Genomic DNA, 114809 nt, shown 5'->3' with positions numbered 1-114809 from the left:
GCCAGGCTCTGGCACCCTCACTGGGAAGAAGTTTCTTCTCATATTTAAGTGGAACCTCCTGTGTTCCAGTTTGCACCCATTGCCCCTTGTCCTATCATGGTTGTCACCCAGAAGAGCCTGGCTCCATCCTCCTGACACTCCCCCTTTCCATGTTGATCACCATGAATGAGGTCAGCCCTCAGCTCCTCAGCCTTTCCTCACACGGGAGATGTTCCACTCCCTTAATGGCTTCCCTGTTTTGCCCCCTTTTTTATTTTATATTTTATTTTTTATATGTATGTTGTTTTTAACCCACCTTGGCTGACACCTTGCAGGATGACAGCTCAGATTTTTCAGGCAAACAAAGGGGACTGAGCGGCGCAGTTGGTGTGACCCAGGACGGCGTGTGACGGCCCCGGACGTACCCGCACTGTTTGCTGTAACTAAGCAGGTGCCGGCTGCACCTCGCTGCGGAGATAACGGGTGCGCGCGTCGCCTGGCCGTGGCACCTTGGTCATGAGCTGTGTGTTGATCTACCTGAATTAGTGCCTGGGATTGACCCTGTTGCATTTATCGCTTGTATGAAGCTCCGTGTGTTTTGTTTTTTTTTGCTGTTGTAACCCTAAATACCATCATAAAGTACTCGGTGTTTCGACTTGCCATCCCTTCTTGGAAAACGCTGATGAAGAAGCTGCGGGAGCTTCTCCACATCCTCCTCGTGGGAGGACAGGCTTTGCCAAGTGGATGTTCCTGGGCTTGTCATTGGGCTCAAATGCTGCAGCCTGAGATGATGCACAACAGGTAAGCATAGACACTCTGCTGGTACCTCTATTTAAATGCTAAAAGCTTTCATCAAGTCATATCTTAGAAATAGTACCACAGAATCATTTTGGTTGGAAGAGACCATTAGGGTCGAGTCCAACCATAACTGGCACTGCCCCATGTCCCTGAGAACCTCATCTCCGTCTGTCCAACCCCTCCAGGGATGGTGCCTCCACCACTGCCCTGGGCAGCCTGTTCCAATGCCCCACAGCCCTTTGGGGAAGAAATTGTTCCCAAGATCCAACCTCAACCTCCCCTGGTGCAACTTGAGGCCGTTTCCTCTCATCCTCTTGCCTTGGTGAAGTAACTTAACTCACAAACGACGTGGCCTTACCTTAACCTGAACTACATGAGATTCTTAATCCTTCAGACTCAGCCTCATTTCTCCTTTTTATTGCTGTTCTTTTTCTCCTGCCAAACTCAACTTTCTGCGGGGCTGTGTTTGTCCCAGCCCTTGCCCTGCCCTTGGCTGCATTAGCAGCCGTGTCTGAGCACAGGCGTCCTCTTGGCTGAGCACCAAGTGTGTGTGGCCAGCAAGAGCTGTGGGACCATTTTCCCTGTCCAGGCTGGTGTAGGACTGGGGTGGGGGGAGCTGGAAGCCTCTCGGGACTGTCCAGCCTCAGAGGGAGAATCCGCCTGTACAACCACTGTAAAAACTGCTCGGTGTTTCGAAGTTTGGGGCTTGTTTTTCCTAGCTCTGCCTTTCAACCTGTGCTTCTTGTTGTGATTTTTGTTTGCTGGGAGAGGAGCCGGAGCTGGCGATGAGACCAGGAGTTGTCGAACCTCTGTGTGTGAAGGGGATGTGCTGAATTCATGCCTGTTTCTTGGAACCCAAGCCATGTCTGCCCCTGAAGTGAAACAGCCCGGACAGAGTATTCACATGCAGAAAGAAAACCAATCCCAAAACTCCTTCCAAAGTGAAGCCACATCCCTGCTGCCTGGGGCTTTGCCCAGGAGAGGGGGGGATGCTGGGGCACGGGGGATGCTGGGGCACCTCTTTTGAGTGGGGACACGGCTGCCAGCAGGGATGTGGCACACTAGGTGGCTGTCACACCTTCACCAAGGGTCCTGGGGAGGCTGCAAGAGACTCCTTGAGTGCCAGGGGGTCCTGGGGCAAAAGTTGCTGCTGCAGCTGAGGCAGCAGGAAGGGCAGGCTGGGGCGATGGGGGAAAGCACTTGACCCCCAGTAGGAAGATGAATTTATCACCCGAGTGTGAGTAGTTGGGCCAGATTTGGGCTTTGCAGCTGCGAGTGAATCTGGGCACAGGGGGGTGGACGCTGGGAGTGAGGATGAAGGGACGGGGTGGGGTGGGACAGCTGGGTGCCCTGGCAGGGGACTGGCCACCCCACGGGTGAGCATGTTGCGTCGCTCGGTGTGGGTGAAAAAAGTACAGCTGGAAATAGGAGATAACCCCCTCGTAAGGGCGTGACCCCCGGCAGTGAGGAGCTGCCCGCGCTGTCCCTGCTCCGAGCGGGGGCTCCGCTCGCCGCTGCCGGGGGGGGGCAGCACAGCCCCGGGAACGCGGCGCTGCCGGACCCGACCCGACCCGACCCGACCCGACCCGACCCGACCCGACCCGACCCGACCCGCTGCCCCTGCTGCCCCTGCTGCCCCTGCTGCCCCTGCTGCCCCTGCTGCCCCATCCCCTGCCCCTGCTGCCCAGTCCCCTGCCCCTGCTATCCCCTCTTGCCCCATCCCCGGCCCCATCCCCTGCCCCTGCTATCCCCCCTGTCCCATCCCCTGCCATCCCCTGCCTGACCCATTCCCCCCCAGCCCCATCCCTGCCTGCCCCCGGGCTGCCAACGGGACAGGGCACTGAAAGCACTTTTATGTAGGAAGCTGCTATTGTTACGAGTTTCTGTTTTGTTACCATTATTATAAAAAGCAAGCCTCTCCCAGGAGATGAGTAGATGTGCTCTGCGATGCTCCAGTGTCCCAAATCTCCCCCCAGGTGTCTCCTGGGGGCACAGAGAGCTTGTCCTGCTGCTGCGACTGCTCAGCAGCCCCTGGGAAACCTGCTGAGCAACAGGGGGGACCCAGCACAGGGGATGTGGGGCACCACCTTATTGCAGTCCTCTCTTGCAGATCCAAGGCCAAGATGGGGGATGCTGGACCTGCCCCCACCCCCATCCTGGCAGGAGTGGACCCGCTGGCAGGAGGCACTCGGGGGCCGCGCAGCGCCGGGCTGGAGGCAGCCGGGGCTGGTGCCTCCTCCCGGGGCCGTCACACCTTTGCTGAGGCGCTGCTGGCACATGGGGGGCCTGGCCCTCGCTGTCCCCATGCCCCGCAGCCGGGCTCTGGCTCGGGGCGCCCCCACGGCACCAGCTCCCCCCTCCCTGGCCTGGCTTGCTCCGTGTCCTTCCATCTTGCGCCCGTGAATAATTCACCGCCTCTGTCCCCGTTGTTTCCTTGCAGGTATTTATAGCCTGTGATCACGTCTCCTTGGAGGCAGCTTGCTTCGCCGTGGTGTAAATTTAGCTCCCGCCGTCTCTTACATGTCATGCCCTCCAGTCCTTGCAGGAGCCCTTCCACGCGACTCCTCGCTGGTGGGTGTTGGAGCCCCCACGCTCCCCCCTCTGCTGGCGCAGCCCCATCGCTGCCCCCCACGGCTGCCTGCTGCCCACCCTGCACCACGGGCAGCCGTCCTGGGGTGCGGCAGGGAGATGCTGTGTAGTGCTGTGCTGTGCCATGCGTTCTCCTCTCGGCAGCCCGGCCCCGGACGCCAGGACAGCTCAACTCGCCTCCGGCAGCTGCACGGGGTGACCGAGCCGTTCAGCTGCTGCGGCACGGGGGACGCTTTGAAATTCCTGGGCTGCCATCTGTGCTATGCAAATCCCCCAATCTGATGGCTGCATGTTGGACCCGCTTCCGGACCTGGCGACGGGAGCTGTTATTATCTCGCTCCTCCTCCCTTCCAGCAGCCAGCGGCAGATTTGGGGCAGCAGAAACATCGCCCTTCCCTGCGGGGAGAAGCCTGACATCCTTTGACAAAAGGCCCTTGGTCTGCCCTAGCCGGGCCATGGAGTCAGGAGGGGATGTGTCGGCTGTGGGGGCTCGAGGAGATGGTTGTGCCACTGGGTCACCTTGAGTCCCCAGGGTGCCGGGTCTGGCTGCTGATATCGCGGTGCCCTGCGAGCCCCTGTCCTCCGCAGGCAGGAGATGTGAAGCCAGGGCTGGGGACGAGGGGCAGCAGGGTCAGCGCCCGGGGATGGAGCCGGGCATGGGAGCGCGTGGCTCAGCTGTGCTGCCCTCAGGTGTGCTCCGAGAATGGGGATCGGTGGGCACCGAGCCACGCTCAGCCAGTGGGGCAGGGTCCAGGGCTGATGGGTGCAGCAGCGTCCCCAGCACCAAGAATTGGGCAGGAGGCGGGTGCAGCCCCTGGAGCATCCACAGATGTCCTGAGTGCAGGGTGAGCACCGAGCGGGTGGGTGGCACTCGGCGCTGAGCTGTTCCCGCAGGACACCCTGCTCCACCAACCCAGGGACCTTGTCCCCAGCCTGGGGCTACATGAACCACACACAGACACAAAAAAAGCAGAACCAAGCGCTGTCCCCCGCTGCCCTTTCCTCACTGTGGAGCTGGTGCACAAACACCTCCGTGAGCTGCCCCAGCTTTTCCCCCAACTCACCCTGAGGTGTATTGGGGGGTGAGGCCATATCAAGGGTCCTGAGGTGGCAGTGAGGGGCCACTGTCCCCAGCACAGTCCCCTGCTACATGCTTTTTAACCACTAAGCTGGTGGGACAGTGTCCCCTGCCTGGGGTTGGGGTGGCAGTGGCTCCCTGGGGTGACGAGGGAAGCGGGGGGCAGGTTTGCCAGCACCGATCAGGGAATGTAATTAATGAGCATCCTGCGCTGCTCCCCGCTGTGCCTCCATCCCCGGGGTCCCCTCGGCCGGCAGCGCGGGTACCGCCTGCTCCTGCCGGCGCTGGGGGCTGGGGGACCTGGCGGCACAGGGCCTCGTTAATATTTTAGGAGCTCTTTTGTCCACAGGGGATGAGGAGTCTCGCTCGCAATCGCCTTTCATCTCCGTGAGGCCTCAGCACGGGCTCCAGCCTCTTATCTACCGCCGCCTTGCAGCTTTGCTACAGCCAGCTTGATACGGGGCTTGGGCTTTTTTTTTTTTTTTTCCTGGGCAGGGCTGGAAAAAAAGCCTGGATGCTCCTGGCCAAAGGGCATCCGCCAGCGGTGGCAGCTGCCGCAGCACCCCTGCCTGCCCGCCCCTGGCTGGACCCCGCTCCAGGCAGGGCTCTGCCAGGGGCTGGGGCTGGACGTGGCCCCCGCGGCCCCAGGGAGGGCTCAGAGCTGGCTGCAGCGTCTGGACCTGTGTGTCCCCCCGTGGTGGCAGGGACAGGGGGTTTGGGGCGCGTGTGCAGCGCTTGCAGGGTCCCTGACCACAGCTGAACTGGGGTGGGATGCACCGGGGGCGGCTGTGTCCCCAGGGCTCTGCCAACGGGTGCACTGAAACAGCGTCGGGGTCCAATGTGGCCGTGAAACACCCGCCCTGGCTGGGAAGGGGCAGAGCAGGGTTGGTGCGAGGAGGAAGAGGGAGATGAAGGAGCAAGTGGCTGGAGGGGGAAAGCGGAGGCTGAGCTGCACTTCTGCTCCCTGCAACCTGGAGATCATGACCAGAGCTGTGAGAGCGGAGGGTGCCCTGGGAACAGGTCCGGCTCAGCCATGGGGCTTTTCCCAGTCATGCCCCATGGATGGTCCTCCTTTGGTTCTCTATTTGTCCTCCCTTGGTCCTCTCTTGGTCCTCTTGCTAGCTCGGCTGGTGCCGGGCTGTCCCCAGCTCCCACGCTTGTGGGCTCAGCCCTTCTTGTCTCCTACAGCAGCATTGCTCATGGTGCCCTTTCCTCAGTGCTTGTCCCAGATCAGCAAGTGGTGTGGGCTGTGCTGGTTCCTTGCTTGGGGTCCCTGGGGGCTGTCCAAGTCACTCCCACCCACGCGTGGGCTCTGCTGGGGTCAGTGTTGCATTTCTCTTGCTGGCTCTGTCCATTGTCCGTCCCTTGTGTCACAGAGGAACGATGCAGGAATCACCTTGCCCTGGAAGAAACCCAGCCCACGTCCCTGGCCATGTTCAAATGTGGGGGATGGCCTTGGCAAGGACAAGACGTGGCTGCCCACGTGTCTGTCCCACCAGAGCCAAACCCGTCTGTCCGTCCCTTTGCACAAGCAAGAACTTGGGCGCTGGGAGGAGATCCCGCTGATGGTCTTCAGGGGACTTTGCCGGCTGTGTCCCGCCAGCGCTGATGGCTTCTTCCCATGGGAAAAATCCTCCACCATCACCCAGGGACGCACACCGGGGTTCAGAGCTCCTCCATCCCGCGCCAGCCGCGGGCGCAGCGCTGGGGACCGCGGCTGTCCCCGGGCAGCTGGGCATCCCTCCCGCTGCTGCCCCGCTGCCGGCTCGCCCCAGCTGGCAGGCCCGGCTCGGGGACCGCAGGGACGGCTGGCGCCTGCGCTCAGCAAGGCGGTGAGCTCACGGGTTTAATTTTCTCAAGGCTTCGTTTGGCTCTGACATGTGATCCTCGTTACAGGAAGGACGCGGCAAACGCGATGTCCCCTGGGGCCGGCTGGCTCGACCTTGTGGGAAGAGGTGAGAGCACATCATGGCTTTTCCGCCCCGCTGGTGTTGCTTCCAACAGCAATTTAATATCTCCCTGATAACCCAGGCTGAGTTTCAGGCACTGTTAGAAAAAAAAAAAACCACACCAACAAAGAGGCGTCTGCTGACAAGTGCGTGTCCTCAGCTGAAGTCCCCGGGTGTGGGTGTGCGTGGCTGGCCCTGCACCATTGCCCGTGCTGCCCATCACCAGCCCCAGGCCTGTTCTTGTCCCGTGGCAGAGAGCAGGTTCCCTGGCCAGGGACGTGATGCCCTCCTGGAGAGGCAAGTGGAGGCCGTCACCCCCTGTGCTTGGTGGATGGGGAATGGCCACTGGCCCCATCGAGGACAACGTGGGAGCTGTTGCAGCTCCAGCTCAACCCATGGCAAGGCTGCCACCATCCCCACAGCATCCTGACCCCGTGTGATCCCACCCGGCTCTCCCCCCGGGGCAGCTGCTGGTGAGGGGCTGGGATGCTCCCGTGGGCTTTGCCCAGCCCCAGGGCAGCTGCTGGCCGCACCGGTGCTCCCGCACGGGCAGCAGGGATGGGACTTGCCTTTGGGTGCAGCAGGGATGGGACTTGGGATGGGCTCAGCTCCCAGGCACAGCCCTCTGAGCTCTGCCCTCCAGGCTGGTCTGGCCAGACACAGCTCTCCAAGTCCAGGTCTCTGACGTGGCTCCCCAGACTCGGCTCTCAGAGCTCGGTTCTCCAGGCTTGGTTTCCCAGGCTCCTTTCCTTGGGCTCAGTTCTCTCTGCCCACCTCTATGGGCTCTCCGGGCTCTGTGCCTTGAGCATGGCTCTCCAGGCTTGGCTTTTCAGGCTTGGCTTTCCAGGGATGGCTGGAGGTGGCTCTCCATACTCGACTCTCCGGGTACCCCTTTTGGAGGTGTCTCCCCAGGCTTGGTGCCTCTGTGGTGGTTTCCCAGCAATTCCTGGTCTGGGCTCCCCAGCCAACTGCGTGCCAGCAGAGGGCCTCCCTTACCAAACAGAGCATCGCGCCGCCACGAAATTATAAAACACATTATCTATTTTGCGAAACTTTGTGCGAGTACCAGGAAATGGGCTGGAGTTTATTCTCCTCCAGAAGACCGGAGACAACGTGTTCCCCCCTGCTTCTTTTTTTGATGCCAGCACTCGAGATGCATTAAAACTGCGGGAGTGTTCATCATTAAAATGGCAATTGTGAAGCGAGGCAATAAATTTAACATCATAAAAGGCACTGGGAGGGTCTCGTTCATCTGTTGCTCTTCAAAGGAAAGTGTTAGTTGCTTCCAAAAAAAAAATAATTGGGAAGAAGCAGGTGAGAGGGAAACGGGCGGCAGCGTCCCCGGCTGCCGGGATGCTGCGGGGAGCTGACGTGGGGCTTTGGCTGGGAAGATGTGACCCTTGGGGCTGCACGTCTGGGGCTGCTGGGGGGGAGCGCCGGGGCTGTGACTCTGCAGGTGTTGGGGACACGCGGCTGCACCGTCCGCAGGTCCCCCGGCCCGGGGGTGTCCTCTCGGGGTCCGCGCGGCGCGGGGGGGACAAGCGGAGGAGCGAGGGTGTTGTGAACGCCTCCCCGTGTGCGGGTGCGGTGGCCCTGTCCCCCACCCGGCCGGGGTGGGGGGGATGGCGAAAGCCAGCAGCCAGGGTGGCAATCGGGAGGGACCCCAGCTCTGCCCTCAGCAGCCGTGGGGCCGGGGGATCCCCCCAGGTTTGGGGCTGCCCTGGGCTGTGACCACCCGGCTCCCACCACCAGCACTGGCCCAGCCGATGGCCATCGCCCCACGCCAGCCCCGCAGTGGCGTCTGCCGGCAGAATTAGCCGTCGTATTGGAACCATTTGCTAAATAATTCAGGAGATTTCTTTTTTCCTTTTTTTTTTTTTTTTTTTTTGAGAAAGCTGGTTTGCTTTCTTTTTTTTTTTTTTTTTTCTTTTTCTTTAAGGTCGTAGTATTTTCCAAGCTGGGTTTCAAGCGGGGGGGCGCGGACACGCTCAGGCAATACCGCCATGTGTTTACAGCTCCGCTCCCGGCGTTATTTAGGGATTGTAAAACCACAGCGGCTCGCTCGCTCCCCCTCGCTCGCCGCAGCCAATTTTTTTCCTCCATGTGGCTCTCGTTGCAGCGGCAAAGGTCAGCCCTGCTCCTTTGAAAGCAGCACCCCCCCCGCCCCGTTATCAGATTTAGGAATCCTGGGGGGAGGCTGGAGCTGAAATGCAGGCAGAGGCAGCTGGCCGTGCCCCGGAGCGGGGGTGCCGGTGCTGGCCGGGGGGCACAGTCGGACTGCAGGGTGGGATGGACAGACGGACGGACGGACGGATGGATGGATGGGGGCGGGGGCTGCAGCAGAATGAGCCCCCGTGCCCGAGAAGCAAAGGGACAGCAGGGCTGGGGGGGCTGACAGCAGCGAGTGTGTGAATAATGGGGGCGAAGATAATAATACAGCTGATTAGAGGCGGCTCCTGCGAGGAGATGCTGAGCGGCCTCGGGAGGGGGTTACGCTGTAAGATAAAAATCTCTGCCAGGGTGAGGTGACTGTGGTTTGGGGGGTGAGCCCCACAGAAGAGGGCTGGGGGGTCGTGGCAGAGGGGGGAGCCCTACAGAAGGTTGGGGGTCACAGTGACGGGATGAGCCCCACGGCAGAGGGATGGGGCACAGTGTGGGGGGCAGCGCCCACGGCAAAGGGCTGGGGACCGCGGCAGGGGGCTGGGAGCGGGTGGTCCCCTGGGGTGCCCTGCTCTGGGGACAGGGCAGGAGCCCTGGGCAGCTGAGCGGAGGCTGGGGAGGGGGCACGCTCCCCATGGGGACACGGCCGTCAGTGGGGTGATCAGGGGAGGGCAGACCAGTGGGTCCAGGGGGTCCCTGGGGAGAGGGAACAAGGCAGGAGGGAGCAGAGGAAGGGGTGAGGGCAGGACCCAGCCATGGGGCAGGACCTGGCCATGGGGCAGAAGGTCCTGGCAGCGCTGCCGGCAGCCCCGGTGCCGGTTGCTCCCTGGAGCCGTTCCCTGCTGGCCCTGCCTGGCCCAGGCACTGCCTTCAAACTTTGCCAGCGGATGGTTTTTAATTAAAACCAGAGGACGTTGCTCCGCGCCCCGGCCCTTCGGGGATGACCACTGCTCACATCCTCCGCCTTTGGTCTTCCTGCTGCACAGCTTGACGCAGGGAGATGAAAGTCCCCCCCGCCTAAAGAGCACCAGAAGAAGGGCGGTTGTAAAATCACGTCGCCGAGACGTCCCTGGCCGAGAGTCCGGTGCGGTGCTGGCTGCCCGGAGCCGCGGCCGGGGCCAGCGGCAGCCTGGGGAGCGGGGCCGTCGCCTTCAGCCCTGCTAAAAATAACAGCTCAGAGCGCGGTGAGCGCCGGGCGCCTAACTGGAACCAGCTTTCCAAACTCCCAGCTGGAAGCGGCTCTTGATGCCTACACCAGCCTTTCTGGGAAAGAGCAATTAAAAATAGCGAAGGACTGAAAGCGCCGTCCCTGCCGGCCGTCCTGCCCCTGCCCGGGTAGGACGCGGGGACCCGTGTCTCGGGGACAGCCGTGTCCCCTTGCTCAGCCTGCAGAGACCCGCAGGGCCTGGAGCAGCGCAGATGATGCTGGAGGAGTGTCCTGGGGGGATTCAGCTTCCCTGGTCATGGGAGAAGCGGGGCAGCAGGGCCAGAGCCCCCCCAGAGAGCGTTGCTGGGGCTATTCCGTCCTTCTCTCCCGCTGGTTGCCAGCACCCAGCTGGGGCCGCATCCAGGCTGGAGCTCAGAACGGCAAAGGGCAGGCTGTCCTGGGGGGCTGGACAGAACAACACCCTGCAGCCCCCTCCAGCCGGCCGGGGTGGGAGAAGGGCTCCGGGGGCAGGCGGGGCGCTCAGAGCAAACCACAGGGCTCCAGCCCACGCACCCCCACGGGCTCCAGCCCATCCTCGGGGGCTCAGCCCCGACTCCCACGGGAGCGCATGGCTGGGGGGGTGCTGGGCCCCGCCAAGGCTGGTGGCAGCCCCACACGTCTGGCCGGCGCCCCGTGCCCGATGCCCTGTGCCAAACCCTTTGGCCAACCTGCCGTCGTGGAGCTGCTGTCCCTGCTCCCGCTGCACCCCCAGCTCCACGCTCGCTCCTCGTTTCTCCCCCCACTCTCACGGCTCAGCCCCTGCCCGGCCAGGACCTGTTTGGTCCCTTGGGGTCCCTTGGGTGGCTGGGCCCCCCCCCAGGCCCAGGGCTGCTCTGGGCACCCACGCTGTCACCCCGAGCCACGGGTCGCCTGCCAGAACCTGCCTGCGTTTCCTTCCGCCTCCCTAACGAGAGCAAGTGAGGCCAGGGCAGAGCCCCCGAAACTCCCCCAGCGGCGGCTCCCCTGGCGTTCGTTTCCTCTCCACTGCATTCGTCTCGTTACGTCCTAATTCCCTAACGAAGGGCCATGAGAGAGGAAGTCTTGCGGAAGCCCGTCCTGGCAGCGCTCTTCCTGCTACCAACCCGCGCTTCGGCTCCGGCACAACGTGGTTTCCTCAGGATCGGACAAGACCGAGTTAGTGTATTTGGACTGGTGCAAACCACCCGGCTCTCCTTCCCCTCTGGGCTGAACAGGGCGCCGCTCATTTTTCTTCCCATTTCGCATTTATCAAGGTCACAAACAAGGATGTCCCATGCCTTGCTCCAAAATACTGACAAAATGCTCTTTTTTTCCCACGCCATCAGTATGCTGTGGGCTTTGAGGTGCCTCTGAGCACCCCAAGAGCTGCCCATGTGCCAGCAGCTGCCGGCTGAGCCAGAGTCCTCCTGGTCCCTGCAGGATGGTGTTTTGGCATCATCCTAGGACAGCAGCCCTCCTGTCTCAGTGGGGTTTCTGAGCACAAACGTGAACAGCCACCATCACCAGTTCTCTTCAGCGGTGTGCTAATGCCCCTGATCGCCTCTTCTTTACTACCGCTAGGGAGAAACCCTCACCCTTTTTCTTGTTCCAATGGTCTAGGAGGCTCCTGCATCCCTTGGCTTCCCTCAACAACTTCCAGCTCCTGCAGACTTTATCTCCCTCATCACCTGATACCAGCCTTCAGATCCATGAGAAACAGGGTGGCAGTCCACGCGTGGGGGCTGGAGAAAGGATGGATGAACAGACACCACCGAGGTTGTGCAGCTGGTGAGGGGCAGATGTGCCATGGCTTGGCATGGTGCTCAGTGTGGCTGCCCGCTGGCCATCCCTGCCAGCTCCAGCAATGGACGTGCTGCCACTTCTTGGTAATAAAATCCTTCCTCCACACACATATATACACAATCAGGGATGGGACTTTTATTGTTGATTTTTTTTTTTTCTTTTAGAGCCAGCCACGTCCATGCAGTGACAGTGGAAACACCAGGCAGACAGAGCAGTGCGTCTGGGTCTCTGCCGCTGCCGCAGGGTCGCGGTGTCCCAGCGGGGATGGATGTGCACACAAGCAGGTGCAATTGGGTTGCGTGTGGGTAAAGAGTTTAATGGTCTAGAATGCTCCTTTTGGGACATGGAGGAAAAAAGCAAAGCTTTGCAAAGTGGCAAACACCGGGGTGTCTGCTGTCTGGGAGGCAACCCCGAGATGCTCCCGCTTGCTGCTCAGCAGCTGGGGCAGCCCAGCAAAGCTCTGGAGAAGACGGGATCTGCCCCGCTCCCTCCTGAGGAAGTCTTGCTCCTGCAAAGAGACCAGGGAAAGCCCAGGGCCGGGGCTCAGCTGGGCAGGGGGTGTCCCAAGGGGGTGCCCGCAGCAGCGATGTCCCACACGGTCACGGGGGTCACTGGAGAGGGGCAGCTCATGGGCGCTCCACATGGTGAGCAGCTCCGGAGCCTGGCAGAGATCAAAAAGGGAGATGGGGCTTCTCCTGCCTCCTCTGTGCTCGCTGCTGTGCCGGGAAGGGCCGGGTGAAGGCAGGTGGGTGCAGGCAGCGCAGGCAGGAGCACAGCAGGGGTGGTGGGAGCAGCGTGGTGGGGGCCCAGCTGGTGCGTGGGTCTGCGAACGCTGCACAGAGGAAGGAGAAATGGGAAAATGGCTTCTTCGCATCCCTGGGCTGTGGGTGCTGTGGGAAGGCAGGAGGGGGCAGGCAGAGGGGCAGAGCCCAGCGGAGCCCCTGCCGTGTCCCAGGAAGGGACAGGGAGCCCAGGGGGCTGGGCAAGGGGAGGGCAGCGCTCGTGGGGCTGGACCGGGCTCCACCGGTGCCCATGGGCATTGCCAATGCAGTCAGGCCAGGAGCAGGACTCTGCCAGTAGCCCACAATCCCCACCAAAGCCGGTCCCCCGGAGCAGGACACAGCCCGGGAGGGTCCGGGGCGATGAGGTGCAGGCAGGAGCCCTTTCTCATGGAGCCATCATCCTGCCCGGCCCAGGGAGGTGCTGGGACCTCCCAAGGGAGTAGGCTTCCAGTCCAGCATTTTCAGACCTCCTGGGCTTGGATCCTGACTCCCGGTGGACCTGTCAGCTCGGGGAGGGGCAGTGCTCCAGCTCTGCAGGGCTGCAGTGGGAGATCAGTTCCAGACTGCTGGGTACGTGCTGGGATGGTAAATATATGGCCCAGAGAGGGGGGCATGTTGCTAATATGGATCTGTTTTTCTATACACCCACATACACCCACTCATCCATCTTTCCTCTCCTCTTCAGCACCAGTTGTTTCCCTGACTGAAGGTGATGGCCAAGGATAGACTCCTCCATTGGCCCATGAGTGCCCATACCCATTCCCACGGGGACGGGAGCACCCATGAGGAAGCACAGCCAGCTTTCTGGTGACCACCAGAGCTCAGCTCTGCCCAAGGATCAGCTCTCTGGCTGCCTCAGGGACAAAGCCAGAAGCCCGGAGAAGCCTAGGTGCTCCTCACCATGGTGGTCAACAGCTGGAGCTGGCCCTACAGTGGTCCAGGGGCTTGCATGTTGTGTTGAGAAGACATCCAGCACTGAGAACACATCCAGCAAACCTGGGACATGGACAGAGTGCCTCTACAAGATGAACACTTGGTAATATCTTCATGTCTTCAGAGTTGCCAGCTTGGGTCTCGGAGTGTGTCACCACATCTGCCTTGCTTCAAGGAGCACAAGGAGCAGGAACCTGCCACCTCTCACCGGTGGGGCCACCTGCGTGGCTTCCGCCCACAGAAGAGCTGGTCCCCTGGGGCAGCTGCCCCCAAGAGCCACTGAAATGCCGTAAGTGGGGTCAAGACGTGGGCAACTACTTGTCAGGATGGGAGCTCCTGGGGCCAGCGGCCGATGGAGGGTGGACTGAGACCAAACCATGAGCTGGTCTTGACCAAAAGGGATCATTTCAATGAGGTGCAGGGAAAATCGAGCCAAGGCAGGAGCCCTATGACCACGGGAGGCAGTGGGAGAGGGCTGCGGAGGAATAGCAAGCGAGGAGGTGGTGCCCTGAGAGGAGGAGCCTGTGCTGGTGGGAGGTTGGAGAGGTGAAGGTGCTGCAAGGTGTGTTTAATTCCCTGGGTGGCTTCAGCAAAGGACGCCTTAGCAGCACGGCACAGTTTCGCCCAGCTGCGCTTGTCTGCAATACAGCCACCCCTGCTTCCCCAAAATACTTGGGAGGGCTGGAGTAGGCCAACTCCACCACCCTCATCGATGCTGCAGGGAGACTATTTTAAGCCTTGCTAACGTAGGAGGATTAAATTTGGCTGGCTGAGACACGTCCTGCTCCCAGCTGTCCCCCAGCCTCCCCTGAGGTTGGCAGCTCTGCTGCAGGCTCGGCTCATGATGCAGAAGGCTGCCCTGCACCCCCGGGGTCGGCCGCCCTGCCGAGGGGAACCCAAATCTGGGGCATCTTCTCAGCTGAGGCACCCGGCATGAGTTGATGGTAAAAACTCTTCCAGGCATTGGCATCAATGGGTTGACTCGTGGGAACCTGGTGGGAAGCGCCAGGGGATGAACCCCGGTGATACGGATGGGTCCAAAGTGTGCAGAGGTCTCCAGCGCCGTGGTCACCTCTACAGGGCCCTTACTGGGGGAGCTGGCTGATGGGGGAGTCCAGACCTCCCCCCATCCCCGCCAGCCCAATGCTGGGGCGAGGGCAGAGAGACACCCCTGGGGATGCCTGCCCCTGCCTGTCCTGCCTGCCCCTGTCCCGGCTGCCAAGGATGCGGGTGCCCAGGCAGCCCTGCCGAGACCAGCTTGGTGACCAGCTCCGCAGGCATCGGGCTCCCTGCGGAGCGCAGGTCCTCTCGCTTGCCCTCGCTACCCCGGCCCCCGCATACACTCTACGTTCCTGGTCAAGCGCGTTGTTTTATTAATTTATGGAGTGCATGTTGCTGGAGGCCTTGCAGAAGAGCCTCATGGAAAATTGCATTTTGCCTGCGCAGATTTATCTGCCCGCGCCTGCAGTGTGTATTTAAGGGAGCGTCACACCCAGCCCAGCCGTCGCTGGCTGCGTTACCAAACGCCGTCTGGAGCCTGGGCAGCGAGGGACAAATGTTCGGCCGGAGGAAATGAGGCAAGTGGTGGAGGGGAGAGCGCTGATTTACACGCGGCGGGGCAGACCACCGCCTCCTCCCCAGCACGACACCGGCCTCCGCCGCTGGTTCCTGCTGCCACGGGGAATGTCACTCGATGGCTCTTCCTCTGTTTGTTCATTTGGAAGATAGGGGGTAATAATACCCATCACCTATTTGCGAGGCTGTTGTGAATTTTCATGAGCTACCATCTGAACGGGGCTTTGAGCAGGAAAACTGCTGTATCAGCTCTAGGCAATGATAAACAATACTCAGCATTTACATATTCAAAGCACTTTGATTAACTCTTGGGGTTTTAAGGACTTGAGTCGATTCCCACCCGACCGCAATGGCAGCTGGACGGGGTGAGCTGGGAGCCGGGGGGAGAGCTGGGGCTTCACCCCCCGGGCAGGGCCAGGGGAACCCCCACCGCAGTCGCACAAAGCACCTCCTGCCTGAAATCCCTGCATGATAAAGGACAAACAAATAAGGCTCATCCACGCTTGCGGGAAGGGGCGAGATCCCGCAATGCGAAGTGGGAAGCAGGCGCAGAGTCAGGAGTTTCGTCAGTTCTGCTGCAAAAGCTGTAACCAGGTGTTAAATAGCTGTGAAATTCTAACTTGATTCATGCAGGAGTTGCCAAATAAAGAGATTTTTCTTTTCCTTCTTTAAAAAACAAATTAGAGAAAGATGGGCCTATGCCTCCCCTGAGGCAAAGCGCTGTAGATACGGTGTGGCCTCCTCTCCAGCTCAGCTCCTAATGCCACGGGGGCAAAAAGCGAAGGAGACCAAACCCAGGAAAGCGATTTGTCGTTTTACTCAGCAGATTTTTTTTCTTTCTTTCCAAGTCTTTTCAGTACTCTGATTTTAAATACCGCCCCCCCAGTCCAGTGGATGATCAGTCTCCCCCGGGGTGCCTGCTGCAAGAGGATCCTTCAGCATTATTATTAAAATCACCGCCAAACAATAGCAAAACCTGGTGAAACTTTGGTCCTGCCGCCACCCAGCGACTTCAGGCAGCGGCCAGGGGCTGTCTGCGCAGGGGAGGGGGTGTCAGATCCCAGGCTAAAACCCTGCCTAAGCGCTGCCGAGCCGCCCCGGCAGCTCCTTCTGCCATTAATTAAAGGCACTCTCGGAAAAAGTCTCTCTCCCTGCTCCAGCGTTGGGGGAACAGCCGTTATCCCGCACCGCACGATTTCGGCGCATCCCCTCACGCCGAGGCAGGCAGGGAGATGCTGCTGCGATGTCCAACGCTGTTTTACGGAGCCACCGTGTCCCTGGCCCTGACAATCCGGCACTGGCTGGGAAAGATAAAGGGCAGAGCCACAGCCATCGCTCCCGGGCGGCTGCGAGCGCTGAGCTGGGCTGCGCTGGCCGCGGCGCATGTGCACTGCGAGCCAGGCACTTCGGTTTCCTATATTAAAAAAGGTTTCCCCGCCGCCAGGAAGGAAACTTTGGGCAACGTCCCCTGTGCAGCAGCCTGAAAGCAGCAGCCGGAGCAAAGCCCTTGCCAGCTCCGGGGACGGCAGATGCTCCGAGCTGGCAGGGATGGGGCGAGCGTGGGGGTCTGCACAGGCACAGCTGCTCCGGTGCTTGTCCCAGCGCTGGTGGCCGGTCCTGGAGCTCTTTGTGCACGGTGCTGGAGACACCTGCGAGGAGCCGCAAGGCCCCGGGTTATGGAGCGGGACCAGCGGGAGGGCCGGATCCTGCTGCCGCGCCTGAAACGACTCCGTGAATCGGGGGACCCCGGGCGAAATGTCCCAGCTTCCAGGAGGAAGGACCTGGCAGGGCACTGGGGTGGCCCCGGCTGGGTTTGGGGTCCGGGGCTGATCCCGTCCGTGTCCCGCTGGGTCACAAGGACACGGTGATGGAGCAGCATCACCCCAGCAAAACTCACTGTTGGCTCCTGGACTCCCAGGGGCTCGTGTGTGTCCCCCAGCCCCCCAGACGGCTCCTCTGGGACCTGGCAGGACATCCCCGGGGCCGGGCTCTTGCCGTTCATCCCCTGCCCGGTCCCGGGGTTCGCGCATCGCCCGGGACGCCGGGCGGCTTCCCGCTGCCCCCGCGCCCTTAGCGCTGCCCCTTCGGCGGGGGCGACGCGGGGGAGGGAGATGCGGACGGGCCCGGGGGAGCCGCCAGCGGGCTCCGGGGCGATGCCGAGCGGGGACACCGGGGAGGACCGGGACGGGGGGGGCCGGGAGGGCGGACCGGGAGGTGGGTCGGGGCGGGGGGGAAGCGGGGTGCCGGGTGCCTGGTGCCGTGCCGCGGTGCCGCCCGCGCCGCGATCGATCCGCATCGACCGTCCCCGCCGCGCTGCTCCACTTTCCAGCCAATGTCAGGCGGCGGCGGCGGCGGCCCGGGGAGCCCAGCCGGTGGCACCGCACCCGCCTGGCGCGCCGCCCGCCCGCGCTGCCCCGAAGAGCCGGCCTGGACCGCACCGCGCCGCGGAGCGCACCGCCCGGCCCCAGCGCCGGAGCCGGGCAGCGGACCGGGAACGGGAGCGGGCACAGAACGGGGAACCGGGCACGGAACCGGGCACTGCACCGAGCACCAAACGGGGCACCGAACCGGGCACAGAACCGGGAACAAAACGGGCCACGGAACCGGGCACGGAATGGGGAACCGGGCATGGAACCGGGCACCGGACTGGGCACTGCGCTGAGCACCAAACGGGGCACCGAACCGGGAACAAAACCGGGTACAGAACTGGGCACAAAACGGGGAACTGGGCACGGAACCGGGCACAGGATAGGAAACCAGACCGGACACAGAACCGGGCACTGCACTGAGTGCCGAATGGGTCACCGAACCGGGAACAAAACCGGGCACAGAATGGGGAACCAGGCTGGGCACAAGAACTGGGCATTGTGCTGAGCACCAAACGGGGCACCCAACCGGGCAGAGAACCACGTGTCACACTGGGCACCACTGCAGCAGGCACTGACCTGGATACCAGAACAGGCAAAGAACTGGGCATTGGGCCTGGGCACTGCTGCGGTGGGCACCAGATGGGGCATCGAACCAGGCCAAGAACTGGGCACCACGGCGGGCAGTGCCAAGCCAGGCACTGAACCAGGCACTGAATGTGGCACCGCTGAAGCAGGCATGGAATTGGGCATCGAGCTGGGCAGCATCATGCCAGGAACCAAACTGGGCACTGAATGAGGCACCAGATCAGGCAGAACTGTGCCAGCACTGAACTGGGCAGTGCCACACCAGGCACCGAACCAGACACTTAACCAGGCACCGTGCTGGGCACAAAACCTAAGTGGGCACTGTCCTGGGCAGCACCAAACTGGGCACTGCTGCACCAGGCACCAAACTGGGCACTGAACCAGGCACAGTGCCAGGCAGCACCACACCAGCACCGATGTGGGCAGTGCTGTACTGGGCACTGCCACAGTGGGCACTTCACTGGGCATCACTGTGTCAGGCACTGTGCCAGGCTGTGCTGCACCAGGCGTAACCACAGCAGGCACAACCACCGTGTCGCGCTGGGCGCTGCACTGCAGCAGGCGGCACAGGGGGCACCGCTGCACCAGGCACCGCACCGCTGCCCTACACCGGACCACTGTTCCACAGCGTCATCCTGCACCTACACCCTCTCTGCACCATCCCACTCTTCCCCCTAGTCCCACCCCAGCACCGCACCCTTCCACTCAGGGTGACGCTGTGCCAGGTCTGCACCCTGCTGGCCTTCACACTTGCTCCCTGTGCCAGCAGATCCCCAGGAAGGTGCACGTGTGCCCCCTAGAACACCAGCACCGCAGCCCTGTCCCCTGAGCACCCACGGGGGACTGCTCCTGCACCCAGCCCTGCCACCCCGAGAGCCTGTCCCGAGGGTGCAAGTGTCACCCGCCACCCACAGTTAACTGGGTACAGCAGCAACAGGTCTGCCATCCCTGGGCTGCCAGGATGGGCACAGCAGTGCCCCCCCCGCCTTGTGCCTTTGGGATTTCGGAATGGGGACTGACGCACGGAGCTGGAGGCTTCACTCAGCTTTACCCCACTGGCCCCCGCAGCACGGCCAGGCCTGTGGTCCCCCCCGAGTGCCTACAGCACCAGGAGGGTGCTGCAACCATCGTGCAGCTGCAGGAGGATTGCCGGCTTGCGTTATTTCCGTGATAGCGTCAAAATATGTCCAAACACTGCCTCCATTATCTCCTCCTCGGTGCTCAGCGCAAGTGGGAGAGCGACCCGGGCATGTTTTGAAACGCAGCCTTTGCGCTAGGTACACAAACCGGCGACTTTTGCCTACCACGGAAACGCTCGCCGCCGACTTAATAGAGCAGCTTTTGATTGTGTGGGTAACGCTTTCGAAACCCGCCCGCCACTCGCCTCAACCGCTTTACAACCGGCAATGCAAACAGTTGAAAAACAAGGCTGGCCAGAACCTGATTTGAAATCAGCTCCTAATAAAGGTCCCACCAGAGGAGCTGCGTTTTGACCGTACGTTAAGATGAGAGCACTGGCCATGCGTTTTTCAAGGCATCCTTTGTGAAAAAGCTGGGGAAGAGGGATTTTAAAGTACCTAGTGTCACCGCACAGAGAACTCCAGAGAATGGTTTTAAGGAGCAGTGAGTAACTGGAGGGACCAGGAGAAGTGTTGGGAGCAGCAGGAAAGGGGGGAAGCTGGGGGGTCTCAGGGGCAGTTCAGAGCCCCTGTCCCCACCCCCCGCCACCCCATCTCCTGCTGAGATGCCCCGTGCTGTCCCCAGGGCCAGCAGTGTCCCTGTGGTGCTGGGGACAGGCTGGAGAGGCTGGCTTGGGTTCATGGCTCGTGGGGGACCATGCCAGCACCCCAGCAGCACTAAAGATCACGTAGTCTATTGGGTAAGTGCTGCGTGCAGCCAGTCTTCCCAGTGAGATGGCAATGGGTGCCAGGGGAAGCAGGCAGCGGGGGGGGTGGCAGGTCCCAAAGGTGGGTTGAGCACCCCCAATGTGCCACTGTCACCTGTGGCTGGCGCCAGGGCAGGTGAAGTCAGGACCTCAGGGTAGCTCTGGGAGTTGACTCAGTTTCCCCGCAGTGATGCTGGTGGGGGGCCCCACTGGCCGGGCGGCCGGTGGCGGTGGTGGCAGCGGTGGTGGCCGTTGGGCTGGCAGGCGGGCTGGCGGCTGCAGAGGCTTCCTGTTTCTGCAGGATCCGGCTGGCATTGTGCCGCACAGCGAGGGGGGCAGAGCCTCTTCTTGCACCTGCCCAGAGCATCTGCTAGGGAGAAAATCTCCATGGCAACTCCGCCGGTTCCTCCATCCCTGTTCCACAGGGGACAGGGGGCTCTGCCTCTGCCTCCCCCCACGCAGCCGGGATGTCCCCACGGTAGGGACAGGACATTGGTGCCCTGGGAGATCGGCTTTTGGGCAAGGACGGCTTTGCTGCGGGGCAGCCCCTTGCCATGGAAGCCTCCTGATCCCTCTCTGAGGGGGCCTCCAGGTCTCAGACCACCAGTGATGGGAGGTGGGATCTGGGACCCACCCAATTTAGGCGCCAGCTCCCCACTTTGCTCCCAGCCTCAGGGAAGGCAGATGGTTTCCCATCTTCCCTGACACATCCCACCAGGATACACCGAACCTCCCTGTGCCTCAGCTGGAGTTGAGACCTTTGCCCTTTCCAATGTGTGTGTGAGGGAATTTTGAGGAGGTGACATGAGGTCCAACAGGGCCAGGGCTTCTGAACCTGGAGCCGCAGGGTGCAAAGTCCATGCCGCTCATTTGGGCATCGTCCCCTGGGGCTCCTGATGGGGGCTGCTGACCGTCATATGGAGCCCCAGCATCTTCCTCTCATACGGGTGCAGGGGAAGAGCTGGGAGATGCTCTCTTGGGCACAGAGGTCCTCACATGTCTGGTGTCCCTTGGGATGCTGAGCAGTGTGAGCAACCTCAGCCAGCTCCCATGGACCCTGAGCACCCACCGTCTTCCTCTGCCCTTGCTGCAGGGGCTCTCGCAGGGACCGTGGGTCCGTGAGCTGTGGGGACTGGAAGGGGCCACGGAGGAGGTGGAAGAAGATGGTTTTCAGCCAAGACTGGAGAGGAAAGGGAGGGAAATGAAGCTGGAAACAACATTCATGAGCGCTATGGAGACTCTCCTCACATCATCTGGCTCTGCCTTCTATAATGGCACAGATGCACCAAGGGACATACTGGGTTTTTTTTTCGAAGGGCTGGAGTGACTCAGTGCCTTGCAAATCCTCTCCTGGTTCCAGGAGCAAGGGCGATGCTGGGGGAGAACCCCACCTCTCCGAAGGCCACCAGTCCCACCAGACCCTCAGGTCTCACCAGTGACCACTAATTGGATGAGGGAAGCCCATCCCTCAGTCTGGGTGAGGGTAGGACCATTTTTCAAGTGCAGACAGGTTGTCCCACTACAGTGAGATGCCCAAACGTTTCATTTCTGCTGCCAGGATGCTACCAGTCCCCGGGACAAGAGGCAGTCTCTGCCCCAGAAGGTTTGTAAAGGGAGGATAAAGAGTGGGACAACTAAAGGTGTGGCCTCTCTGTTTTATAAAGGTGGGAAACTGAGGCGTGGGATGATTTAGGGACTCAGTCAAGCCATGTGTGACACGGGTGGTAACTGATGTCGCATGCAGATGGCCCGAATCCCAGGCTTTTTTTCTGAATCACTGCTGAAATTTCCCAGATGCAAAAAATAGCAATTTGTGATTGCCTCTGAAGCACCCGTTGAGGATGCTGCGCCCTCAGGAAGGAGGGAGCGGTTAGCGGAAAGTCTGCCAGGGCAGCGACCCGAGCACAGGGAGATGGTCCAAGTGTGGAGGAGCAGGGGACAGAGATGATGTCTTCCCCAGGGCCACGCTGGAGATGAGTATTTGAGATCATCTGTAAATGGGAGCGAGTGTCAGCAGCCAGATCTCCGTGCAGCATCTGCTGGGGCACACGGTGATCCCCTTCCAGGAGGTCGTTCACGCCTGGAGAGTTTGGGGCAGCTTGTGCAACCTGCTGGTGCCACGTGTCGAGAGGGTCCTCACTGGGACAGTCTCTGTGCCCATGCCCAGGCTGCCAAAGCAGCACCAAAGTACCACTCCCGGGATGAGGACCTGGCTGCTCTGGGACCTGTAGATCTGACCCCACAGCCAGGGTGCTGGGTTCCACCTCTGGGCAGCGTTGATCCCTTCCTGGGGACCTTGCTGGTGGGCTCGAGTCGGGTGCTGGGAACCGGGTGTCCCTTTTCCCGGCTGCCAGTGTGCTCTCAGCCTGGCTTTGCCCCATCCTGGCTTACGTGCCAGGTGGTGGAAGAGTTTGGCCTTTGCTGCGGTCAGAGCGAAGCGCTTGTTGAGAACTGGCCATGTGTGAAGACAAAACGGAGGGAATGTCACGTCCTGGTGCTGCCGTCGCCAGGAGCAGCCGAGGGGGCTGGGACCGCTTTGGGGGTCAGTGCCGCATGAGGAACTGCAATGGGCTGAGGTTACCAGCTTCACCCCTCTCAGACATCTTCTGTGTGGCTCGTGCAGAGCAAAAGGACCCCAGGATGTCCCCAGGGGTGTCTGAGCCCCAAAACCTCCCGCTTGCCCCACCGTGAGGGTTGTGTCCGTCCGTCCCGCTGTGCTGGGACCCCAGGGGAGGTCCCCACCTGCCTGCAGAGGGTCGCATCCTGACCAGCTGCTGGACTTCTCAAGCAGGTTGAAGTGGGGAAAGGATTGCTTCTGAAAGTGAGAGTTTTCATGAGCCACCCCAGGGCCGGGTGTCACCAGGTCGGGTGGCTGGTGTCCCTGAGCTGGGACGGCGCTCCTGGTCCAGAGGAGCTCGACTGCTTGGGATCTGGGCAAGGGCTGGACAAAATGTGCTCACCACCTCGATTTGGACCAGAATCTGCTATTTTAGTCACTGTGACCTAACGCTCTGTAGGTGCCTTTGAAAACAGCTGTCGGGCAGTGGCAGGGGCTGGGTTTCAGCAACGCTCCCAAACCTGAGCTGTGGGAGCAGCAGCACAGCCCAGCAACACAGGGTGGGTCCATGGAGAATCCCCGAGGATGAATGTGGAACGAGGGAAAATGTTCGATCCCGATAATGCCAGAGCTCCGGGTTCTTGTGCTACGTGAGAACAGGAAAAGATGGCAAAGTCCAAAGGAACGATGCTGAAGTCATCTGCGGTAAAAATGGCACCAAAATCAGCCTTTTCCTGTGAAATAATTTGGCTGGAATGAAATTGTTTTTCCTGATGGCAGCCAGCTCCTTCAGGGGTTAACTGCAGCCCTGTCTAGAGAACTGTAAAAGGTGTTTCCGAAATATTTCCACTGCCCCGTTGTTTTTATGGCCAGGAAAGGCAGGGCAGGCCCGCCCGGGCAGGAGGGGGCTGCCTCTGGCTGCGCAGATGGAAACCAGGTTGGGGAGAGCCGGGGGGAACCTCAGGCTGGGCATCGAGTCACTGGCGGTGGGGGGGTGCAGGGAGAGACCTGCCCCATGGGGGTGACGGATGGTCCTCCCTGGATTGGGGCACAGAGTGAGGCTGCTGGGATGGAGGTGCTGGGGTCAGCTCTGTCCAGTTGCTTCAAAGTAGGGTTATGGAGGGTCTGGAGAGCCTGTGGATGGGGTTGGTTTTTTGGGGGTTGTGGAGTCACATTCAGCCAGCCTAATTCTCCCTCCCTTGCCCAGTGTTGATGGTTGAGACCTTCACGAGTCTCAAACAAGGGAGAGGATGGAGAGGAAGCACCCTTCCGATGGTGGATCTCAAAGTCCAAGGTGGTAGACTCACAGAGGTCTGCAGATCTGAAGGCCACGGGAGATGCCGTGATGCTGCCCAGGTGCTCTCCTCCATGTGCCCTGGGCTATTCGACTTCATCAAGGTGCCCTTGGGTCAGGTTGGACACGTGTGGGAGGCAACAGCCTGAGGGACACAGAGGCTGCTGGCCGTTGGCGTGCTGGTCACCCCGAAACTCATCCCAAAAAACATATTGCAGAGAGTGTGGCCAGCAGGCAAGTTTTACTCTGGTCCGTGCTGAGCACCCAGGAGGTTCCCCCTGCCTGCCCCTCCTTCCAGCCACCTCCAGCACTCGCTCCCTCCCGCTCCCCTGCGCAAGCCTTGGCTGCCCTGCTTCCCCTGCCTGCAGGCCAGACAGGCTTCCAAGTGCTTTGTGCTTAAGCTCAGACCCAGAAATTTGTGTCCAGACTGCAGCAAATAAGCAGGAGCCAAGTTCGATTTGGGCAAAAAGTACATTGAATTCCCTGACCTGTGCAGCACAGGAGGGTCCCAGGGGAGCCCAGCTGGGACGGCGGCTGGCTGGGGGACGGGTGGGCTCCGGGCTCCACTGTATCTGGGAAGGGGCATCCTAGGCTTAAGGATAAATGAAGGAAAGAGGTAATGTTTAGTGATGGGATTTCTGCAGCCGTGTGGCTCGTGGCCGGGGCCGCCCTGCAGCCGCGTGCGCGGGTGGCTGGCAGGAGCAGGCGCTCCGTGGCCAAACTCACCGGGCCGGGTTCAGGGGAATTTTTATTTTCACTCTGAGCCTTTTCTCACTCTCAGAAGTAATGACATGCAGGAGCCAGCATTAATGCACCATTAAGACTGCAAATTTCAGCACGCAGACATCAGGAGATGCAAATACTCGGGGCTGCTGTCAGCTGTGCCTCTGCTGTGACAGCAAAGGAAGGGGCTGGCATGTGCCTGACCTTTGCTACCGCCATGAAATCCCCGGCGACGCTCAGCTCCTGCCTCTCGCCTCCCTCCCCAAACCCTTTGTCTTCCGCCACCTCTGCCTGGGCTCACACCGCCTGCCAGTCCTGGGGGACACAAGGTGGCACAAGGTGGTGTTTGGGCTCATCTCTGCCCCTCCGTGGAGAGTATCCCTTGCCTTGGGACCCCCGTGCTCATACCTGCGGCTTGGGGTGCACCCAGGGGTTTCCTGGGGAGTGGGATGGGGGGAGGCAAGCTGTGCCGCGGGTGCTTGGGCTGTGCAGGGATGTCTCCGTCTCCAAGCCACTGAGGGTGACAGCCTGAGGACGAGGAAGAGAGGGGCTGTCGGGGAGGATGCTGCAGGAGCCCTTTCTGCAGACGGCAGGCACTGCCTGTTCTACCTCACTATTGTGCTGTGCTCCGCTGGCAGGGACCTGCTTTTCCATAAATTTGGGTGGAAGGGAGAGTTTGGCAGAGCCCTGGGCTGCAGGGGAGGATTTATGGCTGCTCCGTGTTCTCCTTGCAGGGCTGGGGCTCCTGCAGACATGCCCGGCAAGAGGAGGAGGAGGAGGAGGAGGAGGAGGAGGAAGAGACGGAGGAGGGAGCCCACACTGGCCTCTGTTCGGGGAACAGGGTCCCAGTCCCTGATCAGGGGACCGTGGGGGCTGGACCAGGCAGGGCGAGGAGGGACATCCTTGGTCTGCGGCAACCATGGGGCTGGGGGTGCCAGGGCAGGGCTGGGACCCCCATGCGGGGCTGGAGGTGGGTGATACTGCCCAGCATGGGCCGCACACTGTGTCTCGCAGTGATGGGGAAGCAGTGAGGAGACACTGCATCCGCCTCTGGGAACCAGCGACATCTCCCGTCTCCAGCCTGGCCACATGCCTCGGGGTACCCGGAGCACCTCAGTCCCTGGAGCACCTCAGGCAAGGCCACTGGCTGCTGAGGGTCCCAGTGATGTGCACTGTCCTCCTTGAGCAGGCACCGTCACGCTCCTAGGCACGTGTTTGCTGACAAAAGATGGGTTTCCACCACCAGCCCGTTGCCTCCTGCATGGCTGTCAGCCTGGGGAGTGGTCCTGGGTGCTCCCCCGCCTCAGGCAATCCACGTTCTTGCATCCCTCCTGGAAGACACGGAGCCCAGGAAGCACCTGGGGCTGGGTCGTGAGGACGAAAACATGCTGTGATAGCTCCAGCTCGCTCTGAGGTGATGAGTTGTGCTGGCCTAGACTGCTGGGAAAGGACGTTTTCCCTTTCCACTGAGGTTTCGGTTTCCCAGGCAGCCTGAAGCAGCACCGGAGCCATCCCGGCGGAGCCTCGTGGCTCTTCATTCTTCCTGACAGTCCTGCCCGCTTGCTTTAACTCGAAACAATAGTCGCCCGAGGAGGGAGGCGCATCTCAAATGTCCCTCCTCTCTCCTTTGCGGCGAGCGCAAAATAGGTTTCGGCCACATTTCCAGATGGAAACGTGAGGCCTGAGGATGGATAAAGAGTTTTCTTAAGGCTTCGGAGCAAGGTGTGGACAGCGCTCAGAATAGCATTGCGAAATCTCAACTGCCAAGCCCTTAGCCTAACCAGAAGGTTATTCTTCTTCCCTTATGCTCATACATATCCATTAGGATGAGACCATATGTGTGAGATGTAGATGAATTTCTTTCCTCTTGACAAGTCCAGTTGGTCTTCCTAGGTAAGGAGATGGTGGTCTGTTCCCATCCAACTCTAGCCTGGCTCTTTGCCGCGATTTCTTGGGTTGTGTTTGCCCCAGAAGAAATGGAACTACGAGTCGGCGCTTCAGGCCTCGCTCTTCTCCACTCGCCGGGGCTGTTGATGCCAGACGTCCCCAGGGAGCTGCAGATGTGTCCCCTGAATGTGGGGAGCGGTGAGTGCGGGGAGGAGAGCGGCAAGGTGGGATGGGGCGGTAGGGAGGAGCTGCTGGCTGGTCCCCAGTGAGGACCCATGTTCCCAGCCAGGTTACAGAGGGCTTCCTGGTGAACAGGTGGTTTCTCCGACAGCAGGAGCAGCGGGTGAGTGCACCCCAATGCTCCTTCTTTTCGGGTGGCTGCACAAGGTGTCTCCCAGTAGACCTTGATGTGACCCTTGCATATCTCAGCTTGCCCAAGAATTTGGTGCTGCCTTCGTTGAACTCTGATGTTGAAGGATCCGTTGAAGATGAAGCGAGGAGAGAGATCTTGGAAGTTTCTTCGGTGGTTAAGGATGTGATGTGAGAGATGTGCCGTTATTGCTCAGCCCCTGAGCTTCCTTTCTAGAGGAAGAGTCACCTGGACATAACGGGTCCTTTTGACATCTTCCAATCCATTACAGGCTGCAGATCAGCACAGAGGTGGCATCAGCCTGGATGATGGATGGTGTTTAGGTGATCAAGGGGGGACAGCTTCCTATACCAATAGAGTCGGATCTGTCAGCTTCTTTCAATACCATCGATCACGCGTTGCTTCTGACTTCTTTTATAGGCAGTAAATGGGAGCAGAGAGGAGTGCGGTGGGTTTGGGGCGCTGCTCCAGGTGTAAGAATCAGGGGCAGATTGATTCTCAGGTCTGAGATGGGGGATCTGGGCAAAGGACACCAACCCAAGTGGAGAAGGCAGTGTTGGAGAGTCCTTTCTGCAAGGAAGGGTGTGCACAACTCACGTCCTGGCTCCCCGGTCAACGTGTCTCAGTCAGAGCTCAGCTGCAGCGGCATCGCTGGGAGGAGGGGATGGGAAACGGGGGGAAATGCATCCAGGTGGGATCTCACATTATGCACCTTTACTCAGCACCTTGTGACCGTGGGAGGTGACAGAGCATCCTTCATCTGCCAGACTCAGCCTCAGCCAGACTTTCTCACTGCCAAATGGGGTGCAACCTGGGCAATCACAGGGAGACCTGACCTGCCTCCCCAGGGATGCAACAGACGATGGGAGTTTTTCATGGGGAGTCTTGTAACCCTCAGGGTTAAGCTCTGCTTCAAGGTTGCCTTGCTTCTGTGGCTCCTGGGAGATTCATCTCTTCAGAGCATCTCCCGGAGCTGGTGTCCATGCTGGCAAGGGGTTCCTGGTGGGTCAGCTCCCCCAAACTGGGCCCTGCCATGGTGCAAAGGGTTCCCCGTGAAATGGGGATGGTCCCCTGCTTAGGGAACCTTCTCCTGTGCTGGTGGACATTGCTGGCTGCTGGCCCATGGACACCAACGTGCCCAGGGGGGTGCTGCCATGAACCAGGTCTTATGCTACAAGCTCCAGGCCATTGCTTCTCTGTGGCCTTCACCAAAATGCAAATGCACTCAGATGAGACTCACCGTCACCCTCAGGAAGGCAGAGCCCTGCCGCCTGCGGGAAAGCGCGTGGGCAGGACCTGGGGTGCGGGCAGCACGGAGGCTGGTGTGCTGGGCAGAAGGGGATGTCCTGGCTGCCATCCTGGTGCCAGCACAGTTTGCACAGTTGTTTCTCCATGGCTCCTGACTCAAGCGTGCCCAAATTAGCTCTTGCCACAAGTAACACTTGATATTTCCCAGGGAAATAATTTAACTCGCACGGCTTTTTCTAAAACCGCGGTTGTCCTGATCCATCAATGTTTGCTGGTTCGGGTGGAGAGCTGCTGCGGGCAGGAGCGGTTCGGAAAGCCCCATCTGGCCCCATAGTCCCCGCGGTGGGGGATGCGAGGAGGGACCATGTTGAGCAGGTGTCCTCTCACCCCAGGTGGTGGGACTGAAGGATCCTGTCCTACCACAGGACTGATGCTGGATTTGAGATGGTGATACAGGGCTGCCCCAGGATATGAAACATGGGAAGACATGAACAGAACAGGAATAATTTTTCCCCTGAGTCTGGCTTGCTCTGCATTTCAGCTCTCACCTGAAGGGCAACCACCTTGGCCTGAGGACGGGCGTTCTCATGCCACTAGTGTCTTCCCAGCCCCGAGTGCTGAGCAGTGGCTTGGGGCGAGCCAAAACTCTGCAGGTACTGGGAAAGCACCATGTTAATGTGACCCAGGACCAGTGTCCCCTGCCTGGCTGTGCATCACAGCGCTTGCTCGTCCCTCTCTCGTTGGACAACGCTTCCGTAAGCTCCCAGCAGCCGCCGTGGGCAGCAGGAAGCACCAGGCAGGGATCCGCACCCCGTGCCCAGCCCCGCGGCTGCCTGCCCTGCCTGCGCAGGCAGATGGCTTTTGCAGGACGCTCCGGATGTTGGAGCGAGGCTATTTTGGACCACGTGGGCGTCTGAATTCCAGGCGAATCCCCGGCTCAAAAAAAAAAAAAAAGAACAACAAACCCCAAAGCCTGACGGGGTCCCCGGAGGTGGAAACGCTGCAACTTGAGTGTCCCCATGGCACACAGCCCACCCACAGCTACGTCTGCTCACCCACCAGCACACCCACCCCCGGCCCAGCGGCAGGACGCGTGGCACCCGCTCGCCCTGCACCCAGCACAGGCTGCACGTCCAGGGTGCCTGGGTGGCCGTGGGGTGCCTTTGTGCCACCTGAGCAGCTCCTCAGCCCCCAGCAAGGGCTGATTTGGGAGGGGGTCTTGCCTTTCTCTTTGCCGCGGGTGGGGGGATGCTCTCCACGCCACACTCCGCCCTCGCTCTGCCACGCTGGGTGGGAGAGGGCAGAGGGAATCCGGCTGCCTGCCCTTCTCCCAACCGCCGGCACGGCGTCTGTTTGCTTTGAGGCCTGGGTCCCTCCTGCCAGGACATTCTCGGGCAGCGGCTGCTGCCATTTGCAGAGGGGCCGGGGGGACAGCCCGGGCCACGGCCCCCCCAGTGCCGCACGCCTGCCCCGCACCCACGTCCCCGTCCTCGAGCCCTCCGGGGAGCCACGCTGGGCTCCCACTAGGGAACCCTGTGGACAGCGGGGGTTCGTGTCCCCCCCAGCCCTTTCTAGGAAGAGGTGGCCGGTCCCTGCGCCGTGAGCGGCTGCGGCACGTCCCCGGGAAGCGGGGCCAGCGCGAGCCACTGCAGCCAGTGCCCGCCACGTGGGAGACAGCTGGGGTTAAAAATTAACACAGACAGAGCCTCAATTAGCGGGTGGCGGGGGCCGGTGGAGGGCTACGTGCTGCTTGGGGCACCCCATCCCAGGGACTCGAGGCTTTTGCAGCTGGGAAGGTGGGGACTCCTGTGGCCCCCAGCCAGGGGACGTGGGGGTGCCGTGTCCCCTGGGCTTGGCTGGGCACAGGCAGAGCCCGGTGCCTGCCGGGGCAGCCGGTGGCAGCTGGCCAAGCGTGATGGTGGGTCACGCCGACCCCAGCCCTGGTGGGTACACTCTTGGAGCTCAGTGCCCAAAAACCGCCAGCTGCTCCAGCTTGGCTATCTGGCACCATTGAGGCCAAGGAGAGCAAATTGGTTTGTCCAGTTTCCCACATTCCCCCAGGTCCCCCTGTCCTGGTTCTGGAAGGTTACGTGAGGAAGATCATTTCAAGAGGCTTTTGATGGCTGAAGAGATCCAGCCCTCCACCCCTCCCAAATCAGGGATGTCACCAAGGTCTGGGGCTCCTGGTGCAATGTCTGGCCGGATTTGGGTCCCCTCTGCCAGCAGACACCCCGCACCTGGCATGGAGGAGGTGACAAGCGAGTGCCAGCTCTGTAACCCACTTGGATGGCGGCGGCTGTGCTGGGGGGGTTGGGTTGGGTGTTGTGGAGCGTGTTTGTGCTCTGGAGGCTGTTGGGACACGACTCCCGCGTGTGCAGCCTTTGCAGCCCCCCAGCTGCTGTCCCGCAGCGCCCCGCTGCCACCGGGGGGCCCACGGACCTGCGTGACCCCCTCCCCACTTCAGGGTCAGGCTGCCCAGCATCACCTCCATGTCCCGTGTCCCCCCGTTACTCCCGGCCCTGTGCCTCCGTCCGGAGCTGGGCAGAGGTCCCAGATCCGCTCCCTGGCCGGGGTGGCAGCAGCACAGACCCCGTAGCGGGGGCCTGGTGCCCGTCATGGTGGGGGACATCTGGCACCGGTTCTGGCAGGCAGAGACTGGAGGCAGTGCTGCTGTTTGCAGGCAGCTTCCACCCTGTCCCCTTGCCACCAGCCATGCCCCTGCAGCTTCCACCCCTGCCCGCTCTGGCCTTCATCCCCCATCTACTGTGCCCTCTACCCTGCCCTCCTGGCCCTCCAACCCAGTCCCATCTGCCCTCCATCCTCATCCCTGACATCCTCCATCCCCGGCCTCCTCAGTTTCCATCATTGTCCCTGTCATCTTTCATCCCCATCCCACCCATCCTCGATCCTTGTCCCCCTCGCCTGTCCCCTTTGCCCTCCATCCCTGCCCTCCTGTCGCCGCTCGCTCCCATCATGACACAGGAACAGGGTCCCGTGGCAGGATGGAGGTTTGTGGGCTGCACCCCCAGGAGGACGCCCTTGTCCCCGTGCTCTGAGGATGTACCCGTTTGGGGGCACTGGGGGACCCTGTCATCTCCAAGGCTGGAACACTGGGTGCCAGGCAGCAGGTCAGGGATGCTGGGGAGCCTGAAGGTTTGCTGGGGAGTGCTGGGCTGGAGCCCCAGCTTTGCTGCTGCCACTGTGAGCGAGTCCCTGCTTGGCTGTGTGCCTCAGTTTCCCCTCTGCTAGGGGACTTCAGCCCCCAATAAAGGCAATTTTCGTTCATGGGAGTCTTCCAAATATGCTGAGCTATGAAATCATGCTGTGGCTGGGAGAGGACCTTTGGTGGGTGACGAACTCCAGGTGCAACTGCTGCGGGCTCTGCCTTTGCAAGTGGGACATCAGCACCCTGCAGCTCAGGGGGGCACTGGGAGTCGGCACACACCCGTGTCCCTAAAAATAGCAAAAAAAGGGCAGAAGAAACAGCCTGGGTGAAGCCCACACAGGTGAGAAGGTGTCATTTGCTGGGCAGCATCACTGATGTCACTGCAGCCAGGCTGGGGTGCGGTTCTGGGGGATGTTGTCCCTTCTCCGGTGTCACCACTGCCAGCCGCACCCCACACGCCTGGCATGAGGCTCTTCCGACGCCTGGTTTTGGTGGCAAGACGCTTGAATGGTGGAGGCTGGTGGGCAAGGAGTGCACGGGGGGGTAAGCAGAGGAGCTGAGGGGGCCGGTGGCGATGCCAGATAGGGACAGGGCACAAGGGGTGCTCAGAGGGACGGGTCAGTGACCCCCATTGCCGCCACTCAGGAGGGAGATTTTTGGGAAGGCAGAGCATCATCACAGTGCCCATGTTTGAAAATGCCAGTCGCTAAATGTGCGAAAGGTGCATAATTGATGAGACATGGATCAAATACAAACAGTGTATCTGTGCTGCTTTCTTCCCCCCCACCCATCTTACATTTTTTGTTTCATTTTGAGGCGGGAGTGGGGTGGGAAGCGATTTTGCATTCCTGTGAAAAAAAAAAAAAATCAACGGCAACACAAACCCAGTTTCATTTTTGTCAGGGTTTCTGCTTTTGGGAGGTTTTGGGTATTTTGCTGGCAACCGAAAAGGCTGCAGGAATTGGGGGTGGTGGGGCTTTTTTTGGGATGTTTGTCCCTGGAAAGCTGCTCTTGGCTGAGGAGTGGGGGTTTAAAGAATTTTTTAAACTCCCCATTTTTCAGTGCCCACCCTTCAAAGAAGAAAAAAAGAAATGTCCCTGCAAGCACCAAAAGAAATCCTGCCAAAAAGTTGAGCAGAAAACTTCTGGGGCAAGTGCGTCCCCCCTCATCCCTGTAGGGGCCAAAGCTTGGGGGGATTTGTCCCCTCCCTCTGGGTGACTTATCAGTATTTGCTGTTTATTCAGGGGGATTTCACGGATGCTGTGCTTTGGGGACCGGCAAGGTCTCTCCCAGTGGCAGTGGCGCTGGCAGGCTGGGGCTCCGTGTTTGGGGTCCCTCACCCCTGGACCAACGCGATGCTCCCTGTGGGTCCAGGTACGGTGCGGGGGTGGGGGTCCCCATGAGGGGGACAAGGGGATGTGGGCACTCCACAGGGGACATGGAGGGACAGGGGGATGTGGCACATGCTGGGAGCCACCACACGTGGGCGGACAGAGGGATGGGGAACACTCTGGGGTCACCCCACGGTGGGGGACGCAGAGGGATGGGGGTCACCTGCTGGGGTGAAGCTTCGTGGGTGGATGAGGGTTGGAGGAGCCCCCTGGGGTGGCACCCCACGGAGCACATGGTTGGTGGGTGCAGGCCAGGGTGACACGCCTGGCTGGGTGGGGGACAGCCCATGTGGCAGGCAGGGTGGGGACACACACAGGGGTGTCACCCCTTGGGATGGAGGGGCGCAGGGGGGGCACAGCAGGGTGACACTCCACTGAGGATGGGTGTGGATTTGGGGGACACAGTGGGATGACACCCATGGGGGCAGGTGGGACATGGGGGTACACAGCAGGGTGACATCTGTGGGGGTGGATGAGACACGGAGACCACACCACAGTGTCACCCCCGAGGGTGGATGGGACATGGGGGTACACAGCAGGATGCCACCCGTGGGAGCAGATGGGACGGGGGGGCACACCACGATGTCATGCTGTGGGGGTGGGCGGGACGTAGGATGCGCAGCACGATGAGACTCGTAGGGGTGGATGGGACATGGGGGGATGACACCATGGTGACATCCTACAGGTGCTGATGGGACACGGAGGGGTGGCACAGTGGGATGACACCCGTGTGGGTAGATGGGACACGGGGGAGCAGACCGTGGTGACACTCATGGGGGTGGTTAGGACCCAAGGTGGACACACAAACCCCACAGTGACACCTGTGGGGGACGGACAGCCCATAGGGGGCACAGTGAGGTGACACCCGTGGGCGCAAGTGGGACACAAGGGGCACAGCATAGTGACACCCACGGGGATGGCTGGTACCAGGTGGGCACAGCGGGTGACACAGGGGGTGCACAGAGGGTGATATGGGGGTGCTCAGTAGGTGACATGGGGGGTGCACAGAAGGTGACACATGAGATGCACAGAGTGTGATATGGGGGGTGCACAGTGAGTGACATGGGGGGTGCACAGCGAGTGATATGGGGGTGCACAGCGGGTGACACGGGGGTGCACAGTGGGTGATATGGGGGTGCACAGCGGGTGACACGGGGGGTGCAGAGAGTGTGATATGGGGGTGCAAAGCGGGTGACACGGGGGGTGCACAGTGGGTGATATGGGGGGTGCAAAGCGGGTGACACGGGGGTGCACCCCGCCATGGGGGGGTGGGGGGCGTGCGGCGGGCGGCGCGCGCGTGGGGCGGCGGGGGGCGCGCGCGGCGCGCGTGGCTGGGCGCGCGGGGCGGTCCGGTCCGGTCCGGGTTTTGCCGGCAGCCGCGGGCAGCGGCGGCAGCGCCGTGCAGCGATTCGGGGCTGAGCACTCCCAGAGCGAGCGGCGATGTGGAGGTGGGTGTGCGGCGGCGGCGAGGCACCGTGCCCGCCTCGGCTCCCCTCGCCCGGGCCCCCCCTCCCCGGCGTCGGGCAGGTGCTAAACCCCCCCCGCGCCCCCCCCCCCCCCGCTTTTCTTCCCCCCAGCTCCCGGGCAGCCCCCGTCGCTCCCGGCAGTGCTGCCCGCGGCGGCGGCTCCCGGACCGCCGGTAGGTGCCGGCCCTCGGGGCCGCTCCGGCGGGCGGCGGCGGCGGAGTTGGAGTGTGTGGGGTGGGGGGGGTGGTGGAGAAAGGGGAAGGGGGAGAAGAAAAAGTTTGGCAGGGGGCGGCTGCGGCTCGCCCCGCTCCGCCCGGCGCCGTTACCGGGCTGCCCGCGGCGGCGGCGGGGAGCGGAGCTGGCCGCCTGCCCGCCTGCCCGCGCCGGGGCCCGGCCGGTGCTGCCTGCGCGGCGCCCGAGCGGCCCCGCCGCTTCCCGGCGGGGGGCGGCGGGGTAACGAGCAAAGTTTTTCTCGGTGCGGCTGAACCCCCCCCCCCACCCCGTCCCCTTGGCCGGTACCCCGCACCCCGGCGGGGATGCGCTGGGAGCCGGGGGGAAGAATGGGGACGAGCTCCCCCCCGCCGCCCCGGGCCGCCGCGGCATCGCCCGGTGGTTTCCCGGGTGACAATGGTGGCGGCGGGGCCGGGGGGCGGCGGGGGCGGCCGCTCCGGCAGCGCCGCGGCGCCGGGGGGAGGCGGCGCGCCCCGGGCAGCGCGGGGCCGGCCACTGCCACCCGCGGCGGGTCTCGCGTGGGCGGGCGAGGGGTCACCCCCACCCGGCACCTGGGGCTTGCGGCGGCCCCTCCGCGCTCGGGTTCCCCGTGGGGAGCTCTCGCCTCCCCCGGCGTGCGCCGCGCTCCGGCAGCAGTCGGGCTCCTCCGGCGGTGGCCGGCAGTGGGGCGGCCGTGGGAGCGGCGCCGCTCGCCATCGCCCAGCCATGTGCAGCAACTAACCCAACTTTATTATCCCTCCCCCTTCCTAAGTAATTCCCCCCCGCCTCGGCTGCACCGTCAAATGGGATTCCCAAACCTCCTGCTTCCCCCCTCCTCCGGTGGGGAGGGCGCCCAACGCACCCCGAGTCCCAAAGATCCAGCCGGATGCCTGCGTCCGCTGTGAAATATCCCTCATATGCGCCCGATGCGGGCGCTGCCAGCCCCAAAGCCATCGTGGGTTTTGTGAGCGATGCCTGAACCCTGGGATTATGGCACCAAACTCTGCTGAATCGCGGCCCCACGGGCTCCACGGCGGTTTCCACCCCCCACCCCTTTATTTTATTTTTATTATTACTATGGTTCTTTCCGCTGCATCCCGCAAACGGCGACGTCCTTCTTGCGGGCCCGTGTTTGCTTTGGGTCGGTTTATTCTTTGCTGGGATGATTGATTGGGGAGAGAAGGGGGGTGGGGTGGGATGGGGATGGGGGGGGCCAAAGCGCCGCCGCCCGCCCCGCTCAGCGTCCCACGCATAAACAAAGCTGCGCACACATCCTGCGATAACGGATCACATGTGTGCGCCGCCCCGTCGCCCCTGACCCCGGCCGGGCAACCTTTACCCCCCGCCGTCCACTCCCTGCAAACGACCCCGGGAAAGCGGGGGGGAGAGATAGGGGGGGCTGCCGTGCTGGGGGGGTGGGGGGGGTTTGAGGCAGGATTTGGGGAATGGGGGATGCACAAGCCTGGCTACCTGGGGCGTGGGGCCGGAGCCGGCGGAAGTTTTGTTTCTCTGGAAACGGGCCCTTGCTGTGTCAGCAACCCCTTTGTGCCGCTTTGTCCGTTCCCCCCTGGCCCCCTCGCCGGGCGGCGGGGCCGCACCTGGGGCTGCAGAGGGACGGGACCCCCCCTGCTCCCCATCCCCTTGCTGCTCCCCGGGGAGTTGAGTTGCAGCCCCCTCCCTGGGAGGGCAGCGGGTTTGAGATGAGGAGGGGTTAGACGGGAAAGCGGGGAGGAGTGATGTGGTGACCCCCCCAAAGGTCCTGCTCAGCAGGAGCGCTCGTAGGCATGGAAACCCTTATCCGTCCATCTGTCCGTCCGGTTTTCCTTAAAATTTCTATCTGGAAGAGCTTTGCAGAACCATCTTCGTTAGCAGCAGCCCCAGTTCCCAGCATCCAGATCCGGCAGGGACGCCAGCTCTCGCCTCCCCGGCGGTGCCGGCGGCTCTTGCCACCGCATCAAATTCAAATCAGTCGCGGTGTCACGTGGGCCGAGCCTCGAACCCAAAAAGTGTCACCGTGCGTGGTGGCCCCAGCTCCCGGCAGATACCCAGCAAAGGCCTGGCAAACCCGGGATGCCGGTACCAGCATCACCCTGATGATACTGGCAGATGTTGCGCCCTGACCTCCGGGCCGGTGTCGGGGTGTGTGTGTGGGGGGGAGTCACGATGACGGGACGATGGGGATGGGGACGCGCCGGCGTGTGACAACAAAAGCAAAGTAACAAAGGACCCGCCGGTGGCGCTCAGAAGTTCATGCCGGCCCCCCACCGTGGTTGTCGGCACTGTCCGGGGATTGGGTGGCCTCATGGGCAGGGAGGGGACTTTGCCTGTTTGCCAGCGGGGGGGTGCAGGCAGGGGTTTGGGGGGTGTTTGTGCCAGGCTCCGCGCACGCCTCCCCCACCACGCCGCGCTGGGAAGGAGGCAGGAGGCGGCCGAGTCGTCCTTGACATGGACTTTGTGGCGGGCATGCGGGCAGCCGGCGCCGCGCTGCCAGGCGCCTGCCTGCACCTCCTGCCCGCGGCGCGAGGTGGGCAGGCAGGGGAGAGGGGCTCCAGGCGCCGTGCCCCAGGATTCAGCCCGTCTTTCCTCTTCCTCCTCCTTGGCAAAGGCGAGTGGCAGGGGAAATGCTATGTGGGCACGGTGAGGGGGCGAAGTGTTTTGGGGATCCCCTGCCCTAGGGGTCCCTTGTCCACCCCCTCTTGTCACCGGGGCCCATCCAGGCTGGAAATGGGCAGGTGTTGGCAGCGCAGGTGCTGCTTGCCTGGGACCTGAGGATGCTGCAGGGCTTGGGGGTGGTGTCCTCTCCCCAAAATTGTCCTTTCTGCCACAGCTCCTGCCTGAGGGGCCAGAGGAGGGCTGGATCCTGGGTGCCTGGCCCTTGCAGCCAGCCCCCTCACATCTCCTGCAGCAGCCGTTCAAGGCTCAGCTGGGGCTGGACCCGGCCCTGGTGTGTCCCGGACCCTCCACCTCTGTCCCCCCAGCAGGGACGTTCCCCGGGGTGGCGGGAGCAGGTGCTGCCGCTCCCCCATCTCTCCTCACCCCGCTGGCACGTTTGTTTTCCCAAACTCCGGCCGTATGAACAACCTCTTGATTAAGTGTATTAATAGTTAAACTTTCAGCTCATAGCTTAAACTCACCAGACCACGAAAAGCTCCCTCCTTTACTCATGCTCTGTTGCTCAACTAAAATATTGCACTCAAAAGGGTTGGGTTTTTTTCTCTTTCCCTTCCTTTTCCCCTGACTCAACTTTGACTCCTGGGAGCGTGGGGGGTCTTGCAGGGCCGCCCCCCCGCCTTGGGGGACCCCCAGTTGTCCCACTGCCCAGGGCAGGGGGGTTGGATGGCCTTGCCTGGCTGGGTGTCCCCCCAGCGAACGGGGCTCTTGAAGCCCAGCCAGGCTGGGGAGGAGGATGGGAACCGCGATCCCAGGGAGATAGTCGCCCCCTTCCCTCTTGAGGACATGGGGAGGGGCTGTGGTGGTTGGGGATGGGATGGAGCTGCCGGTGGTACCTGGTGTGTGGGGTCAGCTCTTTTCCTGCCAGGCAGGTGATAGGGCAGGAGGAACAGTGAGAGGTTCAGCCATGACAAATGCCAGGGTCTGGCAGCTGGGTGGGGGCAAAGGGTGGGTTGGGAGCAGCCCTGCAGAGAAGGGCTGGGGGATACTGGTGGGTGGCGGATGGGACACGAGCCGGCGATGTGCACTTGCAGCCTAGAAAGCAAATTGCATCCTGGGCTGCATCCCCAGCAGTGTGGGCAGCAGGTCGAGGAGGGGGTGCTCCCTCTGTGCTCCGCTCTGGTGAGACCCCCCTGCAGTGCTGGTCCAGCTCTGGGGTCCCCAGCACAGGACAGACATGGCCCTGCTGGAGAGGGGCCAGAGGAGCCACAGAAAAGGTCTGAGGGCTGCAGCAGCTCTACTGTGGAGAGAAGCTGGAAGAGCTGAGATCCTTCAGCCTGGAGAAGGGAGACCTTATTGCACCTTTCAGTATATAAAAGAGGCTTGTAAGAAAGATGGAGAGAGACTTTTCTCCAGGACCTGTAGTGATGGGACAAGAGGCCAAGGTTTTAAACTGAGAGAGGGCAGGTTTAGGTTGGACATAAGGAAGGAATGTTTTATGATGAGGGTGGTGGGGCACTGGGACAGGCTGTCTAGGGAGGTTGTGGATGCCCCATCCCTGCGAGTGTTCAAGGTCAGGTTGGACGAGGCTCTGAGCAACCTGGTCTGGTTGAAGATGCCTCTGCTCGTGGTCTTTGGAGGTCCCTTCCCACCCAAACCCTTCTGTGGTTTGCTGAAGGGGGGCAGTGGCATAGGATGGGCAGGAGGGGAGAGCAAAGGGGCGGCTGGAAGAGGAGGAGGCTCTGCCATGGGGAGCGGGGCAGGATCAGGCCTGCACCAGAGGGACCTGCCCTGGGGGAGCTGAGCTGCGACTCCTGCTGGGGAACCCACCAGGCGAGCATCAGGGCACGGGGGCGAGGAGCTGCCTGCGTCCCCATCCGTGCCCTGTGTCCCCTGGGATGCCCGCAGTGTTGGAGCCCTAGGAGAGCTCCAGGGAGAGCCAGGCAGCAGGATGGTGAGACACCAGGGAGGGGCTGAGGGTGACCTGTGGGTCCCGTCGCCTTTGGGAGAGTCCAAAGGGCACGTTTCACCCTGGACCATGGCCCTCAGGCACCTGAAAACCAGAGTCGAAAGAAGCTTTTGGGTCCATCAAGATCTCAGCGCCAATGGTACAAATGTGCCATGGAGCAGGTCCTCACCCTGCCCAGTATTTTCTCCTTTTGGGGCACTGCAGGGCTGGGGGTGTGTTGATAACGTCTTTGGAATGGTTTCATCCTGGCTTGCAAGCAAGTGGAGGGCACTGACGATCTGAGATGACAGCCCTTGGCATACATGGGTGGCAGCCTGTTATTATGTGAATAAAAGGATTTTTAAGGTCACAAGGTTTTCAAGAAGCTGCCATGGTGTCTCTGCTTTGCACCCATCCATCGTTATGGCATGGAAAAGGGACCTGAATAACGACCTTGCCATGTCCACCTCATGAAGGTTGACTCCCAGGCCCTGGTCTTCCCTTGGGATTTGTGGGTCTGGCTCTGTGTCCTCGTACTTGAACAGTGTTGCTTGTACCAAAGCATCTTCCATTGCCTGAACTTGGACATCCTTTGTGCTGGGAGGATGAGGACACGTCACCTGTATAGAGTGATGCCTATGGCGTGGTGGCCCAGGTGTGCGAAGGTACATGTAGGCCTCAACTCTCGGACCGGTGGTAAAGAAAGAAAATGCTGGTTTGTGCTTTTCCATCTTCACTCTCCCAGCTTAGTGAGGTGGGAGCTGGAAAAGGGCTTAGGTCACTGGCTCTGCTGCGATACATGTGTTCAGCAGGGACACGATGTGGATGATGGATGTGACCTGCACCATGGTATGAGATGTAGCCTGTTATTTCTGGGTCACTTCTGAGATGGGCTACATCCTAAGGGTCTGATTGTCACCTTCATGGCAGCAGACATTGGGTGGCGGCATGGCTGGGGAACGGTGCTGTCCTGTCCCCCCAGGCTGCAAGGTGCTTCTGGGTGACTCCAGTGGGTCCTGGGTGGCTGCTGCCACCCATGAGACCTCAACTGACCCTGGCATATGTTTGCTCAGCACTTGTTGGGCTTCCTGGGGATGGCCCAGCTTGAGCGAGGGTTGTGTTTGTGCTCTGGTGTGATGAGATGGGGCATGGTCACCCCCAGTGTCCTCTCATGCTGCTGTCTCTGGTCATCCCTTGGTTTGCTGGTGGTTGCCGCTGTTGGAAGGCAGCCCTGCTCTAGCCTGTGGCTGTGGCTTGATGGATGTTTCATTTTTGGGTTTGCAAACCCTCCTTGAGTTCATGCCTCTGCTCCAGCTCTTCATAAGGATGTCTGGGCAACATCCATCTCCCACGGTCTTCCTTGTGAGAGTCTTCAGCTGTGTCCCAACGAGCAACGCAGTTCCATCTACTCAGACCCCAGGTGGTCTGTTAGTGTCCCCAAGGGTCCTGGGGTCATCGGTTCTCACTTTTTGCTGGGACTTGCCCTTGTGACTTGGGTGCCTCTGTTTCCCTCAGAGGCTGACAGAGAAGCAGTTTGGGGTCCAGGTCTGAGTCCTGAGTTTCTCGCTTGAACATCCCAAGCCTGAAGGGTTCCAAGTGTTTGCAGGTCCAGGTGCTCTCAGCTCTGCTGCCTCCGTGCCTCGTAACCTCTTCTCTGCACCCGCTTGCTGCCCGGAGGCAGGTTCCTGCTGTCCAGCCTCTCCTGGAGCTGGAGCATGGTCAGGGAGGACCATTCATGCCATGCCTAAGGAGCATTGATGTGGTCGGAATGGCTTAAGACCTTCCATGCTGGTACAAAGCCTGATGGAGGGAGGTCTACACCCATGGGAGGTGCAGACCCATGCTCTGCCCTCTGTTTTGCAGGGCTCTGTCTTTGGGTTAGGGTCCAGGTCAAGGGAGGGCAAACAAACTGCCTGCAGATGTTACTTGGAAGGTGTGGGGGGTCTTCCCTCCTTTCATAGACTCATAGAATGGTTTGGGTTGCAAGGGACCTTCAAAGATCATCTAATCCAACCCTCCCTCAGAAGATCTAGGCACTAGACCAGGTTCCTCAAAGCCCCGTTCAACCTGACCTTGAGCACTTCTAATGGTGGTGCCTCCACAACTCCGCTGGGCAGCCTGTCCCAGTGTCTCACCACCCCCATTGTAAAACATTTCTTCCTCGTGTCCAACCTGACCTTCTTTGAGTTTAAAACTGTGCCCCTTGTCCTGTCACTACACGCCCTGGTGGGAACTCTTCCTCTGTCTTTCCTGTAAACCTCCTTTATAAGTTGAGAGGTCACTCAGCAGGTCCAGCTCCGGACTGGGCCAGGGGGAGGTGAGGGGCTGGCTTGGGGTCAGGCAGGGCAGTTGGACCCGGGGCTGGGAGTGCCAGGCTGGGTCGTTCTTCCCCATCTTCCCCTCCTGCATCCGTGCATGTTTGGGGGTCACCACAGAGGGGTGGGTCCGGCACCCGTCGCTGCCGGCTGGGGACTGTCCCCCATTCCTGGCACCCGTGGGAGCGAGCAGCCGAGGACGGCTGGCTGCGGGAGCTCCCTGTGCCCTCTGCTTTACCTTCTGCATCTCCCTAATCTGATGACCGGAGGTATGCGAAGCATTTCAAATATGGCCTCGTTAGCTGGCTCCGGACAGAGCACGCAAGAGGCGTTTCTTCACACTCCTATTCCAGCCGGCTGTTGCCGTTCCCTCCTCCCACGAGCATCCCGCTGCCGCTTGCCCTGCGCCGGCTGGGCACGGAGCCCGTCCTGCCCGGCGGCGGGATGGACGTGTCCCGGTGCAGGTCAGCTCTCGGCTGCACTGGGGGCCGTGGGCAGGCGACGGGTCCCGCCGTGGTTTGAGAGTGTCATTGGGCTAGGGGCAAACGTGTGTCCATGCCGGGGAGCGGGTGTCCCCTGTCCCCTCCGCCCGCAACCTGGACGGGTGGCCCGACCTCCCGCAGCCCACCCAGGGGCCTGGAGGGGTGGCCCGTGAAACAAGTGATGGGTGGCCTGGGGTGGGGGGTCCCAGGGAGTCCCCTGGGAGCAGAGGGCTCTCAGGGAGGTGCTGGGTGGGGGACGTGGGGCGGGGGCTACTGGTTGAGGTGGGAAGTGGACCTGGTGGGGGGCACAGGGCAGCTCAGCGCAGGGGTGGGAGGACCCAGGGTCCCCAGGTGCTCCCCAGGGACACGGTGGCCCAGCTCTGGCCGGCTCTCTAGGGTGGTCCTTGTGCTGTGCCTGCCGAGGTGCCGTGGCACCCAGCCCTCCCTGGGAGGGGCACGGAGCACCCTGTCCATCTGTCCGGCTGTCCCATCCTCTGCGTACCCTGGTGCCCATCACCAGATCGGTGCACTAAGCTGCAACTGGACGGGGCCCTGTGCCAGTGGCGCCGCCGCGCTTCTGCCCGGCCAGAGCTGCCTGCCCGCAGTGCCAGCCCTGGCGGGGACTCGCCGCTTTCAATGTCCCCAGTGTCCCCTGCCTTGCTGCAGCAGCAGCGGGAGCCTGGCAGCGTCCCCCCGCTCTGCCGAAGGAGCTATTTAAACTGGGGCTGGGGGAGAAAAATGAATGTAGGAGATGAAGATGATGAAGGTGGCTCTGGCCGCCCTTGGGGACAGCTGGCCCAGCGTCAGCGTCCCTAGGGAGGGGTCGCCATGGCCCGGCATGGTCCGGCATGGCCCCGGCAGGGCTGGGAGCCGGATGCCAGGCGTTTGTGCTTTAATGCATCAGGACAGCTTGCAAATTCCAGGCTGGCGCGGCGAGGTGCCGGCCGCCGAGCGTGCGCTGTCTCGTGGCCGAGAGGGCCGCGCTGCCATAACCGGTTAGTTGTCTCCGTGGCTGCCGGCGGGCACGAGGGCTGGCGGGGGGCCGGGGGCCAGAGCGGGGCTGCGGGCAGCCCCTGCCTCCCGCCATGCCGGGGGGGCTCTGTGCAGCCCCCGCTGCAGCTGAGACCCGGGGCAGCCCTGGTGCGGTGGCAGCACAGCGGCAGCGGGAGGTTGGCCTGAGAAGGGCAGGTCTGCAGGGACTCCATCCTGTAGGGACCCCTGTCCCCCTTGTCCCCTCTTTCTGCAGACCCCCCTGGCCCCCCCGCCTGCAGGGACCCTTCTGCCGTGCCCGGTGTGCCCTCCTCATGTCACTCCCTTCTGCAGGGACCCCTGCCGCTGTCTGCAGAGCCTCTTGTTCCCCCTTCTGCAGAGCCCTGTGTCCCCCCCTGTCTGCAGGACCCTTGTCCCCATCTCTGCAGACCCCCTGTCCCCCCATCTTGCAGAGCCCCAGGGTGATTACCAAGCGTGCCCCCCTCAGCACTGATGAGGACTCAGAGGCAGATCAAGAGCAGGCTGTGAGACCTGGGAGAGGGCGCGTGCCGTCATCCCTACACGTGGGGAAACTGAGGCAGGGAAGGGCAGCGCTGCTGCCGGCACCCCCGGCACCGCCGCGGTTCGGCAGGCTGGGCCCAGTGGCATGGCATGTTCCCGGGGGTCCCCGCACACCCCGTGCAAACTGTCGATTGATGTTTTTCCACCGAATCCTTTCTAAGACGCGGTTTCTCATCCTTTGCCTAAATATTTCCTAAATGTTTGAGCCCATCATTTGAGCCGAGACCCACAGCTGAGACCCTTCCATTGCCCGACGTGGCCGCATATCACCTCCCCTCTCCATGTCCTCACATTTGAGTTCCTTAAATAAAATAGCCTTAAAAACACATATTGGCCACCTTGCTGGGAAAAAGCAGTGTCACCTTGAGTGCGGAACCCGCGGCGTCGGGGGCCTGGGTGCTGGCGGGGCTCTGGGCGCCCCCAGCCCCGCTCCTGCCGGGAGCAGCCGCGGTCGCCGCATCTCGGGGGATGGAGGATGGGGCTTTTTTTCTTTGCGAAGGCGTTGGGGGATTAGCGAGAGGATTAGTAAATATGACCCCAGGTAAAGATTAAGACCTAAAAAAAAAAAAAAAAAAAAAAAAAAAGGAAAAAAGGTGTTTTTTTCCCCCCATGCTGATGCACCGTGAAGATTAAAACGGGATGAATTCAGGCAGTGACGGCAGCTCGTTTAGTGTTGGGGTGGGGGTGGTGCTGGGGGGTGGCGGTGGGGCCTGTCTGTGGGTCTGCGGATTCCAGAGCTGGGAGGGATGGGGGACCTGGGTGGGTTGTGGCAGGTCCCCGGGGGTCCTCAGGCTGCCTGTGGCTGGTTCTGGCCAGAACCGGCAGCGGGTAATGGGGAGGGGATTTTTGTGGGGTGGGGGGGGCATATTGATAACTGCTGCCAGCCTAATCCTGGAAATAACTGGTGCTCAGCACAGGGTGGCGGCTTCAGCATCTCCTCCCACAGGCTGATAGCTCTAGAAATAAGGCTGGGAGACACCCCAGCAGCCAGAAGGGCAGCGGGGAGTAAGAGCCCCCCTGCCCACAGCTGTCCCCATAGCAGTGGGACCCGCTCTCGTCCCACCCGAGCCCCCCAGGCTCCTCCTGCAAACTGTCCCACCGTGCGGCTGCCTCCAGGGGTTCGCCAGGACCTGGTGCTGAATATTCAGGCAATAAAGCTCCTGGGCCCCCTCCCTTGGTGGCTCTGGGACCGTGGGGCTGGGGGCGTTCCAGGCGGGGTCCTGGCAATCTCAGCTTCCCCAGCGGTGATGCTCCCCTGGGAAGTGTTGGGAGGCGGGGGGCAGGACATAGGGATCCCCTCCAGGACACCGGGGGTCCCCCTGGTGCTGGTCCCCCCTGTCCCTGCCATGGTGATCCCGTGTCCCTTTGGTGATGGAGGGGGGAGATGCTGAAACTGGGGCAAAGGAAACTGGGGAGACGCAATTGGGAGCCCCCCTCCCCGCCCTGCCCTGGGCTGTCCTGCCTTTCTGAAGGACCATGCAGCCAGTATGTGTACTGGGAGGAAACTGGAGTGGGGAGAGCAGCAGAGGCCAGGCAGCAGTGACCCTGGCGTCCCTGTCCCTTCTCCTCCCTGTCGGCCCAGAGCAGGGCTGACCCTGGGGGCAATTCCCCTCCTGGGAGCCCGGACCTGTCCCTGCGCCCATGGCTGCTCCGGGGGGTGCGGTGGAGCCATCCCTGCTCCGGGCACCTCGCACTGCGTTGTCCCCTCATTGGGGCTGAGCCTTTTTGGGGGGATGAGCACTGGCTCAGTGGTCAGACACTGTTTTGGGGGAGCTGAGCACCGGTTTGGAGGGCTGAGCACTGGCTTGGGTGTCAAGGGTTTCAGGGGGCTAAGCACCAGCTTGGGGGCCGAACACCATTTTGCGGGGCTGAACACTGGCTTGGGGGGTCAAACAGCAATTTGGGGTTTTGAGCACTGGATTGTGGGGCTCAGCACTGTTTCCATGGGCTGAGCACTGGCTTGGGGCTCAAGCATCATTCTGGAAGGCTAAGCACTGGCTTTGGGGTCAAGCACCGGTCTGGGTGGTCGAGCACTGATTCGGGAGGCTGAGCACCATTTTGAGGGGCTTAGCACCAGCATGGGGGTCGAACACCATTTTAGGGAGCTGAGCACCAGTTTGCAGTCTGAGCACTGGCTTGGAGGTCGAGCACCATTTTGGAGGGGCTGAGCACAAGCTCAAGGGTCAAGTGCCAGTTCAGGGGGTCGAGCACCTGCTTGGGGGTTCAGCCCCAGCTTGGGGGAGCTGAGCCCTGGCTTGGGGGTTGAGCACTTGTTTGGGGGGCTAATCGCTGGTTCTGGGGTCGAGCCCCAGCTCAAGAGGCTGAGCACCGTCTTGGGGGTCGAGCACCATCTCAAGAGTCAAGCGCTGGCTCGGGAGGCTGAGCACCGTCCCCACAGCTGGGCGCACCAGGGTGATGCTGGCAGGTCCGGGCACCACTTGTTTGGGCGTATTCACGGCCTGTGGGGTTGGATCCAGCGGTGGCGAAGACCATCAGGCAGCTGGGGGCTGGATCCTGCCTGAGAATGCTGAGGTGGGGCATCCCGCTGGGGATGTGCTCCTGCCTCGCCCCCCGTGCTGCACTGCTCGGGGCTGGTGGTGCCTGGGGGAGTTGTTCCTGCTCCCTCGTTGCTCCATGTCCCACTCTGTGCATGCTCATACCGGGGTGGCCACGGGCTGGGGAGTAGCGTGAAAAGCTGACTCTGGGTCCTTTCGCTGGCACCAAGTGGGTGGGTGCACCCCTGCCTCAGTTTCCCTGCTGCAGTGGAGCTCTTCCAAGGCTCTTCCTGCTGCCTCCTGCCCAGGGGGTCTGGTTGTCTGGCTGTTCTCCCACCGGGCTGTTGTGGGACATCCCTGCCCAGACAGGCAGGGCAGGCAGGGACGGGAAGGAACGTGGTGCCCCACGACAGGGCTGCTGGTACCCTGGGTGATGTCGGGTGCTGAGAGCATCCCTCTGAGTATTGCTGGCAGCTGGGGTGCAATGGGGTGTGCTGGCAGGTGCTCACCCAGCTCCATGGCAGAGCCTGAGCCTGCTCTCCTGCTGATCGCAGCAGCTGTTGCCAGCCAGGAACAGAATCCAGCGGGACCTTCTCCTGGAGCAGAGCTGCCCATAGGGCCGGTACTTGCGCCGTGGTGCTGGTGTGTGTGTGCGGAGAGCACCGTCCTCTCCCCACTGCTGCTCTCAGAGGGAGAAGAGCCACACAGTCCCCTTCCCCGAGGGCCTGCGGGTCTAGGGCAGCGTGAGGTAGGGATGAAGGGGAGCCTGGGGTGTTTCCCAACCCTGGGACAAGCAAGGGCACGAGGCCACTTTTTGTGCTTTGCAGGTCACTTTGAACCCTGCCGGTCCTGACTGTCCTGGGGACCCATCGGTCACCCTGCCTGCGCCTGGGGTGGCAGCAGCTGCACCGTCCCTTCTGCCCCAGGGGAGGCCAGGGGACAAGGGCCGGGCCTTTCCTGGCACCAGAACTGTGCCCTGTCCCAGGGCTTGTCCTTCGTGCCTCTGCTGCCGCAGCATCTGCTCTGGTGGCACCGGCGGGCTCCTCGTGGTGTTGCCTTCCTTTCTGTGGACTGCAGCCCTCCTCCTTGGGAATGCCCCTGTCCCCCAAGGGGTGGAGGACAGATCCTGACCAGGAGGGGGATGCCTGCGGCTCTGTGCCCAGCATCTGCATCCCCAGCGCTCCCCGCCATGGGGCCGGGCTCTCTCTGCGTCCTCAGCAGGGGACATGCCAGTGCCATGTCCCCATGGGCTTCCTGGGATGTGGTGGCACTGGGAGACAGGTGGGATGTAACAATGGTAGAAGGTGCCCTTGTAGGAGAGAGAGGAGTGATGACACTGGGGACATCGATCTGAGTCCCATCCTGGAGGACAAAATCCTGCTCTTGCCTCCCCTGATTGGCTTTGTCCTGGGATGCTGCCACCGGCTGCCCCCCGAAAGCTCTCCCGGGGGTGACCACAGGGCAAAGGGCCAGGGGTCTCCTTACACCCATCCCAAACCTGCCCAGGGTCCCCCGATCCCAGAGGCCAGTGGCCCAGAGTGGGGAGCAGCTGCCGGGTCCCTCAGGAGCAGGTTCACTCCACCTGGCCCCACTGCCCTAAGCACCCAGCATCATTTATTTATTGGGTGTAAATAAAAGCAATTAAGGAGAAACTTGGAAGGATGGGGTTGGGAAAGGGTCCAGAGCTGCCTGTGGAGTTTGAAGGTGCGGGTGGGTGCCAGGGAGTCAGAAGGTGTTGCTGGAGTGTGGGCAGGCACTGTGCAACAGAACTGTCTCTTGTGGTGAATGCAGCAAAACCTCTGTGCTCCCTGTCCCCCTCCGTACACGCTTGTGCTGGGGTGGCCACGGGATGGGGAGTTGCATGAAAAGCTGACTCTGGGTCCCTTCGCTGGCACCAAGTGGGTGGGCGCACCCGTGCCTCAGTTTCCCTGCTGCAGCGGAGCTCTTCCAGGGCTCTCCCCGCTGTCTCCTGCCCAGGGGGTCTGGTTGTCTGGCTGTTCTCCCACCGGGCTGTTGTGGGACATCCCTGCCCAGACAGGCAGGGCAGGCAGGGATGGAAAGGAACGTGGTGCTCCACGACAGGGCTGCTGGTACCCTGGGTGATGTCGGGTGCTGAGAGCATCCCTCTGAGTATTCCTGGGAGTCTGGCTGTAAGTGTGTGTGTGTGCGGTGCTCCAATAGACACAAACCCCCTGTGCCCTCAAGGCTGAGACTGCCCTAAACTCATCCCACAGGTCAGAATAGCTGCGGGGTGAGGGGGATGCTCGGCCGCATCCCTCCCCGGTGCTTCAGCTGCATCCCGGCTGCAGGAGCCGCCTCGCTCCGGAGCGACCCTCTGGTGGGGGCCCCCGGCCACGCTTTGTGCCGGGGGGGGGCCGCGACACGTAGGAAATCACGTGGCTCGGGGACCGGGGTCTTTACGGGAAGCGAGAGCCGAGGCGGGGGGGGACGGGGACCCGCGCTGGGCAGCTCCACCTCGCCGGGGTTCAGGATCGGGCCCCCGAACCAGCTGCCCCATGGCGGTTCCCGGCAAGCCGGGTGAGGGGCGGCGAGCGGGGGCGAGCAGCCGCCGTCCCCCCGCCCCGAGCAGATGGTCCCTCGGCAGCAAGCTGCCCCTTCCGCATCGATTCCCCGCGCTGGCCGTTGAACGATTGCTTTCCGGGGTTAATTAAACTCTCCTCGCCGAGGGCTGCTGTGCGGTGGGGCCCTACCTGCCTGCAGCCTTGGCAGCCCCCCCCCCTGAAAAGGAGGGGACGAGCCTGTAGCTGGGGTTTGCTTCCAAGCCAAACCTCACCCGTAATATCCATCTGGGATTGCAGCCGCGGTGCCGGCAGGATCGCATCACCGGCTGCTTGTCTCTCCAGGGCACTGGAGCAAGGTCGCTGCCGAACCCGGCTGTACCTGCTGCCTGGGCAGCTCTGGGGGGCCGGGGCGGGGGCTGCCTGGCGCCTTCCCCCCCAGTCACTGTTGTTTTGGAAGCAGTTCCCGTTGCCTTGCTCCCATAGGGTTTGGACTGCAACTGACCGCATCTCTGTTTGCAATGATTTTGGGGAAAGGCGTCGAGTATTTGGCAGCCGGAGGGTGCTTGTGGCGCAGCGCAGTTTGCAGAGCGGGTCGCCAGCCCTGCAATTGTTGGGAGTTGCTGCTTCTTGCATATCTAAATGTGCCCTTTCAGCGGGTGCTCTCGGTCGAAACTGCCATCTTTTGCCTCATTGTCAGCCTCGGCGAGGTTACGCATCGTTTGCTGACTCACAGCCTCCTGCTCTAATTACTCGGCTCGACTCCTTCCCTGGAGCCGCCCGGCCAGTCCCAGCACATTGCTCCCCGCAGCCGGGCTGTGCTGCTGCGGGGGGGCTGGAGCCGGGGCACCTCGAGCAAACCCCTGCCTGCACCCCTCCCTGCCTGCACCCCTCCCTGCCTGCACCCCTCCCTGCTGGCACCCATCGCTGCGCGCAGGCGTTGCTCCGGGTCTCCCAACACAGCCGAAAGCTCCTCTCCTGGCCGCCTGCTCCAGCATCCCACTGCTCGCACCCCGCGGGGTGGTTTTGGGGTGCAGCATGGGGAGTTGGTGGGTGCTGGCAGGGTGAGCATGTGGCATTGCCTGACCCATCGTGCAGGCGCGATGCTGGGGGGTTTCAGGGCTGGCTGCCTCGCTGGGCATCCCCCGGGCATCGCCCCGCCGAGGGACACTCGCCCCTGCGCAGCCTCCGGGCTCGCCGCGAGCAGCCTGGGCGCGCAGCCCCCCCGGCACAGGGAACCGGCCTCCCCCCTCGGCGGCAGCGCCGGCTGGGACGAGCCGCACACTAAACCCGTTAGCTGAGCCTCTTTGATCCCCGTCTGATATGATCAGCCGGCCAGTAAGCTCTCAGCCGGGCCCAGCGTGATTTCCAGCCTCGCAGTGATTTGAACAGACGCCGCAATTACCGCCGGGGTCAGGCTGGTCCCGCTCCTGGTCCCGCTCCTCCGCGCTGGCTGGGGCTCCTGTCCGCCCAGACACAAAGCTGCAAGGGAAAGCACTGGCTCTGCCCTTATTATTATTTTTATATTTTTTAAAATATCCCCCCAGCCCGGGCTGGCCAGCACGCTGTCATGCTGGTGGGAAGCGCCTGCTCTCCGCTCCGGCATCTCGCTTCTCAGAAGCTTGTTCCTTCCAGGTAGAGTGGGACCCAAACCCACCCACCCCAGCGAGACACATGGGTGCAGGGGCTCAAGTTGGCTTTAGTGAATTTAATTTTTATCTCCTCATGCAATTTGGGTGGTAATATTGGGGCAGAAACAACATCCCTGCAAATCCATCTTGCTAACGGAGGTGAAACCAAGCCGGGTAATCCGGTGGTAACGACAACGCTCCAAGCCGGGTAATGCACTTGCGCTCGCCTTGGAAGAGGAGATATTTTATTTATTTATATATCAAGAAAAAATGCATATATGTGTTGCACAGGCTTCTGTCTGTCACAGAATGGCACAACCACGCATCTTATCTTGTAAAGCCATATTTTGGCCTTTTTTTTCCCCCAAGAAAGTGAATTTTAAGCACCGGGAGACAGTGATGGTTTCTTTGGAGCTGTTACGATCTGCCATGTACAATAAATCCGTCTTAGTTTGTGGATTATTGGCCCAATAGACCGTAACAGCTCTGTCAGCCCCTCCTGGCGTGCTGTGTCCGGTGAGCTCAGCCTTCTGTGGGTTTTCCTTTATTTTTTTATTTTTAGCAGAAATTTCCTAAGGATTTTTCCATGCCGTTTGCACGTACAGCAGCTGATATGGAAGTCACAGGAGCTCAGTTGTGTGCCCTTTTTTTTTTTTAATATATTTCCCCTCTGAAAATACCCAAAGGCACAAATCTACACGCTGGAGTCCAAACCCCTGAAATACGCAGAAGCAGGAAGGCAGAGCTGTCGCTGCCGGAGCACGGGGGGCTGGTGTGGGGCTGGTCAGGGGCTGTCTCGGCAGCGCAGGTTTTGGGGGACGGGGTTTTTTGCTGCTTTCCAGCAGGGTTTTCCTGGGACAGCCCTGCTCCTGCTGTCCATCCTTCCTCATCCCCTGTGCTTGATCCAAGCCTGGAAAACCAGGATTTCCCAGAGATGGTGTGGGATGGCACGCTGGCCCCTCCATCCTCACCTGGCAGGGTGCTCCTGTCACCCCAGCCTGAATTTGGGAGGGGTCTGAGCCCCTTGGAGCAGGGGGAGCTCGCAGCCGGTCCTGCCCCTATCCTGCACACCACTGGTCCTGCTGCGTGGGCTCAGCACGGCCCTGGGTGATGCAGCGGGGGGAGATGTGGGGTGAAATGTGGGGTGCAGGTGTGGGGCACGGGGTGTGGGTGCAGGCAGGGGATGCTGGTGCAGGTGTGCGGTGCCGGTGCAGGGTGCTGGCGCAGGCAGGAGCCGCTGCGCTGCCCTGCCCTGTGCCACTCGCGTGCCTCTGCCCCACTTTTTTCCTGTGACATTCCTCCCCAGTACCTGTTGTCTCTGCTGTCCTATGGGGATGCCAGAGGCTGGTGGCACAGGGTGGGGGCAATCAGAGCTGTTGTAGGAGCGGGGCATCTGGGGGGGACACACATGCATCTGCCTTTGTCCGTGAGATGGAGCAGGGGACCCTGCCTGGAGGAGGGTGCATGGGGTTTGGGACGGGACAAGCTGAGCAGTCAGTGCTGTCAGCAGTAGCCTGGCCGGGATGGGGCTGGCGGGCGGCCGTGCCGTGCCAGGGACAGCCGGTGCTGGTGGTGCCACGGGGGGCTGCCAGCCGGTGGCGCCTTTAAAGTCCCCCCAGCCTCGGTGCTGGGGGAGCCGCTCTGGTCCCAGCAGCTCCGTAAGCCCATTAAGAGCTCAGGGAGCCTTACGCCTCGGGGGGCTGCAGGAGGGACTTGCACTAGTTCGGCTTAAACCCCTTGAGCTGAAGTGGGGCCGCCCGCTGCAGGGACACGAGGACGTCCGTGACCATCCTCCAGAGATGACGTCCCAAATCCCCGTGGGTGCCAGCCGCTTGCCTCGGCCGCAGGGAACGGTGACAGCTGCAGCCCTGGGAGCACCCTGGTGCGGGGTTTTGGCTTTGATGCATCATTAAAATTCATCATTGGGGTAAAGAGTTACCTCTTCCTCTGTAAAATCCTTAAGGAGGATGTTCCCCATCCCGGTGCTGAGGTTCAGCTTCACATCATGTAGGAGAAAGGTGCAGGAAGGCCACGTGGATCCATCCAGGCTGGGGGAGCCACCCTGGTCATGGGGAACCTGCTCAGGAAGTGCTGGGGAATTTTTTTTCTCTTTTTAACCTGGGTGTGCCCTATGTCAAATGTGTCAAAAACTACCAAAGGAGGAAAAAAAACCTCAAGGATGGGTCTTGGTGAAGCCCTTGGAATGGCAGTGTGCAGTGTTGCCCCCCACCCTGCCCCCAGCTGTGCCTCGGATTTGCTGACCACCCGCCAGAAGACCAAGGAACCTGTCATGGACAGTAATTGAAATGCCGTTGGCTCATCCTAGCTGTGGGGACAAGTTTTGTTCTGCCCGATCCAGCACCTGCAGACTGATCCTGCTGCTGGGAGATGGAGGCTGGTGGGGCTCCCTGCCCAGCTTGTCCCACTGCCCCTGCTTGTTCCCCAGGCTCCCTTGGGCTCTGCCACCACGGGGCAAGTCACCAGGGACAAGGTGTGTGGCATGGTGGTGTCAACGTGGGGAAGAGAGAGGAGGAGGAGATGGAACAGGCTGGAGAAGGCAGCAGGTGGAGGAGGATGTCCATCGTGGAAGCTGAGCGTGGGCGGTGGGGATGTCAAGCCTTTGGGTTGGTGCCCCGTGCTCTGGAGGGCCCGTTCCTGCCCTCTCGGGGGCTTGCTGGTGCTGCGGCAGGAGGACCCGTCTGGACATGGGGACGTGGGTGTTGGGTTTCAGGAGGACATGGGATCAAACCCTTCTGCAGGGGTGAAGGAAGATGATTATCTTGCAGGGGGGTCACCAATTGAGCACCAGGTCTCTGGCAAGAGGCTAGGGGCTCTGAACCCAGCCGAGGCTGGCTGGGGAAGGGGTGAAGCACCACATGGCAAGTGCTGACTGTGACAACCACATCCAGCTTGTTCCCTGCCATTCCAGCTTGCCACCCTGTTCCTCAGATTGTGAGGAAATGAGGAAAGGCAGAAGCATTGATATCTAAATCTAATTTTAGTTGTAGACCCTCAGAGCCTGGGACCAAGAAGGACCAGTGAAGCCAGAAGGATGCTTACCCCCTGTAATCGAGCCTCCTCAAAGCCCATCTCCAGTGTGATAAGCTCCCACCATGTGGCATTTCTTTCATGATCAAGGCTCAGTCTTGCAGCTCTTCCCTGTCTTTTTCCACGTTGCGACATCTTGTGAGGTGGATTATTCCATGACAGCTCTCCCTGAGGCCTCGTGCAAAGCGAACCCCTCTGCTTCTGCCTGTGTGTCCTGCAGCTCTTTCATCTGAGGGTCCCCCCCATCCTGACTCACGTCATGGCTGGTGGTGGTCAATTCCTCCTTCCCAGGGCTGTTTTTCTGGGATCTTCAGCTTCACCCATTTCACTTCTTCTTGATAAGACACGGTGCTGGTGGTTAAGTTACCGTAGAATAGGGAATGGTTTGGGTTGGAAGGGACCTTCAAAGATCATCCAGTCTGGGCCCCCTGCTATGGGCAGGGACATCTTCACCAAACCACGTTGCTGAAAGCGCCGTCCAGCCTGGCCTTGAACACCTCCAGGGATGGGGCATCCACAGCTTCTCTGGGCAGCCTGTCCCAGTGCCTCACCACCCTCATGGTGAAACATTCCTTCCTTATGTCCAGCCAAGCTTTTCAGTTTAAAACTGTTGCCTCTTGTCCTGTCTCAACAGGCCCTGGTCAAAACTCCGTCCCCATCTTTCTTGTAAACTCCCTTCCTATATGGACAGGTCGTGTGGCTGTGTGAGGCATCCACTGAAAGTCTAAGTGTTTCGTAGTGGTCCAGTTGCTTTCTGCAGCCAAACTGGTATCTGATCGAAGACAGAAGCTGGGCCTTGTTGGTACAAGCCCTCCCCACCACATCCCTGAGGCAAGACTTCTTGTCCCAACAGTTTGCTGGGAACAGTTCTCCTCATGACTCTTCCCATCAGCTTGCCCAGGACTGCTGTTCTTCCATCCTTCCGCAGGGAAGGCAGACACCCTTCCTCTTGGGCTGGTTCTTGAAGAAGCGTCAAGAACCAAGAGAGCTGTTGGACATCTTCTCCGAAGGAGAGCTTGCTGTGGGGTGGGAGCGTTGCCTGTGCTCCTCTGGCCTCAGAGGCGTTTGCCTGTCTGACAGCACAGCGTGCGTGCGGTGCAGGGCTCCTTCCTGGCTGTGGTCCTGGTTGAAGGTAGAACTTCTCACTTACAGCATCACAGCTGGTCACTGTTGAAGCCCTGGCAGCCAGGATGGGGCTGTTCTCGCTTGCTCACCCTGGGGTGCCCCAGCACCAGGGCTCCCTGATCCCTGGACGTGGTACAAACCCTCCCTGGCTCCGCTGTCCTGGAGGACAAGGAGCTGGATGCTCCCTGGGCTTCCCCCAGTACAAAACGGGGAGGCATCATCTCTTTATCCTGGGATGCTCCAGCTCGGCCATTGCATTGGACGCTACACCAACATGGTTTCCTTGGCTGCCCTTGTCCTTGATTATGTGGACAGCTCGGGAGATCTGGGTCTAGTGCTATGAGTACATGTCATGGGGAAGACAAAAGGGAGAAGGGCAGTGAGGGTCGCAGGAAGCTAAGAACTGGTGGAACCAGTGTCTGCGGTGTTCCCCGTGGTGAACCGAAATGACAGAGCACCTGCAGAGCATCACAGGTCCTGGAGGTGTCGGCAGCAATGTCCCCATCCTCTGGTACCCGCTGGCCTTGCGGTGGCAGCTGTCCCTCTGCCCAGGTCTCCAGCACCGTCCTCGTGCTCAGCGTCTCCCAGCCCGGTGTGCAGAGCCCGGCAGGTCACTCTCAGCCTGCACTGCCCAGAGCTGCCCCTGGCTCTCCGGTTTCCATCCCCACCTCCGGCAGGGTCTGCTCGGTGCCGGGGTCACCCGCGGCCTCCCGGCCGTGCTGGGGAGCGGGAAGGTCCCGGGGCGCACGGCAGCGAGCTTGGGTGAGCACTTGCGTCCGAGCCAGAGCGTGCTGTGGTTTGCTATGTATTATTCTGGATTTAAAAGGAAAAAAGTGATTGCTCTTTCCCAGTTCCTGCATTTCCTGAGAGCAGTCTCGCTCCTAGCTTATCTTCAGACAGCCTCAGGGGTATTCCCGTGGAGTTTGGGAGTTTAATCAGGCATTGCTGGGGCATGTGAACTCTGTGTCGAGCCGCCGTTCCCATGGAGGGGAGCGCCTCTTGCAGATATTTGGGTTGGCGAGCCTGGGCTGGGGGCTGGGCTGGCTGGGAACGCGCTGCGCCTTTCCCGGGGATGCGGCTGGGAATGGCCGGGGGTGACAACCCGCCTGGGGGGTGACAACCCGCCCGGGGGTGGCCTGTGGGCAGGGTGGGTGGTTCCTGGGGCAGTGGGGTTTGGCCGCGGCGGCGGCAGCGTTCTCCCCTCCAGCCCTGCTCCGCCACCTGCCTCTGTTCTTTCCCAGCCTGCGGATTTTCCTTGTAGTGTCCTGGGCAGGGTCCGCTGGTCCCAGCCTGACCCGCCGCCCTCCCCCCGGCCCCCCCGGCTCTGACCCAACTCCGCCGCTCGTTTTATTTAAGGGGATTTTGAATTCAGCAGAGAATCAGGACCCAGGTGGAAATGCCCGATGCTGGGCTCTGCTTCACTGGTGAAATTGAGCGCTTTTGTTGCTGGCTCTTTAGCAGGCAGTATTTCTTTTTTTGGGGGCTGGATATATTCCTGGCAAGTAAAATGACGGATGCTCTGTTTCGTTTCCAGTGGCAGCGTTTCAGATTCCTTGCTCCAGGGCAGGAGCCGAGCGAACTCCGATTCCGGAGCAGCTCTGGTACCTTGGCAGCTTAAAGGCCACGGGGCTTGCTTGAATGACAAGCGGCACTGAGTGCGGGGAAAGCTCTAGAGAGGCGATTTTGTGCGGTGTGCCCTCCATCTCTTGCAGGAGCGAGAGCCCGCCGAGTGGGGAGGCAGCTTTTTATTGTCTTCGTGCTTCGCAGGCAGACCAGGCGGTGGTAGAAAGGTGATGCACAGAAGGATGGTGAGCCTGGCCTGGCTGATGAGCCGGGATGCTCCTTGAGTAGATGGGGAGAAGCACCAAGTCTTGTGGCTTGGCCGTGCCTCTTCCCCCTGGGAGCTGCTGGACCGCTCGTACCCGGCTCTGCCTGCACCTCCCGTTGTACCCGGTTTGCAGGGATGGGTGCGGGTCCGGCAGCCCTGGGAGCATCGTCCTGCGGCATCAGGCAGCGTGAGGCACTGGGGAGGACGGGGCTTGTGGCGGGGCCTGCCCATCGGCCCCATTGCTGGGATGAAGGGTGAGGGATGGAGGTCCATACACTGGAGGGGGGGCAGGGGAGATTGGGGAAGACCCCTCAGCCCCTTTTGTCCCACCAGGATGGACACGAGGCGTGCGCAGGGCTGCAGGCAGGGCCTGGGGTGGTGCTGGCTGCAGGCAGGGCTTGCCCATCCCTGCCTGAGTGCCTCTGCCCTTTTTTCTGCTGGTGGAGATGACCCCAGCAAGGGGTGCCTGCCCCCCAAAACCTCTCAAGCCTCTCCAATCCACTGGGCTTACTGTGAGCAGTTCCCGCAGGCACCAAGGAGGGCTGCGATGCCCGGGCCATGGGCCCCATTGCTGTGGCGCGCTTTGGCAGTGCTCAGCGAGGCTGTGGGGCTGGGAGGGGCTGACCTGGGCTCCCTGAGGGCTGCTGCCCCCTCCCAAAACCATGCCGGTCTTCTTCCCCCCGTCCCCAGCCTTGGCCAAGCAGCCTTCCACCCCTTTCTCTTCTTCCTCCTATTTCCCTCCTGCCAGTGAAGCCAAGCAAAATGCTACGCTGACCAAAAATAACAACCGCCAGCAGATCCAGACAATGGATAAACCCCCAGCGAGGGCGAGGGCGACCCGAATCCTCCCGGAGGAAGACGGGATTATTCGCTGTCCTCTCAGACATCTGTCAATAGCCGCCGTGTACGGACCCCGGCAGCTTTCCGACGGTGCCGCCGCCTTCCCAGTGGTAACTGCGATTCCTCCAAAGCAGTCGCCTTCAGGAGCGGGTTCATGCGGCGGGCTCGGGGGGGTATAATGCGCCTTAATCCCACCGGTGCAGAAGCAGCAGGGACCCAGCCCTGTGGGATGTTTCTGGTGTGAGCGGCGGAGATGCCTCTTGGATGCCCATGTCTTGTTCAGCTCCCAGAGCGGTGCTGGCCAGGCTGCGTGCTCACCGCACCCGTGCTGGCACAGCTCCTGCACTCGCTTGGTCCACGGGGTGCAGGCACCCTTGCATTGCTGCATTTGAGGTGGGGGGTCTCCTCACTAAGGACTGTGAGGTCCCCAGCACCCATTACTGACCAAATTCAAACGCACTGAGCTGGCCCTGATGCTCTCAAGTGCACGCTCATTCTGCCAATGCACTTCTTGCTCGCCAGTGGTGACGGTGACACAGGGGCTGGCGCCGGTGCACCAGCTCATCCCACCACCAGCTCTCCTGGGACCTGGAGCAGCTGCTCCGTTTGTGCTCTGCCACCATGGAGCTGCCTGGTGGGACATGGAGGAGTGAGGTTTTGAGAGGGCTGGGGGCACAAGAGGACCTCCCCAGGCTGGGGCTGCTCTTGGAGGTGGCACTGGTGGATTTGGGGCACTGTGGAGGTGTCACTTGTAGGTGGCACTGGTGGATTTGGGCACCATGGAGGTGGCACTTGGAGGTGGCGCTGATGGGTTTGGGGCTCTTTGCCACCAAATATTCCCATGCGGCTGCACCTACAACTTTAAAAAAATTTTTAATTAACTCCTCGGAGCTCTACGCCTGCTGATCAGTCTCTCTGTGACCTGGTTGTCAGTTAGACCCCAAGTAATTTACTCTGTAATCACCCCATCTGTTAACAGGAGCGATTCACACGTCTGAGCTTGGCCTTGGCGGGCTGTGTGAGGGTCTCCTGGGGCAAAGTGTTGCCCAGGGCCCCCCTAGCCATTTGAGGTGGCTCTTGGGGTGCTCATTGTTGCTGGCATCTGTTGCCAGCCAGTGCCTGCCCCCCATCGACCTTGGGCCATTCAACCTGGTCTGCTGAAAGTCACAGCCCTGAAATCACCTTGGGGACCTCCCTTGGTGGAGGGGACACTGGGGACTCGCTGGACCAAAGCGCTGGGGTCCCTCCAGGAGGGTCTGGGGGGACTTTGGGGTGTGCAGGGGGTTCTGCTGGACTGGGAGCGATGCCGTGTCTCCAGGGGGGCAGCGGTGGGCGATGCCAGGCGGGGGGAGTGGGCGAGCGGCAGAGCCGTGCCACCGCGCGTGAATGTCAGATGCTGCTTGGCTGCGAGCGGGGCTCGTGTGAGCGCGGATCTGTTCAATCCCATTTGGAGGGGGGGGAAGGCGGGGGGGGCCCTTCCCGAGGCTCAATCTGGTAGGTTTTAGTTACAGTCGTTTTAGGATTTGGGCAGCGAATTGGCGCAGCTTTGGCACGGGGAGGCGGCGGGGGGATTGATGAGTGCTTGGGAGAGGAGGCTGCCAAGGCTCCCTCGTCCCCCCAGATTCGGGAAGGAGGAGGCCACGCAGCTGGGGAGCAGCCCCAGGGGCTGAGCAGCGCGGCCGTCACCCTGTTCTCTGGGCAGCAGCTGGGCGAGCGGAGGAGGAGGCGTCTGGCGTTGTCCGCAGGGCACCCGCAGCCCCGCAGTGCTCGGGTGGACGCTTCCAATCGTGTTATCTCCATAACCGCCCTGCTCCGGCCGCTCCGAGTGGCAGCGGAGATAAGTGGATTTCCAGGGAGCGCCTGGTCGTCTGACATTTAAGACTCCTTAATCCGTAACCACCACCACCCCGCGGAGCCAGGACACAGCCACATTTCCCAGCCGGGCAGCGCGGGGCGGCCCTGGGCGCCGGTTGGTCGCTGCGGTGGTGGCTCCGGCTGTGCCGGCACCGCGGCTCACCGGGCAGCCCGGTGTGCACAGGCCTGGCCGCAGGGTGAGGTTCAAGGATGTGCATGGAGGCGGTGGTGTCCCTGGGGACATCCTTGTCCTCCCACAGTGGTAACCTCCATGGATGTCGAGGGCATGTCTGTGATGGGCTTTGCCTTGCCTGGGTGCATTTCCCCTTGTCAGGCATCCCTGCGTGGCTGTGCCGTACCAGCACGGTGTGCCAGCAGGTTCGGCAGCCTGCAGCAGTGATGGGGCTACTTGGGGAAACCCACCACCAGCAGGGAAAAAAGTGTGCCTTTGCTGGAGCCCACCTGGGGAGGTGGCGTCACCTCCTGTCCCTCAGCTGGTCACCTGCCGGACGGCGGCACGGCCGCACCGCGCCAGGCCTGGAGGACATGCCTGGCAGGACACGTCCCTGGCCCTCGCTGACCCGGCTGCGTGTGCGTCCAGAGCTGCTCTTGGGAGACACCACCAGAGCAGAGCGGCTGCCTGCACGGAGGAGTCGGGTGAAAGCCACTCTGTGCGCCATGATGATTCGCCATCTGCTTCCAGGGCTAACTCCAGATGCTGGATTTAATCTTCCATAGCCTTTTTAATTCAGGAGTTGGCTTCTTAATGTCCCTCAGTGCCACCTCGGCAGCAGACATGAGCAGAGTGGCTGCCATGACCGGCCCTTCGAAGGATGTTCTGGAGCATGGGAGATGAACTGTGTCCATGCGAGTTGCCCATCTGGCGACCCCTCAGACCTATGGGTCGTTAACCTGCAAATGCCCAGCGTGAGGCTTCACATTTCTGACACTGCCCAAACCTCCCCCAGGCCTGGGTGTCTTTGTCTGGAGAAAATGCAGTGGGTGATGGTAACTTCCATGGTGCATCCAGGAGTCGATCTTCTGGCTGGACCAGTTTTTGGGAGGATGACTGCGAAGAGCAGAGCTTGGGGGCTGTTGGGTTGACAGAGGTTGCAAACAGCGTGGGTGACGGGTGTGCTTGTCTTTGCCTCAGGGTGTCCGTGCCTGGTTATCACGCGCTGTGCTCTCCCTGAATGGATCTCCTCCAGGGACATTCAGCCTTGGCAAATTGCTGCTTGATTTTTCCCTTGGTTCACCTTGTTTCTCCGCGTGGCTTTGGCAGAAGCAGCAGCTCAGAGGTGACAGTGCCATGGGTCTGTGCCCTGCCTGGCTGGGACCCCAGCAGCTCAGGACTTGCCGGTTCTTCCCTCTGTGGTCGGAGAGGTCCAATAGCCCTTTGGTCTGGCCCCTGCTGCCTGACTTCTGCTTGGTGAGGCTGTGATGAGACGTCACCACCAGCTTTGACTTGACCCGTCTCACCCAGTGGAGGGAGCAGCAGGTCGACTGTGCTGTGGGAACTGGGTACCCGGCAGCTGAGTCGGGTGTTGTGGCGCTGGGGCTGGAGCTGCCTTGAACCTTGTCCTGGTGTTGCTTGCTCTCCTGAGCCTTTGACCTGGGTTGCAGCTGGACCCTCTGACTCATGCTGGTGCTGCAGTGCAGTGGTCCTGTCCTATCTACTGGCTTTTCTCATCCTGGGGTGTGTTTCAGACACCAGGATGCCTCAAGGATGTCTTGGGACTCCTACCACCGTGGCCCTGCAGTGCTGGCCACCCGGAGGTCGAGTCCATGGCTGTTGGCCAGTGCGGTTGAGGAGTGTGGGGGCCACCTCTGGCCCCCCTCTGGAGCTGCAGGTGGTTCCTCCAGTTGGGAAGGTGCCTCCGGCCTTGGAGAGGGATGGGTGCGGGTGGTGGACGCCCTCCTTACCTCTGCCCGTGGTGCAGCCAAGGCTGTCCATCCATCCTTCTGTTCATCCGTCCATCACCAGGACTTTCCTAGGGAGGTGGGAGCCGCCCTGGGCGGGCGGCCATGTGGTTAAGGGGGAGGAAGCGGGGACAAAAACCCAGCAGAGGGGACAATTACCGCCTTTCTCAAGGCTGAAAAGACGACGGGGTCCCTTCCGTCCTCTGTCTGCTCTGAGCGGACAAACCCGTCGCCTCTGGTGCCCACCCAGTGCCCAGGGATTAGAAAAAAGCCGAACTTTTATTTTCCCCCTTTGTCTCCGGAGCCCGGGAGCAGCTCAGCTTCGCCTTTGCTGCTTTCTTCTCCCTTTACGGCCGTGTCTGTGCACGGCTGACCGACCGGAGGCTTTTCTGGGAGGAGGCTGATTTATTTAAAATTAAAGGAAAGCAGAAGTTCTTTCTCGAAGATGAGACTTTTTACGTTGGCAGGAGCTGATGGCTTTCCAGCGATGCAGTGAAATAACACAGAGGAGGGGGCTGGAAATTGCAGTTTGTCATTTTTTTAATGAGAAATGCAGCTCCTCTCCGGCTCCCCCCTGACGGTAAATGGTGCCCGCCATCAGGGAGACTCAGTCCATCAGATGGGGGTGGTTTCTATGGGTGCTGGACCTCCAGTGATCCTTTTGTGCCCTTTTCTTTTGTCGGAGCCATTAGGAGTATTGCAGCACGGTCCCCGAGGGCAGCGCTGTGCTGGGATGCAGAAGCCGCGGGGCAGAGCAAAGGGGGATGTGGGAGTGCTGGGCAGCCCCAGGGGGAAGAGAGCCCCCTTCCCCCCCAGAGCACGGGATAGCACTGCTGCCTCATCCCGGCCAAGCATCACGGGGTGCAGGTTTTTGGGGTGACCCACAGAAGTGGTTCTGGGTGGGAGCGGGCAGGATGAAGCGGGTGACACTCAAGTGACAGCCTCGCCTGGGTGCTGTAGCTCACTGGTCGCCCCGGGGCACCCGACTTTCAGGCTCTTCCCACAGCTGCCGGCTCAGCCTGTGCCTGGGGGGAGCGGGGTCCTGCAAAGGGCTGGGGACACCCCGGGGTGGGTTGGGGCCTCCCGACCTTGGTGGTGTCCCCTTGAACCCTGGCGTCCCTCCAGGCTGCTAAGCTGCCTGGTGCAAAGGCCCGGGCGAGGGAGCCCATCACGTGCCCTTTAATGCCGCTGGACTAAGCACCTTCTGACAGGGACCCAGATGACGCTGCCGTCGCCTTCCCAGGGGATGGGGGCTGGAAAAGGGGCAGAAACAGGATGGGGGGGCCCTTGCGGTCTTTACTCGGGTCAATCATAAAGAAGGGATTAAGATCATTCATTCCTCCCCCCGCTGCAATTAGCAATCCAGCCGGGCAGAGGCTGGCAAGGAGCAGCTGAGATGTCTGCTGCGCGGGGTGGTCCCGCGGTGTTGGGGTGCGGGGGACACCCCCTTTGTGCAAATTAGCCAGACACCCCATGGCAAACAGGCCCTGGCGTGCCTGTGGGGGACAGCATGGGGACACACCTGCGGGCGAGCACGAGCTCTGGGGGGCTGGAGGGCAGCGCCGGGCGGTCACACATGGCAGGAGCTGGCGACGGCAGAGCGGTGGCTGGGACAATGGCAGGGCTGTGCGGTGGCACCGCTCGGCACAGCTCAGTGCCGTTCGGCACGGCTGGGCACAGCTGGGCACAGTTCGGCACAGCACCCTGTGCCAGCTGCTGGGCACAGCCTCGCGCGGCTGGGGCTGAGGGGAACACGGCGGTGTGCCCCTTGTCCCCGTGGGTGACAGGGCAGCTGCGCTGGGTGGAACGGGCTGGTCTTGTCCCACAGTGCCACCCGCTGCAGTGGTGGGTGCTCGGGGGTCCATGCTCCAGGCTCTGCAGCCATCGGTGCTGGTCGGAGGAGGCTGTGGCTGCCGGGGGCTGGGAGCTGCTGGCACCCAGTTTAGGCAGCAGAGTGGGACCAGCGGGCAGCCGCCCGCTAGAGCCAGCTGGGGAAGGCTGGCCGGTACCGCTGGCTACAGATGTGAAATGATGGAGACAGTGACCAACAGTGTTCCTCCAGCCAGTGCTTCGGCACCTGGACCCCGCCGCCCTGTGCCGTGGGGCTGGGGATCCCCTCGGTGTGGCGGCGAGCCCCCGGCGGGCACGGCTTGGGCTCTGTGCCAGGGCGGTGTGAGCTGAGCTCCTGCTGTCCCTTCTGCTCTGCTCCTGGTTGTGGCTGGAGACCCTGGTTAACGCCACGGCAACACCACGGTTACAAGACCATGAGGCCGGTAAATCCCGGGCCAGTCGTCCCGGCGCTGGCTCCCTGCTTGGCGGCCGAGCTCCCGCCACGCCGCGGGACGGAAGAGGCGCAGGGCCGCAGGAAAGGCGGCCGCGGGCAGGCGGCAGATAACGCCGCCGGGTGCTTTATCTCACATCCTCCCGTCCGGCGCTTTTCCTGCCGCGCTCCCCACTCCGGCCCCGGCACCCGGTGCTTTTGGTGTTAAGGTGTGACCTGTCCTGACGCCTCCAGGGACGGGTCCCCCCTCTCCCCGGCCGCTGGGGACGGGTGCCCCAGCTGCATGGCGGCGGCTCACCCACACTGCCAGCACCCGTGTGGGGTCACCCCAGCCCCCTCCCAGTGTCCCCCCACCTGGCTCGGGGAAGGGCATCCTGTCCTGCCGCCGCAGCCCTCCCTCCCCACGTGGCCTGGCCAGCTCCAGGCTGGAACCCGAGCCCTGCATCGATCCGCGCTGTGTCTCAAATCCCGCAGCAGCTGAAGCAAGCGGTTTTTGTGCGAGGGCGGGGAGGTTTCTCCGCAGGCGAGCTGGCTCTGGCACCGGGCTGAGACGGGCTGTCTTCCTCCGCCAGTACTGTGGCGTTTGGCGCAGGGACCTTGTCCCCGTCAGCGTCGTAATGGCGATGCCTGCAGCTCGGCCGCTGAGCTGTGTCCATGGGGAAGGGTCGGGGGCTGTGGCAGGGCTGGGGTCGCATCGCAGCTCGGCTGTGACAAAGGGGACACAAAGGGTAATGGATGAGCAGGAACGGGGTGCAGGGATGCCCCTCGCTCTGCTGCATCATTGCCGGGCAGGAGCAGGGCTCCCAGCAGAGCTTTCTGCACATGGCCACGTCCCTGCCCGGACTCTGGAGGCTGCTGGGATGGAGGGACAGGGTGGGCGAGGGGCCTCCTCCCGGCGCTGCCCTCCCCCAGCTGCTGCCGGGGTGGGGACGTGGGTTCCTGCTCCGCTAAGCCCTGCAGCTTTTCTCCTCTAAAGCCTGATTACTCTGGCGGTGCCTGTGCGTGCGTGCGTGCTCGGGAGGGGAGGAGGAGGAATTTCACAACAACAAGTGTTTGCAGCCACGCTGGGCCCAGCTGCCCCGGAACCGCCCCAGGGACGGCGGCATCGCCCCCACTCTGGGGAGCGGTGCGGAGAGGTGCTCTTGCTGTCGCTGCTGAGGCCCTGCCTCTGCTGGAGCGGCCGGGTGCCTGCGCTGGCGAGTGGGCAGAGAACGCCAGGGCATGGCAGGAGGTCAGCACTGGGGCGTGGAGGTGGATGCTCTGGCTCCCTGGGGGCTTTGAAGGTGGATGCTGCAGCTCCTCATGGGGCTTGGAAGCGGATGCTGCAGCTTCTGATGGGGCTTGGAGGTGGACGCCAAGGCTGCCCATGGGACTTGGAGGCGGACGCTGCAGCTCTTGGTGGAGTTTGGAGGTGGACACTGCAGTTCCCCATGTGGCTTCCTTCCCCTGCCCAGCGCTGGTGTGCGGTGCTGGCCTGGGGACAAGGGTCCGGGAGAAGGAGGAGGAGCAGGAGGGTGAGGGGCACAGCTGAACCAGAGCTGGGTGAGCAGCATCATCCCGGGGAGTGTGGCACGCAGCCCTGCAACCTGCTGGCTCTGTGGCACCCAGCCGGGGGGACACGGGTGGCCGCAGGGTGGGAACCGGGCGCCCCTCGCACGAGCTCTGGCTGCCGGCTCAGGAACATCCCGTGGGCACCTGCGGTCCTGTCCGGCGTGGGGCCACACGCCGCTGGAGTGGAGCAGGAGATGAGCCCCGTGACTGCTCCGGAGCTGCAGCCTCTGGGGGAGGAGAGCCGGGCACACAGAGCCTTTAAGCGTCGCGGTGCCATTGCTACCAGGCCAGGACTTGCCCAGTGACCCCCCAGTTCTGTCTGGATGGCGACGCTTTTAAGGAGCAGCGGAACGGATCCCCACCGAGGTCCGTTCCCTGGAGTTCCTTTGTTCGTGGTGCTGAGACTTCCATGGCAGGGGGAGGAAGGGCCGCTTTGAAAAGCCCCTTGGCTCTTGCCAGCGCTAACTCTCTTTTCTTTTCCGCTTCCAGAGCCGCGTGTTGTGTACCAGAGCCGCAGAGTATGTCTGTGCACTGAGATCGGACTGAAGCCCTCGGCAGCCGGCGCTGGAGGAGACGCCTCATTGATGAACGTTCCCATCTGAGCATTCCCTGGCGGCTGCTGCTACCAGAAGGGCTTTGGGGGTCTTCCGCTTTGGCATTGAGGGTGGGTTTTGGGGTTTTTTTGCGTTTGTGGTTTTTTTTTTTTTTTTTTTTTTAATTTATTTTTTTTTTTGATTTTGGGGTTGGCTTTGTTATTGTGCTCTGGGCACCATGTCAAATTCGGGCTCCCATCAAGACACTGGGAACAAGCCAGAGACGGAAAAAAATAACCAAGATGACTCTCAACCCCCTGTCAACTCCGAGAGGAGGAACAAAAGTGGAATAATAAGTGAACCTTTGAACAAAAGTCTTAAGAAGTCCCGTCCACTCTCCCACTATTCCACCTTTGGTAGCAGCAGCTCGGTAAGCGAACATTCAGAGAAAGGCAACCTCTTAGCTAATGGCAACGAAGCGACTGTGGATAAAAGTCATTCTACCTCAAAGCACAAAAACATCTCTAGTATGCTGAGCAAATTAGACCGGGTGTCAGAGCTCTCCGCAGAAGGACAGACCGCCCTACAACAGTTTGCTCAGTCGACAGAAATGCTCAAAAGAGTGGTACAGGAGCATCTTCCTCTAGCGAGCGACCACGGGACTGGTATCTCTGACATGGAGGCAGTCTCAGCTGCAGAGACAATGAACGGCCCCTCTGATTTTCCTTACCTGGGGGCTTTTCCCATCAACCCAGGCCTTTTCATTATGACCCCTGCCGGCGTGTTTCTGGCAGAGAGCGCGCTCCATATGGCTGGCTTGGCAGAGTATCCCATGCAGAATGAGTTGGCATCTGCCATCAATTCGGGGAAAAAGAAACGGAAAAGATGCGGCATGTGCCCGCCCTGCCGAAGACGGATAAACTGCGAGCAGTGCAGCAGTTGTAGGAATCGCAAAACTGGCCACCAGATTTGCAAATTCCGAAAATGTGAAGAACTCAAAAAGAAGCCTTCTGCAGCACTGGAGGTAACCGGCCCCTCTCAGGCACCCTAACCCCTCCTCGGGCTGCGCTCCTGGGTTCGGATCTTGCCCTAGATAATAAAACACCTGGTACTTCTTACTTTTTTATTTTTCCCTTTTCCATTAACAGTTCTCACAGCGAGATGTGTGCTCTGCCCAGTGCCCCCAGTCCCTGCCCTCCCTTACGTACTGGGGTTGGTTGGCCTGGGGAGGAGGGCTGGGGTCTTCCCCCAGGGTCCCTGGGTGCAGGGGGCTTTACTTTCCCCTTCGCAGGCGTGGGCAGCAGCAGGTCCTGCTTGAATTCAGTGCAGGTGAACCTTGTCCTGGGGGGCTGTGGCTCCCCAAGCCATGGAGCAGATTCTGACCTGGCCATTGGGTCAGAAGATGGGGAGGCAGGAGGTGGCTTTTCGGGGCAGAGCTTGAGGGTAGTTGTTGGTGGTGAGACCCATGGCCATGGTGCAGCCAGAGCCCAGCCCCTTCGCGCTGAGTGGGAGCAAGAGGGTGCCTGGTTTGGGGTGGGAAATGGCTGCAGCATGCGCCAGGCTGTGCTGGGTGTCCCTGGGCCAGTGTCCGTGCGGACGGTTGGGGTGAGTCCCTGCGGCACCGGCTGGGCGTCGCGGTGGCAGCCGGGCTGCCGTCCCACAGGCTGTGCACCCGCCGTGGGGGCTGGCTGAACCGGGAGAGCCCCCGAGCGTGGCGATGCCCAGGGTCCCCAGCGTGAGGCTTTGGGGAGGTACTCAGGCTGTCACCGCCTGCCACCAGCACAGACTGCATCCACCCGTGGGTGTTGCCCTTGGCCGAGAGCTGCTGCCAGCTGCCATTGGGTTGAGGTGCTGATGGCCAAATCCGCTGGGGAGGTGCGATATTCACATGGGGGGCGCAGGAAAAGTCCGGTGACTCGGGTCGTCGTGTGGGTCTGAAATTCAGCCAGGGCCGTGGGCAGCTGCGGTGGCGTGGCGTGGTGTTCCATGGCGTGGGCACTGGGACGTGTTGCGGGGGTTGCGTGGGGGCATGCCGCTCTGGCAGAGCCTGCGCTGGGCCAAGACCCGTCAGCTGCGTCCTCCGTGTGTTACACTTAAGCCAGGTTTGATTTTTCTGGGAACTGATCCTGCCATCAGCTCTGCCGGCATTATTCTTCCCACGGCAGAGCACATCCCCAGAGCTGGTGAGGGCTTAAAGTCACCCGGATGTCAGCTGGATCAGGCATCCTGGCGCAAGGGCATTGCCCATCCTCTGGTTGTCCCGAGGAGACAACCCACCGTTTTCATAGCCACGTTCTACGTTTTTCAATTAGCATCAGCTCTGAATGAATAGTGAAGGAGAAAAAAAAATCTGTTTGGGCGGTGGGGATGAGGAGAGGGGGACTGTGTCTTTCAAAAGCCGCTGTATTGCTAAATTATATTCTTGTTCTAATTTGCTGAGTCAGTGATCTGGAAAAAGGGAGAAAGGGAAAATAAAAAAGTTCATCTTTTCCGAACAGTCCTAAATCGGGTCAATAGACTCGGAGCTCGAAGAAGCCGGAGGAGCTGCTCCCTTCTCCCAGCGCTGCTCCGGGTCTGGAGATGATAAATAGCCCATGAAACAGTCACCCCCTTGATTGGTTTCCCCATCCTGTGGCTGGCTGAGAAATCAGAGCCACTGAAACAGGGCTCTTCATGTGACAGAGTTGGACCCCACTAAAGGTGAGTCCCCATCCCTCCTGGGCACAACCATAGGTGTGTTGAGGCTGAAGAGATGTTGCGCTGGTGGGAATGGACTCCTGGGCAGATGTGGGTTGCTCCAGGGCATCACCATCCCCTTTTCGGAGCAGATCCTCCCTTCTGTCAGGGTATCCACTTGGGCAGCATATTGTTGTTGATAGAGTTGAATGAGATGGTGGCCATATGTAGCTGGGTCAGGGATGCTGGGACTCCTGCTGATGTCCCAAGGCCACCTGGGTAAACGACTGGGTTTTTAGACCTCGCCCCATGTCAACCAGCCTTGGTAATGCGTTGCATTGGGCCAACCCTAGGGCAGCCAGTGGCACCTGCCTTGTGGCGGGGACCCATCTGGTGACAGATGGACCCTGGACTCCATGGACTGCTGGTCCTGGTGTGGTGTCATCACACTGTAGTGCTGATGCTGGCACAGGAGGAGGCTGTTTGGTGGCCTTTCATATGAGGCTGAAAAGTTCACAGGGCTTTACGAAGCATCATCCTGCTCTGTGGGGACCTGTTCCATTGCCTAGGAGAACAGCAGTGGTGGTGACTCTGGTCTGCCAGCCCGGCGTGTCCAGAGAGGCGTCTTTGGGAGCCCGGACAGGGGCCATTGCTGTGATTAAACATTGATCTAAAATCAAGCAGGAAAAAAATTAGAATTAAATGTTTACGGCAGCATAAAAATCGGGGTAGATTCCTCTATCACTGTTAAGCTTTATCTGCGCATCAACAGAGCACGGATAACCAGTCGCCACTGGTGTCCCGGTGCGGTGGTGGCCGGCTGAGGCTCTGAGGCTGCCGAGGCAGGTTGGATGCTCAGAGCAGGCAGCAGCGTGTCCCTGCACTGACCAGGCTCCTCCAGGCTCTGCCAGGCCCACCAACCCCTGGAGTTGTCATGGGGGCTGATGTCCAGCTCTGAACAGGTTGCCCTGGGCTTGTCTCCAGAGCTGTAGGTCACACAAAAGTCAAGGATAGTAGGGATTTGACTCGATAGAGCTGTTCTCCATCTGGAGAAGCCTTGGTGAAGTGCCTTGGTGTCCCAGCTAATGCTGCTGCAGGGTCACTGCCACCCTCACATGAGTCTCAATGGAGAGAGACTTTTCACCGAGGCCTGTCGTGACAGGACAAAGGGAAACAGTTTTAAACTGAACATAGGGAAGAAATATTTTATGATGGGGGTGGTGAGACACTGGGACAAGCTGCCCAGAGAAGCTGTGGTGCCCCATCCCTGGAAGTGTTCAAGGCCAGGTTGGACAGGGCTTTGAGCAACCTGGTCTAGTGGAAGATGTCCCTGCCCATGGTGGTGGTTGGACTGGATGGTCTGTGAAGGTCTCTTCCAACCTAAACCCTTCTGTGATTTCATGATTGTGGGGACGAGGGGGGATCTATCCTGGGCATCCATGTTAGAGCTGATTGTCTATTTTCCTTCAATAATGGAGAGGTGGAGGCACCTAAGGGGATTGGTATCAGACGTCTCCTCGCAGACCCATTGGGAGCTCCTCCCTTTGTTCCTCTCTCCTGGGATGATGTACCTCAGTAGATGGCCCTTGCCGGCAAGTCCATCACACTCAGCCCTGCAGGTCCTGCATCCCGCACCTTGGCCGGGATCCAGCATTGGCGGTGTGCTGTGCCACAGCCCAGTGCATGGTTGGCCAGAGGCACTTGTGTCTTCCCCAGATGCCAGGTTACGTATTGCAGAGACCTTTGGGGAAGCGCTGATGCCTGCAGCTCTCTGCCTGTTGGCTGCCCCAGCTCAGTTTGCCCTGAGGACCAGGCATGGCCTGGGAGCAGGAGAAGGTGCAGCCTGTCAGCAGCCCAGCTGGGCATCACCATCTCTTGCCCTCTCTTGCCTTTCATGCCCCCTCCCCTTGCCCAAGCCCCATGTTTGGGTCATGGTGCCTGTGGAAGTGAGCACGTTGGGGTCCCTCCCTTGTGTCTGGGGACACACACTGCCCTGGTTATTCCTTGAGGCTTGGTGGGTGTCCTGAGCCAAGAGAAGGACCCAATGAGAGCTGGCTGGCTCCTGCGTGGGGTTAGGGACCCGATCGTGGCATGGTTTTGACTATTGGGACAACACGAGGTGCCCTAGCCCTGCACAGTGCCTGGAGCTGTGCTGGAGCTGAGGCGGGCTGTCCCCCCCACCGCCCTGTGGCAGCCCAGCCGCTGCCCCGTGCCCGTCACCGCAGCCCGTGGCTTGTTTCCCATTGGTGTCCCTTGTTTGGAAATGCAGGAACCGAAGGGCCCTCTGAGGCGCGTCCTCATCGTGGTTGTGTGGCCCTATCTGCTGGCTAGCATGGCTTGGCCTTGCTTGCGGGCTGTTAGCATTGAGAGACATTGTGGTCCTTGTGTACTCCACCCATGGTCTCATGAACGTTGCGCGGGCTTCCTACTCCATCTATCTGGGAAACGTCCCAGGTTCTCCCTGCAGAGGACCACAGAGCCACCGGGGCCATTGGCCCACACCACCTTTCCTGGAGGTGGCTTCGAAGAGGTCTTGTCTGTTGTTGGGCGCTTTGTTTTGTGTTGGATTGGGCCCAGTGGGACTCATCCCTCTTCCCCTGCGAGATGCCTGGAGGTCCCCTGTGGTGCTCGGGTCTGCCTTGCTGAGGACAAGGTTGTTCATCATGGCCGGGTGGCAGCAGCATGATGTCCCCTGTGTCCCAAGCTCCTCCTGGGTCTGGTGGCCACAAGCCCAGCCAGTTCACTCCTTGCCTCAGTTTCCCCCTAAATGCCCTCCTAAACCCAGCTGTTGGCTGGGCTTCTGTCTGATGGGTGTCCGTCCGTGGCAGGGGAGGTGGGGGCTGGCAGCGAGGGGTCCACCATGCTCGGCCATGCAGACTCGCTGCGGCCCGGCCATTGTGCTCGCTATCGGCCGAGGGGAAGTCGGGGGCCGCGCCATTGTGCCGGCTGCGGCGCGGGGACACAGGAACAATGGCTGAGCTGCTGTGCCGGGAGGGGGGGGCAGCGGGGGGAGCCCCGGCTTCCTCTGGCCACCATCCCGGCATTTGCCGGTGGGCTGGAAACCTCGGGATGCGCGGCTGTGCTGGGGGGTGCTGAGCCCGGGCTGGTGCCAGAGCCTGTGACGGGGATGGAGCGGGGGGCGCACGACCCCGGTGCCACACGGCTGTGCCGGACCCGACCTAACGCCTTGTCCCTTCTCCTGTCCCCCTCCCTGTCTCTCTTCCATTCCAGAAGGTGATGCTTCCCACAGGAGCCGCGTTCAGATGGTTCCAGTAGGAACGGGGATCCCAAAGCTCTGTCATCCAAGTGCAATGTCACTGCTTGCTTGTGTTGTCTCAGGCAAGGGATTTTGGCCGAAATGAATGGATGCACCTGTGTCTCTTTAGAACCAAAAATATTTTCTCGCAAATCTCATTCCTGTTTTTATAATTTTTTTTTTTTTTTGCGTTCGTTTTAACATCTTCGAGTCCTAGTCAGACATTTAACTGCTTTTCAAATAAAAATAATTAAAAGAAAAAAACAATGGATCTGTAAAGTACCAAGACTTAATAGACAGAGTATGGACAATCAGTTTCTTTCTGTGTTTTGGTGTTGATGTTGTTTATGTGTGAAAGATGCAGTACTTGTGTAGGGAATGTAAATTTACAGTAACCTTTTTAAATCTAGTTACTAATAAGCACTACTGTAATTTAGCACAGTTGTTTAATTGCACCCTCATTTATACTTTTATTTGATTCTTTCCCATCATACAATAGAGTGGATAGTTTCTAGAATGCCTCAACTTCATGTTTATAAATGAGAATATGTTTAAAGCAATGTAGTATCCCTTTTCCTAGCCATTCACCTATGTAAGTTTAACCCGCAAGAGGTTTGGTATAAAAGGTGGAAGAAAACAATTGCTACACAACTGGCAGTCTTCGAAAAAGAAAAAAAAGAAGAAAAAAAAAGAGAAAAAAAGAAAAAAAGTCATTGTTAGTTTATTAATATAGAACAAGAAACACTGCGTACAGAAAAACCTCCTAATTGCAATGGTTTACTCCTAGAAGTAATTTTTGTAAACTTACTGAAGTTAAAATCAAAATAAAAACAATATTGCAGGACCTGTGCTGAAGCAGTTACGAAAAGTGATATTTCTCTTCTGTTCAAATCCCCGTCTCTCCAGCTCTCTCTACATCATTAAATTGAAATGCTGTTTGTAATGTTTTAGCGATCCAGGCTGTTTTTGTGAATAAAATGAATGCATGTTTTGTGTCATGATTTACAGCTTTGTTATTTCTCTCCCACCCCGCTCTCCAGCCGTCCTGGCCCCCCAGCGCTGACGGCGGCTGGTCCCCCGTGCCGCCACCTGCCCGCGCACCACGGCCCCGTCCGCGCTGCTGCCAGACGCGGTCCCCGCCAGGTCCCCAGGGATCTTGCCGGTGCCGTCGCGCGGTGGTGGCTGGTGCGGGCGGGATGGTGCGATGGGTCGGTGCGATGAGCTGAACTGGAGCCACCCCGGCTGCCCAACCCGCAGGGTTAATCCCGCAGCAGCTGGGCTCAGCCAGCCCCGGCTCCTCCCGCGGATATTTCGCATCTTGACCTGCCTGGAGTTGTACCGAGTAGCCCAACGCCATTTGTTTTGGTAAAATAATATCATTGACACGCCACGGAGAACCGCGGTGAGGCTCGATTGGTCGTGACACGTCCGGAACGCGCTCCTAAAGGTGAGTGGGCTCAGGAGGCGGAGGGGCTGGTGCAGCCGATGGTTTGCCAGTCTGGCCAGCGTGGCCGGCACCGGGTCAGTGGGAGCTCTTGGGGACGGAGGGGACGGTGGGGACGGTGGATGGGCTCAGCTGTGGACCAGCCGGCAGGGCCACTGCCGCTGCTTGGTGCTCGGCATCGCGCCGGGCAGCTGGGCTGTGTGTCCCCTGCCACCCCTGGGGGTCCCCTGGCTGCATGGGCAGGGTCGTCCCAGTCTGGGATCTGCCGGGGCCCGGCAGCGCTGGCTCTGCCTCCCTGGGAGGAGGTAGCCAAAGCCTTGTCCCTGGCTCTGGCCAGCATTTGGGACAGCATCTGTTGGCCAGACGTGTGCCCGCAGGAGAGGGGGGTGGCAGTGATGTCTGGGCTCCATCCCTGCCGGGCAATGACCTGCTGGGACCGAGCAGAAAGTCCTTGGGGAAAATTGTCTCAAATGCGCCCCCAGCAGCCCCTACCTGGCCGCCCCGCAGCTCCCAGGGGTTCGTAGCCCGTCACCCAGGTCACACCGGTGGCTGAGCCCAGGGGTGCTTGTGAGGACAACTGGAGCTCACCGTGACGGTGATGGGGCCAGGCCAGTGTGGGGAGGGACAAAGCCGAAGGCCTGCAGGGACAGACGGACCCTCTTGTGGCCCAGGAGTGCTCCGGCCATGGCAACCCAGAGCGGGCCCCGGCCGGGGCGGCACTGGCCAGGGGCTGCGGGGAACCCCAGTTCATGCTGCTTGGGCAACAGCCGAAATCACTTAGCAGGAATGTGCTCGGGGGGGTGTTACGGGAAAAAGGAGTCTGGCTGTTTTTTATGACTGTGGCTAACGGCTGGGACTGTGTGAGCGCACAGTCCTGGCACCTGGGGGGGACCCAGCCCCCACTGCGTGCTGGGAGAGCGTCCTGGGGGCGGCACGCAGGGCCCCTCCACCGAGCCTTCCGTGACCCCCGGGGGCTGCGTGGGGGGGCTGATTCGTCCCACCAGCAGCCAGAACTGGGGGCTGCCGGGGCTGCCCCACAGGACTGTGTCCCTGTCACCGTGCCAGGGCTGTGCTCGGCCCTGTGGGTGCAGCGCGGGGGCTGCCATCGGTGCAGGCTGACGCTCGAAGCTGCCACTGGGGCAGCTGCAGATGTGGCAAACCAGGCTGTGCCACACTCTGCTGCCTGCCCCCCCAGGGACAGCAGTGTCCCCACCTTTGCTCTCCCCCACCTGGGAAGCTACAAGCACAGGGCATGTGTCCCCATCACCATGTTGTGGCAGCCCAAACCCTCCCTGGAGCCCTTGAGGGAGGTGTGGGGCAGCACCCGGCCCCTGTGCGGGGAGCACAGGGGAGGACAGTGCAGCTGCTGTGCACGGTGCTGCTGCCTGGACACGCTGGGGCTCGGGGACGATGCCCTGCCAGAGCCCCTGCCCCAGTGCCACAGTGAGCCCAGTGCTGCCATTGCCTGCGTGCTCCTCCAGCCAGGGCACTGCCAGGGGACACGGGCTCTGCTGGGACCCTGGGTGCCAGCAGAGGAGGTGGGCACTGCCAGAGGAGGGGAGCCACAGCAGAACACATGGTGCTTGCAGGGAGGACATGGGCATTAGCAGTGGACGAGGAAAGCAGAGGCTTCTCCCCAAGGGAAAACAGCTTGGGGAGAAAGGACTGAGCCAGAGAGACAGAGGGATGCAAACCCTGCCTGCAAGTGGGGTGGGGAGGTGGGAGATGGGGTGCTGGGGCTGTGGGGTGGCTCCTCCACCTCAGCTGTACCTCACCTCCATGCTGGGCTGCATCTGCACCTCCCTGGTGCGCGTAGGTGGAGACCCTGTGCTCACTGACGAGCGCTGCCGAACGCGCTCCTGGCTGGGCAGGGCCTCAGGCATCCCCGGAGGGTGAAGCCCACCCTCTCCACCCCGCTCAGCCGCAGTGCCACCGTCAGGCACAGCCCCTGTGCCGGGTTGTCCCTCACTGCCTGCTGCTGCTGGGGACGTGGCATCCAGGCTGCTGTCCCCAGGGCTGGGCACCTGGGTGGCCACTGGCAGCCAGGTGGGATGGGGAGCTCGGCACAGCACTGGGCGAGCACCTTGGGTGCTACCACAAGGGCTGGCCTGGGGTTGTTCTTAATTAACATCCTCATTAAACAGAGTTAGCAGAATGGCAACATAACCTGCTGCAGCCCCTACAGCATGCGGTCCCAGAAGGTATGGCCACATCTGAGCCTCTCCTCGACCTTGGTGGCTTCCATGTGGGAAGGTGCCAGCAAGTGATGCCAGGAGGAGATGGACCCTGGCATGGGGCTGGTGCAGCGGCACAGCAGCCGTACGAGCAGGTGTTTGCATGGTGGAGCTGGCCAGACTGGGAGAGGATCATGTCTGGAGCCCCGACTCCGGGGTGAGCTGCAGCAGAGTCAGCAGCAGGAGCTGCAACCTCTGCGTGGGTGCCAGAGACACGTCCTGTCCTGCTGCGGGGACACCCAGTGCCTTGGGGGGGTGCTGGGCTGGCTGAGGGGTGTCACCCATCCCTCTCTGCAGCAGGACCCACCGCTTTCCCTGCGTTTGGGGTGCCTCGTCCCGCCATCCCCGGCACTGCAATTAGTGGCCTGACCCTGGGCTGACCCGTCCCCCGGGGCGGGGATGGGGCAGGATGCAGGAAGCGCCAAACAAAATGTGCTTCAGTGGAGCCGGATGGCCGGCTCGCCGCGAGCACCACCGGCCAGGCATGACCTCCCCAGCTCGCTCCCGCTGCCGGGGCAGCCATGCTCCCTGCGAGGGCTCAGGGGTGTGGGGAGAGGGCTGGGGGACCACGAGGGGCTGGGGGCTGTGAAATCCTCAGTGGTGGGACAGGAATGGTCAGGAGCATCAAGTCCTAGGAGCTGCTGGGTGACCCAGTGGTTCACCCTGAGGGCAAGAGGGTAGTAGCAGGTTGGGGCAGTGGGATCAGCTCAGGCTTGCTTGGTAGGGACATCACACATCCTGGGGGGCTGTGCGATCAAGGCAGAGTCTGGACAGCCCCACCTCTAGCATCTCCTGCAAGGTGGGACCATCTGCGGATGCTCCGCAGCGTGTCCTGGCACTGAGCAGCCCCACTGCAGCTGGACACGACCAGCGCATGTCTGCCGGGGGTGACCGTCCCTCAGCAGGCAGAGCCAGCGGTGGGCGATGCTCAGCCCTGCACAGCTGGCTTTGCTCAGGCTGTCTGCTCATCTTCAAGGCTGGAACCTGGGGCTGCTGGGTCAGCTCACTTGGGAGCATTAATTTAAATAAACCTCGCCCAGTTCAGCTCCCTGCAGCTGGCCAGGTGACCTTCCCCATGTCACACAGCTCCTGGGACCTTTCTGGCCCAATTTTCAGCCCTGGCTGAAGTTCTTCCTAGTAGTTGCCTGTTTTTCAAACTCAGGCTAAGGATCCCTCATCTCCTTGTAGCTTCTCCACCAGGAATGAACGCTGTGTTGGCTTCTTTCCCCAGAAACTGCCTGAGCCGAGGTGTGGGACGGGGGGCGTGAGGGTCCCACCAGGATTCTGGGATGCTGCTCGCATTACTGTCTCGGTACCAGAGTGAGTCTGAAAAGGGCTTTTCTCTATGAAGAGGAACCATGGGAAATCCTTCATCACTTGAAGGCCTGACATTCACATTAATCCACCTCTGGGACATTCAGGCTTCCTGCCCTACCACCACAGGCTGAGATCTCTCTGTGCCTGAGCCGGGGCAGGAGGAGGTTTATCCAGCAACATCCTTGGAAAGGATCCTGTAGGTGGGAGCTGACACCCATTCCTGTGTCCCACCAGCCCACCCAGGGATGAGCTGGGTCCCCAGCAAGGCAAAGCTGCAGCTCCAGCTGGCCAAGTGCCCTGGCTGGCTGCCCTGCTGCGGGGCATTGCTGCAGGGATCACTGGGTGGTTTCGGTACCTGGGGTTGCACAGAAACTGCTCGAGGTTCTCCTGCGCTGGGGAAGGACGTGCCACTGGACCTGGCACCTCGCCTGCAGCTCAGCAGCGCTGCCTCTGTGGAGGAAGCTGTCTTGTTCTGGGGTCTCAGCTCCCATCCTTGCACACTATAGTGTGAAGAAGTGCTTGGGGTGTGCTGGTTTCGCTTGTATGAAGGAGAACATCTATTGCATCCCTAGGTCCTCCAGCCTCAGCAGTGTATCCCATCCTCCAGCACCCCATGGCAAGGAAGAGCCTGTGGACAACAAGGACCATCAGGCCTGGTTGAGCAGTACCGTCCCTCTTTTTAGCCAAGAACAATGCCCGATTATTCCAGGTGACCATGGAGGTGCCCTGATTCGAGCCACACTGAGGCTGTTCTGCTCCTCCAGCCTGTGTCTGCTGGCTACAAAGCCCACGCCAAGACGCGGCAGCTCCCGCTAAATCGGGGACTCGCTGCTGTGCCAAGGCCAGTTTCAGCGTTGTGTCAAGATGTTTTAAGGCCAGAGCAGTCAGGATTTGTGAGAAATAGGTCGGCAACAGAAGGAGGCTACTCAGTGCAAGACGCTGTGCTACTGGGCAGGGGAGGGAGCGGCTGGCGCGGCATTAGCCTTCAACCTCTGGGTGACCAAGGGTGACTGACAGTGGCTGAGCAGGGGCTTAGCAGAGGTGATGGGTACCAGTCCAGGCTGGGGGGCTTGCAGCCTGGAACCTGCCTCCCCGTTGGCTAGACACTGATGCCGACCAGCCTTGGTGAAGCATCGGTCGCAGGGTGTTGTGCTTGCAAGTGGACGTGGTGCTCGTGAAGGTGTCCAGCTGGCACCGTGGGCAGCGGGAACACAAGACCAGGCTGCCCTGTCCTTGCCCCCACAACCAGTCCTGCAGCCCCCCCTTGTGCCTCTGATCCAGGCCTGGGGGACGAGACGCCCCCGGGGCAGGAAGGGTGTCCTGTCCTCTCCTGCCGTGCCTTTGGGCCCTTGGGCTGGCGTCTCCTGCAGCTGGGCTGGCTGGACACTGTGCCCTGAGCCTGTCTCATATCACAGCCCCCTCTCTCTGAGCCCAGGCAAGGCTGGGACAAGCTGGAGGGGCTGCTGGCCTGTGTATTGTGGGCAAACCCACCAGCCAACAAGTGCTTAGAGCAGGTTATACCAGACCCAGGAAGGCTACAAGCACAGGGCAAGCATGGATGAGGCCTCCTAAATTATTCAGTTCCTTTTCCTCAGTGTGCCAACTGGTGCCACCTAGTTTCTGGCCTTGCCTGTTCTCCTCCTCCTGGTGGAAGAGGAATGATGCCCAGGGCATTTCACAAGGCCATCTTCTGCCATGAGGGTTCCCCATGGACAGGAACAAGACAATACGACAATCTCCTCCTCTCTTACTTGCCCATGCCATAACACAGCATCGTTTTGCCCTGGCAGAGCCCTGGGTTTCTGCAGCTCCTCGTCACCCCTTGCTGTTGTGGGGACACCCTCTTGTCTTGGGGGACACGGGTGTGGGCAATGTCAGTGCCCGCTTGCCTTCTAGCCACGCGGGCTGGGACTGCAGCAGTGCACATCAGCCAAGCTCACCTCCAGGAGCCAAGCACTGGGAACTCGATAAGTACATCCCGCTTGACCTTTACAGTCATTAATTTCTGCATTTTGTCTCACTTGCTGGCCCTGTTCTTTTTAAAGCTCCATCTGTTGTGGGTAACAATACCTCCAGCAGTGGCACGGCCATGAGCTGCCCCACCTCCGGCAGATTTAGTTTTCCAGCATCAGGAGCAGACCAGCCAGGAGAATGGAGCCCGCAAAGGACTCTCAGGTCCTGCACCTCTTTCCTGAAGAGCTGGATCATGCTGGACCCTGGCAGTGCTCGGCACAGCTCAGCAGCTCCCAGTGACCCTCTGGATGATCCCGCTCACGTGGTGGTGACACCGCCAGCACTGACATCCTTCTATCTTGCCATCGTGCACACAAGTCTCCTGCTGAGTGACGTGGGCACCATCCCAGTGGGAGATGCTCTCGCAGCACCGCTCTGTGCCCAGCCAGCCTGCCTGAGCCAGATACCCGCTTTGCCCTGCTGCGAGGGCAAGGCCAGTAAAGTCAGAGGCTTTAGGTCAGGTTTTCCTCGTGTTTTTAACCTGCAGCACATGGGGTGAAACCAGCCTGGGGCAGAGCCCACTCATGTGCCCCCCATGCCCTGCAGCGAGGCGTGGGGTGCAGGCGCTGGGCTCTGCTGGCCCCCAGGGCTCCCACCCGCGGTGGCTCGCTGCCTGCAGTGAGTCCTGACATTTCTCCACCGAGACAACCGCAGGGGGAGATATAAATCGGCTTTGCTGCAAGTAGGTGCGTGTGTAACGGGGCTTCCCGTCCCCCCAGCTTCGGCCCCTGGATCTCCCAAGCTGACTGGTGGCCTCCACCATCATCCTGGAGCTGGTTTCAGCTGCAGTTCCTCGCAGGAGAAGCAGGAGTGCGGCGGGGGCTGAGGCGATGGGCAATGGAGGAGGCATGGCTGGGGCCAGGGCAGGGCAAGACATGAGAGGAGGGAGGCTGTACGGGGCAAGAGAAAATACTTGTCCTCCTGGCAGAGGGAAGAGACAAAAGGGCAGGAGAAGAGATGGGAGCTGGGGGTGGAGAAGGGATGTGGTGGGGATGGGTGTCCTTGGAGAAAACCCAATCGGCTGGGTGCAGGGCATGGTGGAGGTCTCAGTGCCCACACGTCCTACCCGCTCCCATCAGGAGGTGGGTCATTAGGGATCCAGGATATTAAGCCCCAGCCTGCAAGACCAGCAGCAGGACTGAGCTGGGCCCGAGGGTGCAGACCTGCTCGCACCCTGGGGAGGGTTTGCAGCCTGAGTCAGCTCTCCGGCACCGCGCAGAGCTGCCGACTCTGTCCTCCCACCTCCATTTTCTTACGTCTCCAGACAAAGTGACCGTTTATCCGCCTGGATTTCAAGCTGTGTGCACAGCCCAGCGCTGCCCCTTTGGCTGGACACCGGGAGGAAGAGGAATGCAACCAGGCAGGTTTGTGCAAACACAGGCACTGCGTGGTCCCCCTCGGTCTTTAGTCTGGTAAGCAAAATCAGCATCTAATCCAGATCAAACAGGACTTTAGCTCCTGTCAAAGGACTGATCCCCTATTCTGCCCGGGCTGTGGTATTTAAAGGGACATGGCCAGGTTAAGCACAGCTAGAAACAAAGGGTTTGTGAAAATAATCATAATAAAAAATAACAACAAAAGCTGGGGAGGATTAGTGGGAAGAGAGACTGTAATGAAATATAACTGCTAAAGAAAACTGTGGTTAATGGAGACACCTCCCTGGAGCATTTGAAACCTCAGGTAGTGGAGGAGGAAAGAGATAAGTGAAACCACTCAGGAACCAGCAGCAAAACAGAGCAGGCTGTTCCTGGATCAGGGCAAGATCTCTCCTCTCCTCTCCTCTCCTCTCCTCTCCTCTCCTCTCCTCTCCTCTCCTCTCCTCTCCTCTCCTCTCCTCTCCTCTCCTCTCCTCTCCTCTCCTCTCCTCTCCTCCCCTGTCCTCCTCTCCCTCTCCCTCTCCCTCTCCCACTCCTCTTTTCCTCTCTCCTCTTTTCCTCCTGGGATGTCTCCTGGGCTGGCACAGCCTCGCCGTGCTGCAGCCCCCAGATAGGATTTAGCCATCCGACTTCTCCTGACCTTAATAACTGGTGCTGACTTAACTGGGAGTCTGGTGGCTAAATCCCGCGTGAGTCTGGAAGTGTAGGAGTCAGTGTCACAAGTAATTTATTCCACGCATCTCTCATCCCCCTAAACTTGGGGAAGCCAGTTCTTGACACAGATGCTGGTGCTGCCACAGCCCTGGTTGAGCAGATCTACAGCAGCCTCTCTTTATACCCAGTTTTCTCCTTTTCCCTCTTTCCCTTGCAGCTGCTGGCTTGCCCAGGCTGGAGAGTAAAGCCTCACTCAGTCTCCACTCCCAGCCCAGGAACAGGCACCCACCTAGACCCAGGCAAAGCCCCTGCTGCTCACAGCACCACGGAGCATCCTTCTAGCCCTGGACAAGTCCCAGACCGGCCACCTCCGAAGAGGGGAAAGACACCCCTGAAAATGTGACCGGGTTACAGTATAGCCCCTACAAGCAAGGTCTGGCCCGGTTGTGGGTGCTGCACACGGATGCTGCATCCTGGGGACCTTGGTCTTGCTCTGTGGATGCCATGGGCCTGATGCAGCTCTTCTGCCTCATCCCACGTGTGCTGAGGTTGGAGGACCAGAGGAAACTCTTCAGCTGGGCTCTGTGGTGCCTGGGCTGGGTGAGTGCAGGGTGGTAATGCCCCATGCCAGGGCTGCCTGTTGACCCTGCCACTGCCTACACGGGATGGACCTTGTGGCTGGAGAGTTCAGGCTGGGTTACAGCCTCTGCCGCAGTCTGAACATCATATTCATATGCCAGTTGCATTTTTTTGGCATCTTTCCCCTTTTTGGAGGTGGAAGAGCTCCAGGAGGGGAGGGTAAAGAGGGGAATGGACCTAACTTGCCATCTCTCTGCTCCTCCGACTGTCTCGGAGTAGTCTGCCAGTTGTCCTGAGTCGTGTCTGAGCCGAGCTGACACCCAGCACAACCTGCCTGGGAGCATTTTTGTTCCTCCCACCAAAGGGAAATTGGGTCACAGCCTGTCCTGCCTTGGCGAGGCAAGTACTCTTGGCCCAGGCAGTAGTAGTCATCCTTGTCCTGTTCCTCTTGAAGGGTCCTGTGGATTTGTTTGGTCTTGGTGACCATTGCTTGCCCTCACCAAGTAGGCCCTGTCTTCTCTTCCACTGTCTTGTAGAGCTCTGTTGAGACATGAAATCCTTCTGAAGGCAGAAGGTCCTGGAGGAAGCTGTCCTCTCTGCAACATCCAGGTACGAAGGGCCATCATCACCTCCATCTGCCTCCCGGAGAGAGCCAGGAGGGTGGACCAGACGGGTGTTGCATTGGCTAGGTGTGAAGCCAAGTACCTGATGAGCTAGCACCAGACTTCGAACTGTCCTGCATGTACAGCTTCCCAGCTTGGCACTGAGAGATCAGGGCAAAGAAAGCAAGAAAGAAAAGAAAACACAAACATCCCAACTCCATCTTGCAAAGTCTCATCACCAGGGCTGGCAGCATCTTGTACCTGTTTGTCCTACCTGCTGCCCTTCTTGCGACATCGGCTGCCGGCACGGGGGTGCTCAGACCTTGGGGAGCCCCGGCCCCTTGGCTGCCTCTGCTCCCAGCAGCCTGCTCCGCTGGAGGAGCTGGTTTTCCAGAGGCTGAGCGTATTCTGTGACATTCGCAGCCTGCAAACTGATCTGCAAACAACCATTTCCAGAGACTGATAATTCACCCAAATGTGTGTGCGACTCCTTCGGGAATGGAGCAGCCCCATTCGGGCCCAGCACAGCCGTTTCTTTCCCAATTTCAGGCGAGGCAGTGGGAAAGCTTCCTGGTCCTGCTTGATGGGCAAACCATGTTCTCAGAAGTGACCATGAAGTTTTGCTTAAATTTTGGAGATAAAAATGTAGTCTAACTCAGCCGAAAAGCACGGAAAATTTCAAGCAGGCAGTTGATGTGTGGCAAAAACTATACTCAGGCTGTGGGAACAAGTGGGTTTGTGTTGTTTCAGCTGTTAAATCAAAAACCCAGGAGAAAGAAATCACTTCGGGTCAACCCAAAATGAACAGTTCTAGATATTCTTTCTGAAACAAAAGAGTGTCGCTTGGACAGGAGGAGGCACTTAGTTTTATTCACTGCTGATATTAACTACATTTCTAGATGGATTATAAGTGAAAAGTTGCAAAGTTCCTCTGAAATCACAGAAGTTGAAAAGAAACACTTTGCTTATTCCAAGATAACAGATGCTCTTTGTCCTTGCAAATGGAGCCCAAATTCACAAATAATTATGGTCTCTCTGAAACGAGAGATTTCAGTGGATAAACTATTAGTGTGAACAATTCCAGCCAGGTTGCCTAGTTGGGAAGCCGGGGATTGGTCTGAGACAGGTTCTGTTCTTCCTACATCATCACCCAGAGGATGCAGAGTGCTGGGCCACCTTCCTTTTGTGTGCTGCTACCTCCCTGCTGGGCAGCGCTTGGTGGGACGGCTGGTGGTGTAGCCACGGTCCTCTGGCCAGGACGGGGGCTCGACTTGCTGGTGTCGGGTAGTTCATCCTCCCGGCTCTGCCTGCGCATCCAGTGCTGGAGCTCAGGGAAGAGGCAGGGGTCGTCATCGACCTGCAGCACCAACCGTGACCCCGGCTGAGGGCAGCAGGGCTGTAGGACCCTCCCTGGGAACGCGTTAGGGTGTGCAGCTCATGATACCCCTGCTCGTCCCACCTGCAACATGCATCTCCACGGCGGCACAGGTCGCAGCAGAGCCGTCCCGTACTTTTGCATGCCTGTTCTCCTGCTCCTTGCCGAGGCAGCCTGCGAGCAGGCAGGACCCTGAGCAAGTCACCAGCCTCAGGGGGCCACGAACACTCCATGTCCTTCTGCATAGCCTTTTCAGTCAAATTTCTGCATCTGTTTTGGCAGGCTGCAGATCTGAGCTCCCTGGGGCTCTCACTCAGGCAGGATTTGGCTCATCAGGAGGAGCTCCTGCCTTCTCTGTCCCTCCTCCCGGCTCAGCTGTGCGGGCTGCAGCATTGCCTCCCCTCCCTGAGGAGGGGTTTGGCCAGGGACACCCGTTAGTCCTTTTGGACGGCTCCTCTTGCCCTTCCTCAGACAGGACCAGAGCACTAGAGCTGCTCGGGGTGTCATCTGGGCTGGGACAGCCTCTTGTCCCATGCCCTGTCCCCAGGAGCTCCTGTAGCCAACCTGCCTTGTGCTGTGCTTCCCCAGCACTGGTTATGCAAGTGCCTTTGGAAGCAAGACAAAATTACAGCAGGAAGAAATCATCGTGTAGCTCTGGTGGGAAAAGATATTAATCCTGCATTGCTAGCGAGACCAGCCGTCGGCAGGTAGGGCCCGGAGGAGAGCTGCGTTGCAGGATGATGGCTGATAAGATGCCCGGTCCTGCTCCGATGGCCTCGAGAGAGGGAAGCGCTGCGCTGTGAAGCTATGGAAACGGCCAGGCTGGGTGGGAGCTGTAATTGGGCCACTCGCATCGCAGCCGTGCAGGCAGGTATGCCTGCATCCTTTGTGTGCACGCACGCCGGGAAGAGCGGAGCCGCGGGAACGGCGACGTGAAAGTTGCTCCATTGGAAGCATCAGCTCTGCCGGCAGCTGCCCCCGGCCGTCCTCCCCTCCCCGGCCCCCTGCTCTGCCTTTGAGTCACCTCGGCAGCGTGACGGCTGCATCCGCCCCGCGCGAAGGTCACGCTTAAAAGCATTGGACATGGCTGGGCGCGGAGGTGGGAGAGACGCGGCACAAGTCGCATCGCGTTTGAAGGAGTTGCGGCCAGGGCAAACCTCCCCAACGTGCCCTTCGAGGAAGGGGCTCCAACAGCCTTTCATTATTTGCCAAGAAACGTAAGCCCAGAGGTCCGTGAAATTGTCAGGATGTGTGAAATCAGTCACCGCTGGGCAGCTCTCCCGCACGACCATTTTAAATATTTAACACGTTGATTATACAACATTTGTATTGAAATGCTGGTGTGGGCCCAGACCTGGGGCTTGGAGGGGGGGGATTTGGGATTTGGCCGCCCTGCCCCGGGCTGCTGGCAGCCGCGGCGGTGCCGGCGGGGGGGGACGGCGTGGGGGCAGCGGGAGGCAGTGGGAGGCACTCAGGCAGCGAGTCGCTCCTGCTTGGGAGCCTCCGAGTGACAAACGCGCTCAGGAGCAGGAATTCATTCCTGTAAATATGTTTGCATTATTTATTTTAAACATTTTTATAAATCATAATAGGAGAGACATCTGCTGTTAAAACTGCAAACTGCATTCATGCCTAGGGCAAGGCGGGAAGAGGCTTTTCCCCAGGAAACCTTGGCAAACTTTGGGGACCGCGGCAGGTTTGGGGGAAGCAGGGTGGGTAAATGCCCAGGGGGCATTTTCCTGGCGTGAGTTACACATTCAGCCTGCCCACTCCTTCCTGAGGTCTTTATTTAAACACCTACAATCCTCTCTCCTGCTCCAGCCCTCTCACTTTTGACACCTCTTTACATGAAGCTTTATCATGAGGATGGCATCTTGCTCTTGCTTTTCTGATGGCCCGAACTAAAACTCCCCGTTCCTCTGCTGTGATACAGCATGTGGGTACCGGTGGGTCTCACTTCCCTCAGGTGTGGCAGAGGGATCTGAAAGGGATCTGCAGGCAGGGCTCTTGATCGACGGCACAGCACAAAAAACCCTCTCCCCAAGCCTGGTGGCATTTACAGGTCCCACGAGCCAAGAGCTTCTGCAGACGGTGGTGGCTCATCCTGGGCGAGGGGAGGAAGCTCTGGGTGACTCTGACTCACGGCTTCGCAAGATTAATTGCCGGGCGCTGCAGGAGGTTTATCACTGCCACCCGCGGCTCGCCGCATCTCGCTGCATCTCGCCTCTCGCTGAGGCTGTTGGCTGCCGTCGCTGCCGGGGACGGGGTGAGGAGGAGCCCCCAGCTCCCTTCTCCGTCTGGGTGCCTCGGGTGCTGTGGTGGAGCCGCGAGTTGCTGTGGCGAGGAGGCAACGGCGAATTATCTCCTCTCTGCACACCCTGGAGACAGCCCCATCCATCAGCTCCGGTGCCCTGGGGTGCAGAGGGTTCCAGATCTGTTGCTTGGATGGGTCATGTCGTCCCCCTTCTCAGTTCCCCGTGCCCTCAAGGCAAGTGTTCTTTAGGTTGGGCTTTTGCTGCCACTCTTGGCTTCTTTTTTTGAGCCTTGTTACCTTGCAGTGAGGCCCACCATGCAAAGCAGGTGGCAAATCCACTCCCCAAGGTGTCCTCTCCATCCCGACGTCCGCAACCATCCAGTCCCCCAGCACTGACAAGCTCAGCAACTGTGATGAACAAAATCTTTTGCATAATCAATAATTAACGTCTGGGGTTTCCAAGCAGCTAATTAATCTCTTGGTGAAGCGTGAAAAAAATATTTCGAATAAATGTAGGTGTTTTCAAGCCAGGTGAGCAGAGGTTCACACACAACCCAGGCTCTTCTGTCAACCCGTGTCCTTTCTAACCATCCCTGGAGAGCTGCTTGCTCCAAGTGATGCTATTCATTGCCAGGGAGTGGACAATATTGATCATAAATATTTGCCTAATGAGATCATATCTGCTTTCCAGCATATGCAATGAGTGACCTCAAAAGGCCTGGTGTCCTTTGGGTAAGCTTGCAAAGAGCTTAATTGTCCAGCTGAGTCTTGCAGGTCTGGAGGTGAGCTGCACTGGGCTTGTGTGGTGGGGTCAGGTCAGCCCCAGCCATGCTGTCAGAATGGGAATACTGGAGACAGGGAACAAATCTTCCTGGGACACATAAGAGCATCCACTTGTGCTCCCATCCAAAAGCTGAGAAATGCAGCACATAAACTATTCAGGCTTCAGGTTTAGGCAAAGATTTGAGAGAATTTCTCTGGGTCACTGGTTTCAGATTCAGGGAATCTCACAGACTTCATCCAGTGAAACATCCCTTCCCCAATAGACTCCTACTTGGGAAACTTCCACCAGGTTCACTACAAGCTCCAGCAGCAGTTGAGCTCAGGTACACTGGCCCTGGGACAAGGCTTTTATCCAATTTCGGGTAACGGGGGTGGGCAGCAAAGTCCTTGAAGCACCCGATTCTCCCTGTGACTTTCGGTGAACCTCTGTGGCTCTCCCCTGTTGTAGATCTGTGAGGTCTGGTAGATAAATCCCATACCAGATATGCAGCTGTGTCTCCTCACTGGTGAGCAGGGACAGGGCTTTGTAGGTCTTCGACTGGGTCTCCAACAAACACCTATCTGCTCTGTGCTCACACCCAGGCTTGCTGCAGTCCATCTACGTGCGAGCAGGCTGTGAATTTGCTCTTCCCAGCGCTGGCTCCTCAGCTCGTCCCAGAATAGCCAAGCCACTGACTCGTGGCTCATTTTGAACAATTGCCAAGCAGCTGCAGCTGTCCTTGACTTTATCTCTGCTCCAGTGTGGCTTTGCCCAGCTCCACAAGTTCACACTAGGAGACTCCACTCCCCCTTCCCAGAATAGAAGACATCCAGGGCCCAGCGTCAGCAAGTTTAGCAGCTGTGGGAAGTGCTATCCTTTGAGCAATCAGTAATTAGTCTGGTTGAAAGGCCAGAGTCCTTGTGGCTAATGAGTAGCTCGAGATGAGACCTACGATCTTCTGACCCCCTTTAAGTTTTACTGGTGACTTCCAAAGACTTCCCGGCTTACTCTCGTCTTTGTGCCGGCTCGCAAATGGCCTTCTGTCATGGAAGCTGGTCCTCTTCAGATGATCCAAAGCTCATGGTCAGATCTTGCCCAGTCAACTCTGGTTACCTCCTGTTCCTTCTCACACTGACTGTTCTGCACATTGCTCTCAGCCACCACTTTCCATCGCACCTTCTATGTCTCTGCTCACTTATAGTCTCCTACATAACTCTCCATAGCTGTCATGTCCAGTGCTGCCATAGCTGTGAACCAGGGCTGGCTTTGGTCAATGCTTGTTGAGAAGACATTGTAGGGGGACTGTTGTAGGCAGAGGTACTGATGGCTGATGATGGTGATGCATGGATCTCCTGAGCCATGTAACGAACTCCTGGTGACTCCAACCCCACTTCATCCTGTCTTCAATCTGAAAAAAAAATACAGCTCATCTTCTGAAGAAGCTTAACTATGTGAGAACTGACTTTTGGCTTTGGCTTATGCTGAGGGACTGTGAAATCAGAGCATGGGGCAGATAACTCAGCCAGGGCAAGAGGTTGATTGGGTAGCACTTGCATTTCTCTGCAGATGCTTAGAGCATGCAGGAGCCGCATGGAAAATTAAGGCATGGTGGGATTACAGGATTTACCTGAGACCTATCAAGCCTCCTTGTCCATTGTTCTAACTACTAAATATCTCTGCTTCCCTACAGAAAGCTGAGCTCTTACAGGAAGCGTTTGTTTTTTTTTTTTTCCTTCAGAGGTGCTCCAGGCTAGGGGTATTCATAGCCCTGTGTTATCATGCATCAGCAGAGGGATGGGAACACCTTGGACTGAGCTAATTCAGCTGATCTATTGTTCCAAATTCTTAGAGCAGTCCAGAGTATCATGGGATGTGGTCTGCTCATCTGCCTTCATGTTTAGTGGGACTGAGGTGAAGAGGGTGACAAGAGCTCAGGGCAGCTGGGGAGGACTACTGCCTCTTCTCAGCTGGAAAGGATGGTGAGAACAGCAGCAGTGATGGAAGATTTATCCTTGACAAGGGAAGGACTCAGGGCGACCTAATAAGCAGCCTTCCAGCACCTATGAGTAGGTTATCAAGAAGATGGAGCCAGATTCTTCAAAAGAGCATATGGTGAGAGGAGGAGAGACAGTGAGTATAAGTTGAATTAAGAGCAGTTCAAACTGGTGATATAGACACACTTTTTTTTCCATGAAGGCAGTCACGCATCAGCAGGTTGCCCAGAGAAGCTGTAGAGTCTCCATCCTCTGAGGTTTTCAAGCCCCCACTGGACAATGGGATCTTACAGCTGACCTTGCTTTGAATCACAGAATCATAGAAACATTTCAGTTGGAAAAGACCCTCAGGATCGAGTCCAACCATAACCTAGCCTAACTCTAGCACTAACCCATGTCCCTGAGAACCTCATCTAAATGCCTTTTAAACCCGTCCAGGGATGGTGACTCCACCACTGCCCTGGGCAGCCTGTTCCGATGCCTGATAACCCTTTCCGGGAAGAATTTTTTCCTAACATCCAATTTAAACCTCCCCTGGCGCAACTTGAGGCCATTTCCTCTTGTCCTATCACTTGCTACTTGGGAGAAGAGACCAACACCCTTCATGCTCCAACCTCCTTTCAGATAGTTGTAGAGAGAGCAGAGCTCCTGAGACCCCTTCCAACCTGAAGTATTCTGTGACACTATGATGAGGTCAATGTGGCCGAGCTCATAGGAAAGCCAACGGTCCAGGACTGCTCCACCTCCTCACATGATTAACCCCAACAAGCAGCTATTTGAGTTCCTGAAGGCTGGAAGTAGGTGGCTGAGCCATCCCTAAGGCCATGGATCACCACACACTGGCTTCCTCTGTTCTTATGCTATATGGGGCTGCTTTTTAGTCTAGATCATTTCATCGAGCTGTTCACAGCATGGCCATATGAAGCAGCTGGTGCGATCATAGGCACAGTGAACATGCAGCAGCAGGAGGAAGAGGTTAGACTTGACCAATGGCTTCTGCAGAAGCTGGTGCACCAGGACACCATGGCCTGAAGAGCAATGGGTCATACAATGATTGCGTGTTGCTTTGGCTCTCCTTGCTGGTGCTGGATCGCTGAAGTCTCGTCTAGGGTAGTAGATGTTAAACTAAGTCACAGAGCTTAGAGATGGCAGTGCCTGGAGAGACACTGCTCATAACACCTCTGGGAAAGAGGAGATTCATAGGGTCTCCTCTATCTTCCCACAAATGTCTGAGCGTGGTCCTCTTCTGATCTAGGACACTGGATTTGACAGAGCCCATACCCCATCTATGGCATCTCCTGGGCAAGTGTCCCATCCCAGGATCTTCCCAGGAATCAGAGTGAAGCAGAAGGAGACTCACAAGTTCTGGCAACCAACTGGCTGTGCCTGAGCCAAACAGGCTCAGTGGGATGCGCAGAGATGGACTCGGTGGGATGCACAGAGATGCTGTGGTGCCGTCCCCTGCTGTGCTGCAGCCAGACTGGAGCGCTCAGGGACTCCGGGGAACAGCGGGATGTTGCGGTGGTTGAGTCAGTGCCTCTGAGCTCACACTCATAAAAACCTGCAGACCACAGAGGCTGGAAAGGCCAGGGGTGCGATGTGTGATACAGCAGTGGTTTCTCCCTCTCTGGTTGCTGTGACCTCTTTGTGAGGCAACTTTTGGTGCTGACGTTCACATCCTCTCCGGATCTGCTGGCTATGTCAAAACCAAATCGGCTCTGCAAAACCCCCCTGGGTCCACATGCACTTCACCACTTAGGAGACAGAGAGGTCTGAAATCCCTGTGTGCTGGTGGCTTGCAGGACAGACACCTGTCAGCGAGGCAAACCTCACCTTGGGGATGCTCAGGATTGCTCCCACTCGCACAGCCGCCCTGTTCCTGCTCAGCAGCCCTTTGGGACGTGCTCTGCTTTGACAGGAGTTGGACTCGATGATCCTTGTGGGTCCCTTCCAACTCAGGACATTCTATGATTCTTTAGCAACTCGTCCTCCAGAAAACCTGCAGTCACGCAACTATATATAGCCTGAGAGAGGCCGTGAATACGGTGACGCAGTCTAGAAGTGGTTCCTGGCTGTTCTCCAGCAGCTGGGAGCAAGGCGCCTGGCTTTGGCTTTTTAGGGGCAGTGGTGTGCCGGGGAGGTGTGTGCAGGGGGGTGGCAGCATGGTGGGCTCGGAGGGGACTTCATCCTCACGTGGCTCCGAGCACAGGCTGGCAGGGCTAGCCTTGTAGTGTTTGGGGATCGGAAGGTGTTTCAGTGTTGTAGAGACCTAGTCCAGGACTTCACTTAGCTGAAGTTTCCTGATAGATGGGACTTGGAGAAGTCCGGATATGGAGACTCGTGATGTTTCATATTGTGTGGCTGGAGACCCCTCTTTGTCCTTGAAATAGAAGTGAAGGCGATCAGCGCTGTGACTCCCAGGCAGGGCACAGAAATGGCTCCGATCTCACCCCCTGGTTTCCTTTGTCTGGAGGATCATAAGGTCTCCTGGGTTGCAAGAACCCATCAGAAGGCATGCACAAGCCATCACTACCAGTTGTGGCTCTGGCAGGGACAAACCAGCAGAACCAAACCAGCAGAACCAACAAGCAACAAGCCAGTTAGCCCCAGTTCTCTCTGCCCACCCCATTCTACACAGTGCTCTGATGGTGCCTAACGAAGTGATGGAGACCTCGGGCTGGAGACCACGCTCAGAGAGTGTCTCCTGTGCAGAGAGGCAAAACTGGCTGTGACCAGGGGTTGGGATGGAGTCAGCAGAGGTTGACACCTTGTTGGGTGCCACGCTCATGCTGAACTGTAGAGGAATTCAGGCTCGGCCACCTTCATCTTGCTGCAGAGCTGGCAGCTGCTGGGAGCATCCCCGGGCAGGAGCAGGGTGCTGCACGCCCTCCCTGGGGGATGTTGCGCCTGTGGGGATAACGGCTCTCCAAAGCAGAGGTGGGACCCAGAAGGGGACCTCTCCAATCTGGCCACCAAATCAGCCCAGCCTTCGCTACCTCTCTTCTCCAGGGACTGGACCCCATGTTGTAGAGCATCTCTGCACCCACAGCTCCGGCACCGTTCCCTCCTTCCTTGCCCCACCAGCAGCTGCGTGGAGCCCCCAGTATGGGGGGAAGGGGCGGTCTGCTGGTCGATGAGAGCTGCAGGGCTTCGGCCAGGATGCGCTCTGTCCCTGCTCATGACCCAGAGCCACGTTCAGTGCCTGGCTGTGAGCGGGAACATCTGGGGCCTGTTCCAGGCCGGACTGCAGGCTGGCTTGGCAGGATTCGACCTGTTTGCTAGTTAAAGGCTTTTGGGAGGCGTGTGCTGGAGCTCACCCCAGCCAGCCCCCCGGCATGCACCCCAAAGGGGGAAATCTGGCATCGCCCCCCTGCTGCAACCTGCCAGCTTGTTACACCTGCCCACACAGAGGGAAAGGCAGGAGGTGGTCAGAGCAGCCCCCACCTCTGGGGTGTGCTGGGAGCTGCTGCCAGCACCTCTCCACGTCTGGATGTGCAGATCTTGTCTGCAGGTTGTTTTTCCTAGGGCAGATCCCCTTTGCCACATTAAGAAGTTGATCATTAGCACTGAAACCTACTGACGGGACTCAGAATCAGCTTCTGATCTGCTCCACAGTTGCTCTGAATGACTCTCACGCCCAAAGATCCTGAAAGAGGCTGGGGAGGGCAACAGTAAACCTGCCTCACTGTCCTGGGCAGGTCGTCGCATGGACTGCCCGGGCAGGCAAAGAGTGCCCTGGAAATCAAGGCACAGGGCTGGGTTTAGCACACCTCGCAGTGCCTGCCGCATCCCGTTCGCTGACTGCCGGAGCAGTCCCAGTCCTCCTTACTGATGTTTGGACGTGTATGATCAACATAATGGGAAAAAACACGGGAGGGGTGGATGACTTTAGAGCAACTAGGACTAAGCAGCCTGTCCAGCACAGTGTCCCCATCCCTGCTCCAGCAGTGGTGGCTCTGGGTTCATGCTGACCTCTCCGCTGCCCATACAGAGATGGAGGGCAGCCTCCTGCACATCAAAATATTAATGAAGGAGCAGAGAGTGCCACAGCATGCATGCTCAGAAGCAGACGGCGCTGCTGCATGGAAATCTATGCCCAAATGCTCCATATCATATCGTACAGCATATGTCTAGAGACAGGCCAACCAATTTAGACCTGAAAATGTGTATAATTGCCAGGCAGGACTTTGAGGCTGGAAGAACTTCAAGGAAAACAGAACTCATATGCCTTGACAGCTAACCCTACCTTTGCACGTTACTTAGTCTTAGCAGAGCCCAAAGGTCAAATCTGGCTCAGTCAAGAGCCTGATTCAGCTGAGAAACTTGCAGCACCTAAGTATTTGTTGGTTTGGCTCAAAAATAGAGCTTGCTGGGTTTAGCACGATATAAAATGTTCCCATATAGCTCTTTTTCTCTCTTCCTACTGTCTCCACAGCTTATATTTTTTAATGCATTGCCTAGAAACTGGCCTGCAGAAGCAGAAAATGCTGTCACTGGCAGAGGATCTCACTTGGGTCAACAACACGTGGCTGAGAGCAGCACACAGGACTGGCCATGGAGACCGGTTCCATTGGAGAACCAGGCACTCCGCCTCCCCCGGGCCCCAGCACAGGTCATCAGGCAGCAATGCCACCACCCTCCGCTTCAACACACCCTTGTCCCATGTTGTCAACCACCTTGAGGGCAACCATGGCTGTGTAGAGGCTGGATGTCTGCAGCCAGGTCCCTAGCAGTGCTGCCCTGCTGGGACAAGCGGCTTGGGGTGGTGTTAGGGTGTCTGAATGGCTTGCACTGGCTGCAGGGTGGCCTCAGAGGTGACCAGAATTGCAGCGTGACCTACCCAGGTGGTATCCGGCTGTGTGCTGTCCCTCCCGGTAACCCTGATGCTGCCAGAGGCTCTTGCCGGTCCCTGGGGTCGCACCACCAGCAGAGCCATGCCTGGGTATGCCCCAGCTCCGGGAGTCATAGAATCATAGAATCATTTTATTTGGAAGAGACCCTCAGGATCATCTGGTCCAACCATAACCTAACATAACTCTAGCACTAAACCGTGTCCCTAAGAACCTTGTCTAAACGCTTTTTAAACGCCTCCAGGGTGGTTCCCTGGGCAGCCTGTTCCAATGCCCAACAGCTCTTTCTGGGAAGAATTTTTTCCTAATATCCAACCTCAACCTCCCCTGGCGCAACTTGAGGCCATTTCCTCTGGTCCTGGCGCTTGTTCCTTGGGAGCAGAGCCCAACTCCAAGCTCCTTTCAGGCAGTTCAGAGATCAGAAGGTCTCCTCTCAGCTCCTGTTCTCCAGCTGAACCCCCCAGGTCCCTCAGCCGTTCCCATCACACTTGTGCTCCAGCCCCTCACCAGCTTCGTCACCTCCTCTGCACTCTCTCTAGTATTTCAATGTCTTTCTTATGATGAGGGGCCCAAAACTGAGTCACCTCAGTCTACGGGAAGGTCAGTCTTGTCAGCCCTCGCAGTGGAGCGGGGAACCTCATCCCAGCTCCCCTCTGCACCTTTGCTCTGTGGGATCTCCTCCCGCCTCCTCTGCCCACCCCGCGCCCCCCACGGCAGTATCACCAGCCCCATCCCTGAATCCCCGTCCCTGCAGCACCATCTCCCACTGTCCTGGCCCTCAGCGCTAGCGCAGCGGGGAGTTTGGGTTCTCCCCAGCCCTTATTTTCTTTCAGAAGCCAGGTGCAACCCAGTAGTTTTTAGGATCTGTGTTGGCAGAGAAGAGTGAGCAGATGGTGCCCTAAAATCCCCGCGCCCCGAAGAGTGAGCTAGTGATCATTTTTGAAGGGCTCGGGATATTTTTTTTCCAGATCCCGCTGAGTCTGGCAAGGACTATAATTGCAGCTTGGACTGGCTGGAGAGGGCAATACCCGGATGGGCTCCCTGCCTTCCAGACTGTAATTGGGCCCTGGCGATACAAAGCACAAAGCTCTTTCCTTCCTGTTTGCTGTGCTCCCTCTGTGAAACCTTCCCCTGCCTGTGCTCTGCATGCTGGAAAATATGTAAATACCAGGGCACAGGAGAATTACTCCCTCGTGCCTGCGCCACGTCTGAAATACCCATTAAAAATATATGTTCCAAAAAGAGCACCTCTGCACTGAAGCACAAACTCTCCTGGCAATGGGGGGCTGTTTGAAGGGAGCGAGGGGGAACGGATCAAAGGGTTTCGCCGCACACGTCGCTGGGAGAAGGGACGGCGCAGCCGTCCCAGCTAAATTAGCAGCAGGAACGGGGGTTTTGGAGGCTACACAAAATCAATAGGAAACGCCTGCCACTCACGCAGGAGGCTGTAATTCAGCGGCGGGGCCGCAGGGTTGTGCCGCGGGAGGGACGCAGCCTTGGGGCTGCACCGAGCCGGGGACAGGGGACAAGAGGACGGAGCCGGCGGGGACAGGGGCTGCCGGGCACGGGCTGGTGCAACAATAAGCAGGTCTGCCGAGGAGCCTTGAGGATGTTCATCTCCACCAGTGTGGCTGTGTCAGCCCAGCACCTGTGGGATGGGCTCTGGTGGCATCACCTCCCCGTCCCCTGTTCGTCAGGTCCTGTCCCAGCTCGGGATCCGGTGCGCCAGGTTGGTGGGGGGAGTGGGGAGCCCAGTGCCACACGCATCCTCCCGGCCCCTTCCCTGCCTCATGGCCTTGGGTGCCTGGGGAGCTAATTACACATAAATTTGTTGCAAAGTCTCCCACTCAGCTTGGCAGGGGACCCTAAATTGTCCCGAAGACTCCAGGTGATGTAGGAACACAACCTGGATTTTCTGGGAAACCTGACAGGAGGCTCAGAGGGTCTGCAAGAAGAGGATGGTGATGCCTCCAGTCCTGGTCTCCTCCAGAAACACACTTGGGGATGCGCCTGGGGCTGGGGGAGCCACTGGGCAGCGGCTCCGCTCTCCAGGCTGGGCACTGGGATCTCTCAGAGCTCCAGCCGGTGAGAAAGGGCAACCCACAGAGAGGTTTTCTTCTTCTTCAAAGGAATTCAGTGTTTGGCTGGAGCTTTCAAAGGAGATTTTAAAAGAGAAGATAAAAAAGAGAGTTAAAAGCTGCCCAGTGAGGGGTGGAAATGGGAACATGGGGAGAGATCAGGGGCAGCGCTGGCAGCACAGCGATGGCAGGACACGGACCAGCACCGGCGAGCAGCGGGGAGAAGATGAGGAGAGCCTTCATCGTGCGGCTGTCCAGCCAGGGCATCTGTTCCCATCCTCCAGCATCTGTGACTGTTGTGGCAATCTGCGACCTGGATCTCCACACCTCCAGAGCCATGGAGAGCCCTGACCCAGCAAGAAGAGTGGAACTGGAGGCCAGTTGTGGTGGGCGACCACGATGGGAGCCGGGGAGCCGTGCCTGGGGAGTGGGGCTGGCAGCGTGGGAAGGGTGGAATGCAGCGGGGACACAGAGCGAGACACCGGGAGGGAAAATGTTAATCAACTGCAGTGCCTCCCTGAAAGGAGCCAAATGTAAATGAGATAATTAAGCTATTATTTAAAGCCGGGAGACGGTGGGGACAGGCCCGGGGTGGCCGGACTGCATTTTAATCAGTTGCCTGGCTGGGGATGGTGAGCCCATGCTCTATCTCTGCCTCAGTATCTCTTCCCCTGCATCCCTTCCCCTGCATCTCTTCCCCTGCATCCCTTCCCCTGCATCCCTTCCCCTGCATCCCTTCCCCTGCATCTCTTCCCCTGCATCTCTTCCCCTGCATCCCTTTCCCTGCATCCCTGCCTCTGCATCCCTGCCTCAGCACTCCTTCCCTTGCATCTCTGCCTCTGCACTCCTGCCTCAGCATCCCTGCTCCTGCATCCCTGCCCCAGCACCCCTGCTCCTGCATCCTTTCCCTGCATCCCTGCCTCTGCTGCCAGGCCCCTCCATGAGCTGTACGGCCGTGGCCACACCGTGTTTCTCAGTCCAGCCACTGCTGTCTCACTTCCCCAGGTATGCGGCCAGGCCAGGGGGTGAAGTGTCCAGGTGTGGCTATACCTGCGTTACCACCTATACGTGGGATTTTGGTTAGGCTGCAGGAGCCCTCTGGTGCCTCAGTTTACCTGCTCTTGCTATTTTGGATGCTAAAATCCAGTAACGAGGATAAGCAGTAGTGGTGAGGATAAATCCACTCAAGGAAAACTGGAAGATAAATGCTTGAGTGATATTGGCTGGACTGACCTCCGAAGGCAATGACCGGCTTTGGGGAGATTTTTTTTACCTTCTTGCATGGAGTTACAAGGTGACCAGAAGAAATTTAAGCTTCGGAGAAGCTCTCAGCACAGTGGGGACCTCCAAGGTCACTTGTGAACTGCAATGAGCCAGCAAATGTGGCAGGACAGGATTTCCTTTCTGCGTTTCTTTGTTTTGGTCAAGAATGGAAAGGTAAACCATGTCCAAAGCCATTCATGACAAGGGATGTGAATTTGTTTCATCCCCCGTCATCGAGACCATCCTTCCCTGTGGTGGAAGATGCGGTTCCTGGAAGCAGAGACCTCTAAACAGCAGGGAGAAGATGGATGGTTGTTCACTGCCTATTCTCATAGACCAACTGGGATCTAGGTGAAATGACGTTAGTAGGGGCCAGGTTCAAAGGAAACCAGAGGAGATGTTTGTTCTATGGAGCGTCCTTAAGGGGAGCTCCTAGTGGCAGGGGGAGCAGGTGCTCCCACTTCACATGGGAGGTGTGAAAGTTGAAAGACAGAAGGAAAAAGCCCATGGAGAGCTCTTGAGCAGAAGGGCAACACCTCTCTAGCTCAGAAAACCCCGCTCCATGAATGTCTGGAGATCAGGAGAGCAAGAAAGTATTACAGACGCCAGCCACGTTTGTAATCTCCTCCCCATGCATCAAGCATTGGCCCCGATGGAAACGGGGGACCAGGTAAGAGGGACATCTACTGTGTGCCTATAATAAAGCTCTTATCTTTCAAGAGGCTTTCTTACTGTATGGTTAAAGAGTAAATTAAAATCCTGATCCAGAGTGGTTTTCAAGTGCCTTACTCTTATTTAGGTACCTAATTCCTGCAATTTCCATTCCTCTGCTGAGCTGGGCCCTTAAATCCTGAAGACACTTCAGAAAATATTATCCAGCATCCCCCCCTAGCAAAAGATTACCCCAGCACCCTTCCACTGCCAGTCCCCGGACCCCCGAGCACCCAGCCTGTCCCCTGGCCACGCTCGGACGGGTCCCGTCCACGTCCCTGCCGGGGCTGCCGGTGCCGCGGGGTGGCCGCAGAGGGGGATGGTATTTCCACAGCTGCCGAGGAGCACCACGCTGGCCCACCCGAGCGTGAATCCAGCCTCCCCCTGCTTTCTTTGCCCAAAACAGCAGTTTTTTTCCTTCTATCCACCCAACCAGCCAGGTTGCAGCTGCCTCCCAGGCCCGGGGAGGGACTTCAGGTGCAATCGAGCTATAAACACTTGGCACCAACAGCGCTGCGGTTGTGCTGCGTTTTTATTTGTACACTCAGCGTGTGCAGGGGTAGGCATTGCCTTTACACTTTCTGGATTAGGAAATGGGTTTGCATCGCCGTCCTCTCCCTTTTCGCCCTCCTCAGCTCTCCAGGCGAGGTGGGTGCCGTCATCCATACGGGTGAGATCCTTTTGGGCACGGTCATGGACTGTGTCCAGGGCTCAGATCTCAGTGGCCCGAGGCAAGATCACACAGGTTTAGCTTGGCAGCTATGCTGGAAGTGCTTTATAGCTCGGAAACCATTCGAGGAATGAAGAAAGCAAATCCCATGTGATTTACATAGCCAATCCCATAGCGATGAGGAGGTGAGGCTAAGTCTGGAGTTGCACATGGCGCAGGGTTTGCAATGTCCCGGTGCAGACTGGCCATCAGATTATGTGAAACAGGGATTACAGGAGGTAACATGGGTGGCTCTTGTTTGGTTTTTTTTGGCATAGGAAACGATTTGCATTTGTCTTTCCCTTTTTTTTGGCCAAGGCAAAATTAACAGCCTTTCTCTCTGACCTCTGAGATTTACTGCCACGTGACTCAGTTTCCCTGACTGATCTAGCAATAATAACCTTTTCTTCCCAGACAGCAGTGTGGGAAGGTTTGTGCACCTCTTCCTTGAGGCAAAGCTGTGTCCGGAGCATCCCGATGGGAAGAAGCTCTGCACCCATGTGTCTTTAATCCCAGTTCCAGGACTGAGTGTTTTCCAGGCTGCTGGTGAGCATGTTGCAGAACCACACAGTTGCATGTGCTGGAGACAGGAGGAGATGCAGACTGGGCAGCTGCTGTGGAGAGTACAAACACAGCCTGGTGCCTTCATCCCTTGGGGCTGGCGCAAGGGTGCCAGCAGTGGACCCCGGGGTACAATCCATTTTGTGCTGAAGGAGATGCCGCAAGAGCTCAGAGGAGGCCTCACGGTGTCTTGGTCTTTCTGCCTGTGAAGGACCCACCCAGGGTGGAAAACCCTCCTTTGCAGAGGTCTGCTTGCAGGTATCTCGAGGCGGCAGAGGTGACTCCTGGCCTTGCTGTGTCTGTATGGACAGAAGAGGGAGATCACCCGCCCTGAAGCTGGACACCGCCCTGAAGAGCTTTTCCACAGCATCCCCTTCGAGGTGGAAGTGTGGCCGTGAGGTGGGGGCTGGGGCAGGGCTGTGGACCACACCGAGCAGGACCTGAGCCTGGAGGGGGAAGGCTTGGTGCCACCGCAGTGCTGGCACAGCTTAGCAGCTTCCAGCAAAGCTACTGGCACAATGGTCCCTGTCTGCTGATACCCGACGGTGGGCTGGCGGGTGGGGGGCTGCTTTTGCAGCCTGCACAGTGATTCTGGGCAAATCCATCTCAGGATCAGACAAAACTAAATTTAAAAAAAAAAAAAAAAAAAGTCTCAGTGCCCCAAGCACATATAAAGTTGTTTTCTCCCGGGTTTGTCCAAACACTAAAGTTCCCATTCTCCCAGCAGGAAGAAGAGAGAAAAAACTCCATGCACAAAAGGCTGAAGAGCAGGCGCTGGCTGGCGAGGGTGGGATGGGGGCCAGGCTGGGCGCTGGTGCGGTGGCAGTAATTTTCCACACACGGTGGATTAGGTGAGGCTCTCTGTCAGGAGTGAATTCTGTTTTTTCCCCTTTCTTCCCCACCTCCAGAGATGGGCGTTGGATGTGAGCCCGGGAGAGGCAAGATAAAGGTCTTCTCTATCAGGCAGCTGTTGAAAGATCTCAAATAAAGAGGCGAGCATCGCTCAGAGACCGTTAGAGGCAGCAAATGTGAAGGGCAAACTGCAGGACAGGTACTGTTTGTCGCCTTGAGAGGCCTTTGCAGATACCTCCTCTCCCGGCCAGGCAGCTCGCCTGACCTGGGGCTGCCCGGGGCTCTGTGGGGCTCAGCGAGCTGCTGTGCCTGCCCAAACCACCGCAGCTGCGTCGCCAGCCAGAGGTGGAGAGCATCACTGCACATCTGGTGGGAGGCAGGGATGGGGTAAACATCCACCTGTGTGGGGTAACCTCAGACCCTCCCTCCATCCCTCCTGCAGTCCCCAGGGCTGCCCCGGGGGGATGCGCAGGCAGCTGAGCCCAGCTCATCGCCCAGGCAGCCAGCCCCGACCCTGTCCTTGCCATCCCTCGTGTCTCAGCCAGAACACAGATGGGATCGTGCCAGACTGCCCCCTCCCCGAGCCGTTCCTGCCCCTCCTGCTGCGCATCAGCCCCCAAAGACCCGGGGGACGTGGGTCGGGCGCGGGGCACGCACCGCCGGCCTGGCCATCGCGTTCTTGCCACGCTGCGGTGTGTCACGAATCTAATCAGATCTCACGCTCCAGGGAGCAATTCCCTTCCCCATGGGAAAGCGTGAGATGATTGCGCTGGGCCTCGCACGTGTCTCCCCGCCTGCGGCGCGGTGCCCAGCGGGGCCAGCGGGGCTGGCGGGGAGCGCTGGGGCTGCTGGGCAAGCGCGGTGTGTGGGGTTGGCCTGAGACAGGAGGGCTGGGCCACCCCAGTGTGGCCACAAGGAGCTGGCTCCCAGGAGGACTTCTTGTCCCCTCCAACCCATCCATCCAGTCACTGCTCCATCCTCTCCTATCCATCCCACCCATCCCATCCCACCTCATTCCTTGTTTTACCCTGTCTCATCCCATCCCATCTCCCCTGTTCTATCCCTTCCCATTCTGTCCCATCCCATCTCATCGCATCCCATCCCTTCTGTTTTATTCTGTCCCATCCCATTCCCTCTGCTTCACCGTCTCAACCCGCCCTGTCCCACTGGTCCTCTCCCATGCCGCCCCATTCCCTCATCTCCTGGCCATCTCATTCTGCTCTGCCTGTCTTGTCCTGTCCTGTCCCACCCTGTCCTCCCCCCAGCAACAGCTGTGTCCCTGTCTGTGTCTCCGGGTGACAAATCTTACGCAAGCCTCTTGTCCCGACCAGTCTCCCATGGCCATCTGTTTCTCTTCCACCCCAGCTGTGTTCCCGCTGGGTGCACGTCCCATGGTGCCAGCCATGCCACAGGCGGGAGGTGGGGCAGGGCCAGGAGACTCTCCCTCGGCTGTCACGGCACACACGTGCTTTCATGCCAGGACCAGAAGCTGCTGGGAGGACAAAGAGCACTGAGCTCAGGGCAGGTCACCCCCGGGGCATCCCTCTGGCGTGAATTTCCCCCCAAGACCTCTTTTCTACAGCTCCTGTCCAATGCATCTACCTCCTCCTTGCACGTAGCCAGCACTGAGTCATGGACAAACGTCAAGCAGGGGCTGATTTACTCCAGATTAAGTGACTAGGGTCTGATTCTGTGGCATGCAGAAAGGACTGGCTAGAGTGGGGTCCCAGCCCTGGGGAAGGCAGGGACCAGGCTTTCACCAGGTGTCGGGGTACAGCTGCCTTTGTGATTTTTGCAGTTACCGAGGGAAATGATATAGACCTGCCCTTGACTCAGCCATTTTATAGCATCTCTTGAGCTCAGTGAAGCTGGCGCTAAACCTTGGTTGCTTTGATCATGACAAATAGGAGCTGGGAAGCCAAATTCAGTGCAAAGTCACTGGCTGCCTGGGGAGCTGCTGCTTTTTCAGGTTTTAGCTGTGTAACCAGTGCATGGTTGGTGACTCTGCCACCCACACCGCCGGGGCCAGCCAGGGTGGCCGGGGTGGCACTGTCCAAGCTCCTGCTCTGGGAATCTGGAGGAACCTTGGGATGCTGGTGGGACTGGTCCTGCCCACGTCTGCTCTCACCTCTGCAGGAGGAGCTGGTCTGAGGGACCCTGAAGGATGGTGTCCTGGACCTCACTGACATCTTTGGCTAATGGCAGAGCTTTTGCTTTTGACTCATCAATAGTGTCTTCCTGGGCAGGAGGATACCCCGGGTGGGAAACTGGGGGGTCACAGGGTTGCTGTCCTGGTTTGCTGGGTGGGAGTGAACGGTCAAGTCTCTGAGAGGACACTGGTAGCCCGGGTCACCCAGCTTCTGGCCACCTCAGTTATCCCTGCTCCTCCAGAAGCTCAGCGGTCTTTGTGGCAGTGTGCAAGGCAGGGGACGCTCTATGGGGCTGCGAGCCTCACTGAGGAATGGCCCAGGTTTGTGTTTTCCAGCCTCTGGGCTGAGCAAGCGCTCCCCAAGTGCATGGACATCTCCATGTGAGGTCCGTGGGTCTCCTGGAGAGGCAGACAGGCTGCGATGCCTGACTGGGGGGTGCTGGCAGCACTGGGACCGTGTGTATCCTGTCCCCACTGTGCCAGCACAGCTGCTTCCCCACAGGGATGTCCCCAGAGGGACAGCAGGTCCCCTGGCTCCTGCTGGGCTGCGGTGTGGGGCGTGCATCCATCCCTGTGCGCGCACGGGGAGGGGGGTGTCACGAGCAGGCGGTGGGATGCTCGGGGGGCACTCAGACATCCGCTCCTGCTCCCACTGTGCCTCGCTCTACTTGCCACGGTCCCCGAGCTCCCTTCCCTTCCCCTTCGCTGCCTTTTATGCAGCTTGCCCAAGGCTCCGGGGCCTGGGGATCTTTCCAGGCTTCCCCAGCTGGGTTTTGGCAGCTCTAATTTTAGGCACTTCTCAGTTTTGCTTTCTCGCCACTCGGTTGAGGAAAAGCGCTTGTGCAGGGAGGCGAGCCTGGCCCTTCCCCACCGCTGCTGGCTTTGTCTTTGTCTCTCTCCCCCGAACGCACCCGCCCGGTGCCTGCTGCACTGAGCTGCCGGTGGACATTAATAAGCCCCTTTTTAAAGCCTTGCTCTTGCAGGGGGTGCAGTGTGGGGATGCACGTGGAGCCAGGGCCAACCCCGACCTTCGGATGCCCCACCAGACCATGGTGTGACACCCTCACCTCCCTCCAAAACACTCAGAGGGTCTCAGGTCTGAGCTGAGAGGCTGCAGGCTGGAAGGAAAGCCCAGCCAAGGACATCAGACCGGGCACTTTTTAACCAATGTGACCCAACCCCTTTCAGTTTCTGGGAGGAGGCTGGGGAATGCTTCGCGGCAGGAAACCCAAAAGCTAAAGGTGGATCAAAAAAAGTGATCGGATGAACCCATGCACAGAAAACCCAGCAAGAGATAATTCAGTGCTTGGGTCCCCCCTTGCACCCTGCGGGAGCTGCTGCAAAATGTGACCCTGGACCTAGCCAGCCTTGGGGCTGAGCCAATACAACTGGGGAGTTTTAATTCCAAAGTCCGAGCTAAGAACAGTCATGGATGTGTGACAGGATATTTTGCCCGAAGTTCTTGATACGCAATTCGGACACAAAAGTGGAGTATAACAGCATCCCCCTCCCCACACCCTGCGGGGAAGTATCTTCTGGGGAAGAAAAGGAGAATTTTTTCCCCGTGGAGGAAAAAATCATGTGAGGAGGACAGAGGAGGTGGCAGCAGCTGGGAGAGCGGGCTGTGCTAGCCAGGCTGGGTCCTGCCCGCAGGGCACTGCTGCTCGCACGCAAGAGGCACGTTGGGTTTTGTCCGGTGTATCTGACGGGCTTTCATCTTCCAGCGGGGAACGGCTGGGGCCGGAGCTGTCTAACTGGATTGCGAGCTGCCTGCTCCTGAAAGGACTCTGCATCCCATTATCCATAAACCTGTTCATGGCACACGGCTAATTCAGGCAATTTGCAACACGTTTATGCTGTCGATATAATAACCAACCCATCGGCCTCAGCCGGGCTGGAGCACCGTGTCATGAACAGCAATCTGCAAATCAGACTCTTCATGCTGTCCCTGCAGCCGGGGTGCGGGGCTGGTGGCAGGACCCGCGCCGTGCTCCGGTGCAGGGCATGCCACCGCGGGCTCGGGGACGCCTGTGTGCCCTCCCCGCTTTTGGGGCCTCTCTGCTGCCCGCGGGCAGGGGGCTGGCAGGGTCCCTAAGGAAGCACTGCCCTGCAGGTGATAGGAAGCTTAACGGCTCCCCCCACGCTGGCACCCCTCTTGTCGCAGGCCTGCAGGACCCAAATCCAGCGTTATCAGAGGGCCGCAGCGGCGCGGGGGGGCCCAGCTGGCTCCTCTCGCCCCCTCCGCGGAGCGGTGGGTGGCCGCGGCTCAGGCTCGGCTTTGCTGCCAGATCATTTCTGGGCACCGCCGCAGCCGGGGGCTGCAGGGAGCGCGCAGGCTGCGGCGCGGGGCCGAGCCGGGAGCCGTGCGGGGGGGCGCGGCGCTGCCGGCAGCTGCGGGCCCGGCCCCCCCCCGCTCTCCCCGTCCGCATGTCCCCAGCGCCGGCCTTGCCGTGGGTCGCCGCCCGCCGCCACGTCCGTTTTCCCCGGCGCCCCATCGCCGCTCGGCTCGTTCGGGGGCAGCCGTTTGGCGGCTGCGATGCATCACGCCGAGCGCTGCGCCAGGGCCCCCCCCGCTCCCTGGCCCAGGTGCCCCCTCCCGCCCGGCCGCTCCCCCCGCCTCCCGTAACCAAGGAGAGGACTCAGCAGCGGTGAGCGGCGCTGGCTGACGCAGGGCTCGCACCGCCGATCACCCGGGGCAGGAGCGGCTCCAGCCCCCCCCGCCCCCGCCGCCGTCACGGCCGCGCTGACCCGGTGCCGGGGGGGTCGGGGGCCGGGGCTGATGCGGCTGTCACGCTCCCCCGGCAGACACGGTGCAGCTGCCGCTCGCAGGGCGGGGCGGGGGGCGCTGCTTCAGGGCGGCCGCGTTGCCTCGGGGGGGTGAACTGCTCCCCGGACACCCCCGTGCAGGTGGGCTCCTCGGGGCGATGGCTGCGGAGCGCAGCACCGAGGTTTGTCGCAGGGGGAGGGGGATGAAGAGTCGCGCCGGCTCCAGAGTCCCCTCTCCGCGTCCCGCACGGGGGCTGGGGAGCATCTGCAAAGATGAACCACGCTCCCGGCAAGGATGGAGGGGGATCGCTGTGCTCGGCTGAGCTGCACGCACCGCGGGGGGCGGTTCGGGGGGCCCACCAAGCGCTGGCTCCACGGCAGATCTGTGGGATGCCCAGGACGGGGCCACGTGCCCTTTTGAGAAGACGCTTGTGTGGGAGTTCGCCTCGGGGAGAGCTGCTCAGGCAGAGCTTTTCCTCCTGGCAGCCCCCACGCTCTGCGCTCCCGACACGGCTGGCGAGCTGTGGGTGCCGGCAGAGCTGTCACAGGGCAGTGGCGCTGGGAACATCGTCCCCAGGTGGGCACAGAGCAGCCAGGCTGAGTGTCCCCGGGCACTGCATGCCAGGCTGTGCCAGTCGCTGGGGCTCATGCACACACACACACACTGCTGCATTTGAATCCCACCAGGGCGCCTTGAAGCTGGGGGTGATTTTCATTAAACCTTCCCAGATTCAGCTTCAGTGAGGTCTGGTGTTGTCTTGCATGGATGCACATGGGAAAGCCAGCTCTTGTGGACACACGTGCTTTGTGGGGTTATATATCCCCATCCTCACCTCCAGGTGAGGGCAGGATCACAGGGGAGGGAAGGAGGTGGCTTGGAGGCATTCATAGCCCTGGTGGGACCTCAAGAAACATCCCTAAAGCACACACAGTCCCTGAGGACGCGCGTGGGGCGATGAGCAACCCCCTGCTCCAACACAAGGTGGATGCAGCGCGTTCTCTGCTGTGTAAAATGGAGCAGGATGCGGAGGGAAGAATGGCTTTGAACAGTCAATTTCATTGCTGAAAGCTGACAAGTTTAAAACAGCTAATGTGCCCCGCAAGATGAGGCCTTCAGAGATTTACAGCTCTCCTCGGCTGACTGCTCCCATACGGTGTGCATGTCAGCCAGGGAGCCTTTTAAAGAACCAAGATAAAGCTGCAGCGAGGCCGCATTGCCCACCAAATGGATGGCAGAGAGAAGAAAGGAAGGAGAGAGGTTGCCGTGTGTGTTTTTTTCCCATCAGACAGGCTGCTGAGCTCTTGTCCCCTCCTGCAGCTACCACCATAGAGTTACTTCAGGTCAAGGTCAGAGCAGCCCTCCTGGAGCAAAGTTTTCCTAACCTGCTGCAGGAGGAGGTTTGCAAAATGCTGCAGGAGCCATCAGTTGCCTGCTGGGGTGGGCATCAGCAGGGTGTGTGGGTGACACCAGCTGGCAGGGTTCATTGTTTGGGGCAGGACAGCCCCACGCGGCGAGGAAGCCCTCAGGATGGGCAAGAACCAGCCTGAGCCCTCCACTGCAGGCTGGCAGGCTGGTGCTGGAGTGGGTGGGATGGTGGGGAGCAGGGTCCTGGGTGGGATGGAGTGAAAATGTCAGGTCTCGGCAGAACCCCAGCCAGGGTCAGCATCCCCCAGAGGGTTCACACAAAATTTAGGAGCTGCTGCCTGTTTTCTGTGCTATGCCAAGGCCAGGCTGGGTTGTCACGGGTGCTCCCCAGGGCAACTGGATTCTCGATTCGACCTCTCTGTTCTTCTGAGTCCTCTGCTGCAGCCAGGAGCATCACAGGCTTGAACCAGACGCGTGACCAGCACCAAGCTTTGTGGTGTGCATTGGGGCGTCAGCTGGCCGGGACCATGGCCGAGGGACCTTGGACACATGGGGTATCATGGGACCTGCCTGTTCAGCCCCAGCATACTTGTGGTGTCTGCAGTGTGGGAGCCGTGTCTGCCATCACCCTCCGCTCCTGCTCCTGCTCTGCCCAGCAGAAACACGGTCGGTGGATGCCAGGAGGCAATTCACCTTCCCGGAGGTCACTAGAGGAAATGGGCTGAATGCACCACGTCCTGAGAGCACCTCTGACTCCCCGCCAGAGCCAAAGCACTGGCTGGGATGGAGGTGTTTGCAGAGGATGGCAATGGTCCCTGTTTCCAGGACTGCTGGTCTGGGACAGCTGGACTAACAGTGCTCACATCAGTCCCCCTCCTCTCCCCAGCCTGGCTCAGGCTCTCCTGTCTAGAGCAAAGCCTCAGCCACATCAGCAGGCTGCTACCGCATCTGAGGAAGGTGAAGCTGGAAACAGGGCCAGGGATCCTCAGCTCTAGGCGAGTCACTAAACCATCCAGGAAGAAGATCTTTTGTGCCTCCACATGTCACTCCCTCAGCCAGAAGGTTGGTCCTGCTGAGCTCTGCTGTGGCAGCAGCCCAGGGTGAGCTGCCCTGGAGGATGTGGCAGCTGCCGGGTTTGCACTTGCATGATGCCCACAAAGAGCTGATCTCCCTGAAGATGCTCAGGAGAGCTGCTGGGGCTGGCAGTGTGGGTAGGGAGACCTTCTCAGGGCCTTGGGATAATTTTTCTGTATTCCCAGCCCTCAAAAGCAGAGCTTGCTTCCCTGCCTTGGTTGGACTGTGGACAAAGGTCCGGTGTGACCTGGTCTGGTGTGGAGCTGGAGAAAGCTCTCCAGGCTGGTTTTGGGCTCAGCGGCAGCAGCAGGGGCTGCCAGCCGTGACACCGGGCGCTGAGCGGAGACCAGCCCCGGCTCCCCTGCGGTGGGAGAGGCCACCAGGCTGGGGGAAGCGCCGCTCTGCAATGTCCCTCAGCCACCTTGTCCCACTGAGGAGAAACAGGCAGAGAGGAGCCACATGTGGGATGCTCAGCAATGGTGTGCCTGGAGATGTTCTCCATTGCTGCCTGTTCTGCTGCCTGGCTTTGCCACTCCACAGGCCAGGACACCCCAACTCCTCTGTCCAGCCTGTGTTGGGAGAGACTTTCCATCCCAGCAGCTAACTCACGCCATTCCTGGCAGCACGGCTGGGACGTGTGGGCTGGTGGCAGCACCCTGCACCCTCGGAGCCGCGGTGCCGCCCGGCCCCAATGCCCAAAGAGCTGGGGAAGCAGCCTGTGCCCTGGCACCAGTGCAGGGAATTTCTCTGGCTTTTGCAGTTCCTGGTGCAGGGGAGCAGGATGAGGTGAAGGAGAGGGCAGAGACATTGGTGCCCTCTGCTCCTCTCCGTCACACCACTGACATGGTGAAGGGTGCACGTGACTTGGAACAACATCCAGGGCAGTGGCCAGCCCTGACACTGGGGAGGAGCACATCAATACTGTCCTGTGCCAGCTGTTTGAGCACATCTCCTCTGAAACCCCTGTCCTCCTGGAAGCAAAGAGAACCACTCTCTGGTCCTGCTGGTTCCTGTGCTGGGCACTGGCAGCAGACCCCGTGCAGTGCTGGGGATGGGGCTGTCTGTGCTTGCAGCGCCATGGTTTGCCCCAGCAGAGATCCGGGGAGAGGTTGCATGGTTCCCTTCACAACATTGCCCAGGATTCACATTGGTACCCTCCTTCTCACGAGGTGCCTAGCCATGGATGGGTTTCGGGGATGGTGGGGCGAAGCATCCTCTTATCTCTTCTCTCTTTGTGCAAACACACGAGCCCCCTTGGAGCCACCGTGTGATGCCGCCAGCCGGGAAGCCGCAAAGGCGGGGAGGTTGCCCAGCTTCTGTCTCCTTCCCAGCAGGTGTGGCTGGCCCTGCCAGGCAGATGGCTCAGCGCCTGGCAGAGACGAGCGCCGGCGCCAGGAGCAGCTGGCTCCATACGTACCCGGGCCAAGAGCAGAGATGCTGAGCAGCGTGGGGAGCTCAGGGCAGGCAGATGAGGCAGCGACCTCCCCTGCAAGGCTCAGGCTGTGCCGGCACCTCTGTGCTCTCGCGCTGCCTGGGCGGTGCTGCCGGCTCCTGCTCCTGCCTCGGGGAGGTGCTGGCAGGGACCAGCAGTGCCCCGGAGGAGATGGGTGTCTCTTGGGGAAGAGATGGGTGTCTCTTGGGGACAGCCCCAAAGCCCAGTTGTGATGCAGGAACCTCCAGGGCATGTTTTCTCCAAAGAGACCTGGACGTCAGTCTTGCAGAGCAGTCTCTCCCTGCACCCTGGAGAAGCTGGGATGCAGTGACCAAGAACCACAGAGTGGACCCTGCTCTGAGCCACCAGCTGCCATCCCAGGTTTGCTCCTTGTTGCCTGGCCTAACGAACCACTGGGTGATCAACAGAGCAATTGGAAGCCCTTTCAGAGCCAGGCCAGGCAATACCTCATTATTTCTAACCAGCGAAGTGGGGGAAACAGACCTTTTTTATCCACTGGCAATCACTCTGTGCTGTTGTGCAGCTCCTAGCACAGCAGGGCAGGGCTGAAGCAACCCTCAAAAATCAGAATGGAGACATGAAGATGGGCCACACCATGCGTGGCTGTGGGAAGGGAACACTTACTCTTATGGGGAAGGGGAGAAGCATATGGGTTTTTTTCCCATGATGACAGCAGTGGGGGGACTGCAAAAGCTCCTGTGCTCTGGTGGCCGGCCATGTTCACAGGACAGCAGCCTCATGCTGCGCAGTGCAGTCCTATTTTTCTGTGCAGTTATAAATACATCTATTTGCCTGGCTCCGAGTGGACGCAGAGAGCAAAAGCAAACGAACAGCAACCAGGACTGCCAGCCTTGGAGCTTTGTGCGACCACCTTCTGAGTCTGACATTAAGGGCCAGGAGAAGCTGCTCCTGGGGCCCTGGCTTCCCAAGCAACTGAGGAGAGATGTGGGGGCTGGTCCATGGGAGCAAAGCCTCTGGGCAGGCTGCTCCTGACGTGCAGGCTCCTCCGTCCTCATCTTGCAGCCCATGCTGCAAGTGGAAGTTTTGAAGTCATGCACCGAGCTGTTTGCTTGGTATTTCCTGCCCCCGAGAACAGGAAGCAGCAGCGAAGCCCAGGAGGGAGCTGCTCTTGGGAGATTTCCAGCCTGACACATTTTGATCTCTGCCTACGGGAAAGGGGGAAAGATCCGTGCACTTTCCCTCGTCCCTGTGCTCAGTGCTGGGAGCTAATGGGCCAGACCGAGGCTGACTTGGGCCTGGCGAAGTGGATTGCACAGCAACGTGGCAGTTTGAATGATTTTCCATTTCACTCTTCTTTGTACCACTCTAACCTGGACATCACTTGCTCCGGCTCTAGGACAACCACGCAGATGCTGGCTCACAAGCTGCAGTGTGAGAAATGGCTATTGGTGATGGATGCATGTCCTCCTGATGTTCTGCTCTCCAGGCACTGCCCTCTCGGCCTCATTAGCTGCAGGTCCAGTCCTCCTCCTAACAACACTACCCTGCCAGGTCTGGATCAGCATCTCATCACCACCCCCAGAGCTTCCTCCTGCTTTCAAGGTCTGGGTCCATGCTGGGAACTGCCGGCCCTACACACAAGGCTCCCTCAACCCACCAGGTCCGGGTGCAAAACCCGTCCTTGTCCCATGCCCTACTGCACATCCAGGTGTCCTTGGTGCCACCTGGACCACCAGGGTCCCTGCTGCAGGAGCACGTTCCGCTCCCCAGTGCTGCTGGCCATGACGGGACAAGGCCAGGAGAAGGGCAGGTTTGGCTCATGCCTGGTGCCAGGCAAAGGCTGCGTCGTGGCAGGAGTTACCCCCATCAGGAGTGCCAGCCTCTCTTACTGGCAGACCATGGCAGGCATCTCCGAGGTACGTGAACAGCACATTATTAACAATCTTTTAAAGAGCTGCCAGTGTGTCCCAAGTCCCTGTTTATTTCTGCATACAGCCTGTCCCCCTCTGAATGCAGCATTCATAGGAGATGTCATCTCAGCTTAAGGTGGTCTATTACTTACCCAAATCAAACTCCTGCAGTAGGTGATTCCTCCTCTGGGCAAGGACAAAGTCCCACAGGAAGAGGGGGCTTATTCTCCTTTTAAATAATCTCTGCTTTTGTTTCCCTTCTGAGGGCTATGTGTGTGCAGAATGAATGTTGGATCAAGGGTGTCCAAGCTGGAACACGGTGGTGTCTGGATTTGCTCCCAAATCATGATGTGCATGGAAGCTGGGGCTGTTTCTGTGGCTATGCCCTGAGCACACCCTGCCATGGAGAATTCTGGGGATGCATTGGCTGGAGGTGACATGGCCGGGAAGTGGAGATATGCCCAGAGAGAGGTGTCGTGTCAGGGCAAGGGCGGCCAGCAGAGAAGGGGAGAGTGAAGCTGCCACCCGCAGCTTTGTACCAGGTCTGCGCTGGCGGTTGCAGCCCATCTGCAAGGGCACTGCAGACACTGGCCTGAAGGATGGCGAGCTCACTGTGCAAAAGCGATTATCTCATTTTATGGTCACAGAGGCACCAGGTGGGACCCAGAGAGAGCCTGGGGGCTCCTGGCCTTTTTCATGCAGCAATGTCAACACCAGCCACCGGTCAAAGGAGCACAGAGCCACCCGCCCTGCTGGCCTTAGCAAGGGCATGTTGCAGTGGTCACGTTTTGGCCAGAGCTTCCCTGACCAGCTCCCGCAGGGCTGTGGTCTGTTTTGAAGGTGCTAGAGTCCTCCACCCCAGAGGTGCTGAGGTCCCACTGGGCGGGCGGTGGGCAGGACATGACGGGTTGTCTCTTTGGGCTGACGTGAGTCAGCTGCTCTTTGGGGCCACTCAGCTGCCTGGTACTGCTCTGTGTCTGGGGACAGACAACCAGGTAACGTGTGACAGACTGGGGCTGGGGGAGCCAGCACCTGGAACACCTCTCTGGAAGATGCCTGCTTGGATTTTCAACGGGCCCTGGGAGGTCCTGAATCCTTCCACTTCTGCTGCTCACCTGGGCTCTCTGCCTGTGACTTTTCCTGCTACCCTGGCATCGCCACAGCAGCCCATGGCACAACCAGCTGAGAATGGCAGATCCTGCAGCTCTGGGTTCACCTGGAAAAGCACGTCCCAGGTGAAGGAAAGACCAACACCAAAAGCAATGAGGAGTCACTGCTGTCGTTGCCGAAATGCTGACTGCACTGTGCTGGCACAGGCAGCATTTGCACAGCACCCAGCACAACACCCAGGCACAGTGGTAAAATGGGGACAGCAGTGCGTAAAACCACCGACCAAACTGTGGAGGGAGGGGTCATGATCGAACCTGATTTTCTTCGGAAGTGGCAGATCCGGGTCTGGATTCCGGGCATCTGCAGAGGACAGGACTGCAGTCTGTGTAAGCGGTGGCAGGCACCGGGGTCTCCCTCGGGGCTGTTTGTGCAGAGGCTTGCTGCAGGGCAGTGTGTCCCCGCCAGGAGAGCGCAGGGGGTGAGAACCCGCTGGGACCAGCAGCCTCTCCGGCCATGCGCGTTTTTCCAGGAGCAGTCGCCTGGGCAACTGTGAGCGCGGAGCCAGATGAGCCGTGGGGATGAGAAGCCATTGTGCTGTTCAGGGAATGATTCCCAGCCCTTTCCCCCGGTCAGAGGGCTCTGCAGGTCACCCCATTTTGCCAGCCCAGAGATGGGCAGCAAATGGCCCTCCCTGGGGCTCCCTGCCAGGTGGGGGTGGGTTGTCTCACATCCCTGCTGGCTCCCCCGTGGGGTGGGACAATGGAGGAGGGAAACCAGAAGCCCCCTGCAAGTAAAAGCTGCCAAATGCATATGAATTGAGATGGAAGGGGGTGGCCCAAACCAGCACCAAGCCCAAGAACAAGCCCCATTCCCAAACCTTACTCAGAGAGAGGGTGAGGTTTCCCTCTGCGTTATCACTTATAGTAAGTGCACGTGTGTGTACATGCCCGGAGCAGCAAACACTTCTGCTGCATTTCTGCCTCTCCGCAGCCAGACCATCTCTGTTTTGCTGTTGTTCCTGCCCGCTTGGCACCTGCTTGCCCTGGACGAGCCTGCTGCTCTGCTAATGAGCTGCAGCGTATCGCTCAGGTCCCGCGCACCGTCCGAGTGCAGGGACTCTCCAGGCTCACATGCTTAGCTCAGCCCCACGGTCTAAATCCCTGCCAAGAGAAATGGAAGAATCTGGTGCAGCCAGGCCTGGAAAAAACAGCAAGGACAGTCTCTGATTAACCCTTCCTTCACCTGCTTGCGCTGCTCCCCTCTCCTCGCTTCCCACGAGCAGGCAACCAGCCGGCTTCACACCCCTCCCTCCCACACCCCGGTTCATGTGCATTTCTCTACCTCTGGGGAAAAAGCAGCTTTTCTCGTGAGATTGCCCAGAATACCCAAGGACCGACTATTCCCACGGCACTTGAATGCATGCCCCCTTTGATCGCGGGAGGCCAAAGGGCAGAGATCTGGGAAAAGAAAAGAAAATCATTTGGGGAAAAAAAAAAAAGAGAGAGAGAAGAGACACAGAGAAAAAAAAATAAAGCGATTCAAGCAGGAGCTTCCCTCAACCTCTATAAAATACAGTTCACGTTTCCTGCGAGCCTGGGGCACAGATCACATTCGACGTGAGGTGCTTTACCCAGCCCCGGTGTAAATTCTGGAGCCTTGCATTTGCATGGCGTGATGGGAAAAAGCTTAAGAGGGGCCCGGGGAGCTGCAGAGGAGGCGGCTGTGCTATCTGGCTACCACAGGGGCTGTTGATGCACAGACATTTCCAAGGCTATTTGTGAAGGTGAAATGGTCTGTAAAGATTCCAGGACACCATGTGGCAGGACGGTTAGCAGGGCTTCTCCTCCGGTGTTTGCACAGAGCTGCCGGGCTGGAGGGAGGCTGTGTGTGCAGAATGCCTCGCGGTGATTAGAGCATCTGCAAATTTCAGCTTAATACGCGGCATAATGAGACACGGAATATTATTAGCCTGCAGCCATCCCCCCGCCCCAGCGGCGATCTCTGCAGCTTGAGCTGGTTTCACCTTCTCGGCGCTGAGCTGCAGGAGCTGCGGCGGAGATGCTGGCCCCCTGGCAGGGCAGGCAGCCTGCAGGCAGCTCTGTGGCCGCGCAGGACCGAGCTCCCACAGCAGGCAGCGGGGCTTTGCACTCTGGCTTATACAAAATAAGGTTTTGTTGTCCCGCCTGCTGGCTGTGCATACCAGTCCCTACCCTGCCGGCCTTTCCTGCAGCACCCTGAGCCACAGCCTGCCCTCGCCAGCAGCCGTGGGGACTGCTCATGGAGAATAACTTCCAGCTTCCACCCCAAAGCTATATCGCCCGTGGCTCACCTGCCCAGGTCGTGAGGGCTGACCCTGTGCGTGCTGCCCGCCAAGGCAGGAGGTGCCAGGAGGGCTGAGCCAGCGCGAAGGCTGCACAAGGAGCCACGGCAGCGCTGGGAACCGAGAGCACGGCTTTGTATCGCACAGAGTAACACAAGTGTGAGGTGGCTCTTTGTGAAGGGGAGCGTGTCGGGATGCTGTACCTGCTGGCAGCGTCCAGCCCTGTGTACACAGACCCACGCCAGCTCCGAGCTGCCCTCTGCTGCAGTCTGTGCTCCTCCATCCCACCACCCAGCAGGATCCTGCAGCCCCAGCTCACGCGGGTCCTGCTGCTCTGCTCAGTGCCTCTTGCTTCTGGGCAGACAGGAATGTCCCAAGGTGCTGGTCTCTCTGAGATGGAAAGAGCTGCTGGGTGGTGGCAAGAGACAGTTCTACCTGGTGCAGCGGTAGCTGGCATGAGGAGGGTAGAGGGTCTGGTGCTTGGCGCAAGGCTCTGGGAAATCCCTGGCACAGGTCTGGGTTCAGCCAGGAGCAGCCCAGTGACTGCCCAGGGTCTTGGGTCGTCACTAGCCCTGGCCCAGAAGGACAGTGGGGAGCCTGGGGGCCACGGCTCCCGCAGGGCGGCTGTGGGAGGTGGCAGCGGATGGGCAGCCCGTGTGCTGGGCGTGCATGTACATGTTGGGTTGTACGTGTGTGTGTTCACATGTGTGAAGGGACACTTGGACGTGTGCGTGTGTGAGGGACAAAGGGTGTGTGTCCGTGTGTAAGGTGTGTGCAGATACACGTGCACCCTGGAACACCCACTGTGCAGGGACAGCAAGCGCAGGTCACAGGCAGGTGCCCGAGCGTGCACGGGGAGGTGTGTGGGTGAGGTGTGTGCTGAGGCTGTCCTTGCGTGTGCAGGCGGACACCTCGGTAGCTGTTTCACCCCTGCTCCACGGACTTGCTGGCACGGTGTTTTGGCGGACACGAGCGAGGCACAGCGCAGGTTGGAGGTCACGGTACCTGGAGCCACTGCCTGATCCCTTGCCCGGTCCCTCGCTGGGCACAGGCTGCTGAGCGGCGTCCCCTGAGCCGCCTCTCCTCCATCCTCTGCTGACCCAGACGCTTGCGTGACCTTGTCCCTGCTGCTGAGCGGAACCTTCCCTTGTTTTGCCTGGAGTATTTTTCAGTGAGATCAGCTCCCCTGCCTGGCTCAAAGCTGGCATTTGCTGCCAAAGGTATGACAGTGACATCTGCAGCCAGGGGCACCCCCCCCAGAGATGCTTGGAGCTGCCTGAATCACTGCCCCTCGCACTCGCCATTTTCTGTGCTGTTGATATATTTTTTAAAAGCAAAGGCAAAGTCTGGAGGAGGCAGCACCAAAGCAAAAGCTGTTATAAATGCTGTTAAACTAACTGCTGCTGCTGTTAATCTGTACCAAGGTCAAATTCACAAATCGGCAGGTTAGTTTCAGTTCCAGCCTGAAATTAGATCATCAATTAGTTAAATCATCACTTTCATACAGAAAGAAAACTGGAGTGGACCCAGTCCTCATAAATCCTGCAGAAGGGTCTGAGAAGGTGGCTTTGCATTTTACTGGGAAGAATTTGACCAAAGAAATTCAGATCCATAGCATGGAGCCAGCTACATGTTTTAATAGTGACAACAACTTATCACCCGCTGCCTGAGCCGTAACCTCCAAGCTGGTTTGGACGCTGCCATCTCAGACGTGTTTCCCCATCCCCAGCAGACATTACAGCACAGTGTTAACCTCTGCTTCAATAAGCCGAGGTTTGAGGCTTTCCATATACCAGAACTGACTGACGACTATTTCAAATTTCTCAGGACTTTGAAACCCAAAACCCACTTTAATTTTATGAGTAATTTTATGGGACAATCTTTAGGGCTGTGAAAGCTGGGAAGTTTTCCTTCAGGTGCCTTGACCTTACGGCTGCTCATCTCTCCATGCGGGAGCCTCGCTACACTTTCATCTGATCACCCTCAAATTCAGAGCTATAAAAAGGATGTGATGTCTCCCAGCTAATAAAAATAGGAAAAAAGGGAGAAGCAAAGCTGAAGATAAGGGTGTCGTGAGTCCTCCCTTCCCGCAGCCTTTGGAACACCACGGCACGGGGGCTGGTGTTGGAACCAGCAAGCAGATGGTGAAGTCCTCCAGGCTCAGCTCTGCTCACTACTGTGCCCGGGAGGGCGGCTGGAGCCGGGACCGGGCTGCTCGCCGAGGTCCAGGGCCACCGGCCTCGCACAGCCCGCCCGGCTGCTGCGACACGGCTTGCAGGGTCGGTGGTGCAGGGCTCCTGCGTCAGAGGGGCAGGTCCGTAGGGTCTTGACCACCGTGAGCTACGTGTGGGCTACAGGAGGACCTGGCTCCTGGCACGAGCGGCTCCTGAACCTCCAAGCTCCAGCTCTGCTGGCGTTCCCGGGGCTCCCTGCCGTGCAGGTCAGTGTGTTCACACCTGCATGGGCGAGTGCTTCCCCATGCACCTGTGTGGAGAGGACACTGAATTAGGGGAAAATGCAGATAAGCTGCAAATGGAAGCAGGGCAGATCTTGGCTACAGCTTCAAGGGAGGATTAAAATCTGTTGTCCATCTTACTCAACCCAGCATCCACACGTTAAGGTCACTCAACTCAGTGCCAGGAGCAG

General features: G+C 59.6%; 1 protein-coding gene across 2 annotated transcripts; it reads left to right on the top strand.

Annotated features, from left to right (window-relative positions):
* Window positions 1–33690: 33690 nt before the first annotated feature.
* CXXC5 (CXXC finger protein 5) lies at window positions 33691–71426 on the top strand. 2 transcript variants are annotated; one of them, XM_065644211.1, is made up of 3 exons: window positions 33691–33734; window positions 64450–65517; window positions 70401–71426. In XM_065644211.1, the coding sequence occupies exons 2-3, from the start codon at window positions 64732–64734 to the stop codon at window positions 70443–70445; spliced, it is 831 nt and encodes a 276-aa protein (XP_065500283.1). In that variant the 5' UTR covers window positions 33691–33734; window positions 64450–64731; the 3' UTR covers window positions 70446–71426. The 2 variants fall into 2 exon arrangements, with proteins under 2 accessions (XP_065500283.1, XP_065500284.1); XM_065644212.1 differs by lacking the exon at window positions 33691–33734 and adding an exon at window positions 33862–33925.
* Window positions 71427–114809: the final 43383 nt, after the last annotated feature.

Source organism: Caloenas nicobarica, chromosome 13 (genome assembly GCF_036013445.1).
Source record: "Caloenas nicobarica isolate bCalNic1 chromosome 13, bCalNic1.hap1, whole genome shotgun sequence".
Classification (NCBI taxonomy): Eukaryota; Metazoa; Chordata; class Aves; order Columbiformes; family Columbidae; genus Caloenas; species Caloenas nicobarica.
This window is presented reverse-complemented; position numbering and strand designations above follow the sequence as displayed.

What these genes read in the sequence shown, in the direction of transcription:
- CXXC5 (XM_065644211.1), top strand. Translation starts at nt 64,732, where the DNA reads ATGTCAAATTCGGGCTCCCATCAAGACACTGGGAACAAGCCAGAGACG. An exon ending in AGCCTTCTGCAGCACTGGAG is followed by an intron (nt 65,518 to 70,400) that starts GTAACCGGCCCC and finishes CTTCCATTCCAG; the next exon opens with AAGGTGATGCTTCCCACAGG.